Source organism: Desmodus rotundus, chromosome 6, assembly GCF_022682495.2.
Source record: "Desmodus rotundus isolate HL8 chromosome 6, HLdesRot8A.1, whole genome shotgun sequence".
Classification (NCBI taxonomy): Eukaryota; Metazoa; Chordata; class Mammalia; order Chiroptera; family Phyllostomidae; genus Desmodus; species Desmodus rotundus.
Genome location: NC_071392.1, coordinates 27,604,049 through 27,748,227, shown reverse-complemented (window position 1 = coordinate 27,748,227; position 144,179 = coordinate 27,604,049). Strand labels below are relative to the sequence as shown.

General features: G+C 43.8%; 2 protein-coding genes and 1 long non-coding RNA gene across 3 annotated transcripts; 1 reads left to right on the top strand and 2 right to left on the bottom strand.

The window, feature by feature from the left end:
- Positions 1 to 59,297: 59,297 nt before the first annotated feature.
- Positions 59,298 to 112,741, bottom strand: LOC123478384 (uncharacterized). The gene is made up of 4 exons (XR_006653575.2): positions 112,602 to 112,741; positions 112,304 to 112,367; positions 110,540 to 111,018; positions 59,298 to 70,387 (listed from the first exon to the last, which is right to left on the bottom strand). It is a non-coding gene; the product is annotated as an uncharacterized lncRNA (long non-coding RNA).
- Positions 104,260 to 109,706, top strand: DLX6 (distal-less homeobox 6). The gene is made up of 3 exons (XM_024577140.4): positions 104,260 to 105,040; positions 106,289 to 106,482; positions 108,494 to 109,706. The coding sequence occupies exons 1-3, from the start codon at positions 104,656 to 104,658 to the stop codon at positions 108,743 to 108,745; spliced, it is 831 nt and encodes a 276-aa protein (XP_024432908.2). The 5' UTR covers positions 104,260 to 104,655; the 3' UTR covers positions 108,746 to 109,706.
- A 6,369-nt stretch (positions 112,742 to 119,110) lies between the features above and the next one.
- Positions 119,111 to 123,576, bottom strand: DLX5 (distal-less homeobox 5). Its single transcript, XM_024577274.3, has 3 exons — positions 122,898 to 123,576; positions 120,818 to 121,002; positions 119,111 to 119,797 (listed from the first exon to the last, which is right to left on the bottom strand). The coding sequence occupies exons 1-3, from the start codon at positions 123,250 to 123,252 to the stop codon at positions 119,468 to 119,470; spliced, it is 870 nt and encodes a 289-aa protein (XP_024433042.1). The 5' UTR covers positions 123,253 to 123,576; the 3' UTR covers positions 119,111 to 119,467.
- Between the last annotated feature and the right edge of the window lie 20,603 nt (positions 123,577 to 144,179).

Sequence of the window (144,179 nt, the reverse complement as noted above, 5' to 3'; positions counted from 1 at the left end):
CTTTTGCTGTGAAAAAAACTACTCTAATATCTACTTTCTTTCATTACCTAAAATAAATTCATACACTTGTTTTCAGAAATGAATGTTTGGGTAGGTGGCCATTCCCACTTGATCCCTGTTGACACAGGTAAATATTTCTTCCCTTTTATGTTTGAACTTGCTCATTGTTGCAATCTGAAGGCTGAAAAACATAATTATTTCTCTCTCACCCTGACACACCTTCCTTTTGTTTCTTTTCTCTTTTCTTTTTGCTTTTGTTTCCTTCTTTTTTCTAAGTATAAATGAAACTCTAGCCAAGTCAGCTCTTCTTGGTCTGATTACCAGACTTTCCAGTAATCACAGATGAGTTTTTTTGGACATGTGGGCAATTTTCATTATTTCAATCCAGCAGTGACCTTTGGAATTCCGGAATCATTCTCCCTCCCCTTCCTGGGGCCCCCGAGAGACTCAGAAGCGCAAACATCTGAAGGACCTCTGGGCATCTTCACATCTGTTGGCATAGAAGATGAAGGCCACTGTGTTAGATTTTCAACAACAGGTGTTGAGCTTGGGGAAGAGTTTGTTGGTTTTTGAGGGATGGGCAGAAGCAGTACTTAATTCTTAGTTTCCTGCCTCTCTTGGAAACACTTAGAAAACAAAGTTAATCTGTTTATACAGAGTTCACTCTGAGAACCCACAGTAAGCAAGTGCTAAGTAAAAGTCAGACAGGCTTTTGGTTTCAAAGTCCTACATTTTATATCAATTTTCTATTCAGAGCAATTCAGCGTTTCAGTCTGGGGTTATGCTACCTTGAAGCATCTTGAACCCATGGAATATTATTTATTCAAGGAATATCTTAGTTGTTCTTATGCCCAGTTTTCAACAGTGTAGTACACTGAGTTGAAATTCTTTCCAAGGCTAATTAGCTCAGTGGAAGTTATTCACTAGGAATAACGCAAGAGTGTGAAATACCGTGTATATTGTCTGCCTTACAAAAGTCTCTGGAATCATTCCTTTTCTTTGCTCACTGGTAGTAAAGGCTCTAAATTACAGAAACAATAGAAGCACTGTGCTTAACCCAAAATATCACTGAAATCCCATTTTAGGAAAATCTGTTTCTTTCAGATCTTCTCTGAAGTGTTGCTTGGTGCGCAGTTATCTGCTGGTATAAATGGTATAAACGGATGATTGCTTAAATACGGCTTCTGTTAGGAGAGAGTTAGAGACTTTACAAAAGCATCAAGCTGTGCTTGCCTTACAGGTGAGCCTTTTGCAAGTAAATAATTTGACTTACAGAACTGTTGAAACTTTTCTTATCTCCTAACGGGGCAATAATTCCTATATTTCTAATCTGCCTTTTTAAGGTCAGTTGGGGTTTGATTCCCCCCTAGTACCTCCAAAGTCAGGTATTACTCAATGGGAATGGAAAGGTAGGTGAGAATATCAAAGGTAAATGGTCATCTTCATCTAAACACCGAGAAGTATCACCTTGCCTATCCTTGCATCATGAAGCTGACCGTGACCCCAGTCTGCCTCTGCGGCCTCGCAATACATATGCTTTAAATATACCAGGTTTGCAATTTTGGAGCAACGTTCATCTCATAAGCTCACATGGAGAAGGGCTTCCGTTTATTAGCCCTAATGATCTTGAAGAGGTAGCTTTCAACTCAACTATTCTGCTTGTGCTTTGAAATTGTGAGTTGGCCCTTTCACTGGGCTCCACCAAAAGCTTCTGCAGAGGATGAGCTTTCTCTGGCCCCCAGTAGTGAAAAAATCTTTGTCCACTTGAACTACCCTTCTTAGGGAAGCTTCTGCTGCTGTAGACTAAAAATGCCGCTTGCACTACCACATTCTGGCTTCTCCTTTAAAGACCATGAAGGCCTATGTAATGCAGGTTCTCAAGGGTTGACATCAGATTTCAGTAGGCATTTGCATAGGAGGTTTTGCAGACCTTTGTGATTACTCTTGTCTGTCTCAATTGGTTAAAATTTGCTGTTAACAACCCAGTGTCAGAAAACTCAGTGGATTCCATTCTTCTTAGTAAGGGTTTAGCTCATCCTGACACCAAGAGAGGACAATCCACTGATGGAGAGGAAGACCAGGTAGGAATGTGGGTGGCTCAGCAGAAATCCATCTCCACTAGAGGAAAAAACATTCAGAGCAAGTGTCTGGGTGATAGGTGTATGGTCTCATCTTCCCAGGACAAAGGCCATGCCGTACACATGCAGGTAGGCCAATGATTGCAGTATCATAATTGCATCTCCAAGCTCGCATCCAGATTAAAATTGTGTGTTTGGAAATCATTTCCCAAATATTTTTCTTAGCTTTGCTTCACCATTGTTCTGTGAGGCAAGTCGGAGTGCTCCTCTCTGTGTCACAGAAAGGGGTACCAAGAAAGATGACTAGACTGGCAATAAGGTAGCCCAACCCCTCTGCCAGTTCAATGTTCACACCAGATTTCTCCTCTTTTCTCACCCAACTGAATCAAATGGCCTTCGATTGTTTTGTTATTTCCACTGGTGCCGGATCTTTGTAATACACAGTGAATCTGTTTCAACATTCTGGCTGGCCTGAGGCTGAAGGAATAACAAAGACCTACTAATGGTGTGAGAAACTACTGGAATTTCCATGGAGTGGAGGTATCACTAACAAATAATATATCCTGCCTCAAGGATTCAAGACACTACTAGATTTCTTTTCTTATTTTTCTGTGCTTACCATAAGAAGTCATCCCTTGTAATCTACTAGCGAAGAATACACTATTTTTACTCAAAATATCACATCCCCAATTTAGCAAAGATAACCATTTCAGAGTAAAAGACACTGTGGTAGTACTTTCCAAAGACGGCATCCCAATATCTCTGGGCCTACAAGATCTTCTAAATGTTGCCACAACAGATTACTAAATAAAGTCTAACTATCCTCTTTCCTTGTAACAAGCAAAATGTGGAAGAAGTCTGTGTGACTATATAGAGCCTAGGTCAGAAAAAATGTTCTCTCTTCCACCTTGCTTCATGGAACACTCCTGAGTCCTGAGCCACCATGTAAACAGACTGCCCTGGGGCCACCACACTGTGAGGAAGCCCAAAGGAGCCCCCAGGAGAGACCACACAGAGCTCTGACACTATACAAAGATCACTGATTTATAAATGGAGAGGTAGAAAGATAGGGAGAAGAGCCTGGCTGGCTAGTCCCCAGCTGCTCCAGGCCCCCATTTCAGCACCAGCTACTCATTGTCTTAGTTGTCTGTAACCTTGTACAAGACCCCCAGCCAGATCCTCCTAACTGAGCCCGTCCCAAATTTGTGACCCATAGGAACTATGAGAGAATAATATGATTGTTGTTGGGTTAAGCCACAAACTACCGTATTGATTTCTCACGCAGCAATAATAACCAAAGCAGACACTGTTCTTTGTATCATAGAAGAAAACTGCCTATGAATTTATTTCTCTGAAGCTTCTGTAAGTGCTAACGAGATAGAAATTGAAGGGATGATGGACTGACCATCATACTTCCTTTTGCTCCTGTAGCTTGAATTAATTTCATAGAGAAATCGGGAGAAGGTATGGTCAGTAACCCACACACATTTATTACAGCATCAGATTTTGCCAGCTTATGCTCACCTGACAGCATCATCTTTAAGGTAGGCAATGCCTTTCTGGATCTACATCGAATTTAAATTATACTATGTACATTCCCTCCATCTCTAGAATTTCTGCCACTTTCTGGAGGCAAGAACAAAATAGCATCATGTCATCTCCTTACTAGTTAGTAATAAGCTTTGCCGAATATGTTTTCTTATTGTCCTTGTCTTATTTATTTAGAAATATATTTATTTTTATGTAAAGCTGAATGTACTGATGCATGCTATACCTTCCGCTTAGGAAAAGTTTATGTGCTCGACATGACAGCTGCATGGTTACAGCTGACGTGTTCGGTTGGTGCAGAACGAATAATTTCTACATTTCACAGAAACTGCCTTCTCACTAATTTGGCAAAGTGGGTGTTTGGGGTTGCTTATTTTTTCTGGCACTTTGCAAAGCTTGGGTGTAGGGAGAGAGGAAATAATACTAAGTCAATTTTGAAGAAAATGAAATCTGCAAAGAATCTGCTGTGCTGGGGCGATCGGGCTCATGAAATGTCATATGTGCTAGAGACACGCAGGCTGTGGCAATGCCAGTCACTAAGGACAACTGAGCTCACTGTTGCGTCTTTCATAGAGACTATGAGAAACTGCTCTCACGGATTCACTATCAGCATATCCTTAATGAAGGGGGGGGCGACAGCAAGTTTCACCTACTTGAACATCACACGTATCTTTTAAAATCAAGGAGGCAGCTCCAAGGTTAAGAAGTCTAATGTTTTTCTGAATCATAACAGTGAAAAACTGACTATCGCCCACTTTATTGTCACTAATCCTTCCAAAGAGCTCAGGGAGTAGGAACAAACTTTATGTCACAGAAAATTAGAATTCTAAATGCTGCTCGGCTGCTTTTGAACATGACCACGTGATTTTTTGTGTACTTGGTCACCTGTTATTATGGGCTTTCTATAGGTTTTTATTATTATTATTCATAGTTCTTAAATAAAAATACCTTCGCGGTTCTTGGATTTTTCGCCGTTGACATTATTGGAGCTGCGTCCTTTCTAAGCAGCTCAGTAATTTGTGTGTACTTAATACTCTTTCTTAGGTAATGAACACACAGCTTCTATACCGAGCGGAGCCTTATTCATTTCCTCTTTTGAAAACACTATCAGTAAAAACTACCCACATTCAATCTGCCTACGGTTTTGGCAGAGCTTGAAAACATTATGACTCTAAGATACACCGTTAGCTTAATATCTGATCTCATTAAGCTCTGTTGCTTTCTAAGCATAATGTAAACAAAGTAGATTTATTAACAACTTCCCTGAGTCATATGGTGTGATTTATTTTTATAGCAGCTGGTAGTTAAATGAGGATATCTATCTTTAGATAGCACTCGTATTTCATCGTGTTCTCTGTCTTTGCTGTTCTTGAAACAACAATCCTGCTTTCAAGGACGTGAAGGAGATGAACTCTAAACTAAAAATCCTTACTTTTACTTTCACGTTTCCAATACTATGAATAGATTTTGTTTTGAATGCACAAGGCTGTATTTTAGAAAAGTACTGCCTATTAATTTACTGTTTCTTCTTTGGCATTAAATGGAAAAATCAATCAAAATTAGGTTTCAACTATATAAAATTACATCATAGCCACATATATTTATTGCAAATTTCTACTTAGGTAATTAACACTTTTATAATATCAATATTAGCAACTGAGCTGGAGGAAGCTTGTATTATTACATTTTTTCTTTTTCTCCCTAACCAAGCAAAATGAAACCCAGCACTGTTCTGTGTGTAATCAGTTTTGACTTGGGTTTTCCAGAGCAAACTACTTCTGAATTTGCCTTTTTACACCACCTTACATTTCATTAGTGGTACTTAAACTAGTTCTGTCCTATGCAAAACAAAATGAGGCTCATACTGAACAGAAAATGTACCCCTTCCTATTTAGTTTTATCACTTTCACTTAGTGGCTAGAAGTAAACAAAAACTGTTTTAGAAAACATTAAAGCATTCTCCATTTGGACACTGGGCTTTGTTTGGTGACTTGACAAAGACTTTTAAAATATGTCATATAATTTAACCAGATTTATATAGATACTGATGTCTAAAATTTTCTGCAGACTGAGTTCAGATTAGACAATCAAAACTTACTAAACTTTGCTTTCTTAGGATGGTTTCAAACAGGCTAGATCTTCAATAGCTCATGAGAACTAACAAAATTCAGTGGAATGAGACTATGGAGCATTCAATAAGTGACACTTGGTTTATTTTATATCATGCAATAAGCAAGAAGTTAAATATTCACAAAACAGACAATGCCCAGGAAAAGCTAAAAGCATCTCCCTTCCCTGATTTGTGGCATTACCAATAACAGGACTTGAACATTGCCTCCCAACCAAAATCACTTGGGCAGTGGTTACCTTGTAAATATTTAAACAGAGGCACTTTTCAACAACTAACTGCCTTTCTTAGAACAATATGAATTGCCACCCACCTGGCACAAACCCTGAGAAATGCTTTTTCAGGTTGCAAATACAAAGTCACTGTCCTTACCCCTCTGAACTATCCGTATGGTTGCATAGCACCTGCGTTAACTATTTTGTTCTTGCGATTATAACAAATGAGTCTCTTATCTAACTAGACAAAAATCTTGAGGTAAAGAATTGGTTTTCCGTATATCTTCATGTTTCCGTGAACACATAACTAACTTTGCTATTTTTCTAAAATAGAAATTAGTTAATAGAGAAATTTTATGCAAAGTTCTTTCAGAAACTGGTCCTTCCATCCCAAGAGGTTTCCTAACTTGCTACCTTCTGTCCATTCTACATGCTGAGTTTGGCACAGAAAACATTTAAGAAAATGACAGAAAAATGAGCGTCATCAGCAACTTCAAAGTAAGGCTAGTCAATTCAGAATTTGTTACCAGAAGTCTTTCAGGTCTAAACCACACATGGAGGTATTTTTCCTCTCATTTCTCAAAGCAGAAAAAGCTGTGTTGAAGATCATCCCAGATTATTAATTTTGCAATTGATTATACTGATTGCATGAAGATTTCCTTTGCAAAAACAGATTTTTAAGAGCTAAACATATGACAATTATGCAGGTTATTCATTTAAGTGAATAAGGAACTACAGGTTTTTAAAGTAGCAAACACTTGAAACTCAGGGAGTCATTCGTCCCCTTCTCTCATCTGCCTAAAACTTCTATTCACATTTTTGAAAAAGAGGAGTGGAGGAGGGAGGCAATGAATGTTAAATGAGAGCAATCAAGACCGTTCAATGCAATAGTCCAAAAATCTGACATGGGAGCCTTACGGATAATTAAAATACAACATTGTCTTGATGAGGTACCTCCATGTAACTGAGCAGAAAATCTGACCATCAGAAGGGGGAGTCAAAAAACCCTCTCTAGGGGCTGAAAGGCCTTCAAACGGCAGCATTAAGGCTCAGCCAGAGCTTCTCTCCTCCCACTGGCAGTGGTTCTCAAAAGGAAAGAGGGACCCGAGACCAGATGTTTTTAGTTGTCACAGTGAGGATGATGGGGTGCTCAGGGCATTTAGTGCAAGGGGACAGGGACTCCAAACAAGCCCACAAAATAAGATTGTACCCCTCCAAAAGCCCTGACTTCTTGCCAGAAAAGGACCTTTTGCATTTGCTCTCATCTGCTCAGAGTGTTCTTAGCTCTCACAACAAATTTGGGTGAAAGGATGAGTGAAATCTCCCTCGGATGCTATTAGTAACTTTAACCGAATATAGAGAACCCATCATTGTCATGTTATAATGCAGTTTCTCAAATTGGCTAGATGTCCCGTTAGCACTTAAGCTCCATGAGGTCAGGGATTCTTGTTGGTTTTGTTTGCTGATGAAGCCCCAGAACCTAGAATGTGACAACCAATATTATATGCTTAATAAATACATGGGTGAAAATGAATGAATCAAAGAAGTTCAGTGGGGTGCTTAATAAAAACACGAATAAGTGGACTCAGCCTAGACCTGCTGAGTGAGAAACTCCAGGGATTTGGTTTAGAAGCCAAATGGATCTGAGACAATGTCTTACTCTAACATTTAATTGGGTGTGACCTTAAGTGAGACACCTCATGTCTATCAGTCTGATGCATTAAACAAAAGGTTTAAGATGCCTACTCTATACCAGCATTGTGCTGAAGGATAGAATGATGAGCAAAACGATATAGTCCTTGCCTTCATGGAGCTCAGGGTCCTCCTGCTCTCTAAAACGGGAATAAATAATATCAGTGCGGAGGGTTACTGTGCAAGTCAAGTGAGATAAAAATGTAGATTCAAAATTTGACACCAAAACCTTCATGTGGAATTTCCTTCTTTACTGACACCCCATTTACATGACAGGAAAGAAGAAATCCCCCACTCAACACACAACAAAGTTTTCTGAAAACCGTCTTTAACATCTTTCTCACCCAAGCACCGCCTCAGATCAGCAGATCACTCAACTCTCCCATCAGCCAGGAAAGCAGCCTGGTGACTCGGTTGGTGGGAGCATTACCCATCCACCAAAAAGGCTGTGGGTTCCATTTCTAGTCAGGGCACACACCTAGGTTGCGGGTTCGATCCAGTTGGGGCACACACGGGAGTCAACCAACGGATGTTTCTCTCTCACGTTAATGTCTCTCTCTTTCTCTCTCTCTCCCTCCCTCTCTATCTAAAATCAGTAAACATATCCTCAGGTGAGGATTTTTAAAAAAGCAAACCAGTGAGATATTTGTGTTTTAAAACCTTGTTTCATTTCCCATTTTAAGTTTTCATTGAGTTTTCAACTCAAGTGTGAAATTAGTAATTATCATTATCAATATGAATCATCACCCTTTTTGTTTGTAGAGTCTACTCACAGACATCTCAAGTGATCTTAACAACTCATGTAAGATAGGCAGAGTTGATGTCATTGTCCCATTTCACAGATGCTCGAAGGGTTGAAGCTCCTTTGCCCTGAGCACTATACTGGGAAGGACAACCTAGATTATGCTCAGATCTTTTTTTCTATTAGATTTTGAAGCAAAGCCGTTCAGAGCAGAACAAGATCTTTTAAGGCCTTCTCTCTCAGTAGCATGATTCATGGACCAACAGGATCAACATCAGCTGGGAGTTGTCAGAAATGCAGAATCTCAGGCCCTCTCATCTAATGGAATCTGAATTTGCATTTTAACCAGACCCTCCCCCAGATGATTTGTATATACCAGTTTCAAGAAGCACCATTCTAAGAAAATTAACTGTTTTACTCCTCAAATCACTTAATAACCCTCAGATTTCTTGAAGCTTTAAACTAAACTTGTGACTAATATATTATGTAATATCATCTAATAAATAATTATTTTTCACGACTAACCTGTGAACAAATGAATAAGTGAGTGCCTGCAGTGTCTTCATGTTTTCCTGCAAAAGTTCCCATAAAGCATCAGGATGAACATTCATTTTCCTGCTGTCAGTCATCTGCTCACTCTTGGATCCCCCAGTATGGTCCCGAGTTGGAGAATTTGAAAATCCCAAATTTCATTTTCACATTATGTATTCAAATCCCTAATTATTTCCTTAAAACCCTACATATGGGATCAACCACCTTCTCGTAGTCACTAGCGAGGCTTGAGAGCCAGAAACCAAAGGAACACTGGGGCACAGAATCATTCAGTTAGCAAATATTTTTTGTACCTATATTCATGTAAGGCACAGATTAGGCCCAGAGACGACCTGGAGACTTTTCGTTAGGAATCAAAGATGAAAAGGTTTTACCACTAAGAAACTGACATTCTAAAATTTGAATAGCTATAAGGTACAATGTGATAAATGCCACCAGAAAGGAAAGATCAAGCATCCTGGACATTTGGGGAAAGAGGAGTTCTCCGTGCTCTGCAGTCAGGAGTTGGTAAGACAGGCCCGTTTCAATAGGAAACATGCTCTTGAGCAGCAGTGCGACAAGCTGAGATGGAGTTTAGATGAGGCCCCGGGCTGAGCGGAACGAAAGGTGGGTCAGACTTTCAGGGAGGAGGCTTAATGACCAGGGTCTCCTTGTGTGTGTGCCCCTTTGAGGGACAGGGTATCAGAGAGCTTGGTTGGTAACAACTAAGGCTTCACTCTGGGCCCGGGTCATAGGTCTGGAAGTGCAACTTACTCTGGCAAAGGCTTCCTCCTCCACTGCAGAACTGCTGCTGTAGTATCTGCCTCAGTGAGCCTTGGTTTGGGAACTGGAAGAGTCTAGGGAACTGGAAGAGCCCTATTCTGATGGGGAGATGCTGGAGAAAGCAAAAACAGGGAAGGAAAACGGGAGTTGTGCTGATATTACATTCCTTTTAATGTGCACTTTCTAGAGTGGAAATTCTGATAATGGGGGGAAGGGGGAAGGGTTGTCAAGGAACATGTGTAAAAGACACAGGGACAAAGCCAAAGAGGGGTAGGATTGAGGGTGGGAGGTGGGGATGACTGGGGTGAAGGGGGAATAGTGAGGGGGTAATGGAGACAACTGTACTTGAACAACAATAAAAAATAAAAATAATTTTAAAAATAGAATGTAAACTCTGCAAACCCCCTCCCCCTCCCCCCCCCAAATTCTCTAGTAAGGCAAATTCTCTTTGCCAACGTCTTAGCAGAACTTCATACACACAGAAGGTATTCAAAACTCATTATTGGGTAATAATGGCTAACAGTGTCGAGCAGCTGGCTCTCCTTTGCACCTTCTCTGCTTAGGGAATTTAAATATGTGTGCAGCCAGACTAGAGGGGCCTTGCCTGTGTGTTATGGATATCATTTAAGCCTGGCTGCAGGATCCTCAGACTAGATACTCCTCATTCTCCTGGAAGCGAGGACAGAGGTAGGAAAAATAAGTAAGGAAATCTGTGCTGATTCCTGTGGGTTTCCCTCATATTTTCGTTTTTAGTTTGTTCTAAACTAAACTAAAGCTTTGGGCTTTTGGGTTTTGTTTTGTTTTTAATACAAGCAGGCTGTGCGACTTCTTATTTTATATCTTTTATACACACATTAGAAAACGAGTGGATTCTGCATAATGAGTGCTTGTGTATACGATTTGAGGATTTTCTGCTAGGCTCACCTGTCACTATTTCTACCCAAATGACTATTTCGTAACAGGAAGGACCAGAAGGACATACCTAATAATTCCCTGCCCTCCCTTACCCTTCCACCCAATTCCATGCTGGGCAGCCTCTTTTATATCAGAAAATTGTATGCATTTCACCAAAGAGATCAGCACTAATGGGAGAATCTTTAAATTGGTTCTTCTCAGGTTTCATTTCTTGAAAGAGAAAATGGAAAAGCCAATGCTGAAGGTGACTGAAATTTCTGGAGGCCACAGGAACAAATTCAATTGTGCGGTCCTGTCCCTCCCAACAGGGACCCGGTTGGGTACTGATTATTTTCCCTAGTCACTTCATCTGAGCATTAATGTTTTGGTGATAGCAGTGTCCTCAGAGATGAGCTGTGGAATATCACCTGAATTATATTCAGCCCTCCACCCACCTAATGCGAAGTTATTGGGTTCACCTGCAGTAAACAGGAAAACGAAGAACAGCTCAAAGTGAGAGGCATTCTCATGTCCCATATCCTGACTAAAAAAGATTCTGAATATTTCAAACTCCAGTGTTTAAACCCAACTCCAGTGGCATCACATGCCCTGCTGTGACAGTGACTTTTGCCCAGCAGACTCCCTAAAATCCCTCAACACCCGGCATGACCCTGATTGCCATTAGTTCTGTGACCACTGTCGATGTCTGAGCCGCTTTCCTCTACCTTGGCTGAGTTTCAGTAAACATATGTGAAATAGGGAGTCACTATTATTCACATTAAATTTTTATTTAAATATAATCTTGTCCACAGATTGTCATCCATGGGGTGGGGAAAAGGGGAGACAGTCTGTGCCTCCAGAGCCCCATCCCCGGCTTGGTTCTTTCTATCTAGAAAAGGAGGAGAAACTAGCTATTTCTGTGCTGATTTGGTTAACACTGTCTCTAGGTGACTCAGAGCCTTCCCGATAATATTTATCTATAGTTTTCTATAGGAGTTTATAATCTGTATCTCTTTCAGATGATCCATTCGATCCAAAATTATCCATGGATTTCCTAATTTTCCTGCAACCTGATAATTCTCTTAAAGTGATTGCACAGTTAGGCAGCTGCATGTAACCTCTGGCCCAATACTAAAACCAAAATGGAGCTGTTTCAACTTGAAAACTAATAGTGCCCCCCCCAAATCAATACATATTTCATGTTAAAAAGTAAGAGCAATTAATGACAATTAAAGTGACTGGCATTTCTCCCCATAATTCACTTAAATACTTTACATTAAGATGGTAGATACATTAAAAAACTGAGATTTAGGTTTTTGCTTTCACAGAAATGGAAATTATCCTGACCCTAGTATGAAGATGCTTTGATTTTCTCACACATGTGAAATTTCACCGAACCCTGGTTTATTGCTTGGCTGCTCTATTGTACAAAATATAGTTTTAAAAATCAAATTTTTTTAAATTGCACTCATCCGTAGCACTCAGAGAAATCTGTATCCAAAATGCCACTGACAATAACATACCTTCAGTTTAAGTTACACCCACTTAGACAGAGAGAAGAGCAGATCAGAACTGTGCATAAGCTGAATACATAAGCCTCACCACACAGATAATTAACCTCAAGTAATACAAGAACTTTCATGTTTCTTTCCTGAATTTTGCCTCAGGTATTAACCACCCAAAAAGTAACAGGCTGGCTTTAAACATCTCTGGCAAACAGCTGGGTAACATTTCACATGACATAACAAGAATTTCACTAACATGACTTCCAAAAAATTAAAAGCTAGTTTGGATTACTGTTATCATTGGTGCTTGGGGCCATTTGGAGTGAAAAGAAATTGTGCAGCTAATTAGAAATGCGCAGGATGAGGAAGCGGAGACTGGCCTGGTTTCTCTTCAAGGGTGAGGCTAGAGCTAGTTCTAAACCGAGTCTCTGTTGCAGCTCACGAGAGCTGGTGCCCCTGGTTTGAGTTCAGTTGTTTGGGCCTCAACAAAGGGCATTCACGTTTTCATGGAAATTAGAGAAACAAGATTTTCTCAGCTTGTCTTTAAAATAATACAAGTATCCAAATCTTAATTTTAATCACAGTCTTGAATATGCAAGACTAATTAATTGAGGAAGCTCTAGAAGCATTAATAATAACAACTAATAGGCATTTTTGAAATCCTCACACGAGGATTTTTTAATTGGTTTTTTAGAGAGAGAGGAAGAAAGAGAGGGAGAGAAAAAAGAGAGAAACCTCGATGTAAGAGAGCAACGTCAATTGGTTGCTTCCTGAATGCACGCCAGCTGGGTTCGAATTCAAAACCTAGATATGTGCCCTGCCCAGGAATGGAACCCACAATCTTTTGGTGTATAGGACAACACTACAACCAACTTAGCCAGGGCATGATTGGCATTTTTAATGGTCTCAGAATGAAGTACCTTGTAATGAAAGGCTATTGTAGTATTTTCCCTTTGTGAGTACCCTTATCTGACGAGCACTCTGAAGGAACTCCAGTCAGTAAAAAGATGGTAATTCGCTTAGTCAACCGCATTTGCTCCATCCCGAATTTCATCAGAAACATAAAGAGAACTAGCCAGTGAGTAGTGACAAGAGCAAGATGCATGCACAGGAGAGCCGGCGACGACCTGAGAAGGAGATTGGAGGCAGCCGGATGTAGTCCCTAAAGCTGACTCCGAACCTCCTATTTAATGAGGTCTTAGTATGTGCCAGTCTTTGATGAAACACTTAACCTGCATCATTTTGTTTAATCCTTGCAGCTCTATGAGAGTCAATTATGGTTCTTACTTCCCATTTAAAGATACTGAGCCTTGGAGATATGAAATGGCCAGCATGTCAACCAAGGTCTGTCTGATTGTAAAATCCATGTATGCCGGCTAAGAAAACAGCCAGGAAAGCCTCCAGTTAAAGCCCTAAGCATCATGTTCTCCTGCTCCCGGGAAAGTAAAGTAGTGTTTTCTAGAGCAGGCAAACCTCTGAATTAGTGTTGATTCTACCTGTCATGGAACTGAGAAGAATATTGTTAAGTGAAGGGAAATGATTCTTAGTCAATGGAACTCATATTCAGCTTTCAGGACGTGAGGGTGGAAAAATAAATACAAATATCCTGTATATAGCACTTCTCCAACATCCTGAAAAGTGCTAATTGTTTTCTTCCTCCTTCAAGATCACCACGGTCCGACAAGTGAGATTACTAACATTCAGCCATGAAAAGTGACTTGCGTGCATCGAGACACTAAGCACGAAGACAAAGGTGCAAGAAGCCTACGAGCCCCTTTGCTCACTGGTCCTCAGACAACAACACCCTGGACTCCCAGAAAACACCGCTTCTTCAAGAAGAAAAAGTGGGAGGAGAGAGTGTGCTCCTTCATAATTGTTTAATTCCTACGTCACAGGGGAGGAAAACTCTTCCCAGAAGCTGGTGCTTATGTAATACTTCCTGGACATCTACTAAAGATTGCACATTGTTAAATAAATAAAAATGTCTTCCTCGACCTCAAATATCTGTGTGTGTGTGTCTGCGTATATACATTCTCCACTTGGTGTATGTACATCAGAGTGGAGAACTTTACGAACCACTCCAGTTCATTGTTCAGTTAGTTGCCCATGCAAGAGGCCAGAGCACCCACCAGTGTGACCAGAGGGGTCTCTCTGCTTCTTCATCAATCTGACATGAGGGGAATTTGCTTGTATTGGTATCTTTATTCTGCAGTGAAGTGAAACCCCACCACTTTTATTTTGTTGGTAAAAATCCTTAAGAAGTCTCCTTCTTTGACCCCATATGGAGTCCTATAATCTGGTCTCACTTGGAGCACCAGAACCTTTTAGGCCGTCACCACTGAAATTGGTACTGGAAAGGAAAGTGATATCTCTCGGAAAAGTTAGAGAGACTAACAGGAAATTGTGTGAGGAGGATATTAGAAAGAAAAAAAACTGAGAGGGATTTTTGTTTCATTTTTTTTTTTCTTACTCGCTTTTAAAGTTAACTCTTTGCTGTTTACAATACTCTTGTTTGTTTTGCTTTGGCTCACATGTTTTTATGAATCAGCTTTAGAATGAAAGCATTGTAAAATGTTGAAAAAGTCATTGCTTTCCAAAAAAGTTCATTAGAGCTCTTATTTCATGTATAAGACATATCAACCAAGAGGTTTTTGCATCAGTGCCTAAGAAATATAAAATAATATTGTTAAACTTTATGTAGAAAACAGCACTGAAGCTAATAGCAGTTACTAGCACAGAGTAGGGAAGAAATTTTATTTATATATATATATATATATATCCCCTCGGTCCTTATTTCTGGTTAATTCCACATCTATATTTCCTAATGTAAGAGATAAGTGATCAGAAACCAAAAAGAAAGAGGATAAAAATAATTTTGCCATGAAGAGTGGTACAATTAATTTCTAATTTGACTTTGAGCTTTTGAAAATCAGCAAAATAAGGGAAGGAAAACAGATTATATTATTCTTATTTTCAAAATTACCAAGAGAGACTTCCAGCCAAGATGGAGCCAAGATGGAGGTGTAGGTAGACACACTTTGCCTCCTCACACAACCAGAAGAAGGGCAACAACAAATTTAAAAACAAAAAACAATCAGAACTGCCAGAAAATTGAAGTCCAATAATGAAGGAGATAAAGAAGAAACATTCGCCCAGACCAGTTGGAGGGATGGAGACCGGCAGCTGGAGTGGGGAGGACTCACCACAAAGCGGCAACTGGAGGACCGGGGCAGGCAAGGCAGCGGCTGGTGGACTGGGTGGTCCCACGTTCGCATGCAGATAAACCAGGAGGAACAACCAGGGAGTGAGACATCACACAACCCAGCGTTCAAGCACAGGGAAATAAAGCCCCAAAACCTCTCATTGAAAACACCTGTGGGGGTTGCAGCAGCAGGAGAAACTCCCAGCCTCACAGAAGAGCTCGTTGGAAAGACCCACAGGGTCCTAGAATGTACACAAACCCACCCACCGGGAGTCAGCACCAGAAGGGCCCAATTTGCTTGTGGATATCAGAGGAAGTGACTGAAAACTGGCAGAGAGAGGAGCAAGCAGCACTGTTCCCTCTCGGACCCCTCCCCCACGTACAGCATCACAAGGCAGCAACGTGTAGCCCCATCCAGGCAAACACCTAAGGCTCCACCCTTACATGTGACAGGCGCGCTGAGACAAAAAAAAAAAATGGCCCAAATGAAAGAACAGGTCAAAGCAGGTCAAAGAAAAAAATGCAACTAAGCGATGAAGAGATAGCCAACCTATCAGATGCACAGTTCAAAACACTGGTAATCAGAATGCTCACAGAATTGGTTGAGTATGGTCGCAAAATAGAGGTAAAAATGAAGGCTATGAAAAGTAAAATAAAGGAAAATGCACAGGGAACCAACAGTGATAAGAAGGAAACTGGGACTCAAGTCAACAGTTTGGACAAGAAAGAAAAAAAAGAAATATTCAACCAGAACAGAATGAAGAAACAAGAATTCAGAAAAATGAGGAGAGGCTTAGGAACCTCCAGGACAACTTTAAATGTTCCAATATCCAAATCATAGGGGTGCCAGAAGGAGAAGAAGAAGAGCAAGAAATTGAAAACTTATTTGAAAAGTTAATGAAGGAGAGCTTCCCCAATCTGGCAAAGGAAATAGACTTCCAGGAAGTCCAGGAAGCTCAGAGAGTCCCAAAGATATTGGACCCAAGGAAGCACACACCAAGGCACATCAGAATTACATTACCCAAGATGGAAGATAAGGAGAGAGTCTTAAAAGCAGAAAGAGAAAAGGAGACAGTTACCTACAAAGTAGTTCCCATAAGACTATCAGCTGATTTCCCAAAAGAAACCTTGCAGACAAGAAGGGGCTGGAAAGAAGTATTTGAAGTCATGAAAGGCAAGGACCTACACCCAAGATGACTCTATCCAGCAAAGCTATCATGAATGGAAGGGCAGATAAAGTGCTTCCCAGAAAAGGTCAAGTTAAGAGAGTTCATCATCACCAAGCCCTTAATATATGAAATGTTAAAGGGATTTATCTAAGAAAAAGAATATCAAAAAATGAACAGCAAAATGAAAACAAACTCACAACTATCAACAACTGAACCTAGAAAAACAAAAACAAAAACAGACTAAGCTAACAACTAGAACAGGAACAGATTCACAGAAATAGAGATCACATGAGGGTTATCAGCAGGGTGGGGAAGGGGGAATGGGAAAGGGTACAGGGAATAAGTAGCATAAATGGTAGGTACAAAATAGATAGGGGGAGATTAAGAACAGTATGGGAAATGGAGAAGCCAAAGAACCTATATGCAAGACCCATGGACATGAACAAAGGTGGGGAAATGATGGTGGGGTGGGGGGTGCAGGGTGGAGGGGAATAAAAGGGACAAAAAATGGGACAACTGTAATAGCATAATCAATTAAATATATATTTTTTTAAAGATTACCAAGAGAAACAAATATTTTTCTGGCAATAAATGCTAATAGAAATTGGTCACTCATATTCTTAAATAAGGGTCATTTGAAAGACTCTTACTTAATTTTCAATACCTTCCATTAAAATTATATTGCAGGATAGGGTTAAAGGGTCCAAAGGAAAGAAGAGCTAAGATATTTTCCTCAGACATATGTTTTGGAAATTGGCTTTTTTTAAGTGCTGGACAATATGCATTCAAGCATTTAGCTTCCCAGCAAAACTGACATTTTGCTCTGAAAACCAATGAGCTTGTATTTGTGCCCAAAGAATCACTCCAATTCACAGAGGTGGACTTCAGAAATATCTGTGCATAGGGTTAAAATTCTCCCCGTCTCTGGGTTTAATGCAGGAAACAGAAACCATTGTAGGTATTTTCAGCAGAAAGTGATTTAATATGGGAAACCTGGTGATTACACAATCATAGGAAAAGCTAGAAAAGCATAAATCAGGGGATTGTCTCAGGTCTTTTGGATTCAAGGTCAGCTGTAAACCAAATTTTAGGAAATTACTGATGTATCTGCTACCACAAACATGGCTGCCTCCCACTCATGCAGCTGTTGACTAGACAGAGAAATGTAGAGTGCAGAGAATTACAGAACTTTATTTCTGGAAGGGGACTAGAGATAATCTCGTCCAACCCCCTCATTTGTCTGATGAAGAAAATGAAACCCAGGGATAGAAGTTAAGTGCCCAAGTAGCCTCCATATGGCCAATGAAGAGACAGAGTTGGTGTTTTTTTCTGTAACCATGAGATGCTTGCCCACCCTCACCTGCATCATAGCAAGACCACAGCAGATGTTGGTGCCTGCCATCAGCCATGTATGTGATAGAGACTTGTAGTCAAATGCTACTGTGTCATATGCTGCTTCAGTGCCCATGGCAAGTGCACGTTCACCTTGACCCTGTGAGCACAGGAAAGGCCAAGGAGTGCATCTTAGGCTAAGAGCATAGTTTTCACTCATCATTAACATTTGTATTTACTATCCTTTCCAACCGAAATCTTTGGGCTTAATCTATCTGGCCCCGGGTCTTAAGTTTATGCCAATTTGTGTAACTGCCTTTGCTTATTCTTGGAAATGTGTTGATTTGCTGGGTTACGATAAACAGATTAAATTATAACAATAACTGTGTGTGGTTGCAAGGCCATTACAATGTCTCTTTTGGCTTCCAACCTTTGTACTCTTTATTTTTGTTAGTGGTTCAAGAATACTTTTTATGCGGGGCCTTCTATCTCAAGGCTGGCTGTGTATTGGCATCTTCACGCTTGACCCACAAGACACCCCTCTTTCCTTGGCCACCCATGCTGATTTCAGATTCATAGTGAGATAACATTTCAAGCTCTTTGTAAGAGCCTTGTAAGAGCCAGTTCCTCCAACACACCAAGATAAACTAGGAGGCCCTCTTCTGAAACTACGCCCTACGCCCCCCAGCTAATTTATACTTTTCTCATCATTGGATACAACGGTCCTCTTCCTGCTTGAGCTTTCCGCAGTCCTCGTCATTTGACCATCCACTTTTTTGACACTGTCTTTTCTTTGAATTCTCTTACAAAGGTCTCATCTGGTTCTCCTCTTTCCTGTCTCATAAGCTTAGCTTAGTCTCCTTCAAGGACTCCTGTCTATCCCATAGTGTGAGCGTGCCTCCAGGTTCCATCCTAAGCCACCTTCTCCCCTGTTTTACTCGAAATCTCTTCCAGTTCTAGAACTTCAGCAATTATCAACCTCTATCTCAAGACCTTACTATCTCAGGGTGCCACTGTAAAGCTTCAAATTCCTGCTGTACATCAATGACAAGAAGTTCCACAAATGCCTCAAAGTCAATATCTTTTAACCCAAACTCAGTCCTTCTTGTTACTTCTTTCATCTTATTATAGGTAGCACCATTTCCTCACTGTCTTAAGTTCAAAACCTTTTGACAGATTTTTCCTCAGCACCCACCCCTCATTAGTTACAATAACCTGTTAAGTTTTCATTTGGAATACTCCTCACTTCCAACATTTTCTTTCCATTCTAGAAGCTGACACCACTCCTCAGACCTGCTCGGCTCCACTATGCTCAGCAAGGCAGAATGAAATACCTAAAAGCTAGCTCCTGCAAGGCAGTAGAGGAAAACCCTGATGCAGCTGCTTAAGATCAAACATGGGTGATAAACGTGGTCCATCCATCCAGTGAAGTAGCCTTAGATGGACCGTGTCGGGTCACGACATTAGAACACTTCAACTCCAAACAGCCCAGGCTACCAGAGGCCCAGCGCAAATCCACGACCGGAAATCCAGTCCAGAGTCACACGGATCTACAGGAAGCGAAGCACGTTAGCTAGGGCGAAGGCCCAGCTGGGGGGGTTGGTGCGCACAGCACTTGTCATGCAGGGGGGCTTTTGAAGATCAGAAACTCTGCCCCGGGTTCAAAAGGCAGGTCCTTTGGAAAGCACACACATCTGACCTTTTTTAAAAAATTTTCCAATTATTATCTCAAAATGCCCTCTTCATTCTTTGCCCCGACTTTGTTCTCTCTCCAAGAATTAGAATTATCTCTAAATTGTCTTTCATTCAACTCCTGATTCCTGAGTCTACAAACCTCCCCACCTGCTAAAGCAGCTCTTAAAAGAAAAAACCCTCTTTTCCAAAATTCTGTTGATTTCATCCTTCTGAAATGTATCATATTACCTTAAGAAAGTACTTTCAGCACCTACTACAAAAAGTAATCATGAAATATTCATCTATGAATGTGATAATTGGCCTGTGTTCTTTTGTGTAATTAGATAATTTGGTTATCCTAGGCTTGTCAGTTTAAGTTGGTTTGAGCAGGTTTTGATAAAATCTAAATCTAAAGATACTAATTTTAAGAAAAGACCAATAAATGTCCATGAACCATAAAGAATCAGCCAATGAACCAAGCTCAAATATATGGTATCCTTCTGAAAAATTCGTAACAAAATTACAAAGGCAATAGTTACCCCACCTGCAAAACCTATGGAAATATTTTATTATGCAAAATGTTCCTAATGAGTGTCTCTGTAAAAAACTCTCAGAGCAAAGCAAGTGTTATATTTCATTCCCAAGAACTATTGGCTATGACAGATAAGTACATATAATTATTTTACTCACAAGTCAACTCTTTGAGGTGAGTGCGTGTGTCCTTTACGTCTTTGGATCAGTGCAGTCGGTGCACTCATGCAGCCAGTGGACCATATTCAAAACTTGGTTCCTGGCACTTACTAGCCCTGTCATCATCAATGAATTACTTCGTCAGTCCGAATCTCAGTTTTCATCAGCAAACTTTGGGTGATAATCGCTATCCTATAAAGTTGTGGAGAGGATCGAGTAAAATTGTGTGTGTAATGACGTGTCTAGCGCAGCACCTGGCCCAGAGTAATACGTATTCAGTGCACGGTGGAGAGGATGCAGTCATGAAATAAACAGCCATGTGGTCCCCCTGGCCTGTGCAGCTCAGCTGGCTGGACCATCATCCCATACACCAAAAGGTTGCAGGCTTGATTTCTGGTCAGGGCACATACCTAGGTTGTGGGTTCAATCCTGAGTTGGTAGCCTACAAGAGGCAACCAATCGATGTTTCTCCCTCACATCAATGTTTCTCTCTCTCTCAAAGCAATGAAAAAATGTCCTTGGGTGAGAATATTTTTTAAAAGGTAGCCATGTGGTCTCTGCTCTGAGACCATCCGGTCCATCAGGATTCGTGCTCTGGTACAAAGGACAAGGTGGTGCAAGAATACCCAGGACGTTTCTGATGTGGACCTGAAAGTTCTGGACGAGCATCAGAGACTGGAAGCATGCGAAGGAGTCAGCCAGTTGAGAAATGCAATGAGGGGGATGGGAGGGAGAGAGAGAGAACAGAGGAGAGAGACAGAGAGAGTTAGGGTTGTATAATCTACTCTAGTTATATATGTGAAATTGAGACTGTGCCCCAGGAAATTTTAATTCCTCTGTGGATGGGAAATGTTTATAGCAGTTTAAACATTCAAATGTAGTATAACCAGATAGCGCTTTCCCAAATGTTTTAATCTAGCTCCTCCTGCACTGTTCAGAGCTTCTCCTACTCAAAACTAGTTAACTTGACAAACTTAGAATTAGCAAAGGCACCTAATTACATCAAAGAACACTTGTTGATCCCAGAAGTAAATGAATGTATTTATTATTCATTTTCACTGAAATACACTTACTGCCAACCCCTTTGCCTTTATGAGGAAAAGCATACTGCTCCTCCACCCCACTCCAGTCTGATGAATCACAAAAACATTTGAAGTAATACTAGTCATTGCTGACTTTAGGTCAGGAACTTAGCCATACGGATAGAGATTTTTATTATTTTATCAGTATTATTTCATATGCTAACCACTGCACTTCCTTTCTAGTCTGGATTTACCACAGAGCCCTAAAACGTGTGAATGAAAAGGCAAGGCAGAGATTAACCCGGCAGTTGTGCTGGGGTGTGCGGCTGGCTGCAGCCCGCTGTTCCCAATCATGCAGGTGACTGGGGCACCCCCTGTGGGATGCAAGAGAACAGGCCCCAGCCACCAGCCTCTTCCTGGGGGTTTGTCAGAACCGCCTCTGCCACCCAGGGACACCTTTCTGACAGACCTGTGTTCCTCTGCCCCTCACAGTGACCTCCAGGCCTTGTAGAAATGTTATTTCTTCTCCCACCCACATTCAGCTTCTCCTAAACTAACAAGAGTTCTTCATTTTAAACACGTGCAAGTGGGGGCCCCATGAAGTTAGGAAACTGACTCCAGGTTATGCAGTGACAGCCACTGGAACGGCCAGGATTAAAACGTGGGGTCCCCAAACTCCCATCCCACGTGGCCCTGTCACGTCACCCAGCCTGGGTCCTCAAGGAGCAGCCCTGGCCAGCCCTGGAGAGGTCAGGTTTGGGTAGCACATCCGTGGGGATACCCTCCTTGTAGTTCTTGGGAAATTGGTGTGTTTTTCTAAATCTCGAGAAAAATCTGTTGAGATATTAGGGAAATTGGAAAAGTTATTCTAATTCTTCTGCAAGAATTAAAATAGAGCTGTCAGATGTAGAGATGTTACTGATTTGAAGAGCTCCACTGGCATCAGGTCAAAAGCAGGAACAGGGAAATGTGAACATGCAGAGTTGAAGGTTAAAGTCGACCAGCATCTCTCTCAAGATCTCATTGGTCAGAGTGGCTTATAGCTGTTGTCATGTGATAAGGGAACATTCACGGTGCTAGCTGGTGCTAATGGAGAGTCATGCTTGCAAATAAAATAAACATTAGTACATTAATATACATAGAATACTTTAAACAAATCCTCTGAGGGTATTCCAAGATATAACAAGTTTTGGAAGAGATAGAAATTTTTATATTGGCTCCTGCAAGCCAGGGTTCCATGTAGTGCTGAGAGATCTGAATGCCCCATCATTTGGACACTACCCAATAATGCTTGCTGGCATCATAGCATTTGATATTTGCTAGAGGCAAAAATAAAAATGTTTTTGTGTAAATACTACCAAACTTAATATTTCTTACTCATTCAACTAAAATTTTGAGATGCTCATAACAATGAGTAAAGAATATGAAGAATGTTCAACGTCTTTTAAAGACAGAAAATTACTGAGAATTCCTGGGAATTTTGATCTCTCATTCCTAAATGCAAAAGATTTCCAGTTTGATGGAAATTTGGAACCACTAGGCTTGGGGCATGGATGAGATACAGTCCCACCTAGTATGGATTATTTTTTGAATTTAGAAATCTCACAAGGAGAAAAAATTGAAAGACTTTTTTTGTAATACGCTAACTATAACCCTACTTTTCTGAAAAATTGTATATAATAATTTGAAGAACAAAAAACAAAGTCCACTAAGACATTTAAACTCCCTGCAGAAAGATAGCTGGCTAAGCACTATTTCCCCTCAGCCATTCAGGGAATGCTCTCTCACTTTTCGTTGCTATAGCTACCTTTTTTGACACAAGTTTTTCTGGAGGTTCCATTTCCAAAATGCTACACAAAGAACGTCAGCTCTTCTACTAGACTGAAGAAACAAAAACCTTTGCTTGGTGATTACTTTCAGGACATAAAACGGTGCTCAGAGTGAGCCTCCCCTTAGCTGTACTGCTGACACACATAATGAGAATGATGAGAAAGTTTAACTTCTCTTTAAAGAGTTTATGTATTTATTTTTAGAGAGAGGGGAAAAGAAGGAGAAAAGAAAGGGAGAGAAACATCAATGCAAGAGAAAAACATCAATCAGTTGCCTCCTGCACGCACCGCAACCAGGAACCAAACCCTCAACCCAGGCATGTGTCCTGACTGGGAACCAAACTGGTGACCTTTTGGTTTGTGGGACGGTGCCCAACCAACTGAGCCACTCTGATCGGGGCAGTTTAACTTTTTATAAGGTCAGAACATGCCATGTGTAATGAACAATTCTGTCCCTATTGAAATAACACTCAATATGTGAATAATTCTATTGAACTGACGGGCCATCCAAGTCTAGGAAATAAAGAACTGTGATGGAAGAGAATATATATATTACTTTAAACAAAGTCATATTAAGAACAGAGAAATTGAGCTAGGAAAATATATCACTTGGATGAAAAACTAATATAAAAGAGTTTAGTCATGATAACCTGATGAGAGAGAGAGAGAGAAAGAGAGAAAGAGAGAAAGAAAGGAAGGAAGGAAGGAAGGAAAGAAGGAAGGGAGGAAGGAAGGAAGGAAGGGAGGAAGGGAGGGAGGCCCAATGATATTTCAAGGCCCGATAGAAAAAAGCTTTGCCCCAGCGTCATCTCTCCAGGAAAGGCCCAGCTCTCTGCCCAGGCTGTAGTATCACTTGAGTGCACATTCCTTATCCAGAGCTGCAAAGAAAATTCTTTCCAAACTTACTGATTGTTTTGCACCATGACTCATTTCTCAGAAGTCAAAAAAAAAAAAACCCAAAACACCCAACTCTGGAACTATAAGAACATTTCCTTGGCATATAAACATGTATCTTTTATAGAAATATCTTTACATGGTGCCGAATGTAGGGTACAAAAGTAAAAATGAAAACTTTAGTTAGGATCACTTCTGGCTCTCAATTTACACATCTTGAGAAGAATAACAAACCATAGGCCTTTAGAAATAAAACAAATCAACATTAAGGGTCCAATTATAAATTTCTCTTTATTTTTCATGGATGTTATCTGATGAGGAATAAAACAATAATAAAAGACTAAAAATAATAAATAAAAGAAAAATTAGTATCTTCTGGATACCATTACTACATAGCAAGGCAAATATCTTTAATATATAATGAGCTTTTATAAATCAATAAGAGAAAGCAATAACTACAATTTTAGAACAAGAAAGTATGCAGTCATTCCATGAAAGGAAAATTGCTAATGTACAAAACACAAAGACAAATATATCAATAAGAACTAAAACAATCATTTTTAACATATCAGATTGGCAAAACTTTTAAAGAGTGCTAATACTCCATAATTGATAAAGTTATGGGGGAAACAGGTACTCTAAAGAGATACAATGTTACTGAGCCAGATTTAATCAAATATACCAAAATTTTTTTGAATTGCATTCTTTTTTTGGCCAGAAATTTTTATTAAAAAAATTTCCTAAGGAAACAATAGGACAAGAAGTCAAAGAAGTATCTAAAGGATATTCCTTGCAGTCTTGATTAAAATAACAAAACTTTAGAAACAGCCTAAATACCTAACAATAATGAACTGGTTAAATACATCATGGTAATCCATACAACAGAAAGGAGAGAAGTGTGCAAATAGTATACTAAGTACTAATAACACAGTAAAGATATTCTGAGCCCACTTCTGTAAGTAAAAATGTGTGGGTGTGGATATATAGATGCAACAAAACCTCTGGAAATAAAATTCATACACCAAGAAAGATTATTAAATGCATGAGCCATTAAATATGTTAATAGTGGTTATCATCAAGAATCAGTATTATGGGTGATTTTGTGTGTGTTGCTGATTTACATTCTAAAACTTTCTACAAGTTACATGGATTCATTTCTTTAAATTTAAGGAAATACTTAAAAATGCAAAGGACTAAAGAGGAGCTAGATAAATTCACATATCTCATTTTGTTCTATTAAACTTAAAAGAATGCGAAAGAATAAATATACCTGGAACCTTTAGAAAACTGATGATTCGTCTAATAATTGGATGTAAGAGTTCCTTCCATAAAAATACCTGCCTTTGAAGCTACCTAAGGTCAGTCCAAAGTCTAGATTCTCAATATATGCAGGTTATGCAAGTAAAACCTGCCTGAAGGCCGCTTTGGTTGACACACCCGATTTTAAGAAACATCATTTTATACCAAAGACAACCATTTGCCTTTTTGATCTCATTCTTCCCTTTCTTTTCAACCTACATTGGCTTTCTCAGCCATGTCTGAACCTCTCTCCCTTCACCTATGTGGCAAAATGCCAAAGTCTTAGATTCTACTCGAAAGGAAAATATTGCTGATGTGGAGTACAACTTTTTTGAAAGAAATATAGATTTCCTGCATTCGCCCTCGGATTGTATAAAAAAAAAAGGAAAAATTACATAAAGACAAAAATCCAGAGCGTGTGTGAGAAATCATATCCCTTGTAAAAAAAAAAAAACTACTATCATTAACTAAATCTGGACACGTAAAAGCTTTCCGCCCTGTGGCTGGAGAGAGGAAGTTAATTCTGCACTTGCTGGTGTGCAGAACTCCACAAAGCACTGAGGATACAGACGTGAACAAGGAGCAGCCTCTGATCTCAGTGGGATAGTGAAAGGTGCCAATGCTGGCCTGAATTTAAGCGGAGCCCCTCAGGAGCAAGCAGTTCTGCCTGGGAGCACAGGGACGGTAGGGAGGCTCTTTGAGCCGGAACTTAGAAAATGAATATGAATTCCCCTGTTATAAAAATACTGGAAGGGTGTTACAAGTAGAGAGAATCTCAGGCACAAAGTCAAGGAGGCAGAAAAATGCATGCATTAGAAGGTGTGGCAAAGTTATAGCTCAGCAGAAGAATTTGAAAATGATGGTAGAAAGCACATTTGGCCTGAATGATAAATTAACAGTTAGCTAGATAGTTGAGTTTATACATGACTGAGTTTCACAGACCTAAAACCTCTATATTTTAGTGATTGGTTAGTGTCTCAAACCAGCTCTTTGTTCAGCTAGCATGGTAATTGCCTTTATTTTAAAATGGAATCTTTCTTTCTTTGCCAAGAAAGGAGTGATTTCACTTTTGCCTCTCTTCCCTTTTGGTTCTTTCCATTTATGTTTTGCAGACACATGGACACACCCTTTAAGCCAGGTTTCAATGCAAAAACCTAGCCAATCCAGTTATAACATGGTCACTGGTGATGTTAACGTGGAGACAGTTGCCTTCTTGCTCAACAGGGTGAGACTTTGAAAAAGGCTTGGGCATGTGCATGGAGCCAATGTGTCTGGCTTCAGCCACCTCCTTCTCCTATATTGCCAAAGAAGCAGAAGCAAAGGAACCATCTCCTTATTGTTCTCTTGTAATAATGGGCTGACTGCCCAAGGGGGGAGGGTGGTGTCTAGGCATTTATGTGACCTGCTATGGAAGGGTGGGGTACTGTCTCAAAATTCCTGCTCTTAAGAACAGAAGAAAGGAGGCCCTTCCAACTAACTAAAGAAAAATAATTTGCCCTGGCTAGTGTGGCTTAGTGGCTTAGTGAGCGCCAGCCTGTAAAACGAAAGATTGCTGGTTTGATTCCCAGTCAGGGCACATGCCTGGGTTGTGGGCTAGGTCCCTGGTTGGGGGCACACAAGAGGCAGCCAGCTGATGTTTCTTTCTCACATCAGTGTTTCTCTCCCTGTCTTTCTCCCTTCTTTCCCCTCTCTCTGAAATAAGTAAATAAAATCTTTTTTTAAAAAAGAAAAATAATTGATCTGCAAGCCTGCTGGCTGCTGTTGATAGGAATGAAATCTTGAACATGTCACTGCTCACAAGGACAGCTGGAGAAAGTGAGGTCTGGGCCACCACAGGACAGGTGAAGAAGACCGCCCGCTCCCACCGTGCTGCCCAGCATCTAAGGGCCACCTCGTTTTTCTTTTGGCCGGAGACACACAGCCTTTTGAATCCAGCCTCACAGATGTTGAGACATACTTTAGCAGAGCAGTTTATGATGACATTTATGAGCTGTGCCTCACAGTGACCTTTCAAGGTGAGTGAAGGTAATCCAGTGGATGGGGAAACTGAAGTGTCGGGAGCCCAGGTGCAGGTCCCAGCGAGTCAACGCCCAAGAAAGGGAGTGACAAACCCACAGACTGTTCAAACCAACGAATTTAACCCCTGATGGGAGTGTGTTGTTTTTGAGTGGGAGAGCAATAGTATATTTAGGGAGACAAGCTAGTTAGAGGTAAGTACTGGGGGAAAATCTAGGTGGCAAATGTAAATCAAATCTATCTTTAATGTACAGCTAACTCGAAGCATGAAAACGTGGATTCTAGAAATATTACAAATAGTCCTAATTACAGTAATATGCTATCTCACTAATAAGAAGACTGCTTTCATCAAAACTGAGAGGCAAAATTAATTTCAAAGATATAAGACACACAGACTAAATTCAATTCTGGCCAAAGAAACAGCAGAAGTTCAAGGTCAGACTGCACCATGGAATAGCCAGATGTGCACCTGGTGACTGGGTATACAATATACACGCAGGGATGGCCTATATATTGCCCAGGTAGGTTTGAATGGTGGCATCTCTGTCAATGGCCCAGCACCACGAGGACTTCTGCATAACCCTTTGGCTCAGAGAGCCTAGCTACTCGCTGTACTCTCTTGAAAGTACTGCCGCATTACTACCATACAAGATTCTGGGTGGAGATCTATTTTCTCATCAAAAAACTTTTAAGTTTTAATTAAAATCATCCAGCAAGATAACTGTTTTTAAACAAATTACTTTGGGAGGCAGTAAAACTAAATCTGTGAGACAAAGATTAAGATGTATCTCATTTTACTTTTTTAAAAAGATTTTATTTATTTATTTTTAGAGACAGAGGAAAGGAGAGAAACATCAATGTGTTGCTTCTCACATGCTCCCAACTGGAGACCCAGCCTGCAACCCAGGCATATGCCCTGACGGGGAATCAAACTGGCGACCTTTCAGTTCACAGGCCGGCGCTCAATCCACTGAGCTACGCCAGCCAGGGATAATTTTACTTTTTTTATAAGGACATTTTTAACAACAGTGTTTTTCCTCTTTACATTCTTGATTCAATCCCATTTGCCTTCAGTGAGGTATAAAAAGGCTACACGGCATAGGAGAGAGACCACTGACAACCTTGTCAAAAAGGAGGTCATATCTCACCATGTGAACTGCTCTCCGGAATAAATTTCAGGTGCTGGGATTCTACGTTTCAAAGCTTAGCTCATGTTGTGTCTATTGTGAATGTAGCTGACTCAAAGCCCCATTCTTCTTTTTTTAGCCTCATTAAAGTCTTGCATCTGCCGGTGGCATTAGAAGCCTGGTTTCAGAACTCAGGCCGACCTAAATTTAGATCCCAACTTACAAGCTAGAGACCTTGAAATCCATTTTTCCTCCATTTTTCTGTTTGATCTCTCAGAGCTTTCCCACATTTATCTATTAAAAATAACACAAGGTTATTATTATGAAGGCAAAACAAAGGGCTATGTTAAAGGAAATAGTGAATGGTGAGTGACACCGTGATCCGTCCAGCAGCCAAAAAAGAAACTTGGGCATCATCCTTGACTTCTCCCTCTCTCTGAGCCCGTGGGTCCCTGCCTCTCCACCCACACTCCCACCGCTTCATCTCAGGCTAGCCGGTTCCCTTCTCCTCCCTCCCCCTTCCTAATGCATTTTCGGTGCTGCTGCCAGATTGTGGCTTTTCACCCCCCAATGTCATCCTGTCATTGCCTGCTTTGACTCCCCAGCATCCCCTGCTGCACTTGGGATGAAGTCAAGCCAACCTGTTACCTGGCTCCAGTACACCTGCCTCTCCAGTCTCACCTCTAACTCTAACATCCCCTCACCCTACCGCTTCTCATTCACTCTGCTCTAACTATGTGCTCTATGGTTGTGAATGAATAAATGAATGCACAATGTGAAATTGTGTAGTAGGCATTCGATGAGGGTTAGTCTGGTTTCCTTTTTCTCTTTCCCAGAATCAAGGGATTTCTGAAATGGTGATTGCTCTGCAGGAATTACTGTGAAGTTTTATCTTCCTCCTATACATCCCAGGATATAACTGCCTACTTCCCATCCCTAAATACACACACACACACACCATCCCACATAGGCATCGCTAACATCTCAGAGAGAACCTTTGAACCAATCTGACCTCCCATGGACAGTCTAGACATTGGACCCATGGATTCCCCAAGTGTCACTTGAAGAGCTTGTTCAAACACAGATGCCAGTGCCCCGACCCTCCCTGCAAGTCTGGAGTAGAACCCAGTGATTACAGTTTTCAAAAGTTCTCCCCAGAGTAATCCAGATCTGGCAGGGCTGGGAACGTGTCAGGGCCCACAAGTCAAACTTGTAGTTTCAGTCTTAAAGGAAACACCACTCAGTCTGTGGCTCCTGTCCCTGTGCCTGGGCAGACACGCTGCTGCTGCCAGGAGAGCAAACAAAAAGGGCGTGTCTTATTGGGGCGCTTGTTTGTACCGTGCGTTGTTCCAAAGAGTTGAGGTGCCCTGGGACAGTATTATCCTATCAACAAATGGGAAAATGGGTAACCTCATAAAGGCCACACCCATTAGATGCCCAGTCCTTCCTACTATGAAGAATTCGCTTCCTGTGACTTTCAACAGGATCCTTCTGCAGTATCACATCTCCCTTTCCTGACACCTGTCACAAAGTTGTGCAACTCCTGGGGCCACGACGCTCGGAGGGAACGCAGCAGCTCCTTGTGCTGCCAGTTCATGTTGCGATGACGCCACTTACACTGATACAACACTAGCGGGGCAACAGTACTGTAGCAAGAAGAGGGCGAAGTCCTGGAACTAAGAAGCACTAGCGAGGTCTTTTTTAATGTCCATCACACTAGGTTCATGGTTCCCTTTTTAAATTATAGCAACACAAAGTAAACATTCATTTAAAAAAACCCAACTAACCCAGTTTGGGGTTTCTCCCATCTCTAATTTGCTGCATGAGCACTCAAGAAAGAGTAAAATTTTCAACATATTTTCTATTTCAACAGTTTTCTATTTCTTATTTCATTTTCATTTTATTCCACGTTCAGAGTCTTTCCCTAACCCCCTACCCCTAACCCCTAAAGGAAAAGTGCAGTTTGGCGTTAGTCGTATTACTTTGGGAAATCCCAAATGATTTCTCCTGCTGCCTTTTTCATTTTCTCCAGAGGAAACAAAAATGCCAAAGTCCTGGAAAGAAGGCTGCTTTCTGTATTCTTTTCAGGCAGTCTGGAAAAAGATCCAAAATCCCATGAAATGGGCTTCTTCGTTGTTTTTCTTTTCCTTCCCTTTGGTGCTACCAACCTCATTCTGCACATGTGATTTCTAGAATTCAGTAGGAAGGTCTCCAACAATGCCACCCTGGACCCAGGGCCGATGACACTATCCAGGAAATCTGCTAGGGCTAGTGGATCCTGGGTCCTGACCCTGACACCGTCCCCAAATCCCCAAGTCCACAGGATTTTGGATTATTTGTCTTGTACAGTGACCAGGAGTACTAGCCATAGCCCTCAGTGAAGGAGCTCATTTCCTCCCCTGCTGCTCATTGATGGAGACCCCAGGATACGTGATGGAAAACCCAGAAACACTTCCTTGACTTGGAAATCCTCGAATTTAAGTGTATCTAGGACCCTTATTTTCTCCTCTTTCTGACAGTGACCCTGAGCAATAAGCAGGACTTGAATGGGAATTTTCTCAAAGCACACCAGTCTTGGTAGAGCAAAGCCCCAGCAACAAAAATAGTATACCAGTTCTCGGGCTTTTCCCTACCTTAGTTAGGTGGCCGGAAAACTGTTTCTTCTAAATCCTTCCACTCCTGGCAGTCCCCCCGACCCCCCCGCCCACCCCCCTCCCCACACACACACACCATGGTCCCAGGGGAAATCATTGTGTAATTGTACGTATCCCCAGCAGCCCTCCTTCTGACTCAGCTACCAGAAGACATGCATCAAATGCTTGGAGCAACTTCTCTGCTACTGTCCTATGAGGCCATTTTTCCTTGACATGCCCATAGTTTCCAAACTGAAGTGGGTGTGGAGGGAAATATCCTCCCCCCACAGCCATCACACCCTGCTATTAGGCCACAAAACAGTGCTGCTTTGTGACTTAGCTTTTTATTAGCCCCACTATTTTAACAGCCCCATCTCCTGAGGACTCTGGCCCTGGTCCAAAGAGGGAGGGATCAGAGACAATGAGGATGCCAACTTCCGTTGAACCCCTTGTTTTAGCAATTTCTCCCAGAATGAGTTGCTTCCTCATTTAATAATTTAGAGTAGGCTGTGAGGGTAAATCGTTAGCCCCCAGGGATTTAAGGCCAGGGAGCTGAGGATCAGGTGGGTATCTCCTGATAGCCACCCCCTTCCATATAGCCATTTCCCCTTCCCATGAGGCTTTTTTTGGGGGGGGGGGAGTAGTAAGGAATACTACTCATGGGAAGTTAATCTGTGATAGGCATATAGCTTAGGTCCTCATTCTCAGATTTCTTTCATTCCATTCCCTATCTCACCATGTTACAACAAAAATAGTAGTTCATTCATCCATTTACCCATTTGACAAATATTCATTGATACCTCATATGAGCCAGGCACTGTTCTAGGTGCTTGGGCTATGTCAGTGGGCAAAAGAGATTAAGAGTCTTTGCCCTCATACAGCTTCATCTAGTGAGACAAGCAATAAAAAAAGAAAATGCAAAAGTAAATGATATCATAGGTTAGAACAAATGCTACAGAAGGCACAGGGCTGAGTAAGAAGGACCAGGAGTGAGGGAGTAGGGTGGGGCTGGGGAGCTGGGTGCAATTTAAATAGAATGCTCAGGGAATGGCTCCCTGAGAGGGTAACATCTGAGCAAGACTGGAACAAGTTTAGTGAGTTAGCACTTTGGCATCTGGGAGAAGAATTCCAGGTAAAGAGAATAGCCAGCGAAAAATACTTAAGCAGGCATGTTTTAGAAACGGCAATGAGAGGAATACAGTTGGAGCCAGATTACGGGGGCCTTGGAGACCATCGCCAGGCCTAGGACATTGATTGACTGCAAAATACATTCTCTCACATTTAATGTCTTCAACATTGTAAAGTCAGTTCCATAGTAGAAATAGTAGAGACTCACAGATAATTCAAAACTCTTTTTTAGCCAAGAGTGTCAATATCTGTTTCAATGAAAATTGTATCAGAACAACAATATGATTTGATTTTCACCTCTTATCCTTTCCACCCCTCGGCCTGAGCCCTGAATAATCCACCCAGAGAATGTCCATCCATATCATTGATGTCTCACTACAGTTCTAGAGAACTGGCTTCAATTCTGAGGTCACACAGAGATGAAATTTAATGGGTGCTAACTCTGGTCATTTTAAAAATCAAGTTTTACATGTGTAGCCTTTTAGTTTGCTACAGAAAAATAATGCCCGCGAAACGGGAGGGCCAAGCCAGGAGCAGCCATTAACAACACTTGACAGCTTGGAGAAACCAGGGCGCACAAAGCCAGAGCCCACAGCCAATCCTTCGCACGTCCTGTCAGCGTGCCTCTCAAACACATCCGCCGTCAAACCACTTCGCCCCACCCCGACACTGCCACTGGGGCCTTCAGTTCTCACTCTGAGGACCACAGCTCCTGACTGGTACCCTACGGTGCTGACCTCACTCCCTTCGGGAGAGGCGGGCGCTAGCTGAGCGGGGTGCTACAGAAGACAGGCAGGGCCAGATGATTTGGGGTGGCCCTTGAAAGCCACAGGAAGAGTATAGATTTTTTTTCTGAGTGAGATAGGAAACCGCTGCAGAGTTGTGATCTGGAAAATAAAATGATCTGATTTAAGTTTTTTTTTTTAAGTGGTCTCATTGCTGCTTAGAGTTGACTGTAGGAAGATTTGGAAGTAGGGAAACCAGCCAGGAGGCTGCTATGGCAGAAGTGAACAAAGACCTTGAGTCTCTCGCTTTTCCTCAAAAACTTCAAGCTCCTTCCTACCTCACAACCTTGGTTCTTCCTGTACCCTTGGTCTTGAACACTGTTTTCTCAGATCATCAAATGCCTCGTTCTCTCCTTTCATTTCCATCTTCCCTTCGATGTCACCTCCACAGAGGGTCTCCCTGTACACTGTTTGCAAGACACCCCCCAAGTTATTCCCCATCCTCTCGCCTTTTCCCTCCTATTACTTACTATTGCCTGCTGTTCCACACAGTGTTTATCTTTGTTGTTTAGTCTCTCTTCTACATGAGTTTGCATTCTGCGGGAGCAGGGGCCTTGCCTGTCCTTTTCGCTGCTGTAGCTTTAGCGCCTGGAACTGGGCCTGGCACAGAATAAACGTAACAGAAACTCCGTAAATATTTGTTGTGTTCGTGGATGGATGAATAAGTTTATCTGTTTATAGCATGGTCTGAAACAAATTAACTGGGACCAAGTTCTTTAGAAAACACTTATGTTTCCAGAAAAAGGAGATAATGTATTAAAAGCACCAAAGATTCCTGGTGTATAACAATCATTTATGCTTATTGAGGAGTCACTATATTCTAGCCAGCACTATGGGTTTTACTCGGTTTGCCTGATTTAATCCTTCAGCAGCCCTAAGTAGATGTTGTCCTGATTTTACAGACGAGGAAACTGAAACTTGGATACCTAGCCATTATGGACTCAGAGATACTTGTAAGTTCATTGCCTTTCAAATCTGAGAAGCCCTTGAAAAGGTGGCTTTAGCCTTGAAAAAGAAAAGTTGCTGATAGGCTTGTTTAAAAGCCAAGAAGTTGTTATAGTTTTAAAGCCTAAATTGGACCTGGTATCAGCAGGTCCGATGACCTTCCCTTTCTGTATCGCAGGTAATCCGGTAATCTCCCAGTAATGAGCAAAGCTGGTACACCCCATTAACACTGGGAGCAGTCAGACGACGCTGCCTCCAGCCCCGGGTGCCCAACAGGAAGCCATAATTGACAATAGAGATCTGAGCAGGGCAGCGTGGTCACAGGCCGGTCACCTTTCCCATCCATCTCTTCTCACGGAGCTTGCTGCACCAATTTACTGCTCACCTTCTTTTCTTCCAATGGCTAATGCCCAGGACTAGACAGCGTTAGGTCCAATTCAGCCCCTAACCCAGATGATTGTGGCAGGGAGTCATAAATGCCTCACTGAATCTCGCCTGAAAAGAAAAACAGAACGCTCTCTCTATTGCTTCACTCTCAGACGGGACTAATGTGCCCCAAAATTATGGAAAGTTTCTCTTAGAATGAATTTATAGGTAGTCAAGGTAATATTGTGAGCTTGAATTTCAGAATTTTAAAAGGCACCGGTAGAAGTAAATATTTGCAGATTTACTGCATCTTTAACAATCTAGTCATAATATGATCAATTTACTTTTCATCAAAAAATATTTTCTTACATTTCTAGGTATAGAGATAAGAAAGATTCCCCTTCCTGAAAATATTGACTGTGTATAATTTAGTGACACATTTTAGATTGTCCACAATTGGGATTTGATATTTGTATTTATCCCTTTGAACACTAAGGAGAACATTTATATTTGTATCGGGTGTCCTAATAACATTAGCATGTCCCCCCTTGTAGGAATTTGAGAGAGTAGGTGATTCATTCACCTCTCCATCTTTAGGGAATATATTCTAGAGATTTTATCCTGAAGGTTTTACCTTTTGTAAAAACCTGGCATGCCTTCCCCCTCCCTCCTCTTTCATTAGGAACAGCAATGGATTCTCTTCTGAGAATCACACTGATTTGTAGGAAAACAGTGCAAGAAGCAATTTGCTCAAGAGCAAAGATTGTGGTCTCTGCAGAAAAATGTATCAAGATCTCTTTTTAGGTTAAGTTAGGAGGATATGAGTTAATGTTGCACATCTAATGGACACAGGCTTTCTCTTACTTCAGGGCCTGGGGCTGTTTACGAATAAATACAGACCAAGGTGGTATCCTGCCCCAGATAGCACTGGGAGGGGAACCGCAGTCTTTTGGTTAATGACCTATTTGAAATAATACACCACCCTTGATTCAGGGACAGAATTTCCGCTGATGCAATACCAAATTGGGTGGGCCAGGACTGAGTACCATGATGAAAGCCCTTCACAACGGTTTCCAAAGAATGGGGGCCAGAAACACTAAAACAAAGTCACACTTTCACAGAGCTTGAAGAGAAAGGACTTCCAGCACTGAGCTCCTATGGAAAAAGGCTGCCCTGGCTCCATGGCCCTACGCACGGCCCTGGGAACCATTAGAAAGGGGCTCTGGCAGATCTCAGCTGACACGTGAGTGAATGGCAGGAGGCAAGGGAAGGAAGCCGGGGCCCACCCCAAGTCAGACTCAGATGTCTGTGGCCTGACACACACGTGCACGCAAACACACGTGCACACACACACTATCTTTAGGAAAGCTCATTTCACATTTTTTTTATGATAAGCAAATAGTATAGCAGTAAATTGTCTCCTCTTCTCATAGAGATGGGAGACATGAAAACTTTTTTAAAAGAATGAAAAAGAGTAGAGACCTGGACCCCCACATCTGAACGTGCCTGCGAATGATCAGTTAATGGGCACAATCAGCTTTCGGTTCCACTGCATTGGCTGTGCTTCAAGGAGTAATGAGCGTGTTACTCTGTGGACTTCTGCGGGGAAAGTGTAGCAGAAAGGGGCCAAGGTGAAGGATGAATGGCCATCTAAGCTAGCCAATTTCTTCCTTAAAATCACCCCTCTCCCCACCGAGCATTGGTGATTCCCCATCAAGCTCAGTCACCCCAAACTCCATCACCCTCACCCTCCGTGTGGTGGCCCCCTATCCAGCAAGGCCGCTCCTCTGATGTCCTTCTGGCTCAGTCTTTCCTGTCATGCAAGAGGAGCTAAAATGTCACCTGCTGACCAAACTGTCTGAAATATTACCTCTTGTTTTTGTTCTGTAAATATCCTGTTTATTTCCCTCATCACCCTTTTTCTAACCTGTAATTCTTTTCTAGGTGTTTAATGCTTCTCTCCCCACTTTTGGAACATAAGCTCTTTTACACTAGGGAACGTATCTTCTTTTTTTTTTATTATTATTATTATTTTTTATTGTTATTCAATTACAGTTGTTTGCCTTTTCTCCCCATCCCTCCACCCCACCCCAGCTGAACCCACCTCCCTCCCCCCTCTCCACCCTCCCCCTTGGTTTTGTCCATGTGTCCTTTATAGTAGTTCCTGTAATCCCCTCTACCCACTGTCCCCGCCCCCACCCCCCACCCCCGCCCTGGCTATTGTTAGATTGTTCTTAACTTCAATGACTCTGGTTATAATTTGTTTGCTTTTTCCTTCTATTGCTTATGTTCCAGTTAAAGGTGAGATCATATGGTATCCTGTGAGGAACGTATCTTCTTTATCACCATCCTCCACTCAGCTCAGTGACTGCATGTGGAAAGTATTCAGTAGATATTTGTGGAATGAATGAAAAAGTTTAGCTGAAGTCCCACCTTGTCTATTCCAGTACACAGTGATCTTTCCCTTTTCTGGCTTGATAAAGCTCTTGAAATAAGTCCAGCATTCAGTCTGTGCAGCCCTTTTTCATACGGTCTTGATGGGCCATGTCATCTTTCTTTATTTCTACGCTACTGGGGTTAGGAACCTGACTTTCTGCTCTTCTTTTCTCTCAACCCCCTGACATAGATCTGGATTCACTTATTTTGAAGTCAGTGGGACAGAAATATTAGCTCTGTGCACTACAGGCTTTTTGCCCCAGAGTGGTCCTTTCTCTATAAGCCCTCCATAGAACGTCAGACCTAACACCCAAATACTGCTCTGAGAACATGCCCTGAATCCCCCAGCCTTCGCTGCTGAGTGTCGGGAGCAAGCTGTCACCTTCAGGAAAGCAGGTTTGCTTGTGGAAGTCTTGAGCTTTGTTATAAACATTGCTCATTTCAGGCGGACTGTGAAAAACCTAAACAGCTCTAAATTAAGAGCTGATTGTAAGTTATTGCAGATTTCCTCCTATTTCTTCCCGATTATTTGTTTAAAAGGATCTGGTAAATACCAGATCTTTATTATGATGACTAATGTCCTGCCAACAGAAGAAGGGGGGGAAAAAAAAACCTTGAAAATTATTCTGCATGGAAATGCAGGTGGCTCTGCCCAGCAGTGCAGACTTCCCCCCAGGCAGCCTGTCACTTCTCAGCCTTGGAAAGAGCTCTTTTAAGATTGGGACTTGCTTTCAAAATTGCTCTGACTTAGAAGCCAAAGCCTGTCGTCTTGCTAACATTTGCTCTGTGTTGTCAATCTTTGGTGGTCAGCAAAATGACCCCCAAACGCCAGAATCCAAATGAATAATTCAGGCATTGAACTTTAGAGTAGATGCTTGATTCTTCAAGATAGGGAGTCCTACCACCTGTCAGATGCTTGGAATGGGATGAGGCAGGAGGAAGACAGCAATGTGCAAAATGTGAAATGCAAAAAGAAAACAAAGGCATTTAGCTGAGCATCAATTCCAGATTTTCAGTTCAGCCAAAATGGGAACTCACAGGCCTGGCTCGATTGTAGCTAGAGGGAACATGGTGCAAGGAAAGGAAAGAAGCATCCATTTTTCATTAGAGCCTTAATCATGCAAGATGTCCTAAAATCTCAATTCTAGTGAGTCAATATTTTTGAGATTTTATTTGCGATATGCTCTCTTAACAGCACCACACACATACTCACACACACACCCCACTACCACCTCGTCTCCAGAGATCAAATTAATATCTCACTCGACTAGTAACTCCAATCAATTCCTAAACTACTTTTGCTCTGGAGAGTCCCTCAAGGAATCTAAGTTGAGCTTCACTTTGAAAGCATTTACAAATCTTATTTCTATACAAGATGAAGCTGTATACTGAGTGGGCATATGATAAAAATGAAGTAATGAAAAAAATAACAGTTGTACTATGTTTTAGCACTGCTATGGACTGATTGAATTGTATCCTCTCAAAATTCACATGTTGAAGCCCTAACTGCCGATGAGATCTTATTTGGAGATAGGACTTATAAGGAGGTTATTAAGGTTAAGTAAGGCTATAATAACGGGGCCTTAATCCAATAAGACTGATGTCCTTTTAAGAAGAGACACGAGAGAACTTTCTCTCCACACGTGCACAGAGGAAAGGCCATGTGAGCACTCAGCAAGAAGGAAGCCATCTGCAAGCCAGGAAGAGAGGAGGCTTCGCCCGAAACCAGCCCTGGCAACAGCTTGATTTCGGACTTCTGGCCTCCAGAACTGTGAGGAAATGAGTTTCTATTGTTTAAATCAGTCAGTGGTACTTGCAGACTAAGACAAGCACTTACTCTTGTTTGGTGATCACCAAGTGCTTCAGATGCATTATCTCACTTAACCTTCACAATAACCCTGTAAGTTAGGGACCATTATTATCCCCATTTTAAAACTGAAGCATAGAAAGGTTATATAACTTGCCCAATGTCACACACAGTGTCCTATCTGACTCCAGATGAATGTCACAATAGGTAAATAAAAATAAATACCTTTAAGATATGTGAAGGCTTAAGTTGTTTTCATGGTTTATGTGCTATTATTTCTCCCATTCATATCCCTGGATTCTTGTTAGAAGTACCAAAATGAATTTAACTTGAGTTAGTAATTCCAATCTAAATTAACTAATCTAATGAGCTCATCATGCTAACATCTAGTGAATACCCACCAAGGGATAGTTACATTACTATTTTTCTCATACTCTTGTACCTTTAAGGGATGGTATGACCTGTTATGAGTATAAAGTGGTAGGTGGATTTAAATCTTTTTATGAAGCAATGCTGTCAGGCACTGCAGGTAGAGCTGCAAATCTTGACTCATCTGGTGGGAAATGTGCCCTGGATTCTAAGAAGCCTGCTCCTTCCTTGATGTGCATAATTTAACGGGAGGAACAAGATGATCGAGAAAAATGTCTTGAAATATATTTTTTTATTTAGTGTACCATTTACTTGTCAAGAGTACTAACAAGATATACATATTTTATATATGGAGGACCCATGGAATATAGGACTTTGAGTGTGTAATCTCATACTCAACTGGCCTATTGGCAAGACACTAAAATGACAATAAAACTGGATTTGGAGTTATGCAAATACTGCTCTATTTATACCATTGCCACTAATTACTAATATATCCTAGACAAGTTACTTAACCTCTTGTACCTCAGTTTCCTTGTGTATGAAATGCAAATCCCATATTGGCCTCCAAAAGTGATTATGTGAATTAAAGGCAATGATGCTATAGGGAACTCAGCATTCTGCCTGGCAAGTTCAGTAACGTTAGCCACAGTTATTGACATCTGAATCAGGTGGGGTTTTCTTCCACAATTTATGTATCTAGCCATTCAGCACCCCAGAAAAACTCCTTCTTTTTGGTTCACAGGTATAATCAAAACAGCCTGTAAGCACATACTGTTGGGCCCTCAGAAGATATAATAAGAGTAGGGGAAGGGGGAACAGAGTTAAAAGTAAAAAATATATTTTTTTCAAAATGAATAACTCTTCTTTTCAGCTCCCAAGTGACTTGCCAACAATAAACAACAAAAAGTAGGAGATGATTACACTTTACATCACAGACAGCAATTTATAAAAGAGTTTAAATGATGCAAAACAAACACCATCAGGTTCACCAGCACAGCACAGACAGGGACACAAGCCAGGTTAGATAGAGTTGATGAGGATGCCTTAGGAATACCACTGAAAGTACTAGAGTAAGCTTGAACCCCAGTTATATACACCAGGTGCTATTAACACCAGCTAACAGCCTGAGAAACCCCAGGCTTAACCAGTAGAAATTGGTCAAGTAGCAAACACTTGCAGAACCGTGGCCCTCGGTGTGGCTGCTGGGGTTCATCAGAGCCCAGGTTGCCCTGACATCAAATCATCACCTTGGTGACTCCAAAAGGAGACAACAAAGGAAAGCCTACCTATGACTTAGGTTCTGTGGCAACGACAGTTAACTATTCCCCAAAATCTGTGTTTCCCCTTTGTGGTGCAGAGTTGTGGCAAAATAGGTTGCACAGCCAGGAATGTAATTTCCAAGGCCCCTTTGCATCTTCACAATGCCTTATTTCTGAATTCTAGCTAGTGGGTGTGAGTAGAAGTGATGTGTGCCGCTTCCAGGGCCAGCTCATAAAATCTCCTATACTTGCCTCATAGTGCTGTATTCCCCCAGCCAACTGATAAAGAAAACCCCCACAATGACCTTGGAAGCTAACTGCTGAAGATTGCAGAGCCTCCATCAACCTGGGTCCCTGAATGACTAGGAGTACCCCCTCCTCCCCACTCCCCATTTGCCTTATACAACTCAGGACAATTTACGGGCAAGAATTAAACTTCTATTGTTTGTAAGCTCTTACACATTTTAGCACCTGCTTGTTATAACAACTAGCATTATCCTAATTAGCAAGTTATAAATATTTGGCTCAGGGATGTTGTTAGAGAGATAGCCCAGGAATTCAAATGCTTTTTCTGTTGTTTCTTTCTCTATTCTGGGGTATATACTGGGGACATTTTAGGAAAGGTAACTGAATATATTAAATAAATGTCTGGCCTGATTGACCTATGGCATGTAACATAATTTCTCTTTACCTTTGATTCTTAAATCCATAATTAGCATCAGAATATTTTCACTTTACTGAAATATTGAGAGTATGGATGAAACAATATGTGCCATACCACTCTGAGCTCCTTGGGGTAAAAAGTATAGTGAATTAAGTACAGAATAAATGCAATTAGTTTTTTAATTTACCTATTAAAGACAACCAGTACAAGTTGGGTTACATAAAACTTGAAGTTATCTAGAACCCAAGAATCCCAAGCCACTCCAATAATGTACACAAGTGAATGGGAGTAGCATTATCTTATATATTAAACTGGTAAAATTAGTTCTACTCCTCTTTAAGAGATGCCTTAATAACTAAGAAGAGTCCGTAACTAACTGTGCGATAATTAGCTCATTCACAGAAATACGAACCTCCAGGTTTGGTGCTAGCTAGTCCTGTGTCGGGGGCGGCACCAACAGTGCTCGCGTGGGCCTTAGTCCTGCGTGGACGGGAAAGTCAATGCCCTGAAGTACTCCCCTAAAAGGAGAGTACTCCTTTTGAAAGACTCCCCTAAAAGGAGTTACCTCGACAGGGTCTCTAGGCTTTTGTGCTGATTTAAAAACCCAGAAGTAGATTGTCAAACATATTTTTAACTAACTTGGTTTTACATTAATATCTGTTAAAGGTGACCTTAAACTATATTTGATGCAGGTTCCACAAAGGAAGACAAACATGACAGCTTAAAGCTAGGCTGAAGTTAGCCCAAATTGGAAGATGAGTTATTTCTCATCTGATCCTCTGGATTTAGGGAAATCCCCAATTGTAGAATGTTAGCCCCGCACCATTCCAGGCGCATCCCTTCGTGCCTACAGTGTCTTCATATCACTAGGATTCATTCACCACAAAGCACTCACTGTGCACCTGAGCTAGAAGATGGGGATTCAGAAATGCCTACAATACAGTCCTTGTTCTCACAGAGCCACCATCTCATGACCAGCCTCGTAGATGTGTGACCGCAGGCACAGCGATGTATCTGATGCTGCTAAGCTCAGTGTCTAAATGCATCCCAAGTTCCATCCCTGTGTCATAGAGTCCTATGGCACAGAAGCTAAGAGGAATGTTCTATGTTTTGCCATCTGTGCTGCAAATTTAACCTGAGGCTCTAAGACTGATGAGTTTACTTTAACTTCCCATTGTTCTATTTCAACTTGGCCAGCCAGCGTAACACTATGGACCTTTCTCATGAAATCTTAGATGCTCAAATTAAGAGGCTGCCATCTTGAACTGGCCAAAATTCTCATAAATGAAAAGTTTTATTTACACTGAGCCATCCACTCTACCACAGTGTTAAATGCCCCATGTTTCCTTCTGTTTTTCTTTTACATATTCATACCAGGGCCAGGAAATGTTAGTGGGAACATAAAGGCATTGAAGTAATTGATAGCCATCTGGCCAGGCAAACTTCTGAAAAACAGAAAATCCTGTAGAAGATAAGGCCTTCTTTGGATGACACCTGTGCCCCAAGGAAATTGGCATATTATTATGAGCAAGGGAAAAAATGGCATTCTCCCACATGGGAGTAATTGTTAGCAGGCAAGAGATCATGTAATACACAGTAATTGTGGATTTTAAGGGCAAGATTCCAGACCATGATATAAGCCCAGTTGTCTGTCCAAGGTTAATGGGGTAATGTCCTTCTTGCTTATTCAGGCTCAGAGCTAAATTAACTTCGTAAACTCTGAGTATAGGTTCTGTTTTTTGTCTATAGGAGTCAGAATTTAATGTTCTGAAGGGGACCAGAGGAGTTTATCTTTAATGGAGTGTTTGTCCCTCTTTTCAACAGGCTACAAACACATCCTGTTTTCCGAGATACCCTCTAAAAAGAGACCCGGAGAAGTGAGAGTCTTTGCTGACAGCCTTTTCCACTTTGTTTAGAGCAACCTGTCAGGCGCTGTGTTATGAGAGTACCTGGCCTGCCTGCAGCTCTGCTTCACCAGGACTACACAGCATAAGGTTTAAATCATCAGGTTCCCTGAGGCCACTAAGGGCCCCACAGGATTTTTCTGCGAGACTCTCTACCACCACCCAAATGGCGGACCATGTCGTAAAGAAAACCAATTCAGATGAGTTTGGTCTTGTGAGCTGGGAATGAGGGAGAATTGACTGACTGCATTTTTACTTTTCAACCAATTGTTTGGGTAGCCTGAAGGGGAGAGGGTCAGATGACCTGTCCCCAGTTGAATGCTATTGTCCTCAGAGTGAAGAAGGCTAATTTTGACAACCGCAGTGCCATATTCAACATCTGGTTGCATGGGAGCAAAATTGTTATCTTTTGGGAGGAGCAACATTTAGCTATGGCTTTGTATAACGGCCCTTACTCTGTGAAGGTACTGACTGAGCCAACAGTGGGTAAGTCCTTGACAGAAGCATCTCCAGGGAAGCAGGTGCACCCACAGGTTGCCCATGGTCCTGGGATTTGGAAATGGCCCATGTCCACCTTCTCAGGTAACCAACCTCCTTTTCATTTGCTGGTAAAAACTTCTGGTTGACTATAGTTCAAAAATGTTAAGCTAGCATCCCAAAGTTATGAAGTCCACCTATTTTGCACTCATCAAAGACAGCCCTGGCTGGTATGGCTCAGTGGATTGAGTGCAGGCTGAAAACCAAGGGGTCACCAGTTCAATTCCCATGCCTGGGTTGCAGACCAATCCCCAGTGGGGGCCGCGTGAGAGGCAACCACACATTGATGTCCCTCCCCCTCTCTCTAAAAACAGATAAGTAAAATCTTTTAAAAAAAAATTCCAGTATGGCATACGTTCTCACTGGAGAAAGGTAAACCAAAACTTAGAGCTCACAAGGAATCCGGAGAGCAGGCCTGGTGCTGGACTCTGTGCCTCGAACACGAAGGCTGCCCTTGGTGCCAGCTCTACCATCCACGGACACGACAGTCCCAGATTTTAATATTCTAAAGAACTGCATTGAAGTATTTTGTGCCAGACTCTCACCCCCACAAGGCTCAGAGGATAGTCAGGGACATGGACGTTGTACACGACTGATTTTATCACCGTGATAAAGGTCAGGAATGCAACCTGGGAATGGCAAAGTTGTCTAGTGACCTTTCCATTTTGACTGCACGTCCTTGAACCTCTGGCTAAACAGTCTAAAACTCAGGATCAATAATTGGTCGATGTATTAGGAATTGGATTGTGATGATGGTTGCACAACTCTAACCTTACTTTTAAAATATAATTGTACACTCGCAATGGGAGAATTTTATGATGTACAAAATATGCCCCAATAAACATTAACTATTGGGATACAATAAATAGTAAATAGTGTTAAACAATAAATAAACAGCCAATCTGATATGTTCAGATATTTTGACAACTAGTTTGAATTAACTTCAGGCCCAACTCAACCATGAAGAAATATGCCATTAATGTGTCCCCTAAATGCCCCAATTTGTCATAAGAAATGATTTTTCAAAATTTTTCCTGGTTTTTGTACAATTCACCCTTTTAAAAAAATTCTGACCTGAGGATATATTTCCTGATTTTAAAGAGAAAGGGAAAGGGAGACAGAGAGAAATATTGATGTGAGAGACAAACATTGATCAGTTGCCTCCCGTTCATGCCCTGCCAGGGGATGGAACCCACAACCCAGGCATGAGCCCTGAGGGGCGACGGAACCCACAGTCTTTGGGTGTATGGGACAACACTCCAGCCAACTGAGCCACCTGGCCAGGGCACAATTAACCATTTTTAAATCAAGATGAACATTTGTTTGCTCATATCTCCAACTAAACACAGAATGTTTTTTTAAATCAAAATATGTTTTAGCTCTAGACAGTTTAAGTAAGGATAAGTATTTCAGATATTGGAAAGAATGAAAATAAGAATAACTTCACAGATAGTACCAGAAGGTTGTAACTATCCCTTTAAGTATAATTGTCTGATATTCTATCTCATAGAAAAATAGTACTCAATTTTTTTTAAAAAAAGATGTAAAGTCTCCTTAAGCTATATGACCTATTTCCCTATGACTAGTTGCCTTATGTAGAGGGGGGAAAATGTTCATTCATTTTAGCTTAACTACTGAACTTTTTGCCAAAAGAGAAATCTCCTTTCTTTCATGTAACCTGTATTTTCACTGGTTTTAAATAATGACCAAAAAATTTTAAACAGCGGGAGACCTTACAAAGCCAATTATCATTCATTCAAGTTCTATGATCCTTGCCAGGTGTCTAAAACTAGTTCAGACCCAAAAGTAACTTCCCATAGAAAACTGCTTTACTTGTGGTCTAGAAAATCCATCAACTCTTAAATACTATGTAATCTGTAATGCAAGAAAACCACTCTAGGGAATTCATGGGAGGCAAACGGTGAATATCTAAATGCTCCATTCACATATGATTACCCTTTTGATTATAATAAAAGTTTGAGAGAAATGCTATCAAAGATTTGAGATCACAAAATTGCTTGTTTCTACTCTTTGCTATTGCTCACTCATACAGTGAATTAATTAGGTGCATAATGGTCTCACATTGTTCTAAGGACTGGGGGATAACTGCTAATTTCCAGTTATTATTCAATATTTGATCCTCACAACCTTTAGGCCTGGTTATATTGCTATGCCTTTTCAAAAGATGGAAAAACTGAGGCTAACCAAGGTTAAATATTTCCTTTGGCCAACTTTATTAATAAGTGGCAGAGACAAAATCCAAACCCAGGACTGATTCTAGAGTCAGAGTAAGCCAAAAGCTGAAAACCAGGGAGTCTCCCATAAGCCTCTGTATTGGGGGAAGCTTTTTAAGGGACAAAATCAGAACAACGTTGAATTTGCATTGGCTCTGGGGAACTGAGTTGCTCTTAAGCCCACTTGTAAATGTTGTGCCAGAAGATACTGGCTCAAAAAAAAAACCCAACTTTCTCCAAGGACTGACTCGAAGAAGGAGTCTCCAGGGGCACGGGGTATACTGCCTGTGAATTTCAGCCCCAAAGGGAGCAGGAACCCATCCAAGACAGAGCCTGGTTAGGGCTAACAGCATTTGGGACCTGTCACTTACTGTGGAAAATTATAAATTGATTACAGCTTCCAACTGCTAGATTATTTTAATAAGAACATTATGCTGGCAGAAGGTCAGTTCCCTGACTGATAAATTCAAATGCAAATAGTGTCCCATTCTGTTTGGAAGGACCAAGCTGAACAGTCCATTTTCACTGGGAACTCCCTAAACATTTCTAGAAGCTCTTTCTTCCTGCTGGCAGAAGAAAACAATCTACTTGGTTATTATAAGATGTTTCTTTTTCTTCTTTTTACACCCCCACCAAAGAAAAATAAGCTTTCCCGAGAAATCCGAAGTCATAACGTGCTCTTTTAGATACTGCCACATAATTTACACTTCTGGCAAAGATTCTCCCAGCAGCCACTCGGGATACCTTTTCATTCAGCACATTGGCGCTCTTATGTAATTTTGATAAAGGTCTCATTCACTGGGATAACCATGGTAACCCACTGTCCTTTGGTTGTCCCAACTGGACTATTTGTTGAGTGGCTTGAATTGCTGAGTGACTGGATAACCGCGTTACCCACCCAGCATGTTAGGTGGGGGTGAGACACAGATGATTATACGTAAGGGCTCATTACGCCCTGGCAGGAGCCAGGAGCTGGGTTGCTCCCCTTGCATTGGCCAGTCCTCCAAAGCTTTCTGTTTCTCCACCTTGAAACTTGGCCAGTCTTGTCAGCCCAGTAACAATGATAAAAAAGAGAAAAAAGGGGAAAAAAGAAAAGAAAAGAAAGAAACTCTGTTAATAGGATTATATGATTTGGGGAGTAGAATGTTGTTACAGATGATTTATTTTGAAAGCTGATTTCGTTTTAGTGAAAACAAGCTCAACCCATTACACCAGAGGCTGGGGTGCCAAACACAATCATTTCCAGTTTGAAAGATGTGATTGCTTTTTAATGTGGAAATTTCACAAGGTTACAAAGAGGGAAAAAAATTAAACTCCTTTCATATAACAAAGTCACTTTGGGATACGGGTTACAATGCCCTGACAATGTCCAGACCCCCCGGCCATGTTGCAAGTCAGAAGGTGGATCAGTTAGTGTGATTTACACCATTTCTCAATTGTTTTCTCTTATGCCTTTGAAATAGCTTAATAGTTTTTTTTACAAAAATAAATAGAGAGAACGATTTTCTAAATATTGGAATATGCAGGTTCAGGCAAGGACAGGAGAGACAGAGGAAACAATACAGGTAAGGAAACTGTGTGTGCGCGTGTGGCTTCTCCTTCACCGAAACAATCTTATTTGCTTATTCCAGTTTGACTAAACCAATAGCTTGTCATCCAGCCTGTTCCAATTTAATCACAGGCTTTGCTTTCACCAGGTTCTATACTATCTTCTTTTTCCTTCTTTTTCTGTACCTTTGGAGGATTTTAGGGAATAAAGACTCAGCGAGTCAATATTTTTAATGGATTCATAGGCTATGACTGAGATGATCAAAATGATGATGGCTAGGTTTTGATTCTATTATAAATTACGTGCTAATATGTAATCTAGAATGACATTGTTAGAAAACAAGTTGTTTTCTAAGGAAAAAGGAATTCCTACTGGTAAAATCACTAAACAGAGAAATAATCGAAAATTTAAAACACTTTGAAGAGAACTGAATGTTTGTCGTAGGAATGCCTCACTCCATTCTTGAATCTGGCGATCCTCTGCAGCTGGGGAGGACGGTGCCATGGGGGATACAGCAGGGACGGTAGAGCGGCCCTTTTCAGAACCTTGGATAGAAATGAAACATACACCGTGAAACCATTTTTTGTCCCGCCAATAACTGGTTGCTTGAGGGTTTTCTTGGCCTGCGCATTTTGAATATATGTCATCCTGTTCTTTTGTGATTGGCAGGAGGAAAGCGGATGAAGAAGCCATGTGATTGCAGGGCTCTTGCCGAAGTTTGGCCACAAAATTATCACTCCATCTGTTGGAGCCAGCACCAGAGGACACAAGTCCAAGCATTAAAGGGATTGGGACATTGGAAGGGGAAGATGTTTGCCTTTTGTTGGAGTGAAATTTGAGGGAATGAGTTGGGAGTCTAAAAACAAGCAAAGCAAGATTGTAATGCCCGGTTTTAAACTGAAGCAAACCCTAGTTCGTGGCTGATGCCCCCACCACCCCGCCTTACTGCAACATTCAGTTAGTGCTCAGGCCAGCGCGGAGCCCCCGGACCGCTACTTCCTGGTTGTGAGTGTGAATGTCCTTCCACTTTCGTTTTTTGATTCTTCCTTTTCTATTCATTGTCACTTCAGGTCTCATAGTAAAATATCTACATGGATTATGTTACTTTCTAGCATCTATTCATATAAGAAGGAGACTTAGACATTGTGAAATAAAATTTGGGTTCATTATAGATCAGTGTGCTTAGGGAAAGGGCTCCATTCATTCAGTGGCTATAGTGTTCCAACTATTGCACATAGTTATTTAATCCTCACAGGCCCTCGAGATAGATATTGTCATCGCGCTTTGCAGAAGGAGAGATTGAGATGCAGGGATGTGAAGATGCCACAGGTCCGTCCACTCCAGAGCCGGCGTTCATCCCACTAGGTCATTCTGTCTCCGCAGCTTCACTGGAGGCTAAAGCCTAATGATTCTCCTAGCTGAGGACTGGACTTACTCAATAATGAGTCTAGTCATTTCTCCTTTTGGAACCCCAGAGTCCTTGGTTATGAGACTTTGGGGACAGGGTTTAGATATCTTCAGATAAAGAAAAGGGAAGCCTAACTTTCTGTAATCAAATATACTTGCTATGTCGCATCTTTGATTATGTGTGACAAAGTGCTATTGGCTGTGTAGTTTGGTTCGGCAAATAAGGCTCTGGGACGATTAATAATAAAAATAGCATCCTACAAGTATATTATGTGCACAGTTCTTTTTGCCCTTTTATCTATATTTTCACATTTAATCCTTCTAACAACCCTATCACTAAGCAAGACAGAAATTAGAAGCTGTCAGTTACAGAGGTTAAGCTATCTGTCTGCGATCACATGGATAAGCAAGAATTGGGAATCTAAAATAGAGCTAGGCTTTTCTGACTCTTAACCTAGTTTCCATAGCTCCACGGTAGAACATGAGATTCACATCCTACTTAATACCGTGCCCTAAGGAGACCGTGCCATCCCTGTACAGCCCCTATTATTCTGTTTATCACGCTGTTTACATTATTGGGTCAGCCTTTTCCATATCCATTCACTGCGAGCTCTTTGAAATGAGAGACTATTTATTTTGTTTTGGGGGGGAACATATAATTTTCTAAATTGAACAGAGTACAAAATCTTAAGTCCCACCACTCATAACTGACAGTTATCAACTTTTGATATATTTGCTCTGTCCTTCATCTCTGTATTCTTGGTACCTAGCATGATGCCTGGCACATAGTGGGTATCCAGTGAATATTGGTTGATTTTAACTGTGGGATCCATAATTATGGTGATGAATTAGGAAATTTGTTACCTAGTGCAAAAATAATATTTCAGATTTCTTTATACCTAAAGATTTCGTGCCTGAGGTGTTTCTAAAGCATTTATCCATATTTTACTCTTTTATGGTATGATGACAATGGTGATCATGAGAAGGCTTTGTATAATGACGTCTCTCATTATGTTTCTTTTTAAAAGGTGAACTACACATGCCCCTACAACAATATCGCCACAATGAATGAGTCTTAGGGAGTATTGATTAATGGCTTCTCTAGTTAAAGAAAAACGGTTTCTTCTTGGATTTCAGCGGTTGCTAAGACTGTGCAGTCTACACAGAAATTTAAAAAAAAACAAAACAAAACTGCATGAAACCAGACTCCAAGCTCAGAGGGCAAGCATGCGCACTGCACCAGAAAATCATGCTACTTCAATCCAAATGTACTAAATCCTTCTGTAATGTGTGGTCAAGGAGTTAAGTTCTAAAGGAAAATGCAAACAGTCCAAAGTGGAAACCATGTTTGTCTTCTTCAGCCTCTGAGTTCTGACAGAACTCTGCAGAGAAAGGTGTCTTAATGCTTCTCTCAGTAATGCGAGCCTCCTCATCAAGTGCTTCGAAGGAGTTTTAAAGTAAAGGCCAAGTTTGGCTTTGGAAAAGAGAGGAAGCAAACTGACTCTGAGGTTTATTATGGGGTCCTGGGAGGAGTTCTGAGCATTACAGAGAATCTTTCCTCTTCCAACCCTTCCAGCCTTGTCCTTGCTCCCTCATTGGTTGCATTCTTTTTTTCTTTTCTTTTTCTTTTTTTTTTTTACAGAAGCTTGGCTGCAGGCTGGGTAAGGAAGGCTGGCTGGAGGAAAGGACCCCTCAGCGCAGGTCTCCTGTGACCACAGCGCCAACAGTAGATAGTGACTGTGAGACCAGAAGCCCTCTTTCATTGAGTCTGCTTCACTGAGAGGAAAAACTGCTCTGCGTGATGACTTATGGCAAATGCTGGCGAAAGCTGTGCCCTGCATACTGAAGGAGAGACATTTCTGGCCGCAGCTCACGAACCACACTTACTTACTCTGGCGCATGCCCACTATTTGTTCATAGGCTTTCTGTCTCTACTAAATGTGTTCCAATTTGGGAAGCTAAATCATTGCCAGTAGTTTCCAGGACATTCCGCTAGGCTAAGCAAAATTGCCCTAAGCGGTAGTCAGAAACCACTGGAGTAGTATTGTAAATACAGACTATTTGCAGAAAGTGAAACATACCTAACATCTTATCATTATTGTGTGTGTGCTGCTGCTGCTGGGCTCCCTGGGTCATGTCATGCAGAAAGTCATGCAAGGCACTAACAAGAAATAAGAGCATGACACGGGGCTTTCATCCCCACTCCGACTCCGAAACTGCTTGAAACCTATTTGAAAGTTGGTCACAGCCTAACACAGCCGTAAGTGCATGCATGCTAAGGCCATGTTCAGGAGGCATGCTAGAGGTTAGTTAGATGAAGCCTAGCCTGTAGCAGCTTTTTGGATGAATTTTAAAATGAACATAAGATTTGAAAACCGTGAAGCAATGCTACGGAGAACGTAACATTTTCTGCATTCAGTAATAGCCAGCCCATCCCCTTGTGGTCCTAGCAATGGCTTCACAGGTCACGTCGAACCACACCGACTGCAAGACCTGGGGAAACTGGGAAATTCTCCATTTGTAATAAGACACCCAGCACTACTGAGGTGCTGGATTCCCTATCTTGCCCCAGACAAGGCCTGGAGAAAGGATATTCTTACATGATATTTCTTCTCTATCAATACCTCTTTTTCTGTTCTCTACTCCATTAGTTTCTAATCAGAGCAGAGATTTCATTTACACATGTGCATAAATAATGAATAAAAGTGCATTATACATTCAGCAACTTTGATATCAACTCATCAGTATGACCATGTATGGAAAGAGGAAGGAAACTCACTCCAAAAGCAAATGCTTAGTATCTACCAAAAGTAATCATTTTCTTTTGAGGTGGTTAAGCAGATTCTCGCAAGTGCTTATGTTTTACAATACCTCTTGAGACACTGAAACAAGTCTCTTTCATCCTAAGGGTGAAGCAAAATTAAGTTGAAATAAGCCACAATTAGAACTCCATGTGTTGGCGTAGGCGGCAGAAGGAAGGGTATGCATCTCTCCACCCATGTGTATTCTGTTAACATTTCAGGCACTTTAACTTGGGGTAGTGGACAGCATGAAGGGGACTAGGTAGGAGCAAGGCCACCACATCAAACTGATAGTGGGGTAGAAGGAACATTTGACACCTCCCGCCTCCTCTGCCCCCTGTCTGTTTTTAATTTTGCTAAATCATTCCCGTCTGGAAATTGTATATTCAAGTTGCCTCTCCAAGCAACACAGAGGTACAGTGTCAGGGAGCCTGATCTCAGAGCCAGCCAAAGAGATGCAAACTCTGCAAAGGCCCCGAGCCACAAGAAAGACAGAAAAGGAACAGGGTGGGGTCCCGACTAAAATGACACTGGCTGGTATGGCATGTGCAGTAACTGGGGAGATGGCACTGGGAGACCTAATGTTTCTCTCATGGTGAGTGTAAGACTTTTAGTGTTTGTTTGTTTAAGTTAATATCCCTTTGAAAGTTCTAAAGGTGACTTCCTGGGCAATGTGAACTACCGTGAAGTTTTCCTGGAAAAGAGATTCTGCAACGCGAGACTTCAAAGTGGGACGATTTTGTCCGTCGTAAGTATGAAGGGAATAGAAAAGGGAGAAGAACGGGTGACAAAACCGAAAACGTGTGATGCACATGTGCACACGCACAGAAGCATCATCTTGGTGCCAGGGAGCACATCAGTGTGCGTTTAAGAAGAAAAAATGACCCTTTCTACATAGCCTAACACAGCTCCCAAAGACACCACTTAGATCTGTGTGGGGAGTTTCCAATCCATGTGTTCTAAGAATTGGCTTTTCCACGGAGGCGGTTTTCAAATACATCTGCACCTCCAAGATGGGCACAGTAACAGATTCACCTTAGAAACAACATAAGGCTCAAATGAGAACAAAGCAAGTGAAGTACTGAGCAGGGTGCATGGAATGGAGTCAGCACTCAAAAATCATCTGCTGTTATAATTCAGAGACTTAACACAATGCGGGGATTTTTTAATGTGGTGCCCCAGTGCTAACCAATAGCTTCTTCTCTAGAAGAGAATGGGCTTGAGCCTAATGTAAAGTCGTTTTAATCTTTCTGCGTATTTCAGGTATATATCCTTGCACAGGTGCATTGGGCACTCTGTGAATTTAGCATCACGGCAGCTCTGTGCACCATTGTAATCGTCTCTTGACAGTATCAATATTGTTGTTTTAGTGACAAGAAACAGCGGGAATGGTGTGGGCTCACACCCACAGACCTGCACTGCATTTGGGGGGAAAAAACGATTTCTGAGTTGCATTTCTTTACATTCTACCGCCACTGAGAGGAATGGTAAGACTACCTATTTGTTCTTTGGCCAATAAAAGGCGCTCTTTACTACAGTTCTGTAATGTGTTTCCCACATCACTTTGCCAGAAAAATCCCTTCTTAGTGGTGTGGGTCAAGTAGCAAGCGATGCCATTCTTTCCTAAAACTGAACAGATATGACTTTTGGTTGTTTTGCTTAAGCATCTTTCTGTATTTGTTGTTATTTAGTAGTTGTGGGTGCAGTCCAGTAGTTACCTGAAAGAGAGAACAATGAGTAGGTGAAGGCCAGAGATTTGTGGTGCATATGGGTGTGTGCGTGCATCCATGTGCGCTTAAGCTGGTGCTGGAAATCCTATGTCCTATGTGCACTTATGCATGTGCAAGACATGCATTTATACAGAAACCACATACCAATAGTGAGCTCTTGAGCCTCACTTAAAATCACTGTAAGTCACATGGGAAATTTTCCTGAGAGCTTAACTCAGAGCTCTGCCCAGTCAATAACTCAGCGAATGGGTCCTGGCTAGGCTATGAAGATATTCAGAAAATCTTGGATTAGGGTAGCAAAAATGAAACATAAACAGTGTCAAATCAAAACTGCTGTAGGCATTTTTTAAAAGTTATTTGGCTTAAGTCGCTAAGTAATCAGAAATAAAGCATTGCTGCTATTTTCAAAGGAACAGTTAGAGAACAGAGTGAAGATTTGATCAGAGGCATATAAGCACTTAAAAGAAAACAGGCGTGGATTGTGAGATTACATATTCTAAGTAGGAATCAGCTGCAGGCACTTCTGAATAATTTTTCTTTCTGATCTTTTAGGAATCAGCCTGTAGGCAAACCACAGGATGAGGCCAGGAGTGCCCGGGTGAGGGTGCTTGTGCACATGGGAGACAGCCTGGGTGAGGGTGCATGTGCACATGGGAGACAGCCTGGGTGAGGGTGCTTGTGCACATGGGAGAGCCTGGGTGAGGGTGAGTGTGCACATGGGAGACAGCCTGGGTGAGGGTGTGTGTGCACATGGGAGACAGCCTGGGTGAGGGTGCGTGTGCACATGGGAGACAGCCTGGGTGAGGGTGCGTGTGCACATGGGAGAGCCTGGGTGAGGGTGCGTGTGCACATGGCAGACAGCCTGGGTGAGGGTGTGTGCACATGGGAGGGGTGCTGAGCATTGTTCTTGGTGCCAACAGCCCCGGGAGGAGAAAGGTATGTACAGTCAGTCCTCGGCCTTCCTGTTGACAGAGTGGTTAAGCTTGTTCTCCGCCTGCCTCGCTCCCTGCCAGCACCTCCTGTCCCAGCAGTGGTGAGACCTGGCTATGCAAAACAGATACTCTGACTCTCCCAGGCTCAAGGGCTGGGCCTTCCTAACTTAGGGTAGGTATTTGTCTGTGTGCATGACTTTAAAAGGGCTAAAAAAAAAATGTGTCTATGTCTCCCAAAATACTATTCCCACCAATGGGCAACATATGTCCTGAAGCTCACTACTGAAAATTCACATCGTTAAATTAAGATACTGCTGTTCACACATGGCAGTATAAACCCCTACCTTCTACCTCTGTAGTAAGAGGAACAGGGGATTAAACTGCTTTTACCCTTCGTGCTTTCATTATGTTATAACGAAACAACATCTGCTCCCTGGGAAAGCTGGAAGAAATATCCAAAGGGAATGGGACATGATGCAGGTAGAATTTGATAGGAAATGTGGTCAACCTGAGAAGCAGATAAGGTCCACAGCATATCAGCTCAGGGGAGGGCCACAGTGAGGGGACCTTAGGTAACCAGATTATGAAATTATACCTCTGGGCAGGGGAATTACAGAGAGGAAGCATGGTTTCAAAATAAGTAAATATTGCTAAAGAACTGCTTACCAGCATTTCCTAAGGTGGGTCCTGTTAGTGTAGACCTTCCAACAAAATATATTGTTAAAAATATCACCCCCCCACCAGAAATAGACATCCCACCCCTACTCTGCCCCTCTGGCCCCTGCCCCAGTGTCCCTTATGGCAGCCTGTACGGATTTTTTTGTGAACTACTCATGGAACAAGAATGTTCAAGGAACCTAGAATTCTTCAACCAATGATCATGTTTCAGATTTCCCAATTCTAACACCCAAGCCCTCACCTTGGCACGTCAATAAATCCTTGTCATATAGTTGGCTGAAACACAGCAAGCAAATCCCCTAAGAATTGAGATGTGCAGATTACTCAGCGTAACATTGCCAAAAGAAGATACTGTACTTTCTGGGCAGTTCCTGTCCAATAGTTGGGAACAGGCCATTATTTTAAATCAGAAAAAAATGTATATTCACACACTTTATTTCTATGTTATCAACTTTTGGTCTTCTTTTTGCAGGTCTTTAGCCTTTAAGAGAACTGCAGGTGTTTTTAATATGTAATATATACTATGACCTATTAAGATTACCCCAATGGAATTGGTTTCCTGGAAGACCCAACACCTGGTCTATCACCCCAACCCCTCCAACCACCTGATGCCACTACTTCCAAATTGTGGAACTTCCCTGTCACCTGGGACTGCAGGACTCTTGGGGCAATTGTCCAGACCATATTTCACAAATGGGCTCTGAAATCCCTGGGAAAGGAGCTGGCCTGACTCATAAGACAGAGGGCTTTCCAGGTTTTGCTAGGGGTTTTCTAGGGAAATAGATGAGGCAGGGTGAAGGAGATAAAATTGATGCCTGAAATAGTAAAAGGGATAATTATAAGGAAAAATTTTCTTTAGTTATTCAACTCAGTCCCTTGCATTAAGAAGGAATTTCAAAGCCAGTTTTCATAATACCTTCTTAATTTTGATAAAAGCATGTGATTTAAAAAAACAACAACAACAACAAAGGAGTGTCATTGACATTTGAGTCCATCAGTGTCTTATGATATAGCTGACTATGTCAATAATACTATTTTTTAAAGACATACTTTCGTTTTAAATAGAAAAGGGAAAAACACACTTTAACTGCTTCATTTCATTTCATTTAATTTTTCAAGCAAATTACAATCCAGAATGAAAAGTCATTCAGCCTCTATTATCCCAAATGTTCATAATGTTTTACTAAGTACAGAATTCATTCTCATAGCAACTGCATCGGGAAGGCAAAACACAGCAAAATTACCCACAATCTACAGATTAAGAAACAGCCAAACAATTATGTGAAAACAACTTAGTTCCCTCACTAGTCATTGAATCTTCACGACTCCACATTTCTTAAGTGATTGTTTTATAAATACTGAGTTGATTGCATCCTTTGGTACTATGAGGACACAACCTTAGATAAAACAAACAAAAACAAGTGATCAATTTTCCAAAATTCAACAATAAATCAAGGCGGTGCTGCTACTAGCCAGACTCAGCCAAGACTATAATTGCTGAAACATGTAATCTCAGAAATATCAGTCCATTCATCAACTCAAGAAATGCTGTCTTTGTGAACCACAGAGATTAAGTCGTTTTAACAGGTTGTCTCTAAGGAGGCCACCCAAATTCACTTTTCAATTACTCATTCTCTATCAGCTCTCTAGAGACATTAGGTATCTTAGTCCAAAAATTTATATATGCCATTGAAATTAAGTGTGTTGGGTTTTCCATCATCTGGGCTAAAATTAGTAGTCAATCACAGACTCTTTCTACCAGATAATGTTACCATGGAAAAATGTCTCTTCCAGATTCTTGTGGGCTACCTAGTCAGACAAAACTTCCCTGTGCAAGGCTGTGCCTCTGGACAATTACGATGCTGACCCAGCACAAGCAAAGTCTACCTTTGGTCTTTGCAATCTGAGTAGGAAAACTAAAACAAGTGGTCATTATGGAAGGGGGTCTTAATAATTGCTTTAATGGGACAGAGTGATTTTATGTGAAGGTCTTTGTGACAACTCAGGAAGAAACAATCAAAAGGAAAACTGTTTTTACAGCTTGTGACAAGGTAATACCAATAAATAGGAATGGCGCCTTGACCGTTTATCCCAGAGACCCTAATACTTAGTTGGACCGTATAGTTTATTGTCCAAACCCATATTCTTTAGAGAGTGAAGGAGGGTGCAATTTACAATTGTACTTGAACAACAGGTTGCACTAAGGCATTTCAAGCAAACAGGGTAAATGACCCTCCTACTAATACTGGAAAGGAGGTTGATTATGGGAGAAGAACATTAGCATGGGGAGGGTTTCTAATTAATTCTTAAAATGAAGGGGGCTTTTATAAGGAGTTTAATACATGCTCATTTTAACTATAGAGGTTAGTGATGTTTCAGTCATGTCCTCATTTTACTGATCATTAAATCAATGAGTCTTGTCAAATGGTAGGTTATTTTATATATTCCAGATGTATTAAAAGGCATTGATTTTTTTTAACCCTGGAAACCAGTTACTAAAGCATAATAATGACCTTGTCTACTAAATATGAATGCCTATTCCATGGAGAGTGACCTACTTACCTGGAAGACAGGAGTTTCAATCTATTTTTTAGTGCTTACAGTGTCTTAAAGGTAATGTTCATCCCCCATCATCTTGAGGGATAAAAGAGCATTGTTGGCACAAAGCTTTGGCACATAGTAGGTGCACAATAAGTATTGTTCAATAAATGAATGACAGGTACTCAGCAGAATAATAACTTAAAAAGAAATATCAGCATATATAAATTATATATTTGTTTTTTTTAACTCTTTCTAAACACTTGCATACAGGAGGTCAAAGAATACACACTGGAGTCAACACATTGTCATTTTGCCTGTCTTTAGAAAGCACGGCAAACAAGTTGCTATTCAGAACTTACAGAAAAGACAGTGTCTCTCCATAGAAACTTCAAGCTTAAGAAATGAAACAGCATTTCTTTTCTTTTCTCTTCTTTTGGGTTGCTTGTTAGTGCTAAAAATAAAACATATTTTCTCCTACTTAACTGAAGTGCTCCATCCCTCTCTTGAGCAGGGCAATCATGTTAGAGAAGGGATTTATGTTGCTGTTGGAGAAAGTTTATCCATGGCGTGGCTATGAAATATGACATGAAGAGTTCTAACACCTTGAGCAGAAAGACTTACAGAAGAAAGCAGGAGGAACTTGAATGAGGGAAATAAAGAAAATAATATATTTTTTAAAAGGATACTTAGTTAAGATGGAACCTTATAGGGAAACTGAGTAAGGGTACATGAAACCTCTTTGTACTGTGTTTGCAAATAGTTTTAAGTCTAAAATCATTTCAAAATAAAAAGTTAAAACAAAATGTTAAAAAGAAAGAGAAGTGAGAAAGTTGAGGTGGAAAAATAAACTATCTTAAGACAAATATCATGTAATTCAAATGTGCTAAAGGAAGCTATAGTGAACTTCCCAACATTCTTTATTCAACATTCAGCAAATATTTCTGAGCACTTTTCTCTGTACCATTTTCCTGAATGTTCAGGATACGGTGGTGCATGAGCAAAGTTCCTGTTCTCGTGGAGCTTACATTCCAGTGCAGGTATACAATAAGCAAATAATAGTCAAATAGACGTACAATGTTTCAGGTGATGGTAATTGCTCAGAAGGAAAATGAAGCAGAATAAGGGGGCAGAGTGAGATAGGCCAGTGCTATTCTAAAGGAAGGATGTCTGATAAGGTAACATTTGGGCAGAATAAAGGGAGAGGACTGAGCCATGTGTATATCTGAGAAAAGAGCATTTGAGACAGATGCTATAGAAAGTGCAAAGGCCCTGGGGTGGGAGCATGTCCAAAAAGCATCACACAGGTCAATGTGTCTTGAGAATAGTGAGGAGGAAGTAACAGAGGACGAGTTCAGATCTGTGGGGGGAGTACAGGGAGCATTTAGGCCCTAAAGGCCATGGTAAGGACTTCTGATCCTACTCGCAGTAAAATGGGAGCCATTCGGGGGGTTTTGAGCAGAGCAGGGGTTTATATTTTTATAAATAATATGCTTTATATTCTAAAGGTATTTTAAAATTCAAAGTTTATTTTGTAGAACAATTTTAAGTTGACAGAAAAATTGAGGGGAAGGTCAGAGGCTTCCCACATAACTCTGGCCGCCACACATGCACAGCCTCACCCACTATAAACGCTCCCCCTCAGAGTGGTACATTTGTTACAACTGATGCTGATACGTCGAGATCACCCTAATCTCTATGGAACTAATTCAGGTGAGCGATACGGAGGCTTGGACTAGGGCAGCAATTTTCAATCAGCGTGCCGCCAAGAATTTTTAAAACATGCAATACCTGCCCTGGCTGGTGTAGCTTAGTGGATTGAGTACCATCCTACACACCAAAAGGTCAGTTCAGTTCCCAGCTGGGGCACACGCCTGGGTTGCAGGCCAGGTACCTGGTTGGGGTCATGCATGAGGCAACCAATCGATGTTTCTCTCCCTCTTTTTCTCCCTCCCTTCCTCTCACTCTAAAAATAAATAAATAAAATCTTTAAAAAGACAAGCAAACACACAATACCTGACTATTTAGTCAGGGGCACTGACCTGTTTTCCCTTAGACTGTCAAATTAAAAAAGTGACAACAGCCAACATTAACTATAGCCCTCCCATGTACATGAATTCAATTTTTTAATTTTTTATTGTTATTCTATTGCAATTGTCCCCATTTTTCCCCCTTTGCCCGCCTCTGCCCATCCCACCCCCCCAACTATTTTGTGTCAGATCGGCAAAAAATATATTCTTTTAGTGTGCTGCAGAATTATAGAAATTAGCTCGTGTGAACCGTGAGATGAAAAAGGTTGAAAACTGCTGGACCAGGAGATAGTGAAAGCAATCAGATTCAGGACACGTTCCGAAAGTAAAGGTTCAATGGAGTTGTCATTTACCAATATGGAAAGGATGGTGGGGGCAGGTGGACCTGTCATTTGGATAAGTTAAATTTGAGAGCCTGATAAAAAGCTAAATAGTGGTATCGAGAAGACAATGGGCCTGTAGTTTAGGGCCAGGTTGGGATTTAGACATAAAAGTTGGAAGTCATCAGCGTGAAAATGGCATTCAAAGTCAACAGGCTGGATGAGATCGCCAACGGAATGTGTTTAAATAGAGAAGGCAGGTGGCTCAAGAACTGAGCCTTGAGCAGTCCTGATACTTTAAGGTGAACAGCATAAAGAAGAGACTAAGAGGGAGCAGGCTGTAAAACAGGAGGAGATCTCCGACAGAGGTTCTTGAAGGCCAACAGGAAAACAAACTGGTTCAAGAAAGAAACTGATCAACTGTAACCAAAGTGCTGAGAGTTAGAGGAGATGAGAACTGAAACCTGACCATTGGGTTCGGCAAGTAAATACCTACCTGACCTTGGCAAGACAGGTCAGGGAGAGTGGTAGGGCCGAAAGCCTGAGACAAGTAGCTTTCATCATGAATGGGATGGGGGAAGTGCCTTTACAAAAGCAAACGCCACTTGTTCCAGGAAAATTACTGTAAAGGAGTACAGAGAAGTAGGATGGCATTGGAGGGAATGTGGAGCTGAGAGAGATTGCATGGAGGGTTTGTCACTAAAACCAAACAACGACAAAAACCGAGGGTTTTGTTTTTGTGTGAGATTGGAGCTATAACATATTTGTGTGCTGATAGAAGTGATCCAGAAAGCAGAGAAGTTTTCTTGAAATAGGTAGTTAGATTTAACCCAGGCTGAAGTCTCTGAAGTAGGAATGAGGAGGATTCTAGCTGCATCATTCCAGATGGATTTAAAGGGAAAGAAGTTGAGTGAGGAACCATCTGTAATATTACAGATGATTTATTGGTCTTGACCCTAGCTGGGTCCTATTAATAAAGGGAAATACAAGAGATTAAAGGTAAAGAAACAGAAAGTCCAGGAAATTTCAGAGAAGAGGTCAAGGAAAAATCTGAAGTAAATCCATGAGATATTAAAACAAAATATAACAGCCGACCAGAAGAGCTAGAAATTTGGGGATCTGGGAAATGTTTTTATAGATGAGTACAAGTCAAGTAAATCCTCTGGTTGGGTTTGGGTTTTGTGAGTTATTTATCTTGAATTAGCATAGCCTTTATGTAAAAAAACAATCAGACGATGTGGAAGTACATAGGATTAAAAAATGAAAGCCCATACACACACACACACACACTTACGTGCTACTCCCCAGGGACGCCGGTGTTAACAATTCGGCGCATATCCTTACAGATGTTTGTGTGTGTATACACATACATACGTGTCTCTATAATTACAAACAGAGAATCATACACTACTATTCATACTATTCTGCAACTTGCTTTTTGTACCTGACAATATATCTTTTGTATTTTTCCATCTCAATAAAAATAGCTCTACCTTCTGCTTTATAAAAAAACCATTGGAATAGGTAATACATGAACATGATGTACTATATGAAAAGGACAACAGGGTATATGTGGAATCTCCCTCCAATCTCCAGCAGTAAGTTTCTCCCCAGAGGCAGCCACTATTACAAGTTCCTTAAACATCCTTTTACAGCTAGGCAATGTATAAACATAGATGTGTTTGTAGTTATGTAAATGGTCGCTTACTGTACATGTTGTTCTATGTCTTGCTTTTCAAATTTTAACTATATATCTTAGATCATTCCATACAGAGCTGTCTCATTCTCCTAAATGGCAACACTATATTCTATTGTACCTTTATTTAATTAAATCTTATAACTGTATGTTTCTAATTTTTCACAATTAGCTGAATGCAACCATACTGCACAACAATTTAGAATTCTTTTTCCTTTTGCTTAAATTCCTATTTCAGCAAAAAGAAAAAGAAGAAGCCAAACTATATGAAAGAAGGCCAGATGAAGGCACTTTAGATTGTAAAGAATTATGGATTAAGATGGTCTGTGTGACATCAAAATAAATTATTGACAAGCAATTTGAAATTCTAAGTGTTAATATTCTTCTTTTCAAAAAGGAATTAATTCTTTTTATTACTTTCAAAGATGATATGTACAAAGAAGAGTCACTCTCTGTCTTTAGCACCTAAACCCTCTTAACAACCTTGATGAAGAGTTTTTCTGGGACCAGTCATTGAAAGCCTAGAAAGTCGTTGTTTTGTTCACGGAAATGTCTCTTTAAGAAGCCATTCCCCTCCATTTGGTATTTGTCAGTTGCTGGTTGCACAAGTACTCTGAATAGATTGATGTCCCTGGGATGACAAACCTACTAGGAAACTCCAGGAAAAATGTGAAATTTCCCTTCTATCTCCACAATACATTATTAATTGAATTGGCTAGAAAGATAACATCTCATGGTGGCTGGAGTCTAAAGTGTGGGTCCCCAAGTCAATTCTGTGACCCCTGGGTGCATGACATTGCGTTATTTGATTCCCTTCGCTTCCATTTCCCCTGGGGAACACAAGAGGAACAACTGTGTCCATGCCCCGGCCGCCTCCAAAGCCACACTGAGAGAAGCAGAAATGAGAATGCACACCTGGCAGAAAATACTCCAGTCAGGTTCTGCTCGTGTAATCACGTGAGTCTGACTCTGGCCAGGTAACACGAGGGGAGTTTACGGGCAGAGGGGTCTGCGTATCAGAATTAACTGGGCAGATTTTTCAAACCACTCCGTGCCTCGCTCCTTCCTTCCATCACCAGTTAAGAATCATCATGACTAAAGAGACCCCATGGCTGGTACCATCAAGTAGGGGCATAAATACTAAGTTCCGAACAGTGGGAGATGTACACCGTGGTGATTAAAGTGAAGGGCTTTAGTGCTGGTTAGTGAGGCTCAGTGGCTGAGTGCAGGCCTGAGAATCAAAGGGTTGCTGGTTTGATTCCCAGTCTAGGGCACATTCCTGGAGTGCAGGCCAGGGCTCCAGTAGGGGATGCATGAGAGGCAGCCACACATTGATGTTCTTCTCCCTCCCTTCCCCTCTCTAAAAAACAAATAAATAAAATCTTAAAAAAAAAAAAAGTTAAGGGCTTTAGCTTCGGGTTTAAATGTTGGCTCCATCCCCTTATTAACTAACTATATGATCTGAAATAGCTTATTTCACCTTTTGAAGCCTCAGTGTTCTCACCTGTAAAGCACCTGCCTTTAAGGTTGGTCTGTGTCTGCCACCTAGTTAGCTCCCAATAGTTTTGCCATTGGTCCATTGGTAACCCTGACCTTAGTCGTCCACCCTGCACCATGGATTTAAGGCAATATCTGTCATCCTATGAGTTTGCCAATTATTTATCTCATGAAGGATTAATAAATGTAGAATCCTTACCAACATATATGATTAAATATAGATTTTTAAGGCTGTAAAGAGCTTTAAAACCATAAAGATTACCCTAAAAAAAATCCCCTCATTTTATGGTTGGGGAAACCGAGGCTCAGAAAGGTAAGGGATTTACCCAAAGTTACAGGACAGGTGTGTGTAGGATTGGACTGGAGCCTTATCTTCTGTCTTCCAGTACAGCACTTGTTAGTTCTTGCCTCTCTCCGACCACACAGTTAATAAAAGTAAAATACACTTCCTCTAAAAAGTTAATGATGAGAATGTTATTTCCTTTCTCTGGCAAAGTCAGTGACATCATCACAGAGGACAGGACAAATCCTGTGAGAGGGCCCTCACCCAGCTAATAAAATAATTAGCACAGGAAGGCATAGAGAACCATCCCCTGTCATCGCAGAGATGGCGACTAAAGACCCAAGGACGAGTGAGTGACAGCCTGGGCTCCTGAACCCAGATAGAGACCCACACAGTGAGGGAAAAGACAGTGAATCCATATTCCCTACTGGGCCTCCAATCTGCTTCCCCAGACTGGTCCTGGGTTTCAAGCTCCCACGCCTCCCTTGAGGACTCACGAAATTTCCAAAAGCTTTCTGGAATTCTCAACTCCTGCCCATGTAACTAACACAGACATCAGTGTATGCACAGTGAACTGATAGTCCCCGTGCCCTGCCCCAGAGAACACAGACATGCCCAGACCCACAGGGAGCTCAGGAAGCAGAATGAGGGCAGTGACTAACACCAGGAAACCTTACATTCAAGTCGGCAAGTGAAGGCTAGATCTGTGCCTCTAAAAACAGGGCCGAAGGATCTTCTGGGCTCCCACAACGGGGCAGGGCACCAACACTGGTTGAATAGCTGTGCTATGCATCTGATTCAGAGGACCAAGTGGAGTGGAGGGGGAGGTCAGAGAACTGGAAGCACAGCCAGTCCAGTTCTGGACCCCTGCCCGTCTGCCCACGAATGACCACAGCGGAATCGAAGGCCAGGGCACTGCCCCCAAACTCAGGCTCTGACTCCATGCGTGGCCCGGCCCTGTAACCACAGCTGTCTCCACTCCAGCCCTGGCCACCTCCCGCTTGGCCTCCAGTTCTGTGGTCCCCGCTTAACCCAATGGCCATAAATCTCCAACTCTGCTAAATGTCGCCCTACTTCTAACTCTAACCGACTGCAACTTGCCCTTTGGGAAAACAGCTTTACTCCTGAGTGCTCTCTGCTAAATGAGTGCCACCTTGTCTCTTTCCTCCACATCATCATTCTAATTAATAAGCAACAATCTCATCCCTGGTGGTTATGTTCTTATTAGGTGTTAACTGGCCTTAGCATCATTATCTCATTAGGCCTTTCCACCTAAATTACTTTATCAGCTTCCCTCCGAAGGGGGTCTGGTGCCGTCTGGCTGAAAGAATTCCCCTTCATGAACACAAGAAGCAAAAGGATAATCACGGGCATTTAGACCCGCTCCAGACATTAATCTTCTTGAAAAATTAATATTATTTCTACTACTAGGAAAATGTTACACTGCTATAAATCTCCTCATTCAAGTGTTTAAAGCAATGCTCTGAAGCTTTTTAACTCACCTATTTTTATGAGGGAAAAAATGTGGAAATATATTCTAAAATGTCTACTAGTTAAAATTAACCCCCTCACCACTGCCCAAATATCTATTTGGATACATTTTCTCTCGTTCTCTCAGTAAGAGGCTGAATTTCAAAATTCTCATAGAAAGGCTGTGAGCAGTTGTGCTTGCTGAGTCCCCGCTCCAGTGGTTCTAGATGCAGTTTCTTCTTCAGCTTCCCCTGATAATGCTTAGATTTCTTTGCTTTCCTAGTGTTCATTTTATAATTCAACCTTTTGTAAAAGGGAGATGAAGACAGTTTTATTCACAGATGTAGAACACGGACTACAGCATTTCTCTAGAAATGCTTTCATTCCTGAGGACTAAGGATACTCATCGCTTCCTCTGTTGTCCTCACAATTTCCTATCAGTCTCGAGCTCCTTTCACCTTCTCCTCTATCTCTAGGTTGTACGCATTCTCCAAAGGCTGGGGGACATGCCACTGGGAGTCCAACCTTGCCTCTTCCAGGCATTAGCCACATTTTGCTTTCCATCCCCATTACCCCCTACCTTCCTTGCCTTAATCCTCTCCCATGTAATTCATCATTTATTCTTGCTTTCCCAAGTAATTTCCTACTTTTTAATGTCTTATTATCTCCTATTCCTCATTACCCTCATTATCCTTCCAACTCTATTGTTCATTTAACTTTCTCACAAATTGTGTGGTCTCATTTGGTTTATAGCATCATTTTCCCCTTCTTGCTCCCCTGCCCAAGAGTCATCTCTTTCCCCTCCTCTTCCACTTTCCAAGTTCCAAGTTCTTTTTTCCTGAAGGTGCAGATTGTGATTTCAAATGGTGGGGATGAATCTTAATGTCCCCAGACTCTCTTCATGTTTATTTAATTTTTAACATCAAATTTTCATTCCAGGAGGGAAATCTAGCTTCATAATTCTCAAGCCTCCCCACAGAGTCAATCGAGCATACTAGGCCTCTTCATTTCTAGTTAATGGAAGATAATTCAAACCTCAAGCAAAAGACTGCACAGTTGGTTGGTGTACATCTGAAAGCACTGGCCATTCTTTGTCCCTTTAGCAACTGAAACCTGTTGTCATGGCAAAAAAACCTTATTAACGTCCATGGATTTACATCATATAAACCTTTTCACTCAAGAGATTGAAAGTAAAGCCTCACATGCAAATTCTGCTGTCTTCAAACTTCCTGGTAACGCCCAGCCTCTTTTCCTAGAAGAGCATGATTGTAGTTTTGAAAAATTTTTGGTTTGTGTTTTGTTTTTGAAACTTCACGGGCTTTGGGACCTTCTTTCTTTTCCTTTGATCTTCCTTTCCTCCTCCTGAAACCTCAGGATAATTAATTTTAGCAGACTCTGGAGACATTCACACTTTCCTTTATTTTGTCTACTTTAGGATCCTTCCTCCCCTCATCATTTTCCAATGACATCTTCCTATTTCAAGTGTATGACAGGGGCCAATTCCCATCTTTGCATAGTCTCAGGTTGGGGTTCTCCCTCACTTGCCCACCATTGCTCTATTCTACTCCCTACACACACTGTTTTTCTGGCCCTGACCAAGTTCAGCAGGTTGTGTGGTGGCCAAACTTCTTCCAGCCTGCCTTCCTGGTCAAGAGGGCGGTTCCCACAGTACCCTTCCTTGGGGGCAAAGGAAGTGCTGGTGTCAATGCTGGCGAAGGAAAAGCATCGTGACCATCAACTGTACCCGTGATAACACCATGGCAATGGAAGTAAACACGCTGGCCAAGGGGCGACATCACTACTGCACCGCGCTGAAAGGGAAAATGAGGGTAATTTCTCAGACTCTAACTCTCTGCCTATTGTCCTTCTCTGGAGATCTGTGTTCACTTTTCGAACTTGATTTGCCTACTGCATGACAGATATATGATATCTTACACCAGAAACGGGTTAGTAAATTACAACCCTGGAAAGCTGACATTCATTTCCATAGGGTTATGACTGTACTTTCATTCCAAGCTAGCCAAAGCTGTAGAGCACTTGTGCGGTGGGAAAGCCTGCTCATTCAACTACTATGTTTCTTTGAAAAGAACCAGGTTTCTCCGAGTGAATCCTTTCATAAGAGTGGCCCTTTTTCTACTCCTTTTTCTAAAATATGGTCCCTTTCCCCCTCACTATTATAATTCACACATAATTTGCCTTGAGGGCATGATATAGTCTAATCCTTCATTATTCAATTTGGATCCTGTTAAGTGAGACAGACATTCACTGATAAGAAAGAACACTTAAATTTTGGCAAATAAGCACATTAGTATTAAGAAAGCTTTGTACCCTCATATTTAATAAACTTTCCATTACAGAGTAAGAAATCCTGCAAAATACTCCAACAAATTAGTAGTGAGGCCACCAAGAGAGCACATTCAACCCTCCCTCAGAGATGTCTCAGTTTATCAGTTTTCTGTCAATCATCAAGAAAGATGCAATTACATACAGGGAGATGGGATCCCTCATTCTTTCATCTGAACTGAAGCAGAAGAGTTTTAATTTCCTGAAAAATAAGATTTTTGTTTTCCCTAAAGAGGGACAGAGAAAACAAATGTAAGTTGCCTTAGAGTCAATGGCTGGAGCGACCGCACTTGATCATGCAAATGAGAGGTGGGAAGGCCAGTCCATCATCTGTGCTTTTTGTCTTCGCAATGACCAATATCCAGATACTGGGAAATGCAAGGCACTTGACAGAATGTTCTCTTTTCTGCTACAGCTCCTGCAACACGTTAGAAAAAGAAAGTTCCCTTTCATTGCAATGTTTAGGGTCATACAGATTTACCGATCCTGCTTCCGCTTAAGCGGCAAAACACTGCACCGAGGTATTTGAATACGCCATCGATTATTCTAGGGTCAATTTCCCATTTATTTGAGTGTCTAGGCCCTTTGTGTCTCTTCTAAGTCCTGTCAGCCATCCGATCTTGTGAACCTTACACTAGTTATAGCACATTTACAAGAGGGGAAGGACGGACAAGGAGAGGAGATGAAGCATTAATCAATCCATGTATTAATGCTGTACATGTGCACAAAAATGAAAGGTAAAGAGAAAAATAAAGGCCTTGCTATGGGGAGTATGGGCATTAACTGGAGGTGTCCGTACATCCCTTAACCTCCAATGGAAAGCAAAACTGAGGGTCGACAGCAATTAATTCCACCACTTAAGCCAGACATTGAAGCCCCTAAAACTATTGCCCAGGGTAAAATTCTCATTTGTGTCAGCAATTCTGAGTATGAGATTTTAGAGATTTATTTTTCCATGACATATTTGCTGCACTTGGAGATATGTATCAAGGAGAGTTGCTAATGATGGAAGAAACAAAGATGAGGAGAGGTCACTTACACAGGATTCACACTGAGGTGAGAATTGATAGCAGTATCTTTTTGTCTGACTACTGTGTTTTCTTTTCCTTTTTAGAGAGGCCACCAGCCATAGTGGAGATATATGAAGCACAGTACACATGAAAGATGTTTATTTACTGAGAGGGTGTTTTTCCTTTTTAGGGTTAGGAAGTAATTCCCTAGATTCTCCCCACCTGGGCAGAGATGGACTACAAGAGATCCAGGGGTGTCCAAAGTTTGGGCGTCTCTGAGCCACACTGGAAGAAAAAGAGTTTTCTTGGGCCACACATTAAACACACAAACACTAACAAAAACTGATGAGCAAAAAAGGTTTTAAGTAAATTTAGGATTTTATGTTGGGCCGCATTGATAGCCATCCTGGGCTGCATGCAGCCTGTGGGCCACGGGTTGGACACCCCAGTCAGTGGCTGTCACTGTATGGGGTGGCCATCACTGTATGGAAGACTGTCCCTCTATAGTTGTGGCTCAAGAAGCAAAAGGTTGTCTCTTCCTTGCATCTGGACATAGATCTCTTCCTGGTGACCCTGGGCCTAAGTGTGACCAAGGCACCTCAAAATTGCTTGAGCGGAATGGGCCACCTGCCTGCAGCTCCTTACCTTGGGGGCACCACCAGCACTGACCCCTGAGACATGGTTGATTCTCACCCAAAGAAAAGCCATCACATGAAAGGAAGAAAGGTTTTGGCCCCTCTCCTATGAAAGCTTCTGGAATATGGGGAAATGTCAGGTTTACCTTGACAAACCTATCACACACCTGGTACATAGCACATGGTAAATGCTCGGTAGAAATGGGAGGAAGGAAAGGAGAAGAGGAAAGGCAAGGATAGAAGAAAGGATAAAAAGGAGGGAATGCAGCCCTGTGGACTCTACAGCATATGTTTCTAGAATTTCCTCAACTCCAAAGGAGAAAGGCAGACTCATTGTATCCTGCAAGGTTGAAAAACACCGCCCCCCCCCTCCAAAAAGTCCAGTGACTATTGCAGATCTATTTGACCTGACAGCTTAGGAATAGGAAAGGTAGAAACTGGCCAGTTGTCCAGTGGTCTGAGACCTGGGGTTAACAGTTTTAGAGCTAGAAGGGGTCTTGGAGTCACCCAAGAAGCCCCCAACTGGAATGCGACGTGACAGAGCCGCATACGTTGTTAGTATCAGAATAAAGCCAAAACCCAGGTCTCTCATTTTCCAGCCCAGCGTTTCTCAGGCTGTTTTCCTACAAAGAACAGAAGCAATAGCTCCTCCCTGAATTCTACCCCTTCTTATTTCCTGACCCCAGTCACTTCCTATCTCCCGCCCCAGGGGCTTTCCTGACACTATCACCTTCCCCTGACACCATGGGACTTTACACAGCTTGCTAGGGAGACAGTCACACTGGTTCATAGAGCATTTACAGAATGCAGACTTATAAAATAGCATGGCTACTAGGCATGATTAAGGCCATAGGAATTGCTTCATTAATTGGAATCCTGGGATCGAAAATATCTTTGTGATCACTTGTTTGCTGTGGCCACTGCTCTTCACATCAAGGAGAGAAAACGAAGATGTAAGCTCCGTGAGGGTAGGTAGCATACTATCTTGCTCCTAGGTCTTCACAGTGTCCAGCTGGTATTTAACTATTCGTTGAATTATTGAACTTGACCGTCAGTTCCATACTTCATGATTCCAAGAACATTCCTTGATGTCCTCATGTACAAATAGCCAGCAATATCACCCTTTAGTCAAATATTTTTAAAGATCCAAACTCCACCTGCTGTCTCCATAGATCTAACGAACCCAGCACAGGGTCTGACCGCCGGACCCATTGGCAAAGAGTTCAAGATCCATTTGACTTGACCTTCTCTGTTAACAACCCTCGCCCCTAAGGCAATGAAAACACACCGAAGGCTAACATCCTAGAACTAACAGATCAAGAGTTTATGCCTCTGTCTCCACTGTCAAGTCCTGGAGTGAAGAGCAGAGGCATGCAGGCTGCAAACTGCTGTCTCCCTCAGACCGCGACTTGCCTGATCTTGATACGAGAGCACAGGCTGAGCTCCGCTGGGGGGGGGGGGGGGGGGGCGGAAGCAAGCAGGAGGACCACGAGGGCAGTCTGCTTACCCTCCATGGTTAAACACAATCCAGCTGGCGCTCCCAATTCTCACATCCCAGGAGGAAAAACAGGATCCCTCAGTAAAACACCCCCATTCTCCTCAATCTTCATATTACTCCCTACCTTCCACCCCTAAGGAATTTATCAACCCATCCCTTCCAGCCCCATACAGAATTGTCCCTAGAAGAAGTGCCGGTGTTCTCTTTCTGTCTCCTTCTGTTCCCCCAGATGTGTTAGCACACTAGGAACATGTCAACGCCCCCTCGGTTAGTCCTCCAAGCAGCTGTCCTGTTGGTCCATCTTCAGTCTGACCCTGATGGCAGCCATCACGTGGAATGAAGAAGGCAATCTAGTTAGAAACTGCAGCTGCGGATCCTCTTTTCTCTGGGGTAGGCAGCCCATCCGCATGGTCTTCTTGCTGAGGGTGTCCAGGGAGCAGGGTTCAAGAAGCTCGCTGGCAGTGATGCAAAGCAATACAGAAAAAGGCCATGCTCCTCCAAAGGAGTGGGTTTTCCTTGTGTCTCGGCAACTGTAAAATTATAAATCAGAGATTAAAAAGTTAAGCCATGGCTCAAGTGAGGATCTGGGTAAATACACGGCTTAAACAAAACCCGATGACGGACTCATTGGCATCTACGTGAAGTCTGCGGTTTTCCAGACAATGCAGCGCAGACTACAGCAACGCACAAAGGGTGCCTGAGGAGGTCTCCATTCCTTTGTTTGTCTTGCTGTACCGAAGAAAGAAGAAAGCAATATAACTGCAATTAAATACCAGTAAGTGTGCATGCAGAAAGGATGTAGAATGAGGGGGCTGGGGACCACATACTCAGGACAAAGGAAAACGAATCGGAAAACAGCCACTGCTTTCTCTCGGTGTTTCACAGGGCCAACCTGAATGGAGTTTTGATTTTGTGACCTCAGTAGGAACTAAATAAGTAATTATATTGTGGGATAAACATGGATTTAAGATCCCATGAAAAGTTAAAAGCGCAGAGACTCAAGCCTTACCCAGTTCCTGGGCAACCAAAATGATTGTTTTCTGGAGTCACTAAAAAATAATACAGAATTATAAGATGGTCCAGATGAAGCATTATTAGTTTAGGGCATTTCTGCCTAAAGCATCATGGGAGATATAGTATAGCCTCATTGCCAAGAAACCAGGCAAAGCCACCAAATCCATGACTTCCTTGCTGTGTCCCTCTGACCCTCCCCCAGGCTCCAGAAGCCCAGTGTACACGTGCTGTTATCCACCCACTCAAATATCTTTAATTCAGAATGCTAGTTAAACACAAAGTCTTCCAAAAGCTAGATTTACTCAAATCCTAGAGTATTAACGATTGGTGGCTTTAACATTCTTATAGGATATTTGCAATTTAAAAATAGAGCTGTATATATGAAACTCTGAAATATGGGGAGGAGAGGAGGGGACGACGAGTGAGCAAGGATAGAGGAGGCATTTCTCATGCTTGTTTAATCTCACCACCATTCCACACAAACCAACAAACCTCCGAACAGTAGGCGTCAGCAACTTTGCGTCCACAGACACCAAGCAGCTAGCTGCTAACCTGGGCTGGGATAGCAGTGGAACCCTCAGAGCACACTAAGAGCAGGGTCCTCCAGAACTGACTTGCGAGCCAATAGAGAAGGCACCCGCAGATGTCAATGACCACGTCTGCATTCTGACTGTCTAACCCTGGTCCAAATCCCTCGCTTCACAAAGAAGCAAACTGAAAAGGGAGTAGCTTCCCCCGTGTCACACAGGAACCCTCTAAAAGGCTGGGCCAAGACTGAGCCCAGGTCTCTGGAATCCCAGTCCACAGCCCTGCCCCAGTAAATCCCCACGAGCACAACAAACACATTCTCTTTGCTGCTGACACAGACAGGAGGATCATGTCCTTCGAGGTCTAGAGCAGTATTTGGGTAGTATCTGGATAGTAATTTCCCCTCCCTGGACAAGAGTCTGGTTCAGTGGCTCCGGGGAGACACAGGAATGTGAGCTTCTTCCCTGAGGGATTCTGATCAGTGAGTTGTAGGAACCACCCCTACCTGCTTCACCTGTTACTCCTCTCCTATCAGCACCTGGAAGCCAGTTGGAAGATCCCCCTGAGGGACTGCTCTGGGGACATCCACTGGAGCCTAAAGATCAAAGGGCTCTGACCACTGGGTCACAAGTCACAGCCCTGAAGGCAAACACCAGAGCCTCAAACAAAGAATGCTTAAAATGCACAAGAAAGATCTCCTCTCAGGCCCTGTTGACCTTAGTGACTTTGTGGCTGGCAAAACCCCATCAATACCCTCCAGGGTCCTGTGTAACCAGTCTTCCACCAGGTGCTGAGCCCCTACTTCATGCCCAGGGCTGAGATGGACAAAGCAAAGTAAGGCCTCATTGTAAACGATCTATTAGGAAGGTCAGACATGAATACTTCAGAAGAGTATCAACATGGCAGAGTAGTGTCCCTGAAGGCACACAGCAACATAGCTCAGTGTCATACAAGCATGTCCCCTGTAACTCAATGATTTCCGTACCCGCTGCCTGGGAGACTCTCGCAGCGGATCCTAACCCCTCCCCCCACCCTGGAGGTGCTGATTCCATGGGCCCGAGGAAGCGCTCGGGACCTGTATTTTTAACCAACTCCCAGGTAAACCCACAGATGCCATGTGAAATCTTGTTTTTGAAGGCTGGGATGAGAAAAATCCACAGGAATTAGCATAGTTGTATTTTATACTCATGGTTTGCAGCCCCTCAACATTCCCAGCTACTCAACTTGGCTCCTAAAACCCATGCCTGTGTTTTTCCCTCTGAGGTTAGCCTTGGCCCATGCTATCTTCCTACTTCTTCCTTCCTACTTAGGGCCTCTCTCATCTTCCCAGTTGGAATTTGTTTTCTGGAGAAGGGTAGGGCTTTATTCTTCAGGGAAACACACAGGCTAAAACCCATGCACAGCCATCTATTGTTATCCTATTTATACAAAATATCTGGAACAGGCAAATCCATACAGACAGAAAGCAGATTAGTGGTTGCCGAGGGCTGGGGGCGGGTTTGAGAGATGACGGCTAAGGGGACGGGGATTCCTTTGGGGAATGATGGAAGTGTTCTGGAATTAGACAGTTGTGATGACTGTGCAACTTTGTGAATATGTGAAAAACCACTGGAGCACACATTCGAAGAGGGTGAATTCTATGGTACGTGAATTATATCTGAAAAGCCCATGTAGATGCATGAGCCCCACAGAGCACACACATGTAGGTGGCCTGTCCCTCTGTGCCCTCACAACTGTCAGGCGACATCACTGAGGCCACAGAGGCAAAATTGTGCCAGGACAGCTGATGACAATGATAGCTGCCATTTACCGCCTACTTATTGTGTGGCAGACGCTGGCGATACACACAGTACACGGTTATCTCAGATGATACATCGCAACCAAAGATGTGGATGCTAGTATTACACTCTAATTGTCAACACTTTACAAATGGTAAAATGGGAGCATATAATAAGATCAAATAACCTGGCCGGGCCCATAACCAGTGAGTGGTAAAACTGATTGCTAGGGAGGTGTGGTTAAATAGGCACCTAAAGACTCTGCCCCAAACCATGCCTCTCTTGGATCTGATATTCCCACCATTAGATTGGGGAGAAAGAGAATAATAATAATAGTGGTAGCTATGTAGCTAAGATTTATTGAATGCTTTCCATGTTCCAATCCCTCTACTCAATCCTCTACATAGACTGTCTCATAAAAACTGCGAGTCAGACACTATTGTCATCTCCAGTTTACAGAGGTGGAAAGTGAGGCAGAGAGAGTACTTAAGTAACCTGCCCAAAGCCACACAGCCCGTAAGTGATGCAGTCAGGATTTGAACACAGACCCTTAGTGTTAAGATACTTTGTCAGAGGATGAAAGTGAGTCTCATATGTTTCTTGAAATGCAAAACAGTGTCTTCCCATCTTTTATTTACCTATGGAGATGTAGTATAATTTTCTCATAATACTATAAAACCAAACAAAGCACAAGAGCAATGATAACTGGCAAATGACCCTTTGCCTCAATGCTGGGGACACAAAAGGGTGTGGCAGCAACTGCGGCAAATTGGAGAAGAGCCCACGTCATCTGCTGGGGCAGCCACTGTTCTAGTCCAACCCTCTGTCATCCAGTGGGTTGATGGTGCGGTATTGCCACATTTTCTGACAGAAACTAGAAAAACGGATTTTAATAGGGAATCTTTCGGTTTTCAAAAAACAGCAAAGAATTCTACAGGCTAGATTTGGCCTGCAGAATTCGACTCTCAACCACTGTTATGGCAAAACGCCTCCTCGAGCAGCTCCGTGTGACTGGAATTTAGGCCTGGGGTTAAAAAGTGACAGAGCGAGTCTGGAATGGTGAGGCAGGGCCACAGCATGAAGATTTCTATTGCACTAAAGAAGGTAAATCTTATGCTACAGGCCAGGGACAGCAGAAGCTTTGCTGTTCTGTTTCGTCTAGGAAGAGGAAGGCATCAGAAAGACATCTCCGCGAACGACATGGAATGTGGCCTAGCTGAGAGAGACACGAAACAGTGAGACCAAGTGGGAGGTCACGGCAATTGTCAACCCCAAAGAAGACAGTGGCAATGCAGGCAAGAGAGTGGACTTAAATCAACTAATAGCAAAGACCTTCCTTAAAAAAATGACAGAACTGCTTATATCAAAAGAGAGTATGCATACGCTCCATCAGATAGCCATCACGTCACCCAAGAAAGAAAAGGCCATCCGTGGTGAAGAGGGAGACATTAGCAAGTGTGAGAGGGGAGCCATGAGGGAAATAAGAGAGGGGTTTCCGGATACAACTTGTTTGAGGGATGTCTGGGTTTGGCATTTAAAAAGGAAAGAAAATGTTCTTGGCTGGGGAGGAAACAGCTTGAAAACTGCCTAGGAAAACAAAAAGTAAGTGAGAGGAAAAGAACACATATAAGGAGGTCAGGTATCAAGAAATTAAGAAGAAATATCGGAAACCAGCAGGGAAAAAAATAACCAGGCAATGAAGAGCAGAGAAGGCCCCTAAAGTCCAGATTTAATGCAGACGAGATCAAGCAATGAAGGCATTTTAAAAGTACATCAGAACAAAGGTACCAAGGAGACTGCTTTAACAGAGACAGAACTCGAGGACAAAGACCACCATGGAGTTACTTATAAGGAGCAGAAGAAAAAGAGCCAAAATACGGGAAAGAGTTTTAGCTATTGGAGACCAGTGGAAAAAGATGAGTTTTAGAGATGTCAGAAAGGAAAATATGACAGGATTTTGGAATATTCTCAGAGTGAAAATAAGGTCCGTTCCATTTTTTTTTTTAAAGGTGGGGAGGAGGGAAAAAAAAGGAAAGAAAAGAAATACAAAGTTCTCTCTCCACCAGTGCTTAAAAAACAGCCCAAGGACAGCCAAAGATAACACCACGGCTGCATTCCGAGGGCGTGAAGAGGGGAATGCAGTTACCAGAAAATTCCAAAAGGGAGGAGAGCAAAGATTTTTGTCCTTACCAAGCTTGGTTTTCATTGATTATAACATTGCCCACGCTGGAATAAAGTGTTCCACAGAACTAACTTCTTCAGAGGTAACCCTGTAATGGCCCAGAACATTCTAAAAGAACTGTAGTAGTCATAAAAGCAGAAGGGATTAAAAAGGAGGCCCCTGTACCATATACACTGTCCAGGCATACAGAGGACCAACAACAGTAACAACAGATCTTATTTAAAAGCATAAAGTTGCACATTAAAGGAGGGGAAATAAAGTGGGGAGGAAGGAGTATTACCGATAGCAACAGGGGCAAACGTTTAAACGTCTGTTGTATAATACCTGGCAGCTATATACAGTATTATAAGTCTAATATCAGATTGGCCAAGTTACTCAATTTTGCAGAAGAAAGTAGGGGGGGGTATGTAAAATAGTTACTTGCTAAAAGATAGTAAGTCTTAGAGCTAAATCTCACCAGATTCTCAAGCTTATGCATTTCCCACTGTACCACACTGACTATAGGCCATCTTCCTCCTGGATTACTGCAAAGGCCTTCCTAACTGGTGTATCTCTCACCCTCACCACCTCCCATTCAGTGTGTAGCCCCAGCAATGTCCTAAAATGCAAATGTCATTGGGGCACTCCCTTGCTCAAATCCCTTCAATAAACTCCCTCTGTCTTCAATGGAGTCCAAATTCTTTAGCATTCCTCACAAGGTTCTTCAGGATCTGGCCCTGCTTACCTCCCCAGCCTCATCTTAAGCTCCTCTCATTGAAGATAACAATTCAATGACTGTGAATATATTTAAGTCCCTGGAATGCACCAGGATCATTCTCTCCGTGCCTTTGCACCCTGTCCCTATGGCCTGGAGCACTGTTCTCCCTAACGTCCCCACCCCTTCCCTGAGGTGGTCTAGGCAGCATTAGTACTTCTTTCTCATAATGCTTAACACATATTGTTGGAATCCTCTCTGTCTATTCTGAGGTCCACCCATCCCCTCTCCTGTGAGCTCCCTGAGGAAAGATACTGTTTCCATCTTGTTCAGTCTTGAACCCACAATCAGCACACACACTGGCATATCATAGGGGCTAAACACATACATTTTGAAATGAATGAATAAATGATGGAGCAATGGCCCACTGATTATTAAGTGGAACTATATCAGTGGAGGCCAAACCCACGAATGGCCCCAAAGCCCCTGCTCTTTGTACCTGCAATTCATAGTCCATTGTTGTAGATTCTTTTCCTAGACATTCCCAAAAATTCACCAACATTTTATTGACCATACATTCTATGTGCTTCCTGTGCTCGGAGCTGTAAAGAATTCCATGAGCAAGATTCGATTCTAGTCCTGAACAAGCTTACAGTCTATGGGAGGAGCCTTCATTTTGCCAACATACTGAAACTCACATTCTCTTTAAATCCTTTCGGGACTGAGCCGACAAGCAATTCTTGACAGTTTGTTAAGTATTAGGTACAGGTAATTGCCAGTAGACCATCACTTGCACCTTCAGGAGTACACTAGGTCTTGAGATCTGAGGTCAAATTTTATTCTTCGTTATCATCCCAGTGGTTAGCATAGGGCCTGGTATGTAACAACGGTTTAAAATGAATTAAAGAATAAATGAATGAATGAACAAGCAAACAAGCCACGTCTTGTAATAAAGCTTTGGAATACAGGTCAGAATCTCAGCAGGAATTCTCTGTCACTACACAGATGAGTGACTTGGTGATAAGTCCCCTAGGGAAGAACCAGCCCACTACACAACATGCACACACTGGCCAGCCTGCGGAGCTAGGGAGCACACGGACAGGGAAAAGGAGAGGCAGGGTGGGATGCTAGATAGCTTTCCACAGTTTGCCCAGGTTCTTTCCCATGTCCCCAGGTTTGGAAGGGAGACACTGTGGGGCAGTCATATCCACACAGAATGTTGAGACGGCTTTGCCTGGCCCCCTACAGCCCTAAACCTGCTCAGTAAGGCAGATCTTAGAGGTAGGTCAGTAGATAAACAGGTGGATAGATCATAGTATTCACCACACACATTCATTACTTGGTAAAAGAACCCTTTGGTGACATATTACTTACAGAGTATCTTAATAACCACCAACACGAGCAAATATCCAACTGAAACAAATACATTTGAGTTTCTAGACTTTGAAAATTAGAGCCAAAAATCTGAACAGAAAGAGCTACCTAAAGAGCATCCTTTACACACACACACACTCCTGAAATTTCCCTGCTGCCAACTTGTTAGCTATTTGAATAAACATTACTTCTGCCACACACATTAGTCCCAAATAGTACTTTGTAGTCAGTTTTAAAAATCTTTATCAGAGTTCAAGTATGATATTTTCACACCAGACAGTCCTTTGCTTTCGTGTGGAATCACTGTGTTGCCGGAGCCGTGTATGATTTTGCTTTTGTGCAGACAATCAGCAGGTCATTAGACTATTGCACAAATCACCCTGGACTCAGAATGGAACCCTGAGGACCTGAAGCCGGAATAGGCTGGAGGGAAGACCTGGTGTTGCCGACAGTTACCTCTGATGGCAGTTAAAAAGGTATGATTGCAACCACATGACAGCTTAATGCAACAGATCCCTGATCTGTTCACATGGCAAATTCTGATTAATGCTATCAATAATCATCATGAATTTTTAAGTTTAGTGGGGCACTCCACTATATCCTACCGTGAGAGTACTAACAGGGTCCTCCGTGAAGTAACCATGTTTCATCATTATTTTACTACCTCTAGGTTTCCATATAGGTGGACATGACATGCCCCATAATTTATTCAGATGGGGGTGGGAGAAAGTCTTGCTGCATATTTAAAAAGCCCGTGAGAAATTCTTGCCTAAGAAAGTGAGAGTGAGACAAACTGACACTAGGTATATGAGCCAGAATTTGCCGCTTTTACCCGTGCTCCTATGCATGTGGGCACACACACAAACACACACACACGTAGGGAAGGTTTATTTCCCTATATCCACATCTGGCAATGATGTGCACATAGTGGAAAGATTTCAGATTCCCTCCAGAAAGCCCTAGGCTACAAGAAAAATCATCCTACATCTAATAAACCCATCTGAGATATATCTCCCATATGGCAAAGCCCTGTTTTGCTTTATTCCAACAAATTGGCCCTTGGATTCCTCCCACGGCTGCTGCTGCTATTGTTTAAGATGCGCTGAGCCCTGCTGGTGAGCAAGATGCTGCCTACAGCAGTCAAGATCCGCGCAGCCCTGTGGTAAGTGATGTCACCTGTGCAGAGTACTGAGCACCGCCCCATACCCCCAGGGTATTTAAAGTCCTGGCACGTAATAAGCACTCAGCAACAACCAAGAAACTTTTAAAAATATTAGAATATCCTGGGAATAGGTTTCTAAACCTGATTATCACCAAGACAGTAAGTATATGAAAATAAGCAAACAGGTAATGACTTTGTGAAGTCACGGAGGAGAATACCCCCTTCTCGATCCCCCCCCACGGCCTGGTTTAGGTGGAGACATGCCAACCGTTGCCCAGCGGAACCAGCACAGAGGGAGATACATGCGCCCTCCCTGCTGAAGTGCCTCTCTGCCTGGGAGAGGGGACACCTGGGATTCGGTCAAAGCAGGGTCCTTTACCATTGCGATCGCATTTTAAAAAGTTTACCATACAAATACATACAAATAATTCAATCCTGGGAAAGGGAAACATTTCCTCTTCTTGGTAGTTTTTCTCCAGCTTTATTGAGATATAATGCATAAAATTATAAGATATTTAAAGTGTGCATCTGACAATTTGATAGACATATATACTAGATAAATTCCCCCATCTAGTTAATTAACACATCCATCACTTTATTTATGTATGTATTTATTTATTTACGTGTGTATGTATGTATGTATGTATTTTTGGTAAGAACATTTTAGTTCTACTCTCAGCAAATTTCAGTTACACATACAGGGTTATCGACTACAGCCACCTCCTTATACGTTAGATGCTCAGGCCCCGTCCCATTTCCCCACCACCATCATGACTGAAGTTACTTGGCTTTTTCATATTTGGGGGGTCTCCTTAATTTATAGCTTCCCTAAGTAGAAGAATCACCTTTCTTATTTTGCTCAGACTGTACTAGAATTGGAGGATGTTTCCAATAGGCTAAAATTAAATAAATACGAACTAAATTTATGCTCAATAGAAAAGAGAGCCCATTATAGCATGCCTATAGTTATCATTCTTACCTTACTCATAAAATCCATCGTAGCGCTCACAGAGAGAGATGACCAGTGTGGGGAGATAACTCCGCGCCCCTTTGGTCTCCCCCGAGGGGTCATCTGCAGGCTTACGGCCAGGATCGCCTCGGTGCTTTGAGTTGTTCAGTATCATTGCTACTCTTGTGGGAGGCTTTTCCTGCCGTGCATTTTTCTTTCCAATTTTATGAAATTTCAGTAAATTCCTTTCTGAAGTTTAAATGAGACAAAAGGCCTTTCCTGCTCCTTATTAACTTGGGACCATTTCCCATAAATTTGGGATTGAAGGCCTCACCCTTCCTCTTCCTCCTCTTTATTTTTCTTACTTTACTCACCTGGTTTCCCTCTGTTTTTCTTCTAATGTTATCTTTTTCCATGTTTTGAGTATTAATTTAAAAGCTCCCTGTTCGTATCTTCTAAAAAAGAAGAATAGAAAAAATAATGAAATATAGAATTGAAAGGATGAACATGGATGAAAAAAACAAGAATTCTGAGGCTCCTTCAGCCTCTTAACTTCAGCTTCTGTTTCTGTGGATGGCCAGACGCGGGTGGATGTTCTAAAAAGACTGAAAGGGAAACAACGCTCAGAGGAAAGAGAATGTTGGAGAGGTGCTAAGAGAAGATACGCTGCGGAAGGGAGGAACCCATCTCAACATCTTCCTTCTTCCTCCCATCTTCTCTTTCCACAGCTTACTTATTTGCAGTGGCCTTTACATTCCTGGTGGGACTGAACATTTTGGAAGCTCAGAGTATGTAAGATGGATAGGTGGCATGATACAATATTCTACTTATTAACATTAAAAAAAAAACCCTTCCCCAGAGCCTCTAGATTCATTGCTCAAGTGCTTTCCACTGCACTCCACCCACTCTCCTAGGCCAACACACACCACCAGGCCATCCCACACCTGAACTTCTGGTTGAGCCAGAAGAGCACTGGAATTTTGGAGGCAGGACCAGAAACCCAGCAGAGCCCCAGGCAGTAGGCTCAGCCACCACCTGGAAATGCACTGTCCCCAAAACAATCCCCAGAAATTTGGGTAGGAGGAGCAGCCGGGAAGGTCAGAGGCACTGTGGGTTGGCATCAGGGACGCCTCACCCACCTTCCCACCAGGCTCTAGTCTGCACTTTGTCAGAGGCCACAAGTGTCCTGACCCTGCCTTCCAACTTCCAGTTAAACCAGAAGCTGGACATTCAGGGGAGAGGCCAGGAATGTGGCCAGCCAGGTGCGGGGACATCACTGCCACAGTTTCCGTGATGGCCCACGAGCACAATCTGGGAGACACAGGTTCTGTTTGAAAAGAGAATCTTCTGTCCCAGACTTTGAACAATGATGGCTGTCATTTGATTCTAACAACCCTATGCAGTAGGCACTATAATTATCTCCACTTTACATACTCGGAAACTAGAGTTTAGAACAGTACAGCAACTTGATTCAAGCTAATAAAGAGACAGATTCAAGACTCCATTCCGGATAGATCTGACTCCAAAACCACATTTTTTTACCATCAAGTGTAGGAAACCAAAATTCTACACCTTTGACAGCACTTTTTCTGAATGGGACTTTGAGGTATTATGACCCTACTTGGTTAGAACAGAATTCAGTAGCCAGACAGACAACACATAGTTTTCCTCCATCTGTCGATGTGCCTGAGGCCAGCAGTAGATTCTAGAAATCCAATAAACAAGCACCACAGATAATCCACTCAGGAAACAGAACTTGAGGTGTGTGTGGGTAGGAATGTGAATTCTGGGCTCATTCTGGCTCAGAGTTGATTTCTCTCAATCTTAAAGGATTACCTTTGTCTTTCAGAAGCAGACATATGCAAATAGATCTAGCATAAACTTCAGTCACAGCTCTAAATAAACAGGCAGCATGCTAATATACAAGGGATTCAGGAAATCCCTGAAATTTAAGCAATTTATTCACCAATTTCTTAACTTTCCAAGTCACATTTTTAGGGAAGATATTGACTGATGGACACCAAGGAGAAACATAACAAAGTAGTGGGAAAGTTCTGGAGACTTTCTGAAGAAAACAGTTGATGCAGTAAATGAAGACAAAGTCAAAATTGCCTTTATGTCCAGTGGCCCTTGGCTCTTAAAGTAAAAGCACCCTTATGACTTCATAGGAGTTTCAGTAATAAATGTAATTGATAATTTAACATAATGATAAAATAAGCATATTGAGACAGTTTTCCTCTTCCACAGAGGCCTTAAGAATTCTCATGATAATGACTTCAAGGGTATTAGGACTATTTATAAAAGATTTTAGTAATCCCATACTGCTATCATCACTTCCCCTCCCAGCACCCGTGGACTCCCAGGAGGCCCCTATTTGTATATTTGTGGTTATCAAGGTAGTTCCAACTTCTGTGGAAAAGAAATGACAGAAGGAAGCCATCAGTTGGCTTCCCACTCTCTCAAGGCCTCCCAACCCAATTGTCAGGATTTCTCTTCCCTTAGTGAAGCAGGTGCTCCTTCCCTCTTCCTTTTCGTCCCACAGGCTCCTTAAAGGAACAAGGGTTTCCTTCCAGGTCACACAAAAAAGCAAAATGAGGAAAGTCAAGCACCATGCCTACTCCAACCTCCATCAAAAGAGGCCTGAGATCCTGTGAAATGGGTCCAGGCCTATAGGGTAAGCCAGCTTCTTATGTGATATCATTTACAGAGAATTAAGATTCCAAGATATGTATCAGCCATACTTTCCTTTAGTCACTCAGCCAACCAATATTCACTGAGCACCTGCTGTGTGGGGGTTTCTAGAAGAAGAAGATACAATGTTCACAGAGTTGCCAAATTTAGCAAATAAACATCTGCAGTTGATCCAGCAACTCAGAATGGTCATCAAGAGACTAGGCCTTCTTGCCAAGGAACTTAGAATCTAGAGCCCTATGCATTCCCTTAGAATTTTTAAATCTATTAATACCTTTGCAAAAACTAATTTATCTTTTAGCCTCAAAAGTGTACATACAGTGTGAGGGGAAAATACACAGAATGTAAGTTTTGAAGGGAAAAAGAGAATTAGAAAGTTCCAAGGCAAGGCAAACATCAGGAGAATGTCACAGAGGAAGTAACAATGATTGACTTGGGACAATGCAGTGGCTACGGGTCTGCAACTTGGGGGGCGGTGCATGCGGGGGTCAAGTAAAGGGATCCAAATGAAGAAATTATTGTGAGGATCTCAGCTTGTTTCACCTGCATTCCAGGTTAGTGACAAGTTGGCCAAAAAATGTTGTCAAGGTTGGTAAACATTTCACATAGACCTGAGCGGAGCATCTAGTGGAATCTCATGCCAACTTATGGTTTGGGGTGGAAACCATACAAAATGTGGTGGTTTTATAGGGTTTGAACCTGAAAGCAAGCAAAATGTGGTGGTTTGAACTGTGTTTTTCTTGGAGTATTTTAGGTACTCAGGCATAAAAATTCCCAGTCAGGCTTGGGAGGTCCGAGCTGAAACAATAAAAAGTTTTCACACTATCCTTTGAGCAACCACAAGGAATAGGCTCCCAAGAGGAGTTGTAGACTCTTGTTTGACTGTCTGTTAACTGCGACTGATAGGTGGACCATTTAGGCCATATTTCTCAGACAAAACTGACTTTGATATTTTGAGGGAGGAAAGAAGGCTGTCTTTTTCTGGGCCCATATTATCTACATGGGAAACACAAAGCAAGTGTCTTCTATCATGTCATTGTGTTCATCTTAGCATCAGCAAATGACTCGTTCCTTTGGCAGCAATGACTTGGTCAGTGTGCTATGGGCAACTCCATAGCTTTAATCTGGAGCAAGAGCGGGAGGAGTAAAATATTTGTTTTCTTTTACATGTCAGCTATTTAAGTCACTTCCGATACTTCATGAGAAGACATGGAGCATTAATAAACAGAAAGTGCCACAAAAGAAGTGGCAGAAATAGAAAGATCCATTTGTATGACAAACCTTATCATTTCCCTACTTGTTGCTTAGCATTTTCTATTCTTAGGATCCCATACCCCATATTGTCTTATGCCAAGTGCAAAACATAAATTCCTGTCTCTCCATTCCTTCCTTTTCCTTGATCTCCTTTATCTGAACAGGTAACTGAACTGCCCCATGGGAATGTGTGGGGCTAGAGCTGGTTTGGGTTTTGAGTAGGACTGGCTCTATGATGGCATAGAAGTGCCCCGCCTGGGTCAAAAAAATAGACTGATGATTTCCCCCAAGCTTTTTTTGCAGCTTCTGTGAGACCCACTTTCTGAACAAGCAACCTAATCACATAATTACTTTGTTCTCCACTTTGAAGAGAGTATTGTTCCTTCATCATCAATGGAAATTCTGTTGTCCGTATAATGGAGTGGTATTTCCTTTTTTTTGTTTTCTTTTTAAATTTTGTACTGCTTCATTTTGTTTTCAATGTGGATAACAAAAAGGTTATAAACAGCAGTAATGGTTTACAAAGCAGAACAGTAGAAATCATCATCATCACTTAACTCATAGATTTATTAAGTTATTCCACGAAAATCTAGTTAAATTTGGACCTTGTGCCTTTGAAACATTTGATAATTCCTAGATGAGAAATGGGCTGAACTTTTCCTTTCTGGAAGAAAAAGAGTTTACAAATCTAATTAAATAAGCTTTGCAGGGGGTGATTAATCTTAAGAAAACAAACTGCTTTCAAACACTCCAGTAATAACTGTTTCTGAAGATTAATGAAATGATTGCAAAGAATCCTGGCCTACTCATTAAAGCAGGCCCAGTTATGAGGTCTGGCCCCATAGTATTGGTTCCTGCTTGTGTACATATTTACTATACAGTAGATTCCAATATACTATAATTCTGATATATCATAGTTTATACTCGTCTTCCCTCAAATTAGCCTTCCACAATGAAGGTTTCCCAGTATTTCTGTTCAAGAGTTGTATGACTCCAAGATGCCAATGAAACAAGCCTAAATGGTTGTTTGAAGGTGTTTACAATCCCTTTATGATAACTTTTACATATACGTATGTCATTTAAACCAATGGCATAACTGGATTCACTGGAAGCCCACCTGGCCAGGACTTTGTGGTAGCTGAAACCTAGCTACTGGCATTCATACAGATAATCCAAATCACTACCCGAGGAATAGGCATACGTCATATGCTGAACAGTAGTGTCAGGCGTCTGAGGTTTGCACAGATAACCCAATTTGTCCCTGAGTTCTTCAACTAAAATGGGAAACTCACTGAAGATATTTTATGTTAAAAACACCAATAATTCATTACAGATCCCATAATCAAAACTCTTTATAAAATTACTTATGGTAATAATTGTTAGGTTCCTTTGTGCACTTTCCTTTAGGAATACTAAGTACTGAGAACTAAATACAGAAGAACACATTCAATTACAACTTATTTATAAATGCAAGCAAAACAGAAAGATTGAATATTCATTCTACATAAATGTATCGAGTATTTACTACTATCTACCAGGCTCAGTCGTGAGCTCTGACAAAGAAACATTACCTTGTACTTACCACAGCTTATAATCTAATTAGGGAGACAAATAAGCAAAGCAACAGTGACAATAAAACCTACAAAATGCTATAAAAGAAGTAAGCAATGGGTGCCATGGAGGCATAAAAAGAGATGCCCAATTTCAAGCATCCAAGAAGACTTCGCAGGGTGGTGTTACTTGAGCAGAGTTAGAGTGGTGAGGAGTTAGCCAGGTGGGCCCCGAACCAGTGAGGGGTTTCTAGAATAAGGGAACAGCATATGCAGAAGAAACCAAAAGGCCTTGTTAAGCATTGTGTTAATGTTAATATTAAACATTAGCTAGTATTCTTTGAACATTTACTTTTCACAAAAGACCTTGGTAAGCATTCTGCAGGCATTTATCTCATTTAATTCTACCAATACCGCAGAAGTTAGTTCTTTTGTTATTCCAGTTGTGCAAAAAGGAAACTGCACCTCAGAGAAGATGAGTAACTTGCTCAAGATTATCCAGCAGTCTGACTCCAGAATCCAAGGTCATCTAAGCCTCCCAGGTGTGCCAAACTACGAGCTCGTCTTCCCTCTAGAGACAATGGCAGCCACTAAACATTTTAGATGAATCGCCTAAAAGTAAGCCTAACATTTTTCTAATGAGAAAAAGACCCCCTTTCTTTGCTAAATTATTTTTTTAATCCTTTGGTTCAATACTTTGATTACTTCCTGGTTAAATTTGATTACCACCTTTTTTAGAAAAAGAATGGTAACTTAAAAAGGCCCTTTTGGGTATGTGAATCATAAGCCCCAGAATTAGGAAGGAAGGAAGAAGTATGCTGTTGCCCACAAGCAGGAATGGGTGCTGCCATATGTTACTCTGATATGCCAGACAGAGACCAACGTGCGTGCATGCGTTGGCACACTGTGCATACACAGTACAATCCATCATTTATACCTTTCTCATGGAGATGGATGGGGTCAGATTGCAAAATCCTAATACTTTAAATTCAGAATACTTCTTCAATATTTTTTGCTTTATAATTGATGGTTTTCTAAGGGCAAGATTTTCTTAGAACCATGTTAAAAAAGAGTGGAATTATAGTGATCTAAAATTATCTAATTTTCTAGAAAATTACTACTTTCTACAAGCTGCATAAACTTTAATTAAAAAGACAAGGAGGTCTATTCTCTCTCCTTACACACATATGATATGCCAGGCTCTTGGGATTCTGGTAAAAGGAAAAGAGCAGATTGAAGAGATTAGATTTTTTTTAGCAAAACTCTAAATATAATTAGGATGCAATGCTTATTTCCATCTTTAAAGACCAACAAGTAACCAACATTTGTTGCCTTTTTTAAAGAGAAAGTAATTTCAACTTTAAAATATGTGTAAAGTCTGCTTATAAAATAAAGCATATAGATAGGTTAAGTCACAAGTAAGGCAATGCACAAATCAGCTCATACGAACATAATGTAATTTTTAAGGTAACTATCATCAAAATGAGCATTCTTGAGATACTTAATGCCATACTTCATGTCTCTGTAGCCAACAAGATATCCCCAAGATCCTACAAGATCCTACAAACAAGCTTCAGTTACAAATTCTCCAGAACCCGATTTTATGGTAACAGATTTGCAGGAACGGATCGAGGGAACGGGAGGCCACTAAGGTGAGGACAGACATCGAGCCTGAAAATTACCTCACCCATTCTGAGGACACAGTCTGTGGCCATAAAAGGCCTCTCTGCCTAAGTAATCGCGTATGTGTGTGCCCGTGTGTTTTCCTTCACCTGCTTTCTCTCTGTGCCCTCTTTTTTTCTGGAACTCTCTCTTTCCATTATACTCCCCCTTCCAAGCTACGCTCCCAAACCAGTTGTCTAAAATCACGTGAGGACACACTCGATGCAAAGCAGTTTAATGTACTTTGTCCTCCATGGACAAGCATTTGGGTAGCCTCAGTGTCAGTGGGATTTGGGCTGTGGAGGAGGCCAGCTCATTGAGGTTAAATGATAACCAACTATACTAGGAATGATTCGAAGCAGCGTAGCTTTTTTGAAGCAAATTTAACCGTCTACGGGTGCCCCGCCCATTCAACAAGTTCTAAAGAAGGCTAAGTGGCAGCTATAGCTTTAGAAACAGCCTCTTGCAATATAATATTGATGCTATGTGCTATGACAGAAAACTGAGAAATGAGGGGAAGAATGTGTACATGGCACAAATGTTTATGCTTATGCACATATCACTTGTACTGAGTATGTAGCTCAGCTATACTCACTAGCCAACCAATTAGCTATATTTATATATTCATATTGGAGGTGGTTTGAGAAGCAATGTAAAATTGATCTGTGCTGTAGATGCAAGCACGGTGAAATACTGAATTGTGTATCTAAATATCAGTTAGCATAACATAAAAGACCCCTCTACTTGTTTGTTTAGGGACATATTTGGATTGTGAGCATTATAACAGTCATTTCTTTCAAAGCCACAAAATATCACACTTTTTAGTTTTAATAAAGTCTAGTTTGGGGCAGTTCTCTTCATCGCATCTGTCATTTCCTAAGCTTTGCTTAGCCAAAGCACTCAGACTTGAATTTTGAAATTGTCAATATAGGCCTTGTAATCTTTAAGTCTTAAATTATCTAAGCAAATTAACTAGCATTATTTGATGCCTTTAGGACTCAGGGGTAAAGAAAACAGAGGAAATATAACTGTTTGGGATTTTTTTTAAGACAATTAAGTTCCTGGGGAGGTTACAAGGCATGGATTTGGAACATAGTCCCATGTGTGTATGTAAATAACCAAGTAGGCAAAATGAGTACATTAACCCCAATATGTAGATCCGCAAGACAAGAAATGGTTCATTGACCCCAATATGTAGATCTACAACACAAGAAATGGTTCCATATAAGAAGTATAATCATCAAGCTTTAAATACAAAGTGATTCATAGTTTATATTGACACAAACAATTTGCTAACGGGCAATGGATGTTCTGAAGCCGAGGGAGATATCTTGAAAAGACAAAAAAAAAAAAAGAAGAAGAAGAAGAAAAAGATGAAGAAGATGGGGTTCCTTTTCACAGCAGTGCATATCTGCGTGGTGACCTGATTTCTGCTATGATCTCCCATCGGAGATCAAAGCCAGATTAATGTGATTCTTTACTGTTTGCAGTGCACATCCAAAGCTCTGGGCACTTAAAAATAAGTAGAAATGCAGCCCTGAACACAGGGGAACCGGGATTTGAATGGGGTGGGTTAACAGCACAAGTGCTAACTAGGAAAAGTCATTTGGGATTTGGGAGGCAATACAGAATTTAGAGTAGTTTGTATTTTTAAGAACATTTGTTTTCTCTTTTCTAATTTTCTGGGGCAAAGCTTTTGGCCAGTTGATGAGGCCAGCACTGCCTGCCATAGTAATAAGTTTCCACAATGACCTTCTAGCTCATTTGGAATGTTTTGCAGCTGCCAGGACACATGAAAGGGGAAGGGAACCCTGCCGCATGTTTTCACACAAAAGCACTTTCACCTTACAACCAGCATTTACGCGGAGTATTTAAAAGAAGGGAAAATCATTTAAAATATCAAAATGTTAGGCTTTTGTGTTTCCACTGCGTGTGACATTCCAGGATGCTGGAACCCCTAAAGCGTGAGTGTTTCTACAGCCTTTCAGACGTGCCCATTCTTTTGTTGGGGAAAAAGACAAAATCCTATATTCCTGGGGTCTCAGAAGGTGAAGGAGAAAATCGCTTTCATTTTTAATGCTTAGTGTATACATCCTTGGAGGGGAGAATCATCTCCCCTCTTCCAAACTTGACTGTGATTTTCACAGCATTTCCTAGAAGAGGGCGCGCAGGGTGTAGCTCAACCTGCCGTTTTGTAAGGACCCAGTCCTACCGGGGCGAACCGGCTTGCAGGGGTTGGCAAGGGGAGATTCTCTCAGTCTGGGATGTGACTCCAAGGTCTCCACTCTTGGTTTCTACAGTTCCACCCCAAACTCAACTTTTCCAAAACTCTGCACGCCAGGCCACACAAAGACACACAACAAGCGGTCCTCACACCGACAGCCCCTTCTCCCAGCTGAGCCCTGCCTTTGCCCCGCAGGAAACTTCGTCGTGCTGATTCTCCCAAGTTCCTTTAGGTTAGCCCTGGAAGACCATTTCTTTCCGTTCACCACCTCCTCCCCCTTTCCCCTCCCTCCCCTGGCTGGAGGCCACTCTCCAAACCGGTCCGCCCTGCGCAGCCAAAGCCCAAGAAGTGGCTCGAGACGAAGACCTCGCAGGATGGACCTGGAAGGGAGGTCTCGATCCGACCCGACTCCAGGGGACCAGGGGTCTTTACCGAGCGTACCCCCCGCCCTGGCACCCAAGGAGGTCCCACCTCCTCTAGCGTAAAGTCCAATGCGCTGATGCCGCGCGGAGCCCGGGGGAGCTTGAAGTCAGGCTCTATCCCGAGGAAGGGGGTGGGGGCCCCCTCTGCCGGACCCTGCAGCCCCGCCTGAGCGCCCACGCCTCGGCTGCTGCGTCCAGGCGGCGCCGGACTCCCGCCGCGCGCCCCAAGCTCGTACCCGGAGGGGAAATTCACCGCGGAGCCCTGCGAATTGCCTCTGCTGGCAGAGCGCGGGCTAGAGGAATTTTTTGTCCGGGACACAATCCCCAGGGCCAAGGATGCGGGAGGAAGAACCTCGTCCAGTGCCTTAACACGCTACGTGCACCTCCAATTAGTTTAACCACGACAAACACAAGCAAATTGGACGTTCTTAGGCCGTTTCCTTGTTTCATTTAGCTTCATTTGACGGCCGCGTTGATCATTGTTTCCTTATTATCGTCCTAACTTGTTAACGGAAATTTTCGGCCGAACACGGATTGTTCCGGAATCTGTAACTACGAACCGGGGCTGGCTAGAGGGAGTCGCCCTAAAATTCTACTGGAAAAGTTCAGCACATCAACAGCAACGCTCCCTCCGCCTTTCTTTCTGGTTTTACACTATTATTCTCTCTGCAGCCCTGGTTTGCCCAGCGGTGCCCCATCACTCGGAAAAAACAATCATGTAGCTAAGAATAAAGTTGTTAGAGACTCACGACTCATTTTTTTCAAATGTTAAGTTTTAAAATACTGTCCAGGTTTTTTTCTTGTTTTAAGTACCAGCTGAAATGGCGAATACAATTAGTCCCTGTATTTTACAGGCCTTTATATTCCTGAAAAATTTTTAACAGGCGGTATCTGACTCTGAAACACAAAGTTAGAATTTAATAAAAGTCATTTAATATTCAAAATGCAGCGGGAGCCCTACAAGTTTTGTAGTTTCTGTCCAGACATTGCTAATGTTCATATATGTTCTAACTGGTTGTATTTCTCCTTAAGTTTTCATTTTTAAAGTGTTATATTTTGGATGTGACGCCTTCAGTTCTATTAATATATGACCTTTTTAAGCTAGTGCAGAATCTAAATTTTAAAGAAGGGAAGTTCAGGCTTAACCTCTCTTTGTTCCACATCCTTTAGAAATGCCGTGTGCCAACTCTTTGACTAGTATTTGCTAACTTAGAAAACTTTAAAGGTAAATTTTGAAAATTAACTTGAAAGAAATATGTGACAGAGGGTGACTTTTATCCTTCTTTTCAGGGGAGTATGTTTACATCAGTTAAAACCTACAGGGTAATTAAATTATGTAGCATTATGAAATATATAATATGGGGGGGCTTTAAAAATGATCCCATCTAACAATACTTACGTATACACAACTAGTAAGAAGTCCATAACCACCAACAGCCAGCGTTGCTTGCAAATTATATTCAGTTGAAACTCTGCTGAAAGCGTTAATCCTCCCGTGTAGTGTGGAATTGTGTGAAGGTATGTATGGATGGGGTCTATGTATATATAATTCTTATACTTTATATGTATTTAGACATACATTCTTTTTAAATGTTTATATGGCTAGTCACTTTAAGAGCATCAAAATAAATTGTACGTTGGCTTACACTCTCTCCCAGGTATTCCCAAACACTGATGAACAAAAATCTTTATATGAGAAATGAAGAGCTGCCCATTTACAGGAAAGAATGGAAAGGGGAACTCGATTTATTCTCATTTGTTTATCGCTAGACGTTCCCCCCTCTCTCTGCAAATTCATTTGAATAGCTTTCAAGCCGGAAAATGGAAATGTGGCTCCTGCCCTCTATTTCAGCGGCAGCAGCAGCGTCCTGGCAACAGCGCAATTTTCTATCATCAAGGATAAATGGCATCGAACAGAACATTCTGATAAAAAAAAAAAGGGGGGGTGGGGGGAGCTTCAGCCCAAGGAGCCTATGATTGCTGGCCTTCCTGTCTGTCATCCCTTTACAAAATCCTCTCCGCAAACCTGAGCGGCATGCTGTCAGAGCTAATAACGTCTTCTGAAGGGGTGGGGTGGGGGGTGAGCATAGTATTCCCTGCACAATGTTCCCATTTATTAAGTCGAGTGCTTATTTTAAAATTGCAAATATCTTTGTTTGGTTCACTGCAAATTAAAACCAAGATGAGGGAAGTTACATGATGCAACAATTATTCGTGGCGTAACATAGAATCAAACCCATATCTCGCCCTTGTGGTTAAGGTCGATGAGGGGGAAGGGGGAACCTAGGGGAACTCAGGGCAGGAGGGATTTTGTTAAGATGAGAGTAATTGAAAGCCAGAGGAGCGACACCGGTTTGGACCAGGGAGAGTGAGCTGACTGCGGTTCCGGGAGCGTGCATGGGCACGGCCCTCGCCCCCACGCTGCACGCGGGCCGGGCTGAACTAGTAGAAGAGCCACCGTTTTCCCGCGGGATGGGGTGGGCCTTGGACGTAGTGGCTATTTCTCACCTACTGAGCTCCCTTTCCAGAAAAGGCCATCCTGCTGCAAGGACATGAATCCCCGGGTTCCTCGTGCCCACACTGGGGGGCCTGGAGAAGTGTAAGGACACCCTTGGTGACGTTCCCGCCAAGTGGGGACTCAGAGCAGAAGGGCATCTCCCCACACCCCAGGGCCGGCTCGCAGACACTGGTCTTGGCTTCCTAGCGGCCTGGGCTGATGCCTGGAGGTGGGTGGTCGTCGGGCCCGTCCACGATCCTGGGCTTCGGACAGAAGCCCGCGCGGCCCAGTGTGTGGCGGTTGGGGGGCGAAGCCCAGTGGAATGGGGCGCAGCGGTGTCGACACTTTTCTCTAGGATCAGCCGCTAAGGGTTTGTTATCTTGTTGAAAGGGAGATATTAGGTAGGGACCTAAAGTGAAGAGCAAGACAGATTTCAATATCCTTAAAGCGGGTCAAAAGGAAAGGAATAATGAAAAGGTATGTAAAGCACCCTAAAACACGGAGACCCCAAGAAGGAGGAGCCGCGGACGGAAGTCTGGGTGGCAGAGATTGGGAGTGGGTGGGTGGGTGATCAGCGGCGTTTGTGAAGAGCTCCGCCTGAGAACGGTGGGAGGAGGGGAATGATGGGGAAACCTTTTGTTTAATGAGAAAACCTAATTATTGCGCATCTGGGAGTCTCGTCCCAACTACCACTGAGACGGGTGCCCCCCCATGCAGTGCGCATGCCCAACCGTCGGATTTGCATGATTAGGCGCACACGTGAGCCTCCCGCAGCAGAGCTGGGCCCCGCGGCGGCGGCCAATAGAATCCCGCTCCTTCCTGCGCCTCGGGATCGCAGTGGCACCCTGGCCACCCTCAACAGGCCTTTAAACCCCAGTTTAAAAATAAAAATGGTTTTAGTATTGATTCTCACGTTGGCACCCTAGATTTCTGTGCCAAATAGATACATTTTACAACTACAAAAACGTTACTACAAGCGAAGGGTAAAGTATTCCGAATTCAGGAAAGTTCGAAGGCAAAGGAGGAGTCTGTTCAAAGAGCACTGGCGGGAAGTCAGGGAATCCTGGAACTGCTGCCTACAGAGCCCTGACACTTGTGCCAGTGTTGAACCCTGTCCGTCACGGGAAAATCACACCCACCTCCTGGACCAAATGAGTCTCAGAGACAGAAACATTATACAGGCCGCAAACCCGGCTCTTTCTCCACGCCCAGCCACCGCCCCCACGGTTGCCAGGGAGATGGGAAGCTAGAACACCTGCCCTCCATCCTTCTCCCTTTCCAAACACCAAAGCAGTCTGTGCGGTGAGGTGCATGTGTTAGCTCCCACATCTGTGAAATGGGGCTAATTATAGAAGGGCAGAGGGAACGAGAAAGGTAGAGAAGCGACATGAATCTCCAGCTTGTCTGGGCCTCTCCCACCTCCACCCAAGCTCTGAGGCTGAAAATGATGAGCTTGATTCTCTGGGGCTGCAGAAGGGGTGGGCCAGCTGGGAAATATTACCAGTCCTGCTCCTTCCGCACACCGATGCTGCCGCCTGCCCTCGCTGCAGCACCATCCTGGCAGTCCCCCCCCCCACTCTTCCTACCATACATCCCTGCCAGAATTACTGCCCACAAATGGGCCTCCACACCCCTGAGAGCTCTCCTGTCTGTGACAGGAAAACTGCTTGTTCATGTCACTGAAATAAAACAGGTGGGGATTATTATTTGCAGTTCCTCTCCCTTTTTGTGTAATTCACAATTCTCCAACGTAGGATTAGGCTTCAAATGCATTTGGTCAGGTACATACTTTTTAGTGCTCAACTCAAACAATGTGATCCTTACAACTATCAGAAGTGCCTCTGCGTGTCTCTTAGGTCTTTCTTTCTCACCCTTCAGGCCTACGGTTACCACTTTTTTTTTTTTGAGAGTGTGAACCAGAGTCCCACTGTAGCCCTCCAAAATGGAAGGCAGAGTGGCTTCAATGTCTTATGTGTTAATCTAAGATTAATATTATTTGACCAGAAAGTATTACATTGACATAAACTGTTAAGCATTTAGCTGCCAACATCCATGTGTATTTGTGAAAGAGATGCCCACTGAACCTTCAGAAATGCCAGCTGGTACTGTCTATAAAGAGTAAAAAAATCTTTATTACAATTGTGTTTTGGGATTGTCTTTGCAAAAAAATTAACCTTTCTTCTAAAATGACCCAATAAAATCAAATGAGCCTTCAAGAGAAGATGGCTGTATTGTTTAAAATACTTCTTGAACACTAGATTTTAGGCTTTTTTTCCTTATAATTGATTATCTTTGTGCTTTAAGGAAAATAATGGTGCATTTGAAAGAAAATATAGACCTGGGGAAAAAGTCCATCAGTCAATCAATAATTTTCACTGCTCCCAGATGAAGCAAAATCCTCTCTCCCTGTCTTTGGAGTGGCTGTGATAAGTAAAGGGGTTTTTCTTCTTAAGCATTTTGGGTAAAATCGAACCAACATAAGTCTCATTTTCATGTTCCAGTCTCTTTCTTGAGGGAGGTTGCAGATTCTCCAGGAAGCTAACTTTGATGGCAACTCACTGTCATCTCTCAGAGAAGGAAAGGCCAGCAGGCTGGGAGTCAGGAGGGGATACATTAAAGTGTGGACTCAAGACTGTGAGCTGGAACCCAGCTCTGGCTACAGTTTCAGCCTCTGGAGCTGCTGCTTACAGACCTCACAAGCTCTAACCCAGGCTACTCTGGGGTCTCTTTGTCTCCCATCTGTGCACACCTTAGAATACCTACTGGCTCCTGCCCATCCCAGCAGGCATGGCCACTAGCCCCGGTGCCAGCAGAGCTTGTTGGTAAGCCAGCTGAGCTGAAAGAACATCCTTCCCATGTGGGGCTGCCCCCTCTGATTTAAGTTGGAACTAGTGAAGTTACAGGGAAATGGTAAAGGAAGGTAAGGAGAAAGGTTATTGAGGACCACTACAAAAATGCAACTGACAGTGGGGAGGCTTCTGGGAACCAACACTTGTCCACCGGGGAACCTCTGAGGGCAATGCCCACAAATCAACTGGGCCAGGAGGACAAACCTCCTACCTGCCCCCCCTCATGTTCTGGGTCATCAGGAATGGAGGTAGTTAGGGTGCAAGAGGGAGAGATTCCCTTTTCCCTGGCACAGAGAGCAGGGAGCAAGAAGGGGTTGGGGGAGCTTGGGGCTCTCAGTCCCACGGAGAATTCCTGAAGCACCTTGTCTAGCCATCTGCACCTGCCTGCTCTCCGATTAGTCTCTCTGGTGCCTGGGACCTCCTGACCATCCCAAGGGAGTTACTCAAGGACAGTAAAGGTGATCCAGGAAGGTTTCCTCTGTCTTCTTAAGACCAGGACGCTAACCCAAGCCAATCTACAAGAGAGCAGCTGAGCGTGGGAAGCTCTGGACCACGCTTCTGGGATTTGGATTCTTGGTCAGGCAGAGCGGGGTGAGCAAAAGGTGCCCGTGCCCGGCCTGCTGTTTTCAAACAACAAGGATTATAGGCTGCATCTTGAATATGAATTAGCCTTCTGTGCTGGTGTGACTTTGCTTTGAAACTCAACTTGTCAAAGTATGGTTTTAATTAAACATCTTCCGGCCCCGAAAGATTACATGTTTTGTAAAATATATCCTAGCATGAAATTTACTTCCATGATCTGAAATTAGGTTCCTTGTAAATGTTTTCATAAAAAAGAAATAGGAAGGGGGTGTGTATGAGAATGGAGCAGTTCATACTCGCTGCGTTCCTTTAAAACGACCTGCCAGCCGGCCCGACGCCCGCCAGCTCTGCGCCGGCGCGCCAGCCCCAGCCCGGCTAGGGAGAGACAGCGAGCCCAGGACGCGCGAGTAACCCGAACCCGCCCAGCAGGCGCGACCCGCGCAGCTTTTGCAATTGGAGACAATTCGGCAGACAGACAAGTTAATCCCGCACTGATTGTTTGGGATCCATCCGCTGGACGCCAGAGACCCCCTTGGGCTGCTGCTGCAAACACCTGCCTCGCTCCCCACCCCCGGACCACTGTGCTTGTCCTAGGATAGACCAGAGGAGAGGGGAGGGGGTGAAGAATGGCTCTTAAGCAGCACTCGAGACAACACTTCAGCTCGAAATTTGAAGTTCTCCTTTCAAAATTTCTGGCCAATGTTTAAAACAACTGCAAGGTCGCTCGATAGCCATCCCAACAGACTATCCCAAACTTCTTCGAACCAACCTCAAAGCTTCCCCTGGCGGAGCCCCTGGCAGAGGGTGGTGGGGGTGCTCTTGGTCACCTGCCTCCGGGGCGTACATCGCCGCACGGCACGTGGCCCTTCCCCGGAGGAAAACGACCCTATTTCCCCGGCGTGGGGGCGCGGAATGTACCTGCTCACGCTGCTCCTCTCTATTCAATACAGAATTGGGAGCCAGGTCCCCTCGGAATTCTCCTTTCCTAACTACTCTCTGAGAAACCCGCCAATTCTGGCGGGATTTGCTGGATTCGAGGAAAGCTTGGCGCACAAGAGGTGGGGTGTGATGGGGAGGGAGGAGGGGGGGGGCCCATCTCCTTCCCGCCAGATAATTGGGACTCAAGAACCGTGGAGGGGGCGGCGCGTCGGGGAGAGTTCTTTACCGCCCTGCACCTGAAATAAGGAAGACCAATGACGCGCCTCGCTTTTCGCCCTGTTTACTCCATCCCACTCAGTGATTGGAAAAGCAGGCCCTGAAGGCAAAGGCAATAATTGCTCCGCGCTCTCCTTGCTAGGGAAGTTTGTAGGCACTTGAAGTGTAGTAAAAATAAACGAAGGAGCGAGAAAATGAAAAGGGGACAGAGTGACAGTGTGCGGCAATTAAAGCGTCTGCGCCCGTTGCCGCAGGAGCAGGGACCCACAGCAGTTTTTGTTTTCCCAGGCCTGATGATGTGACTAACTGGCTGGAGAATTGTCGTCCGCGCGCGTGGGGGGGGGTGCGCGCGCGAGCACTCGCGTTCAGCAGCCAAGGAGCCCGCGGCAATGGCAGGGCCCCTGGCGGACAGGGCAGCCCGCGACCATTTCTGGACCCCCCGAAAACCCGGTCGGCCCTGGGAAAGGGCAGGGTGCGGCTCCTTCAGCCCTCCCCTCTCCCTTCATTGATCTCCAGTGAGAGGCTCTCCGTTAGCACTCAGCCGCCACCTCTCCCAGGAACTTTGGAGCAAGTTTTCAGCTCTAAGTTGTCTATAACCTTAAAGGGGGAAAACGTAATAACACTAACGTTTACTTCACAACTACCGGATACGCGAAGGATCACGGGTGGGGAGGGAGAGAAAGGGGGGCGGCCAGACAAATCAAAGCTTGGGAGATTTTGACAGCGCGCTTGAAATAGTACTCTTAGTTTCTGGAAGACTTTAAGAAGAGAAAAGGCCGTGGGTGGGTGGCACCCCAACTTTCTCCTGTCTGCCACTGGAGCATCCAAACAGAAAGGGCTCGAGCCTCCGCCACCCGCGGAAAACACAGTGGGAAACTGCATACAGCAGGGCTCTCTTCTTTCCCCAAACCCTACCTGAGCCTTGAACTTCGTCAAAGGGCGGGAAGGGGGCGGGGGTTCTTGGTGTCAAAAATCTGTACGGCCTCGAACTCGGAGATCGGAAGGGTAACCCCAAGTCTGTTCTCCGCCCGGGCCTGGCTGGGGCTGTCCAGCTTGGTGCCCAAACTGGCACCCCCTATAGACCAGCTCCCCATCCCCTACTTCTACGCCCGCCCCCAAAGTCGTACGCCCACTCCAAGTCTGGGGCCACGGAAGGGGGAGGGGGAGACTGCAGCTACTGCCAAAGTCCAGCTCGGGCTGGCTTCAATGAAAGCTGGCAAATCCGGCGAGTCTCGCAGAAATTTTCTTCGACCCTAATTCAATTTTAAAGCGGATTTTTACTATTAAAAACGCTGCTGAGCAACACATTGAATTAATCTGACTGTACGGTTTTAATTACAGTGAGGGTTTTTCTACAAATCTGTACAAGACAGTGGCTGGCTCTTGGAGGATCTCTGCCTGCTGAATTCCATTACCCGGCCCCACGCTCCCTGTAGACAGCGGCGCGTGGGAGCCAGCTGCCGCGCGGGCGCTCCCGTCGCCCTCCGCTTCTGCTTCGGCTCCTGTCCTCCGCGTTCCCTCCCCTCACCCCAGTCCCTCCCCCGCCCCTGCAGCACCCGGGACGCCCTCGTGTCTGGGGCTGCTGCACTAGGATCCCGAAACGCTGAGCTCGCGTTTTAACTCTTGAGCCCAAGACCTTTGAGCCTCCAGAACCTTGTTCTTAAAATGACTCCTTTGTCCAGGGAGGGTGACCTCTTTTGTAATTTTTTTTTATGGTTCTCCCGCTTTGAGTTCTCAGCTACAGATGAACAGCGTCCTGCCCTGGGTGTTTGAGGGGAAAGAGGTGAGGTGAAGGGATGGAGCGGAGAGGGGGCAGAGGGGGAGAGAGCACTCGTGGGCGGGATCCAGCCATCCCTGCAAGCCCGGGAGTAAATACAGGTGGCGCAGACCCGCGGTCAAACAGGGCTCCTTTGATCAGCCTTCGTATTGCTTATTTGTTGTGCAATTAACATCGTGGGGCAGTAGTCCCTGGCTAACAGGATAGAGAAGAAAACTTGAACAGAGGTACTTTCAAAACGAAGCAGATTCACTCTCTCTCTCTTGTTCATGCTTATATTTGTTCTCTGGCACCATTTCTCTCTATGAGCCCTGCTTTTCCACTCTGCTCCCTCTCCATAGAGCACATGGGAAGAAATGTCATGACCCTGAATATGAACCCAAATGCACGTCCAAACGGACACGACCCTCAGCGTGTTTTTACAGAAGCAAAGGCTTTGAGCTCCGAGGAGGAGCAGTTGCGCTCTCTGCACAAAACTAGGGGTACCTACAGAAAAATACTATTTTCTGTAGGATGGGAGGGCTTTTTTCTCTTTGATTTCTGTAAAAAAGAATTTTGTTCTGAACAAAACAGAAAGGGCACTGTTGGGAGAATTTTTTCTTAATCCTCACCTTTTTCTAAGGGCTCTTAAATTAGTTGCTCTCTAAGGAAATTTTATTTAAAACCTCATGATTTGCCTTACCATGTACACGGGGATGTTACACAATAAAGGAGATAAAAGGTGTGGGTGAACAGGTACGACTATCAAAATCACCAAGACATTGACATCACAAGGGTAGTCAGGTACAGAACAAGGCTCTCTCTAATGAAAAGCGGTTTTCATTTCTTTTCCTGTGGTAACAAGAGAGCCATCTAAGAGCTCACATGACAAGACGTTTTCCATCCCAGGTTTTTCGGAAGGGCTGTCCCAAGCTTGGCTCTTCTTAATGGTGAGGTGTCTGCTGTGACTGTTACCCCTACTGCCGATAAAGGGATGGAGGAATTAAAAGAGAGGATGCTTGGAGGCATTTAGGAAGAGGCTTGACCGGCTATATTAACTCCTTATTATGCCTAAAAATAGTGTGCTGTTTCCTGTTGATGCTTGTTCCCTGCCACTCCAGGGCTGTGTTTATCCTGCAATGGTCAGGGGGTCCTGGTTTCCAAAGACTGGCTTGATTAAAGCTGACTTCTAACACCCCTTCTCTTCCCCCTTTGTCCTGATAAATTTCCCAGCAGGGCAAATACGGAGAGGTTCAGTTTGGTTTATCCAACAGATTAAAAAGACAAACATCACCATTTATCTTGTTTTAATCTAAGTGTTTAAACATTGTTGAGTTTTGGGTTCCTGTGCTTGATAAAGAGAAAGAGAAGACTACTGTATATAATGCTGAAACTGGGAAGGTAGAAATGTGTTGTTTTCCTCCCTGAATCCATTCGAGGCCCAGAATATTGGCTTCCTCTGTTAAGAATGCTTTGGGTGTTCACATAGCCTGGGAATGGGGTCAGAGAGAGGCAAATGGTGTTGAATTTGAGGCCCTGGTTGACTTCTTTTTCGTAACTCCCCTGGACTCCAGGTTGGAAAAGACCTAGACAGGAGCCTCTAGGTTGGACCATGCTTAGTTAATATTCTCCAGTTTTGACAGTCTAGAAAAAGTCTGTGAAGCCCCCAGTGGGCATTACTAGCCCTGATGGGCCGGGCCATACTTGTTGGGGGTTCCTGTTCTTGGGATCCAGAACTGGAGAGATGAAGGAGATGTTGCCCCCCAGACTTCAGTGAGCCACTCACTCTCTGGGTATGGAGTAAACAAGACCCACTTTTTAGCTGAATTTTAGGGAGCCTGGGAGGGGAATGTCTTCACACAGGCACTAGAGTTTTATCACTGAAGGAAATAATGCTACAATCTCAATGTTTTCTTGCATAGATACTTTTGGCTGCTCCAATGATACAATCACTAGCCTGGGCTAGGAAAGGTGAAGAGGCAGCTCTCATGCCAGCCCCCCTCCCTCAGGATTTCCCAGGTGTGTGTGCGTTGGGGGAGGAGAAAAGGGTGCCCAGGTTTCCAGGATATTAAGCACCCTTTCCCTACACACATACATTAACAGAATTTTACACTGAATGGAGAAAATACTAGTAGGAATTTTTTTCCACCAATGTCTCCTGTTGAGAAGGGTTCTTTTTTTGAGCATGGCTATGTAAATCAATACCGAGTTATTTCTTTGAATTCAAAGGCTATTTATCCAGGTCTAATTTCTTTAGAATTAACGTGATAACTGAGCCCAACTTAGCAACCAAACCCAGCCAGGCCCTGCTGAGCTTGAATGTGCTTCTACGGCCTGAGGAGGCTGCAAACCGTGGCCGGGCACCCAATACATTCCCTGAGCCACAGCTAGAACAGCAGGGGATTTTCTCACCCAAAGAGCCCATTACTCCACAGTGGCCTTGGGCACACTGACACAGTCCCCCCTCGGCAATCCGTGAGGATTTTTCTGTAAATAACAGTGACAGCCAGAATACAAGCCCAAACACTTCAATACCTTAAAAAGCAAAAAGCAGTTTAGGCCTCAAATTCTGCTTCTTAAAACTTCTCCTGAATATGACCTTCACCTACCACAAGCCCTACAAGAGCTTTGGGCCTCTGAGTCCTCCAGGTTACTTCTATTTAAAATGATAAGGACTTAGAGGTCTCGCCTGTCCCAGGGTTGGCTGGGGTCCCCAAGCAGGCCAAACAAAGTAATAGGAGCCTGGGCCGGGTAGCAGCTCGAGGTTGCAAGGGCCTGGAGCCCCTGGGGTGTGTGCTTTTGCCCAGAGGCCCTGAAGAATCTGAGATTCTTGCCTCTCCAAGAACGGCTGGAGGTTGGGGCTGGGCTAGAACAAACCAGGGTGACTCCAACCTCCTTGCCCCGGCACCTCACTGCCGCTGTTCCTGAGCTGGGTGAAGGACTCCAAAGATGCGGTGCTGGGATCAACTGGAAAGAAAGGACCGTGGGGAGCATCCCTGCCGAGACAGCCACTGGGCACCCCATGCCTTGCACCCAGGCTGGTGGCAGAGGCCACACAGGGCGGACACTCACAGCGCGACATCTGGGCACACCATGTGGGGCCAGACTAGTTCTCCCACTAGCTAGCTATTCCCGGGACTAGCTGGAAAGCCGGATGATGAAGCCTGCAGTTTGGATTCTATCCAGCAAGCTCCCAGAGACCTCTGTCAAGCTGGGAGGGACCCCTCGCTCGCCTCACTCCCCATCATCCGACTGTTTGAGCCCAATCTGGGTCGCTCAGCAGGTCTCAGCAGGACCTTTACCTTATCCTACATGCAGCTGCCACCTCAGTGAGTCAGTCTGCACCCTTGCTCCTCCAGAAGCCATACTGGAATTTTATCCTCCATCTAATGGGCGAGGGACGACTGCTCTGCAGCTACCGACAATTCTAGTTACCAGGGCTTCTGATAACTAGAATTGTCCTCGGGCAATAAGCAAACAAGAAAAAAAAAAAAAAAAGGCAAATAGACACTGCTGCCCTGGATCTGGTGCTGGGTGCAAGAACTTCCCAGGCCCGTGACGACCCGCCCCACTAGGGAAGCCAGCAAGGACAGCAGTGCACCTGCGAGCATAAAGACGGAAACATAGACACGTACGCGGGGTGGGGGGACCGCCTTCACCGTGTTAACAGCAAGCTGCAGGGTATAAAGCAATAAAACTGCCACGTCTACCTGCTGGCTTTGAGGACTTTACAAACAAGCTCGGCGCGCAGCCGGGTGTACCGAGAGCGCTCCAGAGCAGGGGAGACCTTCTGTTTCTCGCACACACACATATCTACACACCCTGCCCACATCTCCCCCTTACCCAGCCCACCTTTCATTTTCCTTGAAGCTTTTTGTTGTTGTTTTAATTCGCTGCTGATTTGTAAACGCGTGGATCGGGTTACTGGTTCGCGTGTTAAAGTGTACCTCTTGTTAAAAGGAGGGAAACAAGGCACTCCACTTAAAAATGAATTCAGAGTTACTGAACCGGCTCCCGAGGCTCAAGAAGTTAAGCGCGAGGGGCTGGGGAAAGGAGGGGGAGAGGAGAGTAAAGGCTGCTGCCCTGGGAACCTGGAGAAAACCTACCGGCAGTGAACCTCAAGACTTCTGATAAAATTGTACAAGGAAAGAAAGAAAGAAAAAGAGAAAGGCAAACTAGCCTGGCGCAGCCCGGAGACCCCAGGTTGCAAGCTGAGTAAATCAATTAGCATAAACCGCTGCCGCGAAGCTCCGCGCAATATGTAAACAGGGTACGAGCTGCTAAATCTGCAGCCACTTTTTCTGGAGTTTCTGGGGCAGGCGGCACCACTAAATTGTCCATATCTCGGATTCCCTGGGCCGCATAACTTACGGAGTGCAAACGAATAGAGTGCAAAGAAGCCCGCAGCAGTTTTCCCAAAGAAAGACCCAGACTCGTGCCCGCAACGTGTAGACACGTTGGTGCGAAGGGGCTAAATCATACATTTCTGCATGTGGCCAGAGGCTCGCTGCTTGGGTCTGTTCGCAGGTCGAAAGCTGGCGCGGAGCCCGTGGGGGTCTGCACGCCTTGCCCACCCAGATCCTCTGGCAGTTCGGGCTCGCGGCGCCTGCCGGCAGTCCCGGGATCCCGCCCCCGGCGCGGCCCTACCTGCCCTCCTCCGCTCCTGGTCTCGGGTCCCGCTGTCCTACCTGGTTTTCAGGCCTGAGCTGCGCGCTGGGGCTCCGCTGTCTGTGCTCAGCTGCCGGGACCTGAGCGGGTCTGGAGACTAGAGGGGGAGAGGGTAGATCCGCAGCCCAGGGCTGCTCCGAACTTAATGTCTTTCCCCAGTCCATCTTTGAAAGAGAAGTGGTTCTACCACCTGGATGTGCGGATATAAATCCCCTTGCAAATAATAAATGGATTAATAATAACAAGGTATGAAGTTCTTTTTATAGAAAAAAAGGAGAGAATTGAAACTAAATGCGGCAGTTAGACAACCATTTTGATAAGAGGATAATTGAGGCGACACTGGTGTATAATTAGAGGATAATTTATGCTATATCCACTTTTATTCCACCTCCCAAAATAAACCCAGTCCATAATCATTACAGGCAAATTGTTCTGAATTTTATAGCAGCAATTTGAACAAAGTACTGCAGTTAATCATGGGAGATTTTTGTGTATTCCTGATTAGAGCTCTAATTGCCTCCTTCCAGAAAGTAAAAATAACTGTAAAACGACTCTATTTTTATCATTAACAATGTTGACAATAAAATAAAATCAATTGGAATTGTAATCGAGAGACAAATTTAGGACGAAGGCACTTTTACTTGGGTAGTTTATATTGTAATCAAGATTTGCCAAACCACTAACCGCATGTATCATTTGCATATATTTGAAAGCATTACAGTAGCTTCTGTTTTCAATAGGAAAAAATGCATTACTGTCAGTCCTCCAACAATTCACTTTCAGAACAGGCTGCTGCGTTCTGGGGGTGGGGGGAGCTGTCCCCCTTTTTGTTCAATATAAGGCCTGAAACGGCAGAAACCTCTTCAGAACAGGGTCTGATTTTCCTTTTTCTTTAAAACCCACCATGGGGTGGGGCCCAGGTGTGGGGGTTCTTCTTCCCTTTGTGGTTTCAATAAAGTGCGTCTAGAAAAATTCACGGTGACAGGACGCTCCCGTGGGACTGTAGGGGAGGGGGGTGGGAGGTCAAAGGCAGGGGACCTAGCTTTAAATGCAGAGGTCATTGCTTCTGAGCACTGGCCGCATACTGGGTTCAAGGGTACTGAGAGAGAGCAGTCTCCAGCCAGGTCGATCCAGGGCTGCGGCACTGGGAACTGAGGCTCCGGGTTTGGGGGCGCGAGCTGCGGTAGGAGGCCTGCGGTGCGAAGCCACCTCCCTCCAGGACGGCCAAGCGCGCGGAGCGGCGCGGCCCCCCGACTGCAGCTCGGGGCTGGGATTGGAGTTGCCGGAGGTAGGCGAAGAACTCTGCGAGCCTCGCAAACACCAGTAGAAGCCGTGCGCCTGTGACGTCAGGGGGCGACTGACCAATGGGGAAGCGCTGCCCTTTGGAGACAAACCATTCGACTCGTGGCGTCTGCATCAAGTCTGAAAGCAGACGCGCAACTTTCGCAGAATCCACCTTAAAATCTCTGCCTTAAACTGCACCAGCCCCCAAAAAATCCAAGGGGGGAAGCGAAGGGGGGGAGAGCAGATTCCCCCCTCCCCCTCTCCTCTCCCATCCCTCCCCCTTCCTCCTCCCTTTGAGTTAACAAGGCCCCGCTCACTATATCTCTTTATATTAAAAATATATACATTAGAGAAGAGCGAGGGAGAGGGAGAACCACCTCCGCCCCCCCTTTTTAAAATTTTTTAATTTTTTTGCAAGGATCCCAAGAGCTAAGGTGGCTGCAGAGGGGAGAGCGGCGCGAGCCAAGTGGGGGGAGGGTGGAGGAAACCCGGGAGAAGGCTTTCTCCAGCCCCCAAAGTTTTGATGATGACCATGACTACGATGGCTGACGGCTTGGAAGGCCAGGACTCGTCCAAATCCGCCTTCATGGAGTTCGGGCAACAGCAGCAGCAGCAGCAGCCGCCGCAGCAGCAGCCGCCGCCGCCGCCGCCGCCCTCGCAGCAGAGCTCCCCGGCCATGGCAGGCGCGCACTACCCGCTGCACTGCCTGCACTCGGCGGCGGCCGGGTCGCACCACCACCACCACCAGCACCACCACCACGGCTCGCCCTACGCGGCGGGCGGCGGCAACTCCTACAACCACCGCTCGCTCGCCGCCTACCCCTACATGAGCCACTCGCAGCACAGCCCTTACCTCCAGTCCTACCACAACAGCAGCGCGGCCGCCCAGACGAGAGGGGACGACACAGGTGAGAGGCCGCCGGGGCAGCTCGCTTCTCCCGCCTCCCGGCTGCCCCCCACCCCGCCCGCCCCGCTCACTTCCTCAACGCCCGGGCCTCCGCCGGCCCCCTCCCCCAGGCAGCCCGGCGCGCCCCCGGCCAGGCCTCGAGCGCGCCCGCTCTCCTGGCGCCTGCCTGCCGGCCTCGCCCTTCGCGCCGCCGCGGACCCCCGGCTTCCCAGCGGCGCGACCCGCCTTGCTCCCCAGTCTCCCGCGCGCTGCTGGGGCCGCGCCTCCAGTTCGGCTCAGGCTACGCTCAAAGAGTTGGCCCTCACCGCGCTCTCCAGCCCGCCGGGTCTGTGCGCCCTTAACCTCCTTCCGCCCCTCCGGGCTGTAACCCGTGTTGCTGGCAGGATTGAGGACGTTTTGGGGCAGAACTGGGGAGCGTGTTTTGCTCCCCAACACAATCTGGGCAGAAGTGGCCTACTTTGCATGGGTCTCCCGGTGCGCTTCGGTGACCCAGAGGAAAGGTGGCATGGCCTCTGACTCTGGTTAAGCTGTTGACATTTGGTCTGTTTCCCGCGGGCTTTGAGGTGTCCTGCCATCCTCACCCTGGATCGGGACCCCTCCCTCTGGGTTTTCAATATACTGTTGTCTGCTCCTTTGTTCGTGGAGACGAAGCAGAGGGCCTAGGGCGGATGGTTCTTAGTACCCGAGGGGGCAAAGTTGCCGGGAGAGGCTCCGTCTGCTTCGAAGCTGGTCTGAGTGGTTGTGTTTTATTTCGGGTTTGGGTTCCTTTCAACAGAATCATTTAGAACACGCCGAGAGTCTTGATATACAGGGCTTGGAGCTAGTGACATCAAGTCAACTGGCCGCATAAACACCAGGGTGGTTCAAGCACAGCGTAAGGCACTGTGAAGCTAGAACTGCAGGGCCGAACTCCGCGGAGAGAGCAGCAGCCCCACGGCGCTGCGCGCCCGGAGAGCGGCCGGTGCCGCCTCTGCTGCGGCAGAGCGAGGCTGTTTGCCCGAGGCCCGAGGGCGCTTCCTCCGTCCAGCCACCGAGCTTTGTTATTGACACAGTCAGAAGCCGGGATAAGTTTTTGCAGCCTCTGGGGACACCCGGGCACCGTAAACCCTGGGAGGTCAGGGTGGCGTGGGGACGCCTCGAAAAAACCTTTATTGGTATTTGGGGAGACCCTGCGCAGGCCCGGCCATGCTTAGGGATACGGCAGAAGTAGCCTCACGGGTGACTGCTCCTCTGTATCCTTTGCTTTTAGATCAACAAAAAACCACAGTGATTGAAAACGGGGAAATCAGGTTCAATGGAAAAGGGAAAAAGATTCGGAAGCCTCGGACCATTTATTCCAGCCTGCAGCTCCAGGCTTTAAACCATCGCTTTCAGCAGACTCAGTACCTGGCCCTTCCCGAGAGAGCTGAACTGGCAGCTTCCTTAGGACTGACACAGACACAGGTAATTACCAAGAAGCCCGAATATCCCTGAAATGCTGACCCTGCTTGCAGATCGGGCAGGGAGCACATCAGGAGGAATTCTTGGCCTAGTCAACCAAGGATGGAAGGAGATTGAGGACAAATGCCTTTGCGCCAGTTACGCACTTTCCCGGGACAACACAGTTTTGGAATAAATGACCTGGTATTGAATACTGAATTGGATTTGCACATCTTCCCAACTCTCAGCGACCCCACCTCAGTCTAGTGTCTTTTGGTGACCAAGCTCATCATTTATTCGAGTCCTGTTTCAAAACAGAACAACATAAAAAAGACAAAAAAAATGTTCAGGACAGAAGGCAGAATAAGATGTATGTGTATATACATATACACATACACATATACATATATATGTGTGTATAACATGTGCACACATACATATATATGTATATATATAATATGTACACATACACATATACATATAGATTTAAAGGATCCTTTTGTGGGCCCAGGATTTCAGCTTGTTGACATAGAAAGAAAGAAATATGAAGTGAAATGAAGAGGGGAGATAGTCATAGGCTCCAACAGGATTTAGCAGAGGGACCAAGGTACCAGCTATTCATCCTGGGATGGGTGAAATGAGGTTTTCTGAAGATTGCCCTAAGCTCAGTGGTTAAATCCTGCCCAGTGACTGGCTGGTGCAAGCTGAGGTACCTCCCTAGAGCTCAGCACTTGGGAGCAATGGCAGAGGTGGAGATCAAAGAGAAATGCTCCCCAAATTACAGCAGGTGAAGCCTCAGTTAAGTACAGTTGGTGAAGTTCTGCTGTCCTACTAATTTGAAAGACATATGGGGCCTTTCAGACTTCACAGGAAGGGGCTTAGGCAGGTATATTAGGACTCTGGTCATAAAGCCAGGCTGCAATCACCCGTGGTTTCTGTCCTTGTTGATTAACTTAGCTACATGGGGTGGTAGGCCTCAAGTGCGGTGGGTGATCTTCAGCAAGGGGACTTCAGGTTTTATGAGACTCTTGCTGGGGAATGATTGTGTGGTGCCTTAGAACAGATGCTCCTAAGCTCTTCTTTTCAATTCAGCCTGCTTTCTCTTGCCATGTTGCCACTGGAAATATTTGGGGCTTGAAATGAAGGGATTCCTGCCACTCAGTAACTTGTATTCCTCTTGGAAAAGGAAATTCCTATGGCTAAGGAATTTTAAAGGTAAAGGAAGCTGCACCATAGAATCTCCTTCTTCAAATAAAGGAGACCTGGTATGTTAGCTTAGATATTCTCCCAGATTCCTGATTCCCCTTTAATTTTCAGGGGCCCTTTGACTTTAAGTGACTGCACTAACAATCATGTGATGATTGCTGACCACAATTTGACTAAGCAACATACAAAGTACGGAATGAGGGAAGTACAGTCCCTAATCTCTACAGGATTATGAGGATGTACTTATGCAGAGGAAGGTGCCCCATGCACAGCCTGTGCACTATATGCATAGGGATATTCAAGGCATTCGGTTATAAATGTGCAGGCGTTAGTCTGTTCGTAGTCATTTGCTCACTGTACATGCAGAGAGATGCCAAGTTTAGGGGTTGGTAAATATATTTTTTAAAACAGACTATCAGAAAAAGTGAATTCGGTTGACTGTGATCCAAAAAGACTTTTTTAGACTTTGAACCCTCATTCACCTTCATTTTTACTTTATTTTATTCTTGTTTATGCTGTTCTTTTAAACCTAGGTTTGCTTCCAGCTGAAGAGTTTAGGTATCCAGACAAGATACCTAGTAAATGGGGTGGGTAGGATGAGGGGAAGAGGCTAGAAAGAGGTGAAGGAAGGTGGGGACTTGAGGGCTTCGCGTTTGTGGGTTTATTATTATTATTATTATTATTATTATTATTATTATTACTATTATTATTAATCATCCTCATCCTCATCATCGTCATCATTATATTAAAGAATTGCTTCCAGAGCCTCAAGTTGAGGCACCGGGTGGATGTTTTCGAGCCTAATAATCGCTGCTGCGTTTCGTTCCAGGTGAAGATATGGTTTCAGAACAAACGCTCGAAGTTTAAGAAACTGCTGAAGCAAGGCAGTAACCCGCATGAGAGCGACCCTCTCCCAGGCTCAGCGGCCCTGTCGCCGCGCTCGCCAGCGCTGCCTCCAGTGTGGGACGTTTCCGCCTCAGCCAAGGGCGTCAGTATGCCCCCCAACAGCTACATGCCTGGCTATTCGCATTGGTACTCCTCTCCACATCAGGACACGATGCAAAGACCACAGATGATGTGAGTTGTCCGAGGGAAGTCGATACCCTAGGGAAGCGTCTGAACAAGGCAAGGAGGATCCGGGACCTGCTTGCAGCTGCCAAACCGAGCCAAAGGAGCAGGCTCGGGAGAACTCCTATCTGGCGAGACCATCGGAGCGCACTCTCTCTCTCACTCCTCCCTTTCTTTTCCTCCTTCCTTCCTTCTGTCCTTCGTTCCCTCCTTTCTTTCTCTTTTTCCTTTTTCTTTCCTTGTCTGCCTTTTCCCTAGAGCAGCCTCGGTAATTGATCTTGCATCTTAGGGAGAGAGAGGGGGAGGGAGGGAGAGAGGGAGAGGCTGGTAACTATGCCAGCGCTCCTGAAACCCCTCACTGTAAGTATATTTTCTCTTACCCCTTGGGAATCCAGGCTCTGAGCCTCTTCTCCTCTTTGGGAGTATCCATCAAAACAACTTTTTTAAAAAACAGACATTTCCCCCCACCAGAAGAATCTGCGCAAACATGGCAGCGTTTTTACTTGTTTAATGAACTTAAGACATTACATGATGAAACAGAAGCATTTCAGACTCCTACATTTTTATTTACCAATCCCAGACTTATGAAAACAAAACAAAACAAAAGACAAAGAAAGAAAAGAAAAACCCTCACATATCAGCCATTCTCTAAAGAAAAAGGGAAAATCAGCTGTAATATTAGAACGTTGCCACAAATGGAAAGCTGCATGTTTTATCAAAATTCATTGAGCAAAGAATGAGGATTTCAAAACAAGACAAAACCACTCTTTCCCCACCCCACCCCCAAACCCTGAACTGGAATCAGGAAAGACAGAGGAAACAACCAAAATCATGGTTCTATTGCTTTGACACCTTTACTGGGTGAATTGGTGGCATTCACTAAGCTAATAGGGACGTTTATATCAAGAAACATTTCTGTATATATTGTTGAATTTTAGTTGTACATATACTTTGTATGTTTTTGTCTTCTTTCATATATGGAGTAAAAGCCACAAAATGCTGGGAGTGTCTTGAATATTTCTCTCTATGTACTCTTATCTCATCACCTCCTCCTCCATCCTGCTCAGTAAATTTTCTATCATCCTTCAAAGAATTCCCATTTCCTAATATGGGAAGCCATATATATATATATATATATATATATATATATATATATATATATAAAGTGCTTGCAAAGATGTTAGTTTGCAGCATTAGCCTTTGTCTTAAGTACTTTAACATTAACCATGGATGTTTTCTTGGCTTTCTTTATACATTATATTTTATTGTAATTTCTCCTATTTAAAAAAAAATAGAATGATCTATTCCCTGACAACCTTTAGACATCCAGTAGTTCCTAGTGCTGAAACTGAGTATTCTCCTCGCCCTTTTCTCAGCTAAAGTAATACAACTGTATTTGTCTTTCTTTGGAAGCAGTTTTTAACAAAAAAAAGAAAAAGAAAGAGGAAAGAATACGAGAAAAGAACAGAAAGTAAATGCACGATTACGACTACTTAATGTTTACAATTCTTTGCAAGCTAGCGAGGTAGGAACAAGCATGCTCCTGGGTGAAATACATCCTCCGATCTTGTGGAAAGCTTAGAAATAATGGAAATGAAAAGTCCTTTCGTCATACAGGCAGGAAGCCCCATACTGAGAGAATTAATGGCTACAGACCTGGGCATCCTTCAAATTATGAACCTTGAAACCACTGAGCCATTTATCAGAAGTCAATAGAGATACTCAGAGTGCTCCATATAATGACAGCGACATACAGTCGTGCAAAAGGACAGTCACTATAATTAGACACAAAGCAAAGACTACTTACCAATATACCCGTTCCTTTTTTTGTTGAGGAACTTCCACGCTCAGTCAGTCTTCAGAATGGTTTAAAACCGATCAGTCTTGTCATTTTCTAGCATTCGCATTGTTACATTAGGAAAAATGTTTTCTTTTCTTTTTTCCCCCTTCCTACTGTGAAACTTTGGGTTCGTAGCTCCCCAGGATCAATTCTGAACAAAGCCTCCAGCTGCAGTGCCATCCAATTTGAAGCAGACATTGGGGACAATTTAAGGTTTTTATCCACAAGAAGGTTTTTTTCCATTCTCTTAAATGCAGCCATAATTAGAGTAATTTTTCATGTAGCCCGCTGATTACAGCGTTTTTACCGTCAAAGATAATTACCTGTAATTTTCTTCCACTTTTAATACTAAAAAGCCATCTTTATTTAGATTCAGGAACAGGAAAGGCGAAACAAAAGAGGGAAATTATTCTGTTATTCATACACAAATTGCAGAGACGTAGGACCTAAAATTGAAAATTAACCAAAATTATAATGCTGAAAAGAATGGAAGAGGCTGCAGAAGTACAGCTGGTAGTGGGGCTTTGCTGAATTATTTAAATTACGTTAGAGAGAAAGCTACCATACATCGAAACCAACACTAATTTTTCTTTTTAAAAAAAAAATCCACCGACACATGCCAAACCACTGTGAGTACATGAAATTCTGAAACCCAGCAAATGCATTTTAACACATTGGCGGTGTTGTGATGATGCGCCTTGAATCAATCTATCTCTTACTATGAGTTAAACCAATTCTGCCAAGGGGTCCTCCCCATATCTCTCCTTGGAATCTGGGCTTCCTGGGTTCTGTGAACCTCAAGGGTTAATATTTCCGCTCTTTAGAAAGTATTGACCCCCGTAAACTGATTCCCGAGAGAGGGATTGGTAGGAGGGGCGTGGGCAAAAGGCATCACTCAGTCGCGCTGCCTACTACGCCTCCCCACGTTCGCACTTCCCAGGAGTTCGAGTCCTAGAGCCTCATTCTGATCGTATTTCCCATGTAAAAAAGGAAAGAGAACAATAGCTGCGGGCGGTGAGGGTGAAGGGGAAATTTTCTCCCCGGCGCCAATAAGCATCTCATTATCTTTTGACACAATTTAGTCCAAAGGTTCCCGCCGCCGCCGAGAAAGGCCTTTCTGCACTTGAGTGAGGGAGCCAAAGATTTCTCAGGCTCCTGCACTTAACATCTCTAGCTGCTTCCAGCTCTACAGAGTCAGGAAACAGCGTCATCTATAGATAGAACAGCACCGCTTCCTGCGAGAGTCTTCCTCCGTGCGTTCCTAAGTCAGTCTGGTTCCTGGCCGCCGCAACTCGGTTCTGCCTCTTGGCCAATCAAGCCCCTCCAACCCCAAGGTCGCAGCATTCGGCCCCGCGGGCAATAGCTCTAGGAGAGGCATCCCGCCCCTTCCCCCCACCCCACCCCCTATCTCCCCAGGTTGAGGCAAAAACCCTGCAAAGCAGCCCTGAAGGGGTTCGGAGGCCAGTTATTCCTGAAATTTCTCCCAAGTGGAGGATGTCTCAGGGGCTATGCATTCTAGAGATTAGACGACACCTGCCATTGCAAATGTTCGCATACCTGCGTTAGTAAAGGAGCACTACCTCCAGCTCCATTTGCTCTCTCAATGCCCCCAAACTTAAAATCATCACCACACATAAAGACCTCAGTGGATTTCGCCTAGCACTAGCTTTGAGGAACAATTTGCAAAGGGATTATAGCTTGGAATGTCCCGCGCGCGCTGTCCCTCCACACCTTCCAGAAACCTGGTCCTTTCCGCAGTCTCCAGTCACAAGCTGCACCAAATACATCAACAGCACTGAAAGCAAAAAAGACAAATCGAGTTCTTAAGGATCCCGTTCTCACCTGAACCTTTTACTCACCAGAACGACACCCCCTATACTGTTAAACGGGAGTAAACGGTGAGAATTGAAACATCTGTAAAGCAAAGTTGCAGTCTATAATGAATTACAACAGCAACACACAGAGCTTGGAAAGTGTGAAAAGAGAACTAAGAATTATGCCTTGAAGTATGAAAGAAATAAAAACTTACCCCCAGAGAATATCTCTTAAGCAATGATCAGGGTCTAGAAATCTATACTGAACAGAAGCAGAGGAGAATATTTTTCTGAGTCTCAGGGCAGAAGCTCTTTCTCTATATTCTTGGTTGAGTGAGCACATCCAGGTGTGAAATTGTTTGCACACCCCAGCACCTCTTATATTGCCAGCAAAATTAGCTGTTATTACTGTCACTGTTTAGTGATGGTTAGCGTGATACAAAAAAAAAAAAAAAAACTGCTGTAATCAAGACCTGGCGCATCTTTGCAAATTACAGATAATTGTAAACGTCCAGATTATGATAATAGCATCCTAATCCAGCCTGCAATATAATTATTACAGAGTGTTACATCTGAAACTGTCCAGTAGGGCTAATTCAGCCATTATTTAGACCCTATTTTTGCACCACAAATGGGTTGCTGAGTTGAAAATGTACGATTGTAATTTCACAGGGCACTCAATGAGTAATGGTATAGGAAGAGGAAAATACAAAAGTGAAATGTGAACAGTAGCGATCAAATCAAACCCTGAAGGACAAAAGACTGTTTGATTCATATGGAAAAAGAAGAGCGGGAATTAAGAAAATAGCAAATCAGTGGTCTGAAGCATTACATGTCCAAATCTTCAAAACGTGTAGGGCTGATGTGTTTGCAAGGGCTGCTGCATCTGCTATTGCCTGGAGTCTGAAATAATTTTTCTTCTTTTTTTTTTTTTAAGCCCTTGTCGTTTCCCCCTCTCCCCTAAAGCATTTCCTTGTTTAAAACTGCCCCTCCCCCAAGCAAAGAACACTTGTCAGTTTCACCATTGTTTCCACCAAAGCAGCCTCAGAGTGCCTGTCACTTGTTTATGAACATTTTCTTAAATGAACTTGCAGTCTCTCTAGCCATTAGCGAGTGCAAAATGCTCCCGGTGCATGTAAGTGTTCCTGAGCTCCATCTCCATTCTCTTTCACAGGGAACAAGTCATTGAGAGTCCTAAAGGATATTAGCAGAAAATATATTAATTGCTGCTAATTAAATAAAGCCCGGCTGGGAAGCTGTCTCTTCCACTCTGCTTGGCTGGCTACTGGCTTTAATCCTATTATTAACTTTTATTAATTAACACCCCCCCATATAAACCTGTCCAGCTGCTTCCTTTGCTACAAATCACTGATGTGCTTCTTTCTGGATTCCAGAAAGTCCAGTATTTTTGGCAAAGGACTGTCCCTGCCCCTAGATATGGTGGTCAAACACCATATTATAAAGTGAGTCTCCTTACAATATGGAAGGACCAACGAGAAAGGGAGTTGGAGGTTTAGAGCAACAGAGTGTGGAGAGAGGCTGAGGCACTGTGCGGGTCCCAGGGTAAAAGTGGATGCCAGGTTTCAGCTGTTGCCTCCAGGAGGGTAGACCCTGCCCTGGCTGAGACTTCTGGAGTGTAGTTCTTGTTCTTCATGGGGGTGTCCTGGTATCCTCAGGAGCTCAGTTTTCCCACCATGGGCACAGAGAATTTCCTGAGCATTGTTTCCAGCTGCTAGGACACTGTGTAATGATTCTCCCTCCCCCAACCACCTCACAGACCAGGGAACTGCCCAGCCATGGCCACCCTGCAGGGTGGCAAGCAGGCTTCCTAGTTCCTGTGAACGTAAGGGCAATAATGAAATGTCCCTGTGTAGTGACCCCTGTATATGGATGAAAGCGGAGATCATATCCTACCTCTTCTCCCGCCCCTCTTCTTCCACCTTGCAAAGGCAAGTGGCAGAAATAGTCTTTGGATAACAATAAGCTTCCATTGGCAGATTTCTGTCTTCTCGCCTTTGCAAGAAAAAGAAAAAAAACGCTTTAAAACAAATCAGAGTTTGTGAACTTACTGCCCTCCATCCACACCGACTTAAAAAAATACACTAAACTCTATAGTGATTTGAAAGAGAGAATGATTACTGAACTTGGAGAGAGAGAGAGAGAGAGAGGAGAATGATGTTATGAGTCATTTTTTCCTTCCTGTGGCGAAAGGTCGTAATGTGTGGTATTTCACGGTTTTATATAAATCTTGGTTTAGGATGTGGAACAGACTCAATAATACATGCGCTTTTGGCAAAGAGACTCCTTTGGATCCCCATAAATCAGAAGTAATATGAAGTCCCAGTGAACAAAAGAGCAGAAACGTTTAATTGCTGCAAAACAGGACTCCCGGCTCCTTTAAAGAGAGATTCATGTAAATGCCCCCGGTTCCTATCTTCACGGTTAGAGCTCGACCTATAAAACAGGTTATTACATTACAGCCGGCAACCCTGGGTGCTTGAAAGGGAAGGCTCCCCCCGCTTGTCACCCCAGCCCCTCCTGCTGTAGAAACGACCTATACTTTCTGCCCATGGCCGCGAGGGAACTTAAAGTTTGTCAGATGCAAAAGAAAACGCGGATAGGGCTGGGGTGGGGGGCAGGGCAGCATAGAAAAATAGCCAATCCGGTAGGTGCTACTGCTATTTGGGCTGTTTTGGAGGCCCAGGGTTCGCTGTGACTCTTAAAAAACCAAGCACAGTGTGAAAAGACCGCGGGCTACCTGGGAACGCCAGCGGAGGGCTGGAGCGAGCAGCAGAGCCCCCTCCCCAAGATCCCGGGAGGCGGGAACCTCCACCCAGCCGCGTGGGAGGGGGTGCTTAAGGGTGGAGGAGAGGGGTGACCGCAGGCGGATCCGCCGGCGTGGCACGCTTCCCAGAAGTGCGGGAGGGTGTCTGCCCTCAAGGCGTGCCTCGGGGAGGGCTGGAGAGTTGGGGGTTGGCGAGATCCCAGTGGCCAGGGGGAGGTACGCGATCCAAGGGGTTACAGGGATGGGGCGGGAAGGGTGGTGATGGTTGGGTCGCCCTAAAAGTCCCTCTCCTAGAATAAAAGAAAGCTCAGGGTGGAGGGTAGAGGGCAAGGGGCAGTGTTCCAGGAGGCATCCCTTGCGCTTCGGGCTGGGGAGCTCAGGAGACCCAATTGGTGTCAACCCTGGAGTAAAGCCGCAGGGCGCGCCCGGAGGAGGGGAGCGCGGCCTGCCCTTGGCGCGCTGTGGGCGACTCCCAGGATGGCGGGACCGGGTAGCTGCAAGCAGTGGGGCGTCCGGTGGGATCAAAGGAGCCAAAGGAAGCCAGCCGGCGCGTCTTGGATTGTGGGATAAGGGGCGGGAAACAGAAGATTGACATAGGCGGGGAGATCCTGGCCTGGCCTATGGCACCAGGAGAGGGTGTGTGCGTGTGTTGGTGCGCGGGTCAGCACACTCCTGTCCGAGGCCGAGACCTGGGTGGATCAGAGTGTGGGTGGAAAGGCTCCCCGGTGGGAGGCCCAACGAGAGGGGGAGAGCGAGCGAGATCAAGGGCATCGAGGTCTGCGGGTTCCTCTATGTGTGTCTCAGGCCCTGTGGCTCAGCACTGGAGCCGCCTGGCACCCACAGGAATGCGGCTTCTCTCGGCTGCCCAGGCCGCCCCCTGTTCCACAGGGAGGTGGACGCCAGGAAAAAAAAAGGGGGGGCAGAAATCTGCTTAGCCTCAGACAAAGGCTAATTTATCAGATCTTTTACAGGAGAGCCTAGGGGGGGCCAGGATATTCTGGGACCTTTGGGCTTTTTGGGGCTTTGTGAGGGGGTCTGAAGAGGAGACGAGGTTTGGGAGTGTGAAGGTGTGCGAAGAGGTACATGAAAAAGAAAATGAATTCTTGGAGTGGGCTGACCATCTCGGGAGCACTAGGCTAAGAGCTAGGCAAGTGGGCACCGGAAGAGGCAGGCAGAGGTCCGGGAAAGTCGGGTCGGGCAGACTAAGGAATATGCTGGGAATTGGTGTACATTTATATTAGATATGGAAATAAACAATGGAGAGAAAGAGGGAGGGTGGGGGAGTGCAAGGGAGAGGAACATCACACAGATATTTTTAGACTTTGCTGAGGATCTGTTATTTTTACATCCTTGAACGCAGGGCTGCAGGGAGTTAAATTCCCCCGGGAGAATCCCCATGGTGCCAGGGAAAACCCGCTACAGACTGGTTTGGCAGAATATTTTTGTCCACGACTCCCTGACCAAGTTAAAAAAAAAAAAACCGCGCGAGAGAAGAGGCCATTGCGAGTGGAAGAAGTGAGGTTAGCACAAGGGAAGGAATCCTGAAACCAAGCCTGCGCGTGGCGTTCTGCTTGCCCGCGTCGCAACGAGGCTTTAGTGTCCTCAACAACAAGCATCTTCAAGGCTGGGGGTGGAAGGGTGATCATTAAAGAAGTTTCTCTCTCCTTTCCTGGGAAGAGTCCAAACTAGCCGTTCCCTCTGCTTGACTGAGCTGGGTGATTTGGGGTGATAGGAAGGGATCCCCTTTTCAGAGCCAGGAATGAAGGTGGGAGAATGACACGACGGCTGGAAAAATATCTGCGCGCTCTGTGTGCAGAAAGGGAGAGAGCATGGTCTGAGCACACTCTCGCCACTCTCAAGCAGCCAGCAGGTAGGAAATGTTAGAGATGTACAGTGGGTGAGCCCCTTCCAACTTTCCCAAACAGGCACCCCGGGGGGCGGAGAGAGGCGCCAGGGAAAGCTGACCCTGTCGAACCGCGGTCGCAGGGTTTCTCCCAGCCGGGTTCCCTAGACAGAAAGCTCTGGCTTTGCATGTAATGGAAACTCCCGAAACCCTTACAAGCAAAGAAAGAAAAGCAGGAAATAGATCCCTCCACTTCTTCCCCTCATCCTCCTAGTCTTTGCCCGCGCACAAAACAAAATGGGGCTTCATATTGCTCCCCCTAATCCCCAGCCCCTGGCCACCCAGAACTTCTTTGGAGAAAGGGCAGCTGGGGAGAAATTGGGGGTAGGAGGGCACCTTTGAAAAGAGAAGCTACCGATCTGGCTTTAGGGGTGGGAAAGAAGGAGGGGTCTACACCCCTGGTCGTGGTCAGTAAGTTGACCCGGGACCAGGTAGGATGCTGGCTAAAGACTGGCCAAAACTCTGGATCCCCCTAAGGCACAAGCTGGTCCAAACTGGCAGGCTGGAAAGGAAAGGGGAAGAGAAGGAAGGAATTGAGGAGATGGGGAAATGAGGAAAGGAGAGGGAGAGAGGAGAGAGAGACAGAGAGAGAATGAACACAGGTACATTCCCTGCTGGACACACAGCTTGCTTGCCTTTCCAGGTCTCTTTTAATCCTGGAAGAGCCTTCTCAGAAATCCTCACATGACAGGATACAATTTTTTATGTTCTAATCTCCAACCACCCCCTTTTTAAGAAGACTCTTTTTGTCACATTTATTGCTGCCGACTTCCTAGCTGTAAAATATATCTCCTGCATCTTGTAATTTCCAACATATTATTTCCCTTAATATCTCAAGGAAACAGAGGCAGACGGACGAAATGACAGTCGAAAAGACTCCCACAATTCAGACCCCGGAGCACAGCTGCAGATCCCAGCCGTAGCTCCAGTCACACTGTCGATGTCTATATGCAGGGTTTGGGGAGAAGGATGGGCCTCAGGCCAACGTTGCAGCAAGTCCTTCCTCTCCACCCTGAGAAGCCTTCACAAGGGAGAAATCCCTGCAAACAGATTCAATTTCCCACAGTTTGGAACCTGCTTTGCCACTGTTTTATGTTAAAAACAAAGCAGAAGGAGCTCCTTCCTGAAAAAAACAGAGTGGTTAAAGAGAATGGAAAGAAAAGAATATATATATATATATATTCTCTCTCTCTCTCTCTCTCTATATATATATATATATTCTCTCACATGGAAAGGAAATCAACACAGGAGGGACCACAATGCTTTCACTTCTTTTCTCCATCCCACAATTCTCTCTTGGCAGAGGAATAATGTCCCCCACATACTCTACTGGGCCTGCTGACTTAGGCCCATCATTGTTTTCAAGTCCTGTGATCCTTCCTCCTCTCTGAAAGAGCTCAGATAAATTTATAATCAACACCAAGGAGTCCAAGGCACTACCATTTGCTATGCTGCAAGCATTTCAGATTTTTAAAAAATAAAATAGGAGGGGAAATTTCTGTTTCTTCCTTTTTTTTTTTTTCATTTTCTCATCCCTAGAAGCTCCCTTTGAAGGGACTGTAATTTGTCTAATTGCACTAGCAATACACAGAGGCTGATGTGTGTGTGTGTGTGTGGGGGAGAGCTGCCCAACTCCACCATAATTGCTTTGAGCTTAGAATTCAGAGTCATTATTGAGGGACTTCTGCTTCTTTCTTATTTACGCACAGGGTAGGAGGGCCCTATTTAGATTCCATCATTACGTTCTACCTGAAACAATTGGGGGTTAAACTTAAAATTCTCTAAACGTTTTTGTGGTTAGGCAAAAAATACCTGCACCCACACCGAAATATATATAAACAGGCCAAATATACATATAGACATATAAAGCAGTATCCAGCAAATATCATGTAAAGTTCTGCATCTATGCAGCTCCAAATTGTTTTCCTTTTCACCTTTTTTGGATCTCTGCAAACCTTGTCTTTCTTTCATTGCCTGGTAAAACTTCACTAGCCCATTATAAGGGGGCAAAGAAGTATTTTTAAGAACCATTTTGCTTTCATGGTCGAAATAATTTTATTTATCCAGAATATACAGTTTAACTCCTCTATCTACACTTATTTACATGGTTAAAACAACATTGAAAAAAGTCTTTTGAAAAGTTGAGGTCATAGATTTCAAGGCACCATTGATAGTGTCCACAGTTGCGCAAAAAAGTGTCTGTAAAAAAAGGGGAGGACGGGGGTCCTTTGAAATGCAATAACTTACATGCAAAAAAAAAAAAAAAAGCTTTACACATGAATCTTTTTTGTTTCCGTTTTCCAAACCTTCCCATAAGAATTCCTTTCTTTTTGATTTTCTAAAACATCAAAACACAGTAGTCCCAAAAAAGAGGGCAAGAGAAAGCGGCCAGTCTAATAGAGTGTCCCGGAGGCCAGCGCCAGCGGGTGCTGTAAGGAGCCAGGCGGTGGCAGGTGGGAATTGATTGAGCTGGCTGCGCTCGGATACCAGGAAGCCGAGTTCTCCAGATAGCTGGACGCGGGGGACTGGTTGGAGGTCGGAGGGTGGGCATGAGGGTGGTGGCTGAGCGAGCGGGAAGAGCCCTGGGGCTCCCACACCGCCGGAGACTGCGGCGAGTTACACGCCATGGGGTCGCTGGAGCTGGGGCTGTGCTCCGGGGGCATCTCCCCGTTTTTCATGATCTTCTTGATCTTGGATCTTTTGTTCTGAAACCAGATTTTCACCTGGGTAGGGGAACAAAGGCATACGTTACCAGGACACTCAGAAGCATCTTCGGCCCACCGCGGCCCGGCCCTGGTGTCTCCCCGCAGCTCGCAGCCTACCGTCAAGGGACTGGGCCTGAGGCACGGCCTGAATCTCCGACCGGAGAGGGCGCCCTGGAGGGATCCGCGAGCCCCAGCCACTGGGAGGGCACGACCCTGAGGCTGTTGTCTTTTGTTTGGGCTGGAGGCAAGGGGCGGGGGTGGGGGCGAGTGTCCCCCGCTGGCTGGCGCACACGCGTAGGCCTACGCAGTGCTTACCGAACACAGCGCCACCGAAATCTCCAAAACAATGGCCAGAGCCCAGCGCGCAAGGGAAGGGGAGCCGACTCTGCGATCGCGAGTTCGAGCAGGTAGAGCATTAATCGCCCAATAATCCCTCCCCACTCCCTTCACCCCCTCCTCAGCTCCAGAGTAAGGTCAGAATCCGCCTGCAGCTCTGGGCGGTGACTCGAACATTCTTTAATCTTCTATAGGAGTTGGAGTGGGAGTGAAGGGAATGGGATCCTCCAAGGGAAGATTTCCCCATACAACAGCGCCCCCGTCTCGCTACCCTCCTGCTGCTGGAGTGACCCCTCGGCTTTTCCACCCGAGGCGACGTCCTCGGCCTTCACGCGGCTGGAGACCATCACGAGGCCTGCGGGCCCTGCTGGCCCGAGAGGCGCTGCACTGTGCAGAACACTAGACAACTTCTCCAAGCTGCGAGAGCGTCCTAGAAATAACCCTCCCACTTGTTTCCAATTTTAGAAGTTTTCTCGTCGCCCCCAAAGCTGGAAGCTGGGGACATCGACGTCTCCATCCCGCTCCCACCATCGCATGGCGGCGACACCCAGTCTGACTTAAGAAGGGAAGGGCGCAAGGTGGTTTTCTGTGAGTTTCCCGCAGGTGCCATCGGGTCAGCTCCAGCCCTCGGGGACAGAACCTCGTGGCCTAACCAGGCATGCAGCCCAGGCGGGGCTCTTGCCCCGCCACGGCCTGATTTACCTGTGTTTGCGTCAGTCCCAGCGAGGCGGCCAGCTCCGCGCGTTCCGGCAGGGCGAGGTACTGAGTCTTCTGAAACCTTCTCTGTAACGCGGCCAGCTGAAAGCTGGAATAAATAGTCCTGGGTTTACGAACTTTCTTTGGCTTGCCATTCACCATCCTCACTTCGGGCTCGGCCACTTCTTTCTCTAAATAATCAAAACAGAACCGGTTATAGCTTGTCGGCAGACAATGGCGGTTTTGCAGAACCCTAGAATTCGGTCCTGAAGTTTCTTACCAGGCACTCTTCACTGTTGCCCCATATCACCACCTTTGCTTCACAAGACCCAGAGACATACACCCCTCCCCCAAATCATGGAAAGGCCAGGTAGTCAGTTTCGAATTAATTCCCTACTGTATTCATTCAGGTTCTCGAGGGTTTGTATAAAGGGCGTTGGACAGCCCAGTTCCCTTCTTGGCTTCCCTTGTAGCGTTTTCTGCTTCACCCCGACATGTTTGTATGCCCACCTTGTGTCTCTAGCCTTTCTGGGGTGGTCATAGCCAGCCCCTTCCTGGGGTTTGAGGGCTGTGACCCACCCTCCTTCAGTGTCAGTTTGGACGCCCACTGAGGCCAGATGCATCGGTAGGGAGGACGCTAACCGAGGGCTCCAAAGTTCAAAGACCCACAAGCAAACTGCTCCTTCAATTCAGCAGCAAGTGGTCCAGGCTGCCACAGACAGAGGGCCGATTATGCAGCCCCCATAATCTCCCTGCAGATCTGTGAGGGCACAGATGTGTCTGGTTTCTTTTACAAATAGACTTAATAAGTTCTTGGCCAAGAGAAAAAAAAATCATTCACTTCTGCAGGAAATACAGAGACACTGAAAGGAACGAAGACATCCTACCCCCTGGGCTCTTTCTTAAAGTTTAACAAGAGTCACACATTGAAAAGGAATCCGTGGTGGGGCATTTTCGTAGGAAAGGGGCGGCAGATCAGCAGGAATTTCTCAAAGTCCTGGTTATAAACGGGAAAAAGACTTTCTGAATGCGTGTTTGACAAAGGTGCCCTGCAGCCACAGGTCACCTTTCCCACTTTATCAAAAGTGCCCATCTCTGGAAGGGGCGGAAACCTCTCGCGTGTGTGTGTGTGTGTGTGTGTGCGTGTGTGTGTGTGTGTGTGTGTGTGTGTGTGTGTGTGGCCTGCTCCAGGGAGAGGAAGGGTGGAGGACGAGGGCTGTGGTCTGGACTCTGCCAGAGCAGGGGATGCTAATATTAGCAGGATTATTAATGTGCTGGTGGGAAAAGATCAAACCTGACCAGCAAAACCCCGCCAAGGAGACCTCATCCCTCCCTCTTACCGCCCAAGCTTACTAACCTCCTAAACCCTCCACCTAAGTTTCAAGAGAGCCGAAAAAGGAGGAGGTAAGGAGGAGGAGGGCAAATTTTAGGCACTTATGGAGAAAAAAAAAATCGTTCCAATATCGTGAAGCCTCAGTGACCCTCCCTCACCTTTAAAAGGCTTTTTGGTTTTTGGCAATGCCTTGGATAAACCGCAAGAGTCTCGGTGCTCTCTTCCTCGGGCGGCGACAGCTTCCCAGCCCCCTACCCCACCTGGAGCGTTTCTGGACTCCGACAGGACGCTGGCTGTGGCTGCACTCAGACTAATCCCAACGGAGCCTTTGAGGCAGCCTTCCACTCCCACTCGCACCAACCAAGCACGCTTACCAAAAATTCCAACAACTAACCTCCCCTTTATTACGCAAACGCCACTAGGGCTGCGAGATTCTTTCTTCTCTCCACCCCTGCCCCCTTTTCCAGCCTAGCTGGCTTCCTGACCAGGCAAACTGGGAATCTGGAGACAGAGCCTCCCAACCCCCCCCAAATGCTGGAGGGAAGAGACACTGAACCGAACTCCCCGAAGGCTTCTCCTACCAAGAAGTCCTGAAGGGCTGGCCCGGGAACCGCTCCTGGTTGTTGAGTCCAGGCCTCCAGTCCCTTCTGCCAGATGTACCCCCATTGCAGTGGATGCGGGACCCCAGTCTCCCACCCCACCCCGCTGCTCCAGAACCCCGGCTCCCCCTGGATCTGGCTTCCACCCTGGTACCTGGCTGGCTGGTCGCGTTCGGGACGCGGTTGTAGGCTCCGCCGTACTGGTGGTAGGGGCTGGCGTAGGTGTAGTCGGCGTAAGCTTTGGCAGGGTAACTGCCGGCAGAGCCGTTCACGCCGTGGTACTGGTACTGGTAGGGGTTGAGCGCTTTGCCGTAGGAAGCCGAGGTAGGAGAGCAGTAGCCGTGAGGGGCTGCCCCCGTGGGGCTGTAGTAGTCGGAATCGGTGGCCGACGACTCGGGCAAAGTTGGCGATTCCTGAGACGGATGGTGCATGGCTGCGGACGTCTGGAAAGGAGCTTGGAAGTCGCCGGATCGGATGCTGGGAACCCTTCTGTCAAACACTCCTGTCATCGCTCCCAGGCAGCGGCTGTCCTTGCTCTTGTGGCGGCGACTGCTGCCCGAGTTGGCTGTGGAGTTGCTCTGGTCTAAGCAGACATGGCTGTGGGAGCGAGGGAGGAGGAGGAAGAGGAGGAGGTGGAGAGAAGGAGGAGGAGGCGGCGGCGGCGAGGAGGAGGCTGGGAGTCTTGGAGGCTCGCTCTCCGGCAGGCTGACTGCTGACTGAGGTGCAGCACAGCCTTGGTTAAATCCTTAATTGCGCGCTTACGCACAGCGGGGTGGATCGGGTTCCATTGGCCAGGGCCTCCAGAGCAGCAGCAACACCCTAACTCGTCCAACTAGTTTTAACACAACAAAGCATTGCTTTAAAAAAAAAAGAGGGAGAAAAAAAAATGGAGGGAGGGGGAAGTGTGTGTGTGTGTGTGTGTGTGTACGCGCGCTTGTGTGTTGTTCCTTATTGGGGAAGAAGGGGGAGGTCCAAGTTAGTCTGTTTTCAGCAAATACCAAAGAAAACGCAGAAGCCCCAACACCGGCTTTGCAATGTTTGGAGACAATGTGTTCCAATTAGCAGCCTTGGGAGGTGCACATGTTTTGGGGGGTGAGGTCGGGGACGGTCTTTCCTTGCTCCCCACCCCCCCACCCCCATGGGCTTCACAAGGGGTGAGTGTGGAATTGAACAGCGATATTGAAATGGGGAATCAGGGATGTGGACTGATGGTGAGAAGGGACTGAGAACACTTTTTATTGGGTTGCTGGGAATCAAGTTGTAATTTACATGTGTTGAAAATTTTCAATTTGGGGAAAGAGACAAATTTGCCACAAGCACTTCCTTTGTATGAGATGAATATTTCTCAGAAAGGAGCTGGATAAGAATGCTCCAGAATGCACGCTGTTCATTCAGCTGTTAATGGCAGAGAGAGCTCCCGCAACCCTGCATCCCTACAATGAATTTAAAATATTACTGTCTTAAGCACAAATAACTTAATGACACCCAAATTGCTGGCCCCAAAGAAGAGCGAGCAGTGTTCTCATCTATTTAGATGCCATTGCAATAGAGGGTCTGTAACTGTGTTCAGTAGCCAAAGACTTCTGCAAAAGTGAGTGGTTCACGTATGACCTGTCATTCCAACTGATGGAATGGGAATCCCAAGGAGACTGGGAAGCATACAGGGATAAAAGCCCTTTGGGAAGTTGGGTGAAGCCCACGGATTTCCCCCTCCCGGCTTTATGCACATGGCACACCAGGGCCTGCCTTTCCATTTCCCAGGTCTGGGTTCCTGTACCTTACGTCCTTTTATTTCCTGCCTTGAAGACATCTTAGCTCGCATGCAAAGGGACAAAAGGCTCAGGAACCAAACGCTGGGTATTCGTGGTCTAGAGTGTGCTTTCACAGTGCGTCACCCTTGCTCTAGAGGTGATCCAACTGGGAGTGTAGAAATTTAACATAAGTCAACCTACCACTCCCCATTTTCACTCTCCTAAAATCAGCAACTCCAGGAGCAGGGTCTTGATTTGGACCTTTTCAGCATCTTCTTCCCGAGTGTCCGAGACCGGGAAGCTGGGAGCTCTACCAGACATCCTGGCTAGGACCGTCTGGCCTCTCATCATTCCCTCCACCCCAACTGAAAAAGGAGGAGTCTACATTAGTTGTATCTAGTGTTAGGTTAGCCTTACTTTGGCTATGGAGCTACTCTGGCCCAAAATAGGCCAGCAGGGAGAGCTGGGGATCTGGCACTGGGGCAGGCCGCCAGCCTAGCTCCAGAACATCAAAGCCGCTAGAGAGCAGCCACATGTGCATCAGCTCCCTGTCTCGTCTCTGCTGTCTGGGCTCTGTAAAACCGCAGCTACTGTCACATTGCCTTTGGGGACAACTTCAGCACGCGTGCACACAGGGCAAGGAAGGGTTATGTCACGCTCAGGGTCTCTCAGTGCCCTCCCCTACCTGACAGAGTCTTCTGCTTGAGGCCTGCATGGCCCTTGACTTCTCTGAGACTGACCCAGGGAAAACCTCAGCTGCCATCCTTAACTTCAAGCTGTCGATTTTGACACTGCTGTTCACCCCTTAGATAGAAAGCTACAGGGCATCAGGAAATACTGCCACCCCTTCGGGCTTGCAGTCCTGGCTTCTGCTCTGGCAAAGTTCTCAGAGCCCATAGAGTCATCTTAAGCACACCCTGCTGTTTAATTACACAAATCGCACCCCCAAAGCAATGCCAGGGAGGGTTCAAAGCAGCTGCCATCAAAGGCCAGTGGCAAGGGAAACCGGGCGGCTTTCCTCTGGTCCCTTCGCTCCGGGCACTTTTTATTTCTTACAGATTTAAAAGTTACTATGTGAAGGGAAATAAGGTCAATAAGGTGATGTTAATGAGGGAGTTCTAGCAATGTTTTTAGACCTTGCCGAGAAGGCAGATTCTAACCAGGGTGGGATTGGAAGCTGAAGACTTTGGGTAAAATTCAGAAGTTTGGGGTCTCTTGGAAAACACAGTGTGACAAGGTTCAGTTAGTCTCGACTTTGCTAAATTTCACTTTTCCCTCCGCCGGAAAAAGACCTTCTCTCCCACATTTTGCACAGGTCAAAAAGGAGTGGGGCAGACGGGAAGGATTTGGTCAGTTTCTTTGTTTCAGTTCCTAGTGTTGGCCCTCACGCCAGGCTCGAGCCCCTCGTGCGAAGGCGGCGTGCTGCTGGGTGAAACTTCCCCATCTGGGTGTGTCTCTGAAGGTCCAGAGCCTCGACTTTTTCACTTTGTTTGCTTCTTTACTAAGTCCACCCCACCTTCCCCTACCGTTTCCTTAAAGGAGAGTGCTAAGTTTAAAGGAGCTGGAGTCTTACCACAATACAGTCCCATTTCATTTCACGTGATAGCCACTGTGGCTCTACCCACTGCTGCAGCCAGCCCCGCTGCCGCTGCGGACCCCCGCTCTAGGCGCAGCGCGCTGGGTGTCCCGGCTCTCGAGGTAGTAAATTTTGCTGATTCTGTGGGTGGTTCTGACACCAAGGTCTGGAACTTTGTCTTAAGGCCCGTGACCAAAGCTACTGCCTCTTTCAAAACCCACCGACGGGCTCAGCCATGGAACTGGCTCACGACATCAAACTTCTCCAGAAGTGTGCTCCCCACAGAGACACGTAGGAAGAATGTGAGTAATTTCTTCTAGTAGCCGATATTTGCAAGGGGCGGGGGTAGGGTGTGTGGTGGGCGATGGTGGAGAGACCGACCCTAAGAGAAGTGCAAGTGTTTACCACGAGCGCCACCCAGTGTCCTAGAGGAGCAGTGCGCAAGCGGCAAACGTTTCTCAAGCTCAGACACGTCAGGCGATGCCGGGTGGCCCTAGAGGTGTGAGTCCACTACTGCGTGGCTTTCCTTCTCTCTTTCAGCAGATCTTTCACTCCACTCCCATGCTATTTTCTTCCTTTCGTTTACTCCTTACATATGCATAGTCTTCCTTCCCCCTCCCAGGAGATCACCTCTTTCTGGGTCTCAGCAGAAATCTGGCGATTTGGGGGAATAACTCGCTCTGTTCAATCTCTGCGGTTACTGGAAACAGTAGAGGGTGACCCTTGCTTCCTAGTGATGTCTAAGGAAGCCGACCCCCCTCTAGAAAGAGGAGGTTGCGGGGGAGTCACTACTCATATAAATTGTAAAGGCCGTGTCACCTGACTTTGCAGGGAGAGTGCCTTGAAAGTAGGGAGGAGAGATGATTTTAATAATTCCATTAGCTCAGTATTCTCCCTCTGGCCCAATCTGGAAACCTACGTAGTCCTAGGTGCGCCAAAAGTAGAACAACCCTCCCTTTGGGCTTGAAGCTCAGACAAATCGCTGCACCTGAAAATATTTAATTTATGAACTTAAGTTCCTTTTGCTATGGAAATTACTGTTTTGTTTATTATTTAAAACATTGTAGCACATCAATCATATGCACATAAGTCAGGAAGATAAAGGATCTCAGAACATGATACTACTATTATATATGCAAACTTGGTATAAATAATGCTTCTTGTCTTTAGGAGTTTTATCAGTGGTCTGCCTTTAAAAAAGAAGTCCTGTTCTTGGGCTGAGGTTTACTTTACTTTTTATTTGCAATGCTTTATCCATTTCTTTATCTGTCCAGTGGGGGAAAAATGCTCTCAGAGCAGTTCCCTGTTATTATGTCCTTATTGACCAGGATCCATCTAAAGGCACTTTTCAGCTCAGATCTCAAGCACAAAGCGGGTTTCGTCAGACGTTTTGTGGATATAGATTCTGAGTAATCATCTTATTTACAATGGGGCTTCATTGTTCAGTGCGCTAAGGCTCTAAGACCATTTAATAACCTAAGGTAACAGCCCTGAAATATTCAATTTGATGTTTGTTTAAAAGAGACACATTTTCATGAATTGGGATGAGATGAAAAGATAGGAGTGAGGATCACAAAAGTGGTGAAGGCTTTCAAAAATATCACAAATTGTCTGTTTTGGCAACTCAGCTGAATGGCCTTTGTATCTTCCAACAGAGAACAAGGTGCACTAGCTTGGAACTGACATTCAGAGGTGCTTCATTTTCTGAGTTAGCGAAGCTCTTTAATTCCCCACCTAGGTTTAAAGGTCTTCCTACGCACTTGAGGCTGAACTAACTTAGGCCCGAGCCAAATGCTTTGCAGCCTGTATAAATTGACAATGAGCTCATCCAGGAAGGGAGGGAAGGGAAAGGATAAGTAGAGAGAAAAATTCCTTCCATGCTGAAATGAATAACAGTACCCCCTTGTCCTTGAGAAATATGTGTTTGGAGTTAAAGAACTTCTCCAATAAAGTAATCTCAAAAGATTCACTAGCAGGCAATTATATAAATATTCTGAATAAATTAAAAATCCCCAGAGGAGGAAACTATTTTCCACTTAATTCTAACCTAATAGGATTTTTCAGTTTATTTCCAAATGATAGTGCAGATCACAGATTTCTGCATATTTTGTTTTCATAATTAAGACATTAAAATGTGTTTATTTATTTAACTTAAACATAACTGGCTAGGAAAAGGCCTTAAGTATCCACTCAAATCTATTCTCTATGAAATGAGTTTAGTATACAACAGCTGAAAACACTTCAGCTCATCTAAGTAGGAAGTAAATGGGATTATATTATTATATGTCTTTGCAAACTGAAATTGAGGCATATTCTTCACCCCAAACTCAGATTTCATCTTCTTGAAAGGAAGGTTTGGCTGTGATACTATTTACAAAACCTTTATTCTCCTTAAAGATACATAAATATTCCAATTTAAAGACTACCCCTTGAGGAGTTAAAAGAGAAGTAATCGGCAGACAGGAATTCAGAGCAATGACCCAGCTCTGGCCAGGAGATCGCAAGAGTGAAGCTTAAACCATCTTTAGTAACATCCTAATTACAAGATCAATTTAAAATTCTAAAGTTCATTGATCCTAAGCCACTGTATTTTTATGATCTGACAACACTGTATTCAAAGACGTAAAAAACCACTTCTAAAGTCAAACCCATTCAGATTATCCGAACACGGTGGGGCCGAGCGAAACTCGGCCCACAACATACATGTGCACATGGGCAGTGAATGTACTTTTATAGACATGTTTTGCACTCTGCCTTAATCATATCATTTTAATAGATGAAAACAAACAGGAAGAAAATATAAAACCTTTTCTACAGCTGTGTTTACTACCTTATACCTTTCATAAAGAAAAAGATTCTTAAACAGGCCACCACAGCCTGAGATAAGAGGCTTCCCCGCTGTGTCCCACCGTGTAATCAGTCAAAGGCACAGTGCCCACCTGGACCTGTGTCCCTCTGTGCTCCCGCAGAAGAAAATTAAGGCAACAGAAAAGAAAAGTCAATAGCTTCCCAAGTGAAGTGCAGCTCACACGGCAATGTAGTTACTTTTTTAAATTGTGTGCAGAAAAGATTCATCACTCTCTGCTTGCACCCAGATCTTAGTAGTAGTCAACTTATATAGCCCACGGGCAGTTACAGCAAATACTGCTTTTGCAACATGACGTCTTCCATTTTATTTCACTGTCTCAACACAGGAGGCTCTTGGATGTTGCATTTAGCAAAGAATTATGAACTATTAAATTTATATAATTTATTGCTGCATCCTGGTTTACAATTTGGGGTATTGACTCCATGTCCCTAATGGTTGGAGTGCATTTTCACAGTGTTACCCCCAACTGATGCACACATTTTGATTGGTTAGTTAGGATATCAGGAAACACTAGTTGCTGTTGAAACTTTTCCAAGCAGGATGTCTACATGCACTGATGTTAATCTAAAATTGGGTCTGGGGGTGTGGGTGTGGCTGAGATGGTGAAGGGGATCAAAAGGTACAAAGTTCCAATTTTTAAAAAAAATAAGTTATGGGGATGTAACATACAGGGTCCGGCCGAAGCAATGCCTGCTTGAGTGTGGCTGGTAGGGTAATAATATGGGTGTAATAATTTATAGTTTTAGTTTGAACACTCCATCTAAAATGTCCTATGGTGTGCTTGAGTGTGATATTGTGTTACAGAATGACATGCTTATGATTTTGTAATAAAAAGGGGCATTGTTTGTGCTGGGCCCTGTATAGCATGGTGACTATAGTTAATAATACTGTATTTCATCTTTAAAAGTTGCTAAGAGGGTAGATCTTAGAAGTTCTCGTGACAAGAAAAAAATTTGTAACTCTCCGTGGTAATGGGTGCTAACTAGACTTGTGGTGCACGATCATTGTACACTGTGCACAAATATCAAATCATTATTCGGTACACCTGATGCTAATATAATGCTGTGTATCAACTGTGACTCAATAGAAAAAATCAAATAAAATGGGGTTTATGGATATCTGGAATTTTTCTTACACGTTTCAGGAATCTTGTAAGAAAAGATGCTCGTCTTCATGAAACTCTAGACTGTAGCTAGCCACAAAATATATACAGATACTGTATTAAATCCTCCAAAGGAAAAAGAAAGTCAAAGTGGAAATCAACAAATTAAATAAATAACAGATAGAGGCAAGAGTAGCTGTATGCATACATGGAAAAACTCAGAATGTACTATGGGTGTGCTATTCTTTCCCTACACGTCTCCATTGCCTCCTTTGTTACTTGAGTCTCTCGCTGCTTCAGGGGCGCACTGTTTTATAACTTTTTCACACTTGCGGTTTAAGACTTTCAGACATTTTCAGAGTCATGTTACAGAGTAACTGGGCTAGGTCACTGGTAGTTAACCTGCATAGTAAACTTCAGGTTGGAGGGATAGGAGAATTTTTTAGCATTGGGGAAAAGATGAACCAAAAAGATCCTCTTTGCTACAATGCCAATATTTGTAATAGAATTATTTCCAAAGTCAGTCAATTAGGTGTAGAACTTGGGGAGGGGGGAAGTAAATCACCTGGTAATTTTTCCCTAACTTACGAGAACAATGGAAAAGACTAAGAAGAGAAATAGAAGAATGGAAAGCAAAAAGAAAGAGCCAGGCATTAGTAACCACCCTGCTCTCTCAGAATTAGAATAATCATGGGGTGGCAGTTAGGAAAAAGCACCTGCCCACCAAGGATTGTCTTTCAGGGAGCACTTCCCAGAGAAGTTGGAACCAATGGAGTACAAGGTGCTAATGACAGTTCTCTTCTTTGTGACCTTCTTTACTAGGGTCATTAAAACTCAACATGGCCCTAAATATCACAGTTTAGGAAAAAAGGTTCTCTAAGTTTTTCCAATATGTTGTTGGACGCTATTCCACTTCATAGTCTCATGGAGAACATTTGGCATGTCTTTTGCAAATTTTATAGGCCTTTAAATGGGTTTTCCCAAAGGGATTTCATATATAATTCACTTCTACTTTCACAGTAGCCTTGAGAAGTAGCTATGTCAGGCTGTTGCGGGTGGTCTTCAACTTTTATATATTTGCCTTTCATTTAATTTGAACTTGTTCATATGCCATTTTGGCAATCCTACCCTATCCGTTCTTGGAGGGTGTGAGCCGTAATGGGCTGGCACTGCCTGCCAGCCTCTGCTGTTGGGAGTCAAGCACCTCATCTTTGCAGGCTGGTGTGAATGGTGCCCAGTGAGTGCCTCTTCCATCCTGCACTATGCCTAGGAATATCCAGGCATGGAATTGCTGGTTCTGGTGGGGCTACCATCTCTCCCAACCTGGCTGGTTCTCTCTCCCCTAAAGACATTCTTGCAACCCTTACCCTCTCCATGGGCATGGGAGGCTAACCATTGGACCTGCCTAAGCCTCTGTCCCAGTCCCTGTAGGTTAGTGGGCACCTGAGGAAGGGAGATGCTCAGCTCTCCTATGCCCATGGAGACCAGCTACCATATCCTCCACACTCCAGGTGGTTAAACTGGAGGGAGGTAGCAAAGATAGGAAGCACAGCTAGTGATGTTGTTTCAACCTTTAGAAATACTATCCACTTGCAAATACATTTGTTTTGAATAAAAGGTACTCCTTGAATATCTATAAACTGAGGCCCAGAGAGCCCATTTTCATAATAACTCCTTGAATTTGCTTAGAGTTTTAAACTTTTTAAAAACCCCCAAAGGGTCCTCACATAATTTAATACTTACCCTCACAATATTCTTGAAGTGTAGGTATGAGAACACTGACTTCTGACCTTCCTATTGGACATACACTGCATCCAACTGCACTGTTACCTAAGATAAGGCAAAATTTCCCACAGTTAAAATGCTATCTGAATGCACACACAAAATTTGGTCATAGACTGAAGCAAATTTCTACTCTTTTAAGGTAAAAACATAACAACATTTATTAGGCATTTACTATATGCTAATTGCTTTATGTATATGACTTCATTTCATCTTTACAACAGCCTGTAGGGAGGTGGCATGGTTATCCCGTTTACATGGAGGAATGTGAGAACTTTAATTACGCTCCCACGGCTAGCAGGTTTATTGCATGGGGAATCTTCAAATCCAGAAATCCTATACTCTGTGGAAAATGAAAGCAAAGAATTGTGGCTCTGTAGATACCAGAATAACATTTCTGTTCCTCCTCTCCTTTTGTTTGTATCCTGAGGCCTAAGGACGCGTGCAATAAACCTTTTAGTGGTGAGGTTTGTTTACATCATCAACCTCCTTTCACTGTAGTGAATCTTTTCTTTGGGATCCAATTGCTGGATATTAGCATCCACAACTCAAGAAAGTGAATGGAGATATGATATGTAGCTAGTGGATCCTTAGAATCAGAGCCAAAAAAAATTCAAAAGAAGTTTCTCTAATAAAAAGCTTAATTTCATAACTGATGTTAAATGTCAATGAGCAATTGGTCCCTGGAAGTAACTAATGACCAACCCACCCATCAACCCATCAGTTTTAATGTGATAAAACTGAGCCAGAGATGCTATTCCACCATTTGCCTCCATTCCCCCTCCCCCAACCCACAACTCCCCACCTGCTTTCACATTCGTATGTGTATCTCATACATCTATCGATAGACCTTTCTGGCCAAGTTTTCAGTTCCTTTCCAAAGGTATGTGTAAGGTGACCATATACTGTGTATTTCAAACCAGGACAGTTTTGAAAGTGAATGGTAATAATTAGGCAGAAGCTGGAACAGTCCTCGCCAAACCACGATTTTATGATGTATTTCCAACCTAGGTATTTGCCCTGACCGGGAGTTGAACTCACAGTCTTTTGGTGCATGGGATGATGCTCCAACCAACTGAGCCACCTGGCCTGGGCCCTCATTCCATTTTGATTATTCTTTTTTAAATAGGCTTGGCAGAAGTCACACCTCTATATTTTAAAAATCATTTAATTTGAATTTCCCATATAATAGAAAACTTTAGAGAACTGAAACCTGAGGCTCCCCAATGCACAAAAGTATGCTGAGAGTTTGTTTTCTTTTTGGCTTGGACCTTCCTAAGACGTTTCAAAATCTGGTGTATGAAGAAGACAAATGCTTGTGCCTACACTGACCATGCATTAAATAAAGGAATGTATTTCTTTTCTTTTTCTTTCTTTGATTCTTCATATTCTTTGCACCATACTTACTGGTGTTGGTTGATAACATCTACAACTATAAGAGAGACATGAGAAAGAATCATGACAGAGAGAGAAGATGATATTAGCAAATAATGTTTGGGTGCTTATTATGTACCAGGCAGTGTGCTGGACACATCACATATAGCCTTCCACTTAATCCTCACAACTTGATGAAACTGGTTCTATTATTAGTCCCATCTTATAGATGAAGTAACGGAGGTACAGATAAAGTTATCCAAGATCATCCAGCAGTAAGTGGTGGAACTAGACACAGACATCCAAATGCACAAAGCCACACACTCCAGCAGCAATGCCATTGGTTAAAGCCCTTCTGACTGCTTTTTTTCAGAATGTATTCAGAATCCAGAAATATTTAATAATGGTAAAACTCCATTCTCTATTGGTAAGTATGACTCTATGAAGCAAACAAAAGTCATTCCAAGCCATAAGGTATGTGATGATTACAGAGGATCGCTGAGTTTGGGAACAAAGCTGCTGGGGTGACAATCATGTCATGTGACCAGTTTGCTCTGGAGAGTCAGGGTCCACTTGGATATGTCACTGCAGACTCCGGGAGAGAAGTAACTTGGTATAGTGACGCAGAGCACTGGACTGGGAGAAGGCTGTATTTCTTTTCTTCTGTGAGATATGCCACGTATAACAAAGACATCACTCTTACTGCCAAGGCTTCTTCAAAGAGTGAAATGCTAAGAACCATTACCTTTCACAAAACTTTAAAAGTGTACTCCCCTCCCTTGCAAAAGAACTGAGTATCAGGCACAATTAATGTTGGACCATAGACCCAAAGAACAATGAATATTTCAAACACAAATTGCTTTTGAGAATCATAGTCCTATTCTGGGCTTGAAGACATTCAAGTAGGATATTAACAGAGAATTTTAATAAAAAGTCTCTGGATAAAGAAAATCAGGTGAGCAATGCCAGTTTGTCTTTTAAGTTGCTTGAGCACATCTGTCATAACAGACATTGCCCTGGATTGTGGAACCCTTTCCTTCTAACATCTTTTAATGGTAGTAGAACTTACAATGCCATCATTTCCTTTCATTTTTGACAGTGTTATACTATCTTTATAGACTTACACTGACAGCATTTCATCTCGACATCATTAGATCATCTCACCTGACTTTTGCATGGTGCACATCATTACATTGCGATGATGGTGCCATACAATTACCAGTGAAATGAACAGGGTGTTAACATGAGTACTGGGGGAAAAGTTAGCACATACAGATAGAGCATTCTGCACTGGAAAGCATTTTATAGCTATTAGTCTGTCCAACACTCCTGGGACCCAGTGAAACTCAGTATTCTTTTTTTACCAAGTAGGATAATAAAAGAGTAACTTAGACAATATTATAGGGCCAGGCAGTGGCTGAAATTTTCTGACATTCTTTGACTTTTTTAAGCTTTAAAAAAATTGGATATAAAGATTAATAGTAAATAGTCACTGTTTGGGAAGGCCAGACATGTAAGAAAATTCCATTTCCTTTAGGAATTCTAATTTTTCTCCTCTCCACTTACATAAGTATTATGGCAATTAATAAGAATCAGTTCTTCTAGGTTTTATGAATGTTGGTTGATACATAATCTGGAGTTATTGAAAGACCCCCTCTTTAAAAAATGGAATTGATTTGGTCTGAGGATAATTACCTAATTTTTAATCAGGAAATTATGTAATCAAAGGATGAGATAGAAACTTTAGGACTGTACAATCTTGATAATTGAAGAGTCTCAATATTTTCCCCATATTTTTTCTAAAATATCTCACAAAGATAATGCCTTACCAATGACATCCCAAACTTGGAAGACTCCATGCTGTCTGGGTAGGAGAGGATGAGCTGGTTGTCTTCTCTTAAATCTCATATTCACCCTGATTTCCAGTTTTAAGGGAGGAAATTAATTGGCTGTATGAATAGGTCAAAATTTTTGCCTCCGTTTCCTCATTTGTGTAATTATGAAGAAGACGTTTATTACACAGATGATCATAAGAGTAAGATGAGCTGACAGACGTACTGTCTTGGCTCAGTGCTTGGGCGTAGAAGACACGGGATAGAGAGGAACAGCGCCTATAACTTGAGAGATGTTGACTGGCCTGGGAACTAGGGCAGAGACTCTGGTGGCTTGGGAGCGGGACTTCTCAGGGGACATTTCTTCACTCTTGGCCTTCCTTCTGTTCGGTTTACACTGCCAGGATAGGGCAACATTCCAGAATCTCAGGGATTAGTATTTTCCTTGGACACTGCCTGCAATGATTCAGCAGTGAAAGAGAGCAGTGTCAGCGGACAGAGACTAGATGGATCAAAACCAGTCTGTCTAACTTTGACCAATATTATTCTACCAAATCTCCCCCTGCCCGCCGGTAAGAGGAAGAAACCAAAGGAGAAAACAGATTTCACTTGCACTGGACAAAGTCATAAATCGTGGACTTATACTTACTGTTCATGTATATTGACCTATTTACAGCCATGTGTGTTTTGTGACAAAGTAGTACTTTTAATCAAATGAGCTTTGGAGGTCAGGAATATTGCATTTTTATATCTTACAACTCTCAATCTTTCCTCATATCTTTGTATTTAATCTTTCCTTCTCACCCACAGCCTGTCTACCTTACCCTAGGCCTTCCCCACTGGGAGCTCTCCAGTAAGCCTTCCTATTTCCACTCTCCCCATCAACCTCACCCCATTCTGCCTCACCAGTGACGAGATCAATTCTAACTCCACATGGTGGCATGAAAGGCTTCCAGAATCTGTCTCTGGCCCACCAATCCAGTCCATTTCCATCTTCTTGAGCCTCCCAAATAATCCCATTTCTTCAGTTAAGCTAAATTCCTCTTCCTTCCCTGATCATACCAACATTTTTCCACCTCTGCATCTTTGACCATTCTGCCCTTAGTTTGGGGTTCACTGTAGAAAGCAGAAGTCATTCTAGATGTTTTAGATGGCAAGGGACTTAATCCAGGCAATTGGGTGTTTACAGTAGTGTCAGAAGGGCTGAACGAAGGATCTAGGCTAGGCCTCCAAGGACAACTCCTCGGGTACCATGGAGGCCGTCACCAGGTAGATTTAATTCAAAAACATTGCAGCAACCCAGGGATCAGAAGCTGCTGCCATCAATAATGTTGCAATTAACTGCCTTTCAACCAAAGAAGCTGGGGGGAAAAACACTAGAATGTGATTGAAGGGGGAAAAAGCCCCAAACTCACTTCCATATCCTGTAGCTAGCAGTAAAGAACCAGAGAGGGTATGAAAACGGCCATTCCTTCACTTATGATTTCTACATGGAATACAGTGCATGTCACTGCAGCCAGAATCCTAGGGGAACGACCTCTTGTGTACATGAAGACAAGTAGGAAGAAGGAGAATGGAGGCTGAGAGAACCAGTCCACAGTGTTAACACCAGTCCTTGCTCACCTCCCCATGCATGTGATATATAGGTGGCATGACACCATGATCTGCCCTCTTCCTCTTTACCGAAATCTACCCATTTCAAGGCTCCATTTAAATGTTTTCTCCTCCAGGAAATAACAAGCAATGTCAATGGTGAATGTTCATACTTCCTAGTCATCCTTACCCCACACTGCACAGAAGGTACCTAGCCACACCCTGCCTCCTTACACCCCTGCAGTCATTGTACGCGCGTAGGAACATTGAAACACAGGATTTAGTTAGCCTGGAATTGGCCTCAGGATCCTTGTCATCATAGGACTCCAGGCAGCAGCCTCAGTCAGCTGACAGTGACAGCTGGCAACGGACAGTGATGCGTCAGGGGAACCCAGTTTGCTATCCTAGTGTCTGTGCCGCCGGCATCTGGACAGCCTGTGATTATAGTGGACTGCAAATCTGACCTGATCGTTGCCTAATCTCAAGTAGCATGGTCTGCAACAAGGTCCCTCTGGACATGTTGGGAAAAGTAACAGTCCCTGGGTCAGAGCTTTTTGGCCTGGGAAAGAGCTTCAAGAAATAACTGGGTGTAGCTCTTTGTGAGTACAGCAGGAGTTATATTTGGTTTTTAATAATGAGTAAACTGAGGCCCAGAGGAATAAAGTGTCTAAGAGTACACAGATAAATTATCACATAAATTACAGTTTATGTAATAACAAAACATTGTGCTTCAATATGGAATTTAAATTAATCAGTACTCCTAATTTTTATACATTTTATTATCTATAATTAATCATTATGTATGAAATATAACCTTAGTAACTGAAGTAACACAATTTATTTCACAGCTCTGTAGGACAGAAGTCCAGTACCAGTTCCATCAGACTAAAATTAAGGCGACTGCAGACTGAGTTCTTTTTGGGAGGCTCTAGGGAAGAATTCATTGCCTGCTTGTGGGGTTGGTTGTTGCTTGACCAACAAACAGTTCCTGGTAATTGAAGAGCTGAGGTCCAAGGTTTCCTGCTGACTATCAGTTGAAAGCTGGTCTCAGCTTCTAGAGGCCACTGTGTTCCTCAGCTTATTTATTTTTCTTTCTTTTTGTTTATTGTTGTTCAAGTAGTACAGTTGTCTCCATTCTCCCACCACCACTCCCCCCCACCCTAGTCATCCCCACTCCCCACCCGTGATCCTACCCACCTTTGGTTTTGTTCAAGTGTCCTTTGTACATGTTCCTGAAAACCCTTCCCGCCTTTTCCTCCATTATCCCCTCCCCCCTCCCCTCTGGTCATTGTCAGTTTGTTCTTAATTTCCATGTCTCTGGTTATATTTTGCTTGCTTGTTTGTTTTGTTGATTAGGATCCACTTATAGGTGAGATCATATGGTATTTGTCTTTCACCCCACCTGGCTTATTTCACTTAGCATGATGCTCTCCAGATCCATCCATGCAGTTGCAAAGGGTAGGAGCTCTTCCTTTCTTTCTGCTGCGTAGTATTCCATCGTGTAAATGTACCATGGTTTTTTGATCCATTCATTTACTGCTGGGTGTTTAGGTTGCTTCCAGCACTTGGCTATTGTAAATTGTGCTGCTATGAACATTGGGGTGCATAGGATCTTTTGAATTGGAGTTTCAGGGTTCTTGGGGTGAGAAAAGATGCTCAGCATCACTAGCCATCAGAGAGATGCTAATTAAAACCACAGTGAGATACCACTTCACACCAGTGAGAATGGCCATCATAAACATATCAATAAACAAGAAGTGCTGGAGAGGATGTGGAGAAAAGGGGACCCTAGTGCACTGTTGGTAGGAATGCAGACTGGTGTAGCCACTGTGGAAAACAGTATGGAATTTCCTCAGAAAACTAAAAATGGAACTGCCTTTTGACCCAGCAACTCCACTGTTGGTATTATACCCTAAAAACCCTGAAACTCCTCAGCTTATTTGTTAGTCCTATCTGCTAACCAGCCACGGCAAATGGAGTTGTCTCATGTCACATCTCTTTGACCCACTCTGCTGCTTTAAAGGGCTCATGTGATTACATTGTACTCACTCAGGTAATCCAGGGTAATCTTTGCATCTCTGAGCTGTACCTTAGTGCCCTTTCCCACACGAGGTAACATGTTTACAGGTTCCAAGGACTGAGACACGGGCATCTTTGGGTGGCCATTGTCCTGTCTGCCACACTTGGCTTTCCTGGCATTACCCTCTCCTGATTGGTCTTTCCTTTTTCTTTCCAGCCTTCCTTCCTTGTTTCCACTAATTCTTTCTTCTAAAGATGATATTGAGTGTCTACTACAATGGTAGGTACCTACATGCATTGGTGAAACAAAGTTACTCTTTCAAAGGATTTAATAATTACTTCCAACTCAGGCAAGAAGGACTCCAAAATTTTCCCAGTCACAAAGGTGGAAAACTTTGCAATCACCCTTGATTACCCACTTTTTCTTATTTTTTTAATGTTTTCTTTAAGGGGGAGCATATTAAACTCCCCCTTAAAGAAAACACTAAAGCAGGGGTGTGTTCTTATCCCTGGCCATGCCTAATTTCTAGTTGTCCCATAGCGCTTACACCCAAGTTTGGCCAACTTATACACAGACTTTTCTCCACAGTACAAGGAAAATTTATCTTCTGCCTGTGATGGGTAAGCTTTGAAATTATTCCTTAGGGTAGAAAAGAAATATAATATAGAAGAGTGTGAATTGAGAGAAAGGGGAAAGCCCTTTTTAAAGGCAGAATATTATTATTATATTAATAATAGAATAATAGAATATATAATATTCTGCCTTTATTCCATTTTATATATATATATATATATATGAACAAATGTATATATATTCCATAATACATATATACATTCCATTAGACACACACACACACACACATTTAGGTCATTCCTGCATCCTGACCCCCAGTCTTTTGGAGCCCATTGCTATGCTGTTACCTGAGCCTCGCTAACAATGAGATGCCATCTTGGGGAGGAAGAGGGGAAGAGAGAAAATTTGAAGGATAAAGCAGCTTTCAAAAGGAGACTAAGCCCTGATATGTGTGGCTTAGTGAGTTGGGCATCATTCCACAAACTGAAAGGTTGCTGGTTCAATCCCCCATCAGGGCACAGGCCTGGATTGCAGGCCAGGTCCCCTGTTGGGGGCTTGCAGGAGGCAGCGGATGAGTGTTTCTATCTCACACTGATGTTTCCTTCCCTCTCATTCTCCCTCCCTTCCACTCTCTCTAAAAATAAATAAATAAAATCTTAAAAAAAAAAAACCAGGAGACTGAGTTACTGCAAAGTGACTTTAAAACAGGGAAACTAAGACACTTGAAGTTTACATTTTCTTAACCCAAGATTTATACTTAGAGCAGGAGTCTCATGGGGAAGATAAGATTGGTCATAAAAATAATGAAGAAAGGGGATTTTTTTCTTGCACGTATAATTTGCAAATTTGAAGCCTTACTATTCAATACATTTTTCCTTCTGTGGACGATAGCTTACAAAGATGGCTCGATTTTCCCATCCCTCCCTGTATTCACTTCCTTTGTAACGTAAAGTTGCAGCCCATTCCATCAGGATTTAGAGTCTATTTTTTGAATCTGGGCTGGACTTGTGAGTTTCTTTGTCCAAAAGAACGTGGCAGAAACCATGACGTGCCGGTTTCAAGCCTAGGCCTCAAGAAGCCTCTCATTGCTTGTGTTCACTCTCCCAGACCTCCACTTTCACCACGCGAAGAACCCCAGCTGGCTTCCTGGAGAAGAAAACCACATACAGACTCAAGTCTTCTCAGGAGATGTCATCCTACACCAGCCAGTCCCCAGCTAACATAACAGATGACTCATAAGCAAGCCCAGCGGAGATCAGGCAAGCCTGGCCCAGCGGAGCAGAATCCTCTGGGCAACTCACAGATTCACAAGAAATATTGCTATTTTATGCCACTAAATTTTGGGTTGGTTTTTTATGCAGCAGTAGTTAACTGATATACCTACAGAAATAATAGTATGTCCTATTGCCTCTTTTCTTTCCATCACCGTGTCACAATAACCACCTTATCCTCTTACCTTTTAGCTTTTTTCTTAAACCCATCTTGTGCGTCTGAGTTGGATCAAGCCTTCGGCATGCTTCTTCCCCGCCCCCTGAGTCCTGGGTGTCAAAACAACAGTTGCATTGGACCAGGACACTCCCTGGTTTTATTTCCAGGGATAAAATTTCTTTTCCTTGTCTAAATCCCCAGTGCTGCCTGGCCTTCCTCAGTCATGCGGCAGCTGCCACCCTGCAGCTCTCCTGGGAGAGCCTCACCATCTGAAGCCAGGGGTGCAGATTGCCGGTCTGCATGCTCTGTGAGCTCGGCTCTGCATCACCCTCCCCCTCTGAAGCAGAGTTTCCTTAATTTTTCTTCTTTAAAGATTTTATTTACTTATTTTTAGAGAAATGGGAAGGGAGGGAGAAACAGAGGGAGAGAAACATCGATCGGTTGCTTCTCATACATACCCCGACCAGGACTGAACTCACAACCCAGGCCTGTGCCTTGACCAGGGATCAAACTGGTGACCTTTCGCTTTGCAGGATGACGACACCCAACCCACTGAGCCACACCAGTCAGGGACGAAGGGGTGTTTTCTTGAGAGCCTTTATATCTACCCTTGTTTAGAGGCTCTTCTCAGTGACTATAGCTCAACCTGGAGTACCCTGGCCTCCCCATGACTATAGGATTCTGTAGTGTTTGAGAGGATGCCTGCACTTTTAGTCTCCCAGTTTCAGTTATCAAGAGTAGGAACAGGAAGGAAGGGTGTGATACAATGGAATGTTATTCAGCCTTAAGAAGCAATAGATTTCTGACACATGCTACAACTTGGGTGAACCTTGAAGACATTATACTGAATGAAATAAGCTAGACACAAAAGGATAAATATTGTATGATTCCATTTGTATGAGGTACCTAAAAAATCACATACATAGAGACAATGAGGAACAGTGGTTAGCGGGGGCTGGGTGAGGAGGGGAAGGGGCAGTTGTTATTTAACGCAGAGAACACAGGTGGCAAACACAAGGCCCGCGGGCCAAATCCAGGCCTCCACCTTGTTGTATCCGGCCCAGCACCTTGTTTCTACCCGGCGGGAGCCCCGAGCTCCTGCTTAATTGTTAAGGAGTAGTTACATTTATACAACCCTAAAATTACATTCAGCCCTTTGAAGGCAACCAGGCTGATGTAGCCCCTGGTGAAAATGAGTTTGACACCCCTGGGAGAGTTTCAGCGTGGGATGGTGAGAAAGTTCTGGAGATCGATGGGTCTGAGGGTGGCACAAATGGAATGCCACTGAACTGTACACCTAAAAATGATTAAAATGGTAAATTTTATGTTATGTATATTTTACTTAATAAAATATGCAAAATTAAAAAAATTAAAGAAAAACACAAGATGCCATTTCACGTGCACTAAGATTGCTACCGTAAAAAATTTTTTAATGGAACAGAAGAAGAAGAAGAGGAAGAAGAAGGTCCCAGTGAAACCATCAAACTGCCCAAAACTTGGCTTAGGTCTCAACTCTCTCCTCAGTCTTTTGAGACTTTGTTTTCCTTCTGGGCTTGAAAGTCTTACTCTGTGTTCTGATGCAAGTCTCCAAAGCTACTTTCTTTTTTCTTTTTAAAGACTTTATTTATTTATCTTAGAGGGGAAAGGAGGGAGAAGGAGAGGGAGAGAAACATCAGTGTGTGGTTGCCTCTCGAGTGCCCCCTACTGGGGACCTAGCTCACAACCCAGGCATGTGCCTCCTGACTGGGAATTGAACCAGCAACCTTTTGGTTTGCAGGCCAGCGCTCAGTCCACCAAGCCATACCAGCCAGGGCCCAAAGCTACTTTCTTGACTGGGTATTTTTTCCATCTCTTCTCTATTGAGTCAAACCCCTCCTCTCTTTTAGGGTCCAGTTCAAATTCCATTTGCTGTGTGAAACCCTTCCTGATCACCACCCTAATCTTTCTTGCCTTTGAACTACCCTTGACCTTATTGTTGTACAATTATTTACCTCTTTTCATAAACTGTTTCACACTATTAAAATACAGGGTGGAACAAAAGTAGGTTTACAGTTGTGAGCACAAAAAACACTGAGTTTATTCTTCTATTATTATTTATTAACTATTGTATCATTTTCCATATGAACAACTATAAGCCTACTTTTGCCCCACCCTGTATTTTAAATAGTTTTATATATTCAGATGTTGCTATCAATATCAGCAACTATTTATCCTGTGTTAGATTCTCTCTATCCAACTAATGTATACACATACAAATACTTTTAAAAAAAGGAAGCACATTTCGAATCTCTTTGGCTGTCTTACAATAGCTCATATAGAATGCGGCATGTATTGTTGCTCAATAATTGCTGGTCAGTCATATGTTTGTGTTTTTACTGATAACATAATCTGGATAGAACTTTTCTGAGAAAAATGCCTGAGACCAGTGCTTTTCGACCTGTTTTCTTCATGGTACCCTCCTTTCCCCACAAGCCTTTAGAGACAACTTTTGCTAATCTCTTTCCCCCTGAAATTTTAATACTACAATAAGCAGACTATCCTTTCATGGGATATCTGTTAATATATATAGTAATTTTTTCAGCCCCCAACAACCAATTTTTGTCTGCTTGGGGACAATTGCCCTTCCATTGAGAACATACCCCTTAGCCCAGAGAGGAGATGGACTTCTAGTGTTCTGCAGTGAGGCAGAGGAGAAGATGTTCACGGCGTGGTTATTCAGGCATTTCAGGTTCCTCAGAGCACAGCTTCATGAAGTTCTACCCCAGCCCCTGGGTAGTATTTAAAAAGCCCAGCTCTCTCTGGCCTCTGTGATTACTAGCCACCTACATTCACAGTTGAGGACAGAGACTGAAAGTATCCTCTCTAAAGTGTACTGATTTCTGTAAATCTCAAGAGTTGTTTAGTGACTAACTTACTCGCTTATTTATGAAGTTATTATTTAATAAGTTAATAACTTATATCGCCAAATGTGTGATTTGCCGGGGGCAGGGGGGGGGGATGTTGTTGGAGTTTACACAGGGAAATACTGGTATACAATGTTGCCTCTTCTCTTGTGGTGCATGGGTTGAATTAGAGAGAAAGGAGAAAGCACGGGGCACAGTGTAAATGATGGAAGGCTGCTGCCAGCACATATAGTTAGTTGCCTTGTTGGAGTTGGAGCAAGGAGCCCCTTCCTTCAGGTCCCACAGCCCTGGCCAGCGCTCAGCCTACTCACACCTGAGCACCCTTGTCTGGGTATCTTTATGGAGGGAACCACCTGCACACCCTCCAACAGTAACACCTGAAAGGATAAACAGATGTAAATGTAGCAGTTAATATATTTAAAATTTGTTTTGAATGCCATGACACAGTTTATGAGACGTGCTTTGTGCAGCCACAAGCTCTTTCCCCCCTCTTACTGGCCGTGCAGAGTTTGGATTTGGGAAAGCCAAGTTGAGCTCTGGATTTCACATCCCTCCTCTGTGCTCGGATGTGGTGTGCAACTGGCACGGAGCCCACGTGGAGTGTGGGAGCATCCGGACAGAGAGTGTTTCCAA

Bases quoted from the DNA above. Each gene is read 5' to 3' on its own strand.
- DLX5 (XM_024577274.3), bottom strand. From the start codon at position 123,252: ATGACAGGAGTGTTTGACAGAAGGGTTCCCAGCATCCGATCCGGCGAC. The intron at 121,003-122,897 runs GTACCAGGGTGG...TTGATTATTTAG, and splicing joins GAACGCGACCAGCCAGCCAG to AGAAAGAAGTGGCCGAGCCC. The intron at 119,798-120,817 runs GTAAATCAGGCC...TCCCCTACCCAG, and splicing joins TGGGACTGACGCAAACACAG to GTGAAAATCTGGTTTCAGAA.
- DLX6 (XM_024577140.4), top strand. From the start codon at position 104,656: ATGATGACCATGACTACGATGGCTGACGGCTTGGAAGGCCAGGACTCG. The intron at 105,041-106,288 runs GTGAGAGGCCGC...CTTTGCTTTTAG, and splicing joins GACGAGAGGGGACGACACAG to ATCAACAAAAAACCACAGTG. The intron at 106,483-108,493 runs GTAATTACCAAG...GTTTCGTTCCAG, and splicing joins TAGGACTGACACAGACACAG to GTGAAGATATGGTTTCAGAA.